A 144,179-nucleotide genomic window follows, 5' to 3' on the forward strand; every position below is an offset into this window, starting at 1 on the left:
ATAGGTGGAAGCATGAATAACAATATGTATGAGTATTTGTTAAGAGTTATTTGTAGAATTGATTATTGGTATTTATCTGTTTTTTTAATGAACAACTCAAATGTCTTATATAATCTATTTGTTAAGAGTTGTTTAATAAATTACTTTTTTATATTTATCTATTATTTTTAAATGAATTATTCCAATGTCTTATGTCTTCTATTTATATCTTTGGTATTTCGCGATGAATATTTATATATGTAAAGTAAAACATGACACTAGAAAGGTAACCAAACCCCACCCTCAGCTATGCCCTTACCCCTACCCCAAGCGAGGACCCAATTGTGGTGCCTAAGGTATAATGAATGTCCTCATTCATGTGTTAAGACAACCAACGGTATTGACATGTATGTGTTTATATTCAATTTCAATTAGTAATTAATGAGAATAAGTTAATGAAAAAAAATATGTGAAGCAGCCAACATAGTCGAAAGAGCATAAATTTTATGAATAAATTACGTTGGCAAGCGATGTAAGTGTTACGTATGCATGTTAGTTTATTTGTTCCTTTGTTATATTTGTATGTAGAGTTATTTGAATCTAAGATTGATGTATCATATATCTAATGTCTTATATAGCATCTAGCAAGATTCATACAAAGACTTCAAGCATCTCACAATGAGGACATGGCAATAAGAGCAGAACTTTGCAAAACCATTTATCTTACCCCATATTTTTTTGAGTCTTAAAAGTGATGTTTTTGTTAGTTTTCTATCGAATAATAAAAACTAACTAGTAAACATTAAATGTTCACAGCAAATAGTTGAAACTAAAGGGGTGGCAGGTGGGGCTCGTGGATACTTGGAGATTGTCAAGTTGTTGTATCCTTTTTTTGAACTAACAAGGTATTTGTTGTACAACTTTGCATACTTACAAAACATAAATTTTCATATACACAATGACCTTAAACTCGATTTATGTTACATATCTTAATTCCTATCAATTGGGGCAACCAATATTAGGTTCTTTGAAAAATAGATATGAATTCAAGGAAGTTCAGGCTCTATAATTCGATAGAGTCTACAACTAATACAAATAAAAATATCAGAGCCATAATACAATAATATTGCTTATTCAATAATATGTTTATTACTCTCTCGTACTGGGTAGGTTGAATGTTGTGTAGCAGATTCTTTTTTTATAGGGTGGTTTGGCATCGATTGTTACATTCATTGGATGGTTTGGCCAATAAAGGGTATTCCTCAACAAGAAAATGTGCAATCACTTTGCATATGTTTGTTAACTCAATTTGTACATGTATATGTTCTTGACTTGGTATATCATTGATACAGGGTTGATTATGGTATATTTGTACTATTGTACATGCAATACTTGGGCATAAACACATAATTGAACTTCACACAGGTACATGTTTATATGTCCTTTTTTGAGATATAAGTTATAGTCAGTTGCTTTTTAATAAGCCTTTTTTTAGAATAATGCAACAAACTACAAAAAGTATATAATCAAATTCTATAAATGCATGAGGGAGAAGACTACTTTGGAAGGTATCAAACCGAAGGTTGAATAGGAGACAAAGAGTAAAAAAGGACCACAACAGAATATAGAAGGTCCAAAGGCCAAACAAAAGGCAGAGAATAACAAAACATCAGTCACACAGGTATTGAATGTTCACATATTTGGTTATGCAAACTTTGTACTATGTGTAAATTTAGTAAAACATTTATGAGTTTCAACAAGTTTTTGTTATAGAAAGTTCACGAGTTTTGGTTATGCAAACTTCGCACTATATATGAGAATCTAATAAAATATTTATGATGTTTCGACATGTTTTATGTTTGGTTATGCAAACTTTGTACCATATATGTAAATTTAGTGAAATATTTACAAGTTTCAGTTACAGAAAGTTCATGAGTTTAGTTATGTGAACTTCATACTATATATGTGAATTTAATGAAATATTTAAGATGTTTTGAGAGGTTTTAGTAAATTAAATGTTCGTAGGTTTGTTTATGAGGAATATATATATATATATATATATATATATATATATATATATATAATTAGTTGAATATTTGCTAAGTCTCAATAGGTTTCAGTTACAGAAAGATCACAGATTTACAATAAATACATAATTCAAATTCAGAAACATTCAAATTCAAACTAGTTACAACAGATACACAATTCAAAATTCAAACTGTAACTTTTAAATTCATGTGTAATAATTAAAATTTATAGAAGATACATAATTCACCTATAGCAATCAAATTTATAAGTATACATATTTGAAACCTATAACACAATTCACAAAACTGTATACTTTCGTTATAATTCAAAGTTAATCTGACACATTCAAACTAGTTAAAATGTTAAAGTTGGTATATATTCAAATTAGTTAGGTTGTCAAACATAAATTCAATTACAACTTGGTATATAATTATTTATAAAATATTGTTTAATTAATTATAATAATTAAAAAAAAAACAAGTCACTGAGGTGGATGCATCTGGCATGCTCGTAGCTCCTCGATAACCTTATTATTGTTAGCAATAAGGTCAACTTGAGCTTGTATAATGGACTTCTTTGCTTCAAGCAATTCTTTCATCATGTGGATTTCAGTCAATATAAGAGCCAATTCATTTTTTGCTCCACTTGCAGTCCTTTTGTGCTTCAGACTTCTTGCCCAAAATTTCTTATCCTTCTCAATACCCTTCTTTTCAGAGGGATTGCTTACAAACTGCAGGTTGTCAACAGCTACATCCTTATCATCGTAGGCACGTACCATGGATGACAAGTAGATGTTTTTATTGCAGTTGTGCCAGTCTTCAAATTCATACAGGAACATTGTAGGGTAATCCTTTGTTCGATCATTTATTGTCATCAATACAATTTTGCTAGTTATGTGACGATGATAGTGTGGTTGCTGAAAAAAACCCAAAATGCAAGACTACTCGGGTAACCATTTGGTGCTTAACTTCATTCATGTTGTGCAACCAAATGTCTCTCCTCACGACGTCCTTCACTTGCACAACCATGTCCTAATTCTCTCCTCATCCTCCACGTCTTTATAAGGGTACCACTTTACCTACAAAATAAAGTTTTATTCATGTTTAGTCATATATCGTATTATTTATAAAAACATAAAAAAAATATTTCAAAAATATGTATAGGTGTCATGGTGAATAGAAGTAATAATATACCACAATGAGTCATTCCTATGTGAGGAGCCAATGTTATTCAATCAATCCCTTCATCTTCATCGCATGATGGACTCCATATGGCAACACATGAAAATTTAGAAAGACAGTCATGTTTTAGGGTCTTCCAATGGATATGTGCTTCTATATCCAAACCTGCAAGGATCAATACAATGTTTAATAAGATTAATACACAATATAGTACATCATCAATGTTAAATAACTCAAAAATTTAGGTACAATAAAGAAATAAATACCTTCAACACAACCATCATACCAAATAATGTTTCTTATTCCATGCCTCATCGCACTCAAACTTGCATATAGGTGTGCAAATAAGGTTGCGCCTCATGTGTATTCATTGATGCGATTTAGGTCTTACAACAGTTTGATGTATATCTATTGATCAAATTTCTACCAGTATTAATGAATAAGCATATGCCAATGAAGTACAATAAGAATGCTCTCACCTCCTTGTCCACCCTATATGTGCCCTTCTCTCCAACATATGGTAGCTTCTCCTTCAATCTCTTTGCCTTGTTGGGGTCATAGTGGTTTCTCATTCATGATAACTTCAACCTTTCTCTTTTGAAATGCATCCTCATCCATTTGTAGATAAACACTTAACATGTGGTTAAAATCTTTTCACTGATGTGCACTCATTGGATCCCTGTGGCATTTAAATAAGGTGATTCATATCATATCCTCTAAAGTGATGGTCATCTCAATATCTTCAAATTGGAATATGTTGGTTGCCAAATTCAAGAATGACACAATGGCCTTTAGGCGATTGTAGTTGATGTTCCATGATATGATCTCTAAGAAATTTTGGAAATGCATCCAATCCAGCCTGTCATTCACTTCCTCCATTAATTTTAGGAACCACTCATGTGCTTCAAACCAGTAGAACCGATGCATGTGGCTTGTGGGATCCTCTAAATCTTCTTGTTGTGGGTCTTGCTGTCACATTTCATTTTGTTGGAATCAGTCAAATTAATTATTGAATTATACACACAAATATAATACTTAATTACAATGATTCAAACTAATTATCCTAAAACATGCTTCACACACACACACATATATATAGATAGATATTATAAATTAATAAGTATATATATTTAAACTAGTTATCATAAAAATATACTTCACATACATACTTATATATGATAAATTAATGAATATATATATTGAAACTAGTTATCCTTTAAAGATATTAATATATAACTCAAATTAATTAATTAATTGCAATACTCAACATAGTTATCTTACAATCATGCTTTACACACATATATATAATAAATCAATGAATATATATATTGAAATTAGTTATCTTATAAATAAATTACAGATATATAGCTCAAATTAACTAATGAATTACAATATTCAATATAGTTATCTTATAAACATGTTTCACACAAACATATATATAACAAATTAATTAATGTATATATTAAAACTAGTTATCCTATAAATATGTTGCAAATGTATATGTCAAATTAATCAATGAATTACAATATTGAATATAGTTTTCTTAAAAATATGCTTTGCACATACATATATGATAAATCAATGAATGTATATATTAAAAATAATTATCTTATAAACATACTGCAAACATATACCTCAAATTAATTAATGAATTGCAATGCTCAACATAGTTATCATACAAACATAATCCACCCATACATATATATAACAATTTATACATTGAACTACAATAATCAAACTAGTTATCCTAAAAACATGCTTTACACACACACACACACACACACACATATATATATATATATATATATATATATATATATATATATATATATATATATATATATATATATATATATATATAATCAATGATGTCAAACACCCAGACTTTTGGCCATGGTGCACACTCCTACACTACCCACGTGTCAACCCTAATTTATACTTCATAGTAAGATGCATCACCCATGTCATAATTTTTTTTTTGGCATTTTTTGTTGTGTTTCAACCCTAGCAGATGACATGACTGTGGACCTCTTTGAGACACTCTTCTCAATCACCATTAAGATTCAAAACAATGTCTTAAATCGATTTGGAAATTTGTATTGATATCTTAAAAATTGATATTTAGAATCAAAACAATATCTTAAATCGATATTAAGAATCAAAACATCTTAAGTCAATAATTAGAATCAACATAGAAATCAATATTAAAAATGAAAACAATATATTAAATCCATATGTAAATTCCTATTGATAGCTTAAAAATTGATATTAAGAATCAAAACAAGATCTTAAATAGATTTAACATCTTATAAATCGATATGGTGACAAACCTTATCACTTGATGAAAAGTCTGCCATTTGGTCATCGTCACCCCAATATTGTAGTCTATCTAGAAATCCAGCCGCGTATATGGCATTCGACGGATGATACTCTGTTGAACGAAACAACAATAATAGTAAGTTTAAAACATGTAAGTACATTAGTAAATTAAAAAAGATAATAAACATATAAGATAACCGATATACCATAAAATAAGGGATGGGGACGCGGGCCGACATGGTTAGTCCCTTACTTTGAATATACATGACAAAATCATCTATAGTTTGTTTACAACAAACATGCATTTGTTAATAAACGTGACCATGGCATACGTAAATGTATAACTAATAGTGGTTTCATACGTACAAAAATATTGATAGTGTATTCTACAAATTCATCTCGCATCCGGTCGATGTTCTCTTCGAGCACTTTGTTGAGTTTTCTAGAACCTTGTTTTGTGGATGTTGCACTTAAATTAGTTGAATATTTAGTAAAGGAAGTGATGCATTATATTCAGTAAGCAAACTGTAAATGACATAAAAAAAGATGAAGCAGGTTAATGGAATCGAAAGTACCCTTTTTGTGGATGGTCGACTGAATCACAACATCTTTTTTTGACATCGATACAGTTTTTGCGACGACGGTGGTTAACTGAAACGTCAGGTTTTCTGTTTGTTGCTCACAAAGTAGGAAAATGAAACGTCGCTTGCTCCTTGCTCTTAAAGGAAACATCTTATGCACCTTGCGGAACACACTACCGAAGTTAATCGATGTTTCTTTTTATGTTGTTTCACGTCCTGCCTATTTTCAAAAATTATGCCCAAAGAATATAATAAATAAATAAATTATATTTCACATTAATTAAAAGACATCATTTTATTTGCTAGTATCATTAAAACGATGTTAGTACATGTAAATGAATGACATATCGCATAACATCAGTAGTCTGTCAGATGAAGTTTACCTGAACTCTTCAAACAATTCAGAACACCTTTATGACCTTATAAATATTTTTTCAACTATCTTCTTTGAAGATAAAGATGACCCAGTGCGCTTATCTGCATTCAAGAGACTTACTTTCTTGAATAACTATTTTTCAAAATACTCTGACAATATTCCCATTGAAGTAATTCAAATCAAAATGAGAAAAAAGATTTTTTCTAAATTCTCTTGCCATTCATCCTTAAAAACAACAATTGGTTCATAATACATTTATAAACCCACAAAAAGTATGTACTTCAAATAGATCATTGGAAGTGCTAAGTTTATTGAATTTTGGCTTGTAGACAAAATACTAGTCGACACTTATTTTTTAGTCCAATATAAGGATTGGCTAGCAATTTGCACAGCGGTCAACAAAATTTCACACTTAGTTTGAATCGTGAAAATCTCCATATACTCATTTCTTATGGAACAAAACCATAAAGACATTCTTTTATGAGAATTTGCAACTTTAGATAATCTCCAAACAAAAAAGTGATGAAATGAAACAAATATTGTTGTTCAACCCTAGTACCTTTAGCTTTGAAAGATATCAAGCAAGAAGACTAATAACATTACAATAGAAAATAAAACAATATCAAACTACCCTAAATTCTTTGATGGGCTAGGAATGAATGTCTTGGACAGAATCGCATTAAATAATTTAATTTTTTTTTAAGATTTTAACTGCAAAATCCGTCCCATAACAAAACAGAAAAAAAGAAAATTGAAGAAACAATTGAAGAAAATAGACTGATATTTTTAGGAGAAATTTTGGACTAGACAAACAATCTAGACAATGTTGGTATAGAAAACCTCCAAAACATGATAGATTATTGAAGACCTTTTATTATGTGAAAACTGAAACGCGCATGAAAAAAAAAGGGTAAAACAAAATATCCGCACTTAGGTAAAAACCAACTTAAGACAAAAGTTAAAAGTAAAAATATTCTCACATCATTATTTACTAAAAGCTTTTACTTGAGAAGAAAGGATTAAACAAGTCTCACATCATTATTTACACAGAAAAAACTAAAAGTGGAGGTCAACCTCATCTATATGACACCATCATGAAGGCTCTTATTTAAAAAGGAGGAGAAAAGACTTCAAGTACCTACTCTACTTAAAGAGAAGGTAAGAGAAATAAAGCATGACTTCTACTAGCGAAAAAGAAGATATGGTGGCATAAAATATCAATTTCACTATCAAAAAGAGGAAGCCACTCATGAAGTTGTTAAATCAATAATGGAGTGGTTAAATCAATAATGGACAGAAAGATTCTCAACCATAGAGAAGTCTCACAAGGAGGGACATCTTAAAGCTATTCTTCTCTCATCACTTCTCTAGACTCCATCTCTTTTAGTTTTTATATTTTTTCTTGAGTGTTTGTAAGTGTGAGAGTATTGTAAGGTATCTAAGTAAGCAAAGAAGCTTGAAGCATAAATTTACTATACCTTTGTAAGTTTTCTTTTATGATATATAACTTATGTTTTTATGTTTATATAATTGTTTTAATTGCATGTGTTATGTGTTGCTCTTATGTATGTGCTAGTTTTAGTGTTTGCAGTTTTGTCTTCCTTCTCGTATAGCATGAGTTTTTAGTAGTGGTAGAGCTAACATCATAAGTGGTATGTATATACATATAGGGTAAATATTGGTTACTAAAGCATAGAAATCACTTTTTTCTTCAACAATTTCTTACTTTTTTGTGGATCAAATGTTATAGATGTGAACTACATGGTTTGTTTAGTAGGAAACTTATTTTGAATTATATGATTATGATAAATAATTAGGTTTGTAAAGGGATAAAAAAATTAAATGGCCCACAATGTGTCAAAATGTCATGACTGATACGACCACATTTTTATATAAAAAAAGCATGATTCAAGGCTTGATCCTTAGCAAACAAACCATGTTGAATACATATGTGTGGTTAGATTAAGTCGATACAACTTGCACGTACGGTTTCTAGCTCATTAGTTTTGTACCTTTTATTATTATTATTATTATTATTATTAGTATTATTATTATTATTATTATTATTATATATAATCTCTTTTTTTTATTTTCTTCTTCATCTTAACAATTGTTAATGTTGCCTCTCTCGCTTGTGTGCTTAATTTAGGATTTCTTGAGTGCCTTTTTTGCCTCATTAGTGTTGACGGAAAGCTATGAGAAAGCCTAAATAATAGAATAGAAAATGATCGTATTGTATGACAAATGACACATTTCCTGAAAAACTATAATTTTTTAAAATCGGCCTAATGTCCAAAACCATAAATGTTCAACATTATAATAACCACTTTAACCTATGCATAGCGAATTTTCTCCCAAATATGTGCTCAAATATTACATCCAAGATTTGTGATAGACTTTATCATTGATTTTTTACCTAGAAAATAAAGGATTTTGAAAAAAATACAAAAAAACAAAATAAAAATAAAAATATCTTTCTAATGATACATTATTCATTGGAAAATGACGAATGGGCACTAAGATACCACCCCGACAGTGTTTCTAAAATAAGAGATGAATAGGCACGGTTGCGCTAATCATGATTATTCTTTGTTATTTTTCGTCCACCACTAAAAATTTAGAAAAAATAATGAAAAGACCACAGACAAATTGGGGCATTACTTTTTCAACACCACTAAGATCACCTTGATCTGATGAGAGGTTGGAGAGAAATGTCTTCTAGAAGATAGATTGCTTGGTTGTTCCAGTCTGTAGAGCATATTCCTATTATGGTTTTAAAACTCAAAAACGAAAATCTTAGAGGGATTTTCGGTTCCGACTCAAAATAAGAAAGTTAGAACCCTATGTCTCAGCTTTCTAATAACTATAAAAATCTAGGTTTTCAACATCAGATTAAAGAGATACAGATCTAATAATTTGGACTATTCTATATAAAATATGCGAATTTTCTCTCAAATATATGTGAATTTTCTCTTAAACATGTAAATTTTCTCTTATATGTGTGATCTTCCTCCCAAATATGAAATTTTCTTTCTAAATATATAAATTTTCTCCTAAATATGTAAATTTTCTCTTAAATATGCAATTTTCCTTTTAAATAGATTATTTTTTTACCAATTATTTGAGAGAAAAACCATATATTTAGGAAAAAATTTACAAATATTTAAGAGGAGATTCACATATGTATAAGAAAAATCACATACTATGTTTTATAGTCGTTGGAAAGATTAAACATAGGCATATAAGTTTCCTATTTTGAGTTAGTACCGAAAGCCCCTACAGGGTTGCTATTTTTCAGTTTCAAAACTGAAATAAAAACATGTTCTGCATACTAGAACAACCAAGCAATCTATTTTTCGAAGATTGTTTCTCTCTAACCGGTTATCAGAACAAGGTGAAATTTGTGGCAATAGAAAGCTAATGTTTTGATCTATCTCTGTCATTTTTATTATTTTTTTGAATTTATGATGTAGGTAGCCAAAAAATAGCATAAAATAATCATGATTGGCGCAGCTACGTTTATTCATCTCATGTTTTAAGAATGTTGTCAAGATTGTATCTCAGTGCTTGTTCATCATTTTTCAGCAAATCAGTTGTCACTGGAAAAAAAATTGTCTAGTTTCTTTTTTGCATGTGTTTTTGAAATCCTTCATTTTCTAGGTTGAAAAATTGTGACAAAGTCAATCGAAGATCTTATATGCAATACTTTGGTACATATTTGAGAAAAAAATGCATATCTAAAGGAAATTCGCTATTTAGAGGTTTGAATGATCATTTTAACATAAGACATTTGCAATTTTGGACATCGGGTTGGTTTTAAAAAATTATTGAGTTTTTCAAAAAATGTAAGATTTATGTCATACAGTACGATCATTTTCTGATCATGGAATGCCTGTGAACTGCGAATTCCATTTTTGTGAATTTTTGGGGTTGTGAAATGCCTTTCCCATGATAATTCTTTCTGACAGCAAACATCCTAAATCCTAGTAATCTTTGGACCATTTGCCAGCCATACAAAATTGAATCTAGTGGAATTAGCAAATTCTACTGAGTTTCCTAAATCCAAAAGCATTCATGGATATTTGGATTTCCAAAAGTGTTACGGCCATCATGCCTTCTCACCAGGTCGATGTCATGTTTGGATCACAAGCCAACTCGTCTTAACTAAAAATCCAACTTCCAATTGTCTTCTAGATTTTTAACAGAGCTGTCCCCTCTGATCCCCTCTTAGCCCAACAACCTGAAAAACAACAACAATAATAATTGTTTTTCCCTTTACTTCTCTCACCTTTCTCCGTAGGACTAACCGTTCAACCAATATGCTAACCAGTAGTCAGGTGTCAAACAACACAGCCCTGGCCATTTTTCCAATCTGCAACTTGACAAAACAGTAAATACATGACCCAAGGGGTTTGGCATAGTTGGATGGGGCCTTTGCCATTTGACGGGCAGCCTAGGTTCAAATCCCATAGCATCACCACCTGCTTAAGCCGGAGAGGGCATGGCTGGCTGAGCCAGCATGGCTAGGTCTCTGTGCCAGTGGCAGTTTCTCAGTAAAAAAAAAACAGCAAATATATATCGATGTTAATGATGATGACGATTATTGTGTGTACATGCGGATATGCAAGAGAGAGAGAGAGAGAGATCTCCCTTGCCAAAATTCCATCTAAATATAAATCTCGGTGCAAACTTAACCAAAAACTTCATGTCGTCATCCAAACGCCACCTAAATTTCGAAGTCTGAAAGTAAAATTCACCTAAACTTAGCCAGAGTTGGGCTACGGGCTGGCCAGCAGCAGCCTGGCCAGTCAAATTGATGAGCCGACAACCTGCTGACCAGGCCAGCCCCCTCAACAGCCTGACCCGACAAAGTGATGGGCAGTATTTACGGCCAGTTGGAGCCAGACCATTGCCGGATGCCTGACCACAGCCCACCCATTAGGCCCACCGGCCTAATTGGGCCGGGCCAGCCCATGAGAACACACACGTGAGTGTGGGTGTGTGTTCAGTCTGGCTGGGCCTGCCTGTGGCCAACCTACTCGTGAACACATAAAAAGAGGGCAGTCAAAGGTCAACCGCAGCTCTAGCCATTGTCAAGAACTCGCTGACATCCAGTTGAAACGTGGTTATCCAGACCTCAAGCATCATCACCTGTCAACGTGGATCACAGAATCTTGTACCACAGTCAATTTTCATAAAGCACATCCGAGTATGTCAAAAACTGCCAGTGTACTACCACTAAATGTGAACAATGTATATCCGAGCCAATTCGAGCATCTTTTACAGAAGATTAGATGCAAAATGCGAGCATATCATATCCAAGTTTCAGTCAGTGGCGGCTTCAAGACTTGGACGAACATGATAGGATGTGAGATTTGTACTTCTCAAGCTCCGCCAATACCTCATCTTCCGGCCTGTAAATCAAATCGCTCATTCTCCATATCTGGAGAAATCAGAAAAGTTAAGACACAGTAATACGCATTACAAAGAAAAATATTAAAAAAGAATAATATAATTGAGCACAATACAAAAAACAGAATTCAAGGTTTCCCACTTCATTTGAGACTTGTACTGCTAAAACTACCAAATGAATCAGGTTAACTAGGTATGCTAAGAAGATGATGAACGAAATTAGCTACTGCAATTGAGTGGAGAGTTTGCTGAAAGAGAAGACCAAAAGAGAACTATTTAGCAACCAGAAAAATTGTTCACTTTGTTCCACTGTTTGTTTCCTCAGATCCAAAAGCATTCACTATTTTGGACTGTTAATTGATCCTGATTGATTTGGTTATATGTACATGAATGAGATTTAGGACACGCATACTTGGGCCCCGAGGTGAATCCTTCTCACAAACATGAGAACCCATTCTCATGATCCACCTGACAATGATTCACATTGAGAGAGACTCCCATAAACCATGAGAGTGATTCACACATCGAGAAGTGTGAATCACTCTCTCATGAGTGCTTCTCTCAGTGAAGGGCCCAGGCAAACATGCCCTTAAACAAGCAACTTTAGATGCCAACCTTGGTTGCATAAGGAAGATTCAGAACTTACATAGACCACAAAGAGAAATAAAGTCATGAAAGATATGAAAATCAAATGATAACAGTTTAACATGCGAAGTCTGACCACTGCAAATAAGCCAAGAAAACAACCAAAAATATTAATGATGCACGGAAATTGCCCACTCTTATTGTTGGTTTCTTCAGATAAGAGCCTAGATATCATAGGTTCTAGTTGTGAGCGTAACTGGAGTACTTTTGAGGGGTAATCAAAATTTTGAAATTACTTTTGTGAATTTTTTCAAATTATATATATAATATATATTAACTTGTAGATTTCTGTGCAGGTACATACCAAAAAAGAAACACATTATTGCACAAAAGGTTAAAAGATTTAGTATTTGTGTAATATAATAAAAAAATGAAACAAAGATACGAAGAAAGAATAAGCAAAAGATACATCGACCCGATTGTATTGAAAGAAGTAGATGAAAAAGATGAGTGGCCAAGTGATGATGACATGGTCTATGATTATGCATTTCTCACATGGCGTGATGTAGAAAAGGCAATTGGGGCATCAAATGATTAAGAGGGGTCCAATTACTCGGTCTATGAAGGGAAAGAGAAAGAAGACCGGGTATTCTAGGAAGGGAAAAGGGAAGAAAGTTGAGTTGAAGAAGAAGAAGCTAGTTCTGATTCTACTGAAGAAACTAAAGAAGGGCAATATATTAAAGACCAAGATGATCTGATGATGATGGACTTGCATCTTCATCGTCTCATTCTCATGAATAGCTTTCTTATTTTCCTTATCATCATTTGGGATATGTATTGACTATATATATTGGAGTCTTTGACTCCTTAAACTTGTATTGACTATTTTGGTGGACTTGACTATTTTGTTCTTATTATTTGGGCTGATTTTGTAATATAACATGTTTACTATGCTTGATGATAGCGATATCTTATACTTAAGCATTTGTTGATTAAATTTATTTTAAGAATTCAGATTATGTTTAAATTGCATAGCTTTTGTTGATATTGACAATTGTTTGTTTGTTTTTTGTAATATACTATGCTTCACGATAGAGGTATTTAGTACTTTGTGCATTTTTTGATTAATTTTATGTTTGATACATTTTTGTTGTTGGTCTTAATAATATTTGAGCAGGTTTTGTAATATAACATATGCTTGACGATAGCAATATCTTATGCCTCGTGAATTTGTTGTTGATTAATTTTATGTTGGATACATGTTCAATGTTAGTTTTAGCACTTTACAACAACAACAACAACTACGCCTTCATCCCAAAACAATTGGGGTCGGCGATATGAACCAAAAAAGAAAATCATTCTGGGTCTTCCACATGAATCCTTCTCCTCCAATCATTTCTATCCAATGCCATGTCCTCGGTGAGGTTCAAAGCATTCATATCCTTTCCTGTCATCTCTATCCAAGTCTTCCTAGGCCTACCCCGACCTCTTCTAACTAATATATTTTCCCATTTCTCCATCCTTCTAACCGGAGCATCATTAGGCCTTCGTCGAATATGTCCAAACCACCGTAAACGATTCTCTCCAATCTTATTTTCAATGGGTGCAATGCCTACCTTCTTACGTATCTCCTTGTTCTGAATCTTGTCTTTTATTGTATTTCCACACATCCATCTAAGCATACGCATCTCAGCTACACTCATTTTTTGAATATGATGTCTCTTGGCAGTCCGACATTCCGTACCATATAGCAAAGCGGGCCTAATAGTCGTCCTATAAAACTTTCCCTTCAACCGCAATGGCATTCTACGATCGCACAACATTCCAGTTGCACTTTTCCATTTCATCCACCCAACCTTTATCCTATGATTTACATCTCCATCAATTTCTCCATACTTTTGAATGATATATCCCAAATATTTGAAACAATCATCCATCGGTATTTCTTCCTCACCAAGCTTCACTACACTCCTATCACTACTTTGTTGCTTACTAAACTGACATTCTATATATTCTGTCTTACTCTTACTCAACTTAAAACCTCTTGCTTCCAATGTCTGTCTCCATAATTCTAACTTAGCATTATCCCCAGCTTTAGACTCATCAATCAAAACAATATCATCAGCAAACAACATACACCACGGCACATTTTCTTGAATTGATCTCGTAAGCTCATCCATCACTATAGCAAATAGGAAAGGGCTTAAAGCAGATCCTTGATGTAACCCAACCGTTATAGAAAAATTGGTTGTCACCCCTCCACAAGTGTGGACATTGGTTACTACTCCTTCATACATATCTTTAATTATACTAATGTACTTGAGAGAAACACCTTTCTTCATCATTGTCCACCAGAGAACGTCCCTAGGTACTCTATCGTATGCCTTCTCCAAATCAATAAAAACCATATGCAAATCTTTGTTCCTCTCTCTATATCTCTCAATAAGTTGTCTAAGAAGATGTATAGCTTCCATAGTTGATCTTCCAGGCATAAAACCAAATTGATTCTCCGATATCATGACAACCTTCCTCAAACTAGACTCAATCACCCTCTCCAAAAGTTTCATAGTATGACCCATTAGTTTTATACCACGATAGTTTGTGCACTCTTGTATATCACCCTTATTCTTATATAGAGGCACCAAAGTACTCTTCCTCCACTCATTAGGCATCTTATTTGTCCGCCAAATCTTGTTAAAAAGATTTGTCAACCATTCTAAACATTTCTCTCCCAAGCATTTCCAAGCCTCGATAGGTATACCATCTGAGCCAACTGCTCTTCTTGATTTCATATTCTTCAAAGCCTATGCAATTTCTTTCTTTTGAATCTTGCGCATGAAGTCACGATTCATCTCATGAAAAGGAATGGAGAAGTCTCCAAGATCCTGATCATGACTTTCATTAAATAGCTTATCAAAATAATCTCTTCATCTCTCCTTAAACTCTTCATCTTTGACTAAAACCCTTTGCGTTTCATCTTTGATACATCTAACCATACCTAGATCCCTCAATTTCCTATCTCTCATCTTTGCAAGCCTATAAATATCCTTATCGCCCTCTTTGGTATCCAACTTGTCATAAACCTCCTTATATACCTTATCCCTCGCGTTTCGAACTACTTTTTTAGCTTCCTTCTTTGCTATCATATATTTCTCCAAATTCTCATTATCACGACTCTTACTTAGATTTCTATAACACTCACTTTTAACCTTAATAGCTAATTTGACATCCTCGTTCCACCATGATGTATCTTTACCTAGTGGTGCACCGCCTTTAGACTCACCCAATACCTCCTTAGCCACCTATCTCATGCCATCCGCTATCTTATTACACATTGATTCTGAATCATCCTCGAGACACCAATCAACTTCCTTAACTACTTGCTCTACAAACATTCCTTGTTTAGCTCCTTTCAGTGCCCACCACTTAATTCTAGGATCTATCCTATGTCTATCCATTTTGCGGCATTGTCTAATTCTAAGATCTAAAATTAAGACTCTATGATGTGTAGCTACACTTTCTCCCGGTATAACCTTACAATCGATGCAACCCCTATCCTATGTCACATGGGTGCGGGTGCGGGAATGCGGAACTTCCAAAAAACCCGGGTGCGGGGGTGCGGCAGGGGAAAAAATGTAAAAAAAAAAATTATATATATATATATATATAATTTTGAAGTTTTAACAGTTTAACATTTAACAGTAAACATTGTCATAATATGATTCATCATGCATGCAGTATATCAACCTAAATATCAAATTATCAATCAAATAAGTAAAGCAATTACATAAATCGACCTAAATATCAATCAAAAAGGGAAAAGAGGCTAGAAAGAGTAAAGAGAACGAAAAGAGAAAATTTTTTTGCAATGATCACAGGTATCCAATAATATACCATTAGGGTAAAATGCTGCCAAATAAAATCCATGTATGGTCACAACAAGCAAGACAATGATCAAAATAAAGACCAAATTCCTTGTTTGTTCAGCCATTAAATCAGTTTTAGGCTTGCATTATCCTTGAAACTGTGATCATTGTGACATGACCATCTATGATCAGAGAAAAAAAATTTAAGTTCAGCCACATTCATTGCAATAAGGAGCAAATAGGGAACCGAAATGATTCAGAGATAATAGATATGAAACAAAGAATCCGCCATTTGGTTGATTACTTATTCATTAAAGTAAAGCCATCTATAAATAACCCCAATTTTTTTCACAAAGATCTCTATAAAGAAAACCCAAAGCTTTCATCACTGAAGAACCCATGAATCATGAAACCCCAATAGCATACCTTCATCCATCTTTCCACCAACAAAAGCTAAACTACATTTTCTACTAAAAATCAAGCCATTCTTTGAAGTAAACGCAGGTTTTAGGCGAAATGGACCCATCAGGGGTGCACTCATGAATCACCAGACAAAGCCCACAAGGAACTGATACGAACGGCGAGTGCTCGGGGGCCCCTTTCTCGCAGAACCTATAGCAGACCTTCCTCACCGAAACCCCCGAGAAGATCCCCTTCCCCGTGCTCACAACCTTTTCGACATTCCTCTCCAGAACCAGAGCGTCAATCAAAAAAAGAGCTAGATGGGGGAGGGGCTCGGCCCCTCCTGTGCCGAAAAACGAGGGAGCAGGGGGGGCTCAGCCCCTCCCCTGCCGACCCAACAAGAGACCGAGAGGGGGGGGGGGGGGGTTTGGCCCCTTCCCTGTCGACCCAACAAGAGAGCGAGAAGGGAAGGGGGTGCTCGGCCCCTCCCCTGCCGACCCAAGAAGAGAGTGAGAGAGGGTACATACATGTGAAAGGAGAGGAGGAGCCTGGGAGGCGGCGATGGGAGAGATCTCGAGCTCAGGGGGAGAGGAGAGGAGATATTAGGGCAAAAAAAATTTTGCCCTAATCCTCCTTTTCATCGGAGAAAAAAAATTTAATGCCCAAACAGTGGACAAAAATGACCCTGGGTGCGTTGACCGCACCCAGGGTCGTGTTGACCGCACCCGCGTCGCGTCGCGTCGACGCGGGTGCGGCATCTGTTTTGTCGAGTCCCTGTGACATAGCCCCTATCTCTATTTCTAAAATTAAGACTATGTTTTAGCACTTTATTTTAAATTATTTGGTATTTGTTGATAGTTGCTTGTTTTGCTTATTCAATTTTTTTTAATATTTGGGCAGGCTTAGTAATGTTTGACATGTTTTTCTTTATCTTTTACTTATTGGTGATTGATTTTATGTTGCACGCATGCTTGTTACTGATTTTAGCAGCTGATTTGCATATTTTTTTTATTTTTTTTAATTAAGGTACCGACTAGTCCGCCTAGTATCACCTAGTCTCTACCGAGTCTTTTTAGGGGTCCACTAACTAGGCACTGCATAGCGCTTTTGACTTCATAGTCTATGATTTCAGTTTATGAAAATCTTAACACCACGCAACTAATTCCAGTTTATTGATTGCCCTACTTACAATATAATTCAGTTTATGTGTTCCAATATCACAAACAGGCACAATTTCAAGGCACCATCAGATCCAGATTAAAATTGTAAAAAGTGAAAAAGTCAATAGAACATTCACGAATAGGAGTAGGACACACAATCTTTAAAAAATCAACACATAAACAGTCAATTACATGCACATACATAATCACATGCACAGTCAATTGAAGGAGGAGGAGATACCCGGTGATGGCTGGGGAGCAAAAGGGAGAGACGAAAGGGGGAGGGGTGCTCTAACATCGGTCCTCCCTCCCACTTTTCTTTTTATTTTATTTTTTTATAATTGAGGTGTGCGCCTCACCTTGAGGTGAACGTCGCTACAATGTGTGTGCCTCAAGGCGTATGAGGCACAAACCTCATAGGCGTTTGCGCCTTAGCCTTGCGCTTCAAGGCAAAAAGCCCCTCGCCTTGAGGTGAGGCATACTTTTTGTGCCTTGAAGAGCGTTTTTCACAACAATGTTAAGAAAGAATAGTTTTGCTTGTTAGTTTCATTTTGCATAATCGCACATAATATTTAATAGTGTATTCCTTTTCAGATAATGGTATATAAGTTTCACCAAATTATCTTGTTCATTCATCATTGCTAATAATTGTATACATTTTTTAAAATTTTATACTATTTTCTTTTGCAGAAAAATCTGAGTTGTTTGTATCTAAAATTATAAGAGGCAGAAAATTTGCAAGAGAAGTTTTAAGCACAGAAGGAATGTGGATACTTAAGATATAGCCACATCTCTAGATTTTGGTAAATGAGAACCACACTCCTTTTTCCAGAAGCTACTATAGAAAATAAAAGTTCCTAACAAATAATCATGTTGGTTTTCATCCAATTTTAATATTTCCTTCTTATCTCATAAATCCTGCTTATATTAATGTGTTGTAAGAAGGGTTTTTCATAAGCTTCTTATACAAGTTTACTTGGCCTTCTTATACTAGTATACATAGCTTAAAGCTTATGCTAATGAGAAAAGATTTAAAGGAAGAAACATTATCTAAAGCTACTTTTTCTTCGAGATTTTGGCAAGACGGCCGGACTAGGAAGTGGAAGCAAGAAAGGATAGGGAAGTGAGAAGTAACAAATCAATTTGAAAGCAAAATGAGATTCGAAAAAAAACAATGAGAATCAAATGGGAAACGAATAAAAACTAAAATAAAATATCTATTGTTAATTTCATGATTTTTTAGTGTAAGAATTATTTTTTTGTCAAAATTTTAAAATGATGGTTACCAATTTAAAGAAAGCACATGGGAAGTGAGTGAGAAGCGTAAGATAGAAGCACATATAAAACAAAAAAAGAAGTGCGAGAGTACATATAGGAAGCATGAAAGAATTGTGTGGAAAGCAAAGGAGAATCGAGATTCTTATGAGGTTCCGAAAGCAAGGAGTATCACGCTTTGTAAAACCCAAAAATTTTAGTTACAAAATATTTTAAAATATGCAAATTGGGCCTAGATCCAAATTGCAGATCCAGGACCCATAAAGGGGTTTTCCGCATAAATTTACCTCGTAAATTTGATATGTACGTATAAGTACAATAATTTTTAATTAATTAAATGATTCGGGGAGTAATTAATTAAAAGGGGTGCGTAGATGGGTCTGGGATCCACATTTCGGATCCATATACCCGTATAGATATTTTAATATATATATAATCATAATAAAATAAAGAAAACAATAAATAGTGGAGACGGATCCACCCTTTATCCAGCCCGGATCCAAATTGGGATTTGGATCCCGAGTCGTAGAGTTCGGACCCATTACCCGAATCCGTAAATAAACCACAAATGGGGGTTAAATTATATGTATAATGTTAAATTCAAATTAAATAAATAACCAATATTAATTATAAGAAAATAAAATAAAAATAAATAAACAACTGTTGGACCCGCAGTTGGACCCGCAAGGATCCAGCTGAGGATCCACTAGTGCTAGGCGATCCGGATCTAGTTGTAAACTGGATTCGGTATCGCGGGTATGGACCCGAACCCAGGGCATGCATTAGAACCTGTAAAAGAGAATCGTGCCTAGGGCACGATTCTTTCTGTTAAGGAAAGGGGCAAGGGGGGTTACGCAGGGCGTAACCGATCCCCACCCATCTCGGCATGGAAGGGGGGGACTCAGCCGATAAAAGGGAGTGGAGAGGGGGCCTCTTCACTCGTCTCGTCTCCCTCGTTTCTCTCTCTCTCTCGTGTGGGCGTGCTGTGGGGAGGTGGAGGTCGCCGGAAAGCCGCAGCCACCCGCAGCCACGGTAGGTACCCTGTCACGGCAGCAGTGGGTGGAGCAACATCAACCGGCCCTACCCACGCGATTGCAGCCTTCGATCGACCGGAGAGATCGCCGGAAAATTCTTCAAGAGGTACGAGTTCCACTCTTGCTTCGGATGAGAATTAGATCATAGGTTTGATTTTCATGTGGTGTTTTTGAGAGGAATCCCTGGGAAAAGGGTAACTCTAGGTGTTTACCCTAAAATACGTAAAAGGGGTATTGTAGATCTTGATTTTTTTTGTGGTATGTACAGTTTTCCACTCTATTTCGGCTGTTTGTGTTTCTTTTTACTGGTTGTTGCATTTCGGACTTGAAGCCAAGGATCTGCCCAAACCCAGACTCATGTTTGGTTTGTAGTGTTCAACATTGCTTACCTGTTAGCATTTTATTTCTTTTATTTTTCCTATGTTTGTTGCTCCCATTCAGTTTTCAGGGTCGAGCATGGTGGTGGCCGAGACTCATCTGAGTGCATCAGTTGGGCATTTTTCGGCCTTAGCCCTAGCCGATTACATGTCGGCTGGATAACGATTTTGGGCCTGGTGTGGCTTCATTTTGGATTGGGGTCTCATATCCTCAAAAGAAGAGAAAAAAGGAATTTAGATGTCTATACATAACATTTTCGTGTGCTGGCAGTTTCTTGAAAGAAATTTTTTATGACATATTATGTATATATATGTATATGTTATTACAGGCTCGTTGCACAATCATAAATATATATTGTCAAATCAATATTTTTTTTGATATTGGGTCCTGTGTTGCTGAATCTGTTTTTTTTTTTAAACAAATGAAACTATTTAGCAGGTCCTTATTGTCACCACATGTTATGCTTATTTGAGCTTGATGCAAAACTTTAAGATTTGCTTATTGTAATAAATATGGCATTTATGCATGTTAGGAATGAGGCAGTCATATGCTTAGAATGGGTATCTTATGCTTGATCATTGTCCTTATGTAAAGCTACTTCCATGCGCATGTGTAACTCGAAAGAGTTTATGTGTTGTTACTAGTACATGACTTCATGAGTGCTCACACCTGTCAGTTCAAAATGATTCATGAATGGGAACCCAGTTGTGAATGACTACACCTAAGCACTGTGCACCCTAATATGATCTAACTTTTCTGTTATCATGGGTGCAACGATTCTTTTACAAAAAGGGATATATATATAATATGCAATTTGGAGTGGATCTGTCCAAATTGTCTTTGCTTATGGGAATAAAACATGTCAAGTGTATTGGACTTAATCATATGCATACAAAGGGGTAATATTTTTTTTTTTTGCTTAAACTTGATAAGTAATATTTGTTCAAAATTATTGTTGTAAGCGAGTGTACTTGTGCATATACACATAGGGAATTTAGATGCCTTCGTAGGGTCAGAATGGCATGATTGTTCGCAGGTTTTAATTGGAATGATTCATGAATGAACCCTTGCATTTGACCTGAGTATATGCATGGCATGAAAGCATGCATTTAATATAGGTATGCGAGAGGAGACACTGAGAGGGGGGTTCTCAGGGTGTCTGCCAGACACAGGGAGGAGAAGGTGGTCGGGGCGGTCGTCGGTTGCAGCAGGGAAAGCGAGAGGAGACATGGAGAGGGGGGGTTCTTGGTGTCGTCGGGGTGTCTGTCAGACATAGACAGGAGGAGGTAGTCGGGGCGGTCTCCGAAGGGCGGCAGGTAGGAGGGGCGGTCGCCGGAGGGCGGTAGGTGGTCGGGGTGGTTGCCAGAGAGAGGTAGGTGGCCGGGGTGAGCAACGTGGGTGAGAGAGCGAGAACGCGAGAGAGAGAGAGAGCATAGAGCAGAGTTCATTTCGTGCCCTAGATGGGCATTTTGTATCGAAAATTAGCGACGGATTCGTGACGGAACAATTCTGTCGCCCAATCTGTCGCTAAGTAGCGACAAATTTGAGACAGAAACATTATGTCGCAAACACTATCGCAACTTAGCGACGGAATAACAATGGCTTTCTACTGTCGCTACTCCATCGCTAAGTTGCGGCATAGTTTGTGATGGATGTAAGTTTGTCGCTACTTAGCGATGGATTTGGCGACAGACTTGGTCTGTCGCAAATCTTGCAACTAAATCAAACTTTAGGAACAAATCATTTTCTCTCGCTAATCCGTCGCAAAATTGCAACAAATTATTTCAGTCCCAAATTTCGGTCGCTAGTTGACGTTTTTCTTGTAGTGTAACCCAGCTTGCCTTTCAAAAAAAATTATTATCTAAATGCCATTACAAGTCTCATACTCGCAAAATAAATCCCAACAACGGTCAAATAGAGCACCTAAGCTCCTCTCAATCTCCAGACCCCTTTCACCAATCTTTGTGGGTTTTCCCATCTCTGTGTAACCGAGCATGCAGCGGTGTCCGTGAGAGAAGAGTGCTTGAATCTGGGATGCACGTAGACAGGACATGCCAGAATGTCTAGACATCGTCTTGGAACAAGACAGGAAGCATTGTCTTGCCCTGTCCACGCCCGCCCCCCTCAAAAGAAATGATTTTTTATTTTGAGTATTCGTTCTTCGCTGTTCCATGGGGGAGCATTTGAATCACCGTCCGCGGGACACACCAAGCGCAGGCTCTAACTCGCAGACACAATATTGGTGCGTTCTGTGAACGCTTATTTGGCATCCGCCACTGCTCCATTCTCCCCATGGAACAGTGAACACTCTCGAACAAAAAATGGGCAGGGGAATGCGAATAGGAAAATACGAGTCCGGAAGAACTCCTGCTGAAGGCAAATTCGGGAAGGTGAAGTCCGCCAAGAATGTTGATTTAGGGAAGGGCTTCGCCGTGAAGATCCTCGAGAAACAGAAGACCTTAGAGCTCAAGGTAAACGAGCAGGTCTCCTTCCCCTTTCCTTTCCTTTTTTTTTTTGTGGGGAGTCTTCATTGATGGTTTTCTTTTCTAGAGAGAGAGAGAGAGAGAGAGAGAGAGAGAGAGAAATCAGTGGTCGATATGAAGTTTTGTTGGTTTGGTTTGTTAAAAAATCTGCTGCCTGTTTTGGTGGGCTATAGCGACTTGGGGCTATGAGTACATAGTTTTTCTTCTTTTTTTTCACTTTTGAAATTGTTTTGGTGAATTTCTCTTTTGCTATTTATTTTTATTCGGATGAGAGGAAGAAGAAAAAAAAGGGAAAACGTGAGAATGAGGTAGTGGAGTCGTGGGAGTTGGAGGTGGACGAGATGAGAAGGTAAAGAAGCACAATAAGAACTATAAAGGATCAAGGAAAATGTGAGAATGGAGGTGGGCTAACTGATAGTGAAAAGATCCAAGATGGTGATCGGGGTCCAAGAAAGTATGGCGCCAAAATAAAATTCAAAATTGAAAGATAAAGGCTAATGAAGATGATAAAGAGTCCTTTCTTGTTCCTTAAGTTTAGAAGATTAGATGAACTGTAAAAGAACAGTGGAATTCACTTTCTCCTTGATGTCCCTGCTTTAGCGTGGAAATCTTGGATGCTGCGGTTTGGGGAAAACCGTGAGGATACAAAAACTCCGTGTGCATTGTTGCCCCTGAACCCGATATTGAGGTTCTTCTCCTGACCACGGTTTTAGGGAGAGTCCGCCACTTTTCCTGGGGTGGTGTGTTGTGACACAGTTGTTGTTGTTTGGTATACCAATAAAGTGACGCCAGTGGATGCTGTTTTTCATGATGTCCCCGACTTTGGATGATGTTTTCCAAGGTTCTGATAGATGGTGTTGTTTCCTGATATCGGTCGAGGGCTAAGTGTAGAACCCGGTAATAAAATACAAATTGTGTGTTAAGCTACCCCGGGAACCCTACTTGACCTCGGGGGCTGTACCCGTTTGGTGTATCCGCGGGCAATGATAAATTAAAAAGAGTAACTTAAAGATTGTGTCATTTAATAGGCCATGCATATGGAAAGAGGGGAGCTTTAATGAAAGATAATGAGGGTTCATGCATCGCACATAAAATCATGCATATTCTTGTTATACATTAGTTCATGCATGTTTACATATTCACTTGGTTGTTTTATATTGATCATTGCATGATGTTGATCTCTTTTGCATTTAATTGCCCTATCGATTAAATTGTGATCAATGTTACCTATTTTGTGTTCCCTCATGCTTAATGTTTAGTTTAATTCTGTATGAATGGTAAATTGTCTTATGAATTGATTATAATTTCATTCCTCAAAATATTACATGGATCTTATTTATGTTCTTTTTCTTATTTGATTCATTAGGGAAACCTGTACGCAGAATTCTTCGAATTTCTGACCCTCTCATTTTATTGGTTTTTCCCAGACACAGATGATCAGTGAAATCGACTCGCTTCTGAGGGGATACGAGGGTCACGTTTACTTCAGACGGCTTCACTTACGGACAGAGTGGCTCTACTTTTGTTTTCTTTTAGTTCTTCTTATTTCCTGCAATTTGTTATTTCACTTTTAACATTGAATATGAAACTCTTATTGATTAATTAATAAAAGAGTTCAGTTGGTTGGTTATGGATGATAAATGTAAGTTTGGTTGTCGTGTTTAGTTATCCAACTGAAATTGGAACTATAAGGACCTCAGGTCTCTGGGAAGTTTTCCGCAACTCTTAAAAAAAAATCCGCATTTTTCAAAGGTATGAGTTGGGGTCGTTACACGCTTCTGAAGCAAGTTTTTGGGAAGTGTGCTTCCCATCTATCTAAGATGCCTTCGGCTCTGGTTTTTGGTAAACCATTATCCAAACACATTAATAAGGATAAAACAAAATTTCTTAATTTTGTTCAAGATCTACCTATTATTTCATTTGAAAATAATGGAGAAGAATGTTTCTATAGTCTACATTTTTTTCATTTTTTAATTATTTTTAAGAAGAGTTTTACCATCCTGCCGTACATGTATGTTCTCCAAAGAATAAATGTTCTCTTAACTAGTTATCATGCTAATAACAAAACCTTCTGTATTAATAGCTTTACTCATTTCAACTACCCTAGCAACTGTCCTTTAGGATCTGTATAAGATTGAAGTTACATATGAAGGCAAGATGGTAAGAAACTTACCAAAAATGTTGGAAAAACAAGGAAGCATTGAGATAACCATAGCTTATCCATCTAATTTTAATGGCCTTGTTGATATTACAAATTTCTGGACAAGTTCTACATTACTAAATTTTAGAAGGACAAGGTAGGTCAATTTCTTAATGGAAGAAGCTTTTGAACTTTGAAAAAAAAATCTAATGTGCATGTTGAGTATCAGAATTGTTTCATGACAAACACACTAAAGTCCAAGAATGACAGAATATGGTCAGTTACATGCCTAAGTAGAAAGAATGAATAAAATGATTATGGCCATTCAAAGAAAAGACCAAGGTTGAAATGATAGGTGACCGCCTTGAAGAGAAAAAATCAGCTACTAAGAACATGAATAGAAACCAAAGAATAACTGAATAAAAATATGACTCTAAAATAACCAAAACTGATATGCACGCCCAAGAGACAAGAATATGTTATACCATAGTTAGTAGATTCTCAGGTCATAACTTGCAAAGCAGTGTCCTACCAATATGATACAATGATGTAAATAAAGCTCCTGCTGTAAATAAAGCTCCTGCTTCGTGCAAGTAATAGCTACGATGAAAAGAACTTATTATAGCACACAGGAAGAGAATACCTGTAAAGTTCCTCCTCCACCAGTACTTTCCCCATCATCGGATACAGTCACAATCGTCCATGGATCAAAAGCATTCCAGTGGAAATCAACAACTTTATCTCTGTAACCAGAGAAAAGCAGAAAATCATCATATAGTCAAGTAATAGAAGGAATATATCAAGGCACAATGGAGTTTTTTTCAAGCAAAAAAGAATAAATTTTCGAATTTTAACTTCGTAAAGTGCTCATTTGGTCAGAAAACTCAATAATTCACATGCATGCACATACATATACATGAGTGCAAGTGCACATGCACACACAATAACCAAACAAAAAGCACATGCATATCTAGAAAAACTTAGCCTATTGAATAAATAGGGTGTGAAGCAAACGAAGCAATTGGTTTCATGAGCAGATAATGAAGCACTAGCTACCCATGCAGACTGAATGAAACCATAGTCCAAGAGTGAGTGGAGATGCCAGTTAAAAAATGCAGATGCTTAGTAGAAAATATGACAAAGAAGTTAAATAGGAACTAGTACTGATGAAGAATACATGGCAATTGCACCAGAAAGACAAGTAATCAGTCACGATGGTGCACATGGATAAAAGCAAAACAGTAAGCAGACGGATTTCAAAATAAATGAAAAGCATGATTTTTGCGGAGCAGCAGAGTGAAAATCATCTAGTCAGGAACCAAATTGGTATGCACAGAGCGATTGAAAAAAAATTAATCAAGAATTGAGAGGAATGCTACCTGCAATGGAAAAAGGAAATTTAGGTAGTATTTGAGGACAGTCAAGATTGTTCTCTATTTGGCAGTGAAAATAGGTCATGGTTGATCAGCTATGCAGTAGGTCCAGGTCTGGATCAAGATCAGACAGCTCAGAAATACGGACTCAAATTCAGGTCTAATTACCGTATAATATACAAAAGCTGGTAAAAAAGATGATATAAGGTTTTCACATTTTCTAAAAGTGGGACAACATTTTTAGAATAGAATAAATAGCCTGAACCATGTCTGCCTTAGCTCTGAGTCCTAGTCAAGATTCTTATAAGATCCAATCAGATGGATCTGAATCCAACCCAGATGTGCAAAATGGACCTTATTTCTGCTAAATATCTCAGAATTTTTGGGGGGGCTTCTACTCAGACAGAGCCAACCCATTTTTGTAAGATATCACTGTATGAGGAACCCTATTTGACATTGAGGCTGAAACAAGGAACCTGTCAGAAAGCAGTAATTTCTGTAACTGCTCAACAAGGCAGTCTAATACATGCAAGAATACAGTGATGCAATCCAGCCAAACAAAAGAATAATAACATAGACACAAGCATGGTGCATTAACCTCCCCCCCTTCACAGCAACAAGCATAAATAAGCCATACAAAAGGGCTTCCCACTAAAACCCACTAGCCCATGTGCACTGATTGATTGCCTGCAGACTGTTGACAGTCAGAGATCTGGCATCTGCCTTGCATTTTGGCATCCACTGGTTTTCAAACCCATATGTCAGGCTTTCAAATGGCATTTCCTTGTCTACATAGATTTCACTGTGCTGAAAAACTCAACCCAGCCATCAAACCAGATATTTCTTTATGTTGTGGGGCAATCATGGAGAAACTACCCCAAGATTTACACTAAGCTCCACCGATAATGCTCTCTTCTGACCCAATTATGAAGCATTTTAGATGTGAAGAGATATGAAATTGTTGAATTGTTCACGTAGCCCATTAGATAAGGAGTTCTGATGAAAGGAGAGAAACAAAGAACACAAAGGAAAAGGCCACTAAGCTGTTAGAGTTTATGAGAATAGAGAGGGAAAGGAGCTAGGGTTTTGCAAGAGTTCAAAATAGAGAAAAGAAACAATGTTTCCTTCACTATTCAATATCGAGTGAGGGGAGTCCCCTCTAACACAAAAAGGGTTGACCCCTTCAGTATACAACAAAAGAAAAAAGTAAAAAGTCTAATATACCCCTTTTAAGTAGGGTATGTACAATATGACCTAATAAAGAGACATTAGACATAAATGTAAAATATTATATTAAATAGACTTTCAATACTCTCTTTCAAATTGGAAGGATGTAAAGGAATCATTCCAAGTTTGGAAAGGAAACAACTAAAATGCAAGGGAGAAAGACTTTTTGTAAACACATGCAATCTAATTCCTTAAGCTGACATGCTCTAAAGCTATAATCTCATCTTCATAAGCCCTTCTTGTATAATGGCAATCTATTTCAATGTGCTTGGTGCGCTCATGAAACTCTGGATTCTTGGCAATATGAATAGCACTTATATTGTCACAATATAACTGAGTTTTCTTTTCACATGAAATCTTAATTCATTTAATAGTCATCATATTCAAATAATCTGAACTACAACTTGAGCATATTCTACTACTGCAATAGACAAAGCAACCATCTACTGCTTCTTGCTCTTCCACAAAATTAAAGAGCTTCCAAGGAAAACACAAAACCCTATAGTGAAAAGTCTATCTCTATTACAACCTCTAAAATAAGCATTACAAAAAACTCTCAACTCTGAGCCTGAAGAAGATCAGAAAAACATATCATAATGCATAGAAACTCTGACATACCTGATGATTCTAAGTACAGTTGCCAAGTGAACTGATCTGGGGGCACTCATAGATTGAATGACTACATGAACTGCACGAGTTATATATGGTCTGGATATAGTCAAATATATAAGGCTCTCAACTAATTGCTCGTATATTATAGGATCCTCTAACTCAACACCATCAGTAGCCCTCATCTTTAAATTTGCCTCCATAGGGAATTTACTTATTTTGAGTCATCAGCTAATCTTGCTTTCACAACCAAATCTATAGCATATTTATGTTGAGACAAGTACAGTCTCCTTGGAGAATAAGCTATCTCAAGACCGAGAAAATACTTTAAACACCCCAAATCTTTCATCTTGAACATGTTGGTCAGTTTCTTTTTAGTCTCTTTAATCTTCTTTATGTCATCTCCAGTGAGAATCATATCATCTACGTAAAGAAGCAATATAATTTTTAAAGAGCAGAGGATGACACAAACAAAGCAGGATCATAGTGACCCTTATCAAAAACAAGTGATCTCACTGCTGAAATGAAATTCTCAAACCAAGCTCGAGGTGTTTGTTTTATATATACTTCCTCTTGCAAATCTCTATTCATGAATGCATTCTTGACATCTAACTGCCAAAGATCTCATTGTTGTATGGCAGCTACTGCTAATAGTGTATGAATTGTGGTCATATGGGCCACAGCAGCAAACGTTTTAGCAAAATCAAATCCAAAATATTGATTGTATCCCTTAGCTACCAACATGGTTTGATACCTCTCCAATGACCCATATGCTTTTGTCTTTACCTTGTACACCCATTTTCTTTAAAGGAGGTTTTACTAGTTCTCATGCCTGCATTCTTTCAAGTGCATTCATTTTATCGACCATGGCTCTTTGTCACTCCTCTTTTCTCGCTACCTCTGCATGAGACTCAGGCCCAACATAAGAGTGGATTAAAGCTAAGAATGCACGATGACGAGGAGCAAAATACTCATAAAATACAAAACAAGAAGCAAGCACAGAAGATCTAGAACTTTTACGTACCCGAGAAGACGTGAAAGAAGAAGATAACAACTCTAAGTTTTGCTGTTGTCATGGATCAGTTGTTGCAGGAATAGGATCAGGATTGGCATCTTCACTTCCCTGATCTTCCACTTGATCTAAAAATAGAATTTCAATCACATCTTCATGTCGCCTTAAGTAGGTTTGACCAAACCAATTTTCTCTCACCAAGACTTGCTTCCTCTCCCATTTACTCTCCATCCTCCCTCTCCCACCTTCCTTTTCTTCAAAGGGAACCAAAAAGGTCAAGTCAATCTCATTTTGTCTTTTCACAGTACCGACTAAAATATAACACACTCATGAAAAACAGCATGCCTAGATATCTACATTTTCCTTCTAATAGGATCATAGCACTTGTATCTTTTGTTACCACCAGTGAAACCAAGAAAGCAACACTTGACAACCTTAGGAGATAACTTATCTTTGTATCTGTCAGCTAGCAAGACAAACATACACAACCAAGCACCTTCATCACATCATAGTTTGGAGTTTTTTATACAGTTTCTAAAAGGAGGATATCCTTTAAGTACTCCATAAAGATTACAATTTATCTGATAAATGCTCAGTTGAACTACATCTACCCAGAACACTTCGGGTACCTCTCCTCCAAATAGAAGAACTCTTATTGTCTCCAAGATATGTTTGTTTTTTCCTCTCAGCTACACTATTTTACTCAGGAGTGTAGGGAAAAGATTTTAAGATTTTTTATGAACCATACATTTCTCTTGCATGAACCTTTCAAACACATAGCTAATATATTCACCACCAGATTCAGTTCAAAGAGTTTTAATCTTAGCGATAATATCACGATATTTATCAAATTGGCGATATTTTCAAAATATCATGCTATTTTACCTATATTATCATTTGCTAAATTTACAACAATAATATCGCGATATTTTCAAAATATCGCCGATATTTATAACTGATATATATATTTTTGTTTATATAAACTGAAATACCCATCAAGGGTATATCAGTAAATTCATGCTGTAATAGGGATCAGCCTATAAGGCCGGTCTTTTTCTTTCTTTTTCTTTTTCTTTTTGCTTTTTGTTTTTGTTTTTTTTTATATTTTTTTTTATGGTTGTTGGGGACAACGGTCGTAAATATGACGTTCGGGGATAGTCCAACAATTAGTTGGTTGTGTGAAGTAATACATTTATATTTTTTACATTGTTGCTCTCTTATGAATTGTTAATTTTGTTTCTCTTTTGTGGGATTGTAATTCTCAATCATGGCACAAAATCTCTTAAAGATTTCAAAAAGGTCACTTCTATTGTTCATAAAATATATCCATATAAATCATGTACAATCATCTATGGAAATGATAAAATAGGATGATCATTTTGATACAACAGGAGAAGGACCTCATACATCCGAATATATCAGATCAAAAGGATTCTCTGATTCCCTATCACTAGACACAACAGGGCATGACTCTTAGTCAATCTACAACTCACATAATCTTTAACATGATTTGACACAACTAACTTAGATTTTTCAAAAGTTTTAAGCATACTAAATTTTGCAACCTAGAGTTGTAAACATGCCCCAGTCTCTGGTGCTACAAAACAGACTCATCTAAAACTGAAGCTTCATATTCGGTTCCAACTTCCTTATGCTTCATCATATCAATCCAGTCAAGGTAGTATAAATCTCCTTTTTTATGACCAAGCCCAATCTTCTTTCCTAACAATTGATTTTGCATAACACAATCAATAAGAGAGAAGATAATATTACAAGGGATAGAACATGGTAAACTTGCGAGAGATTGAATTTACTACCAGGATAAGAATCACAAGTTATTGAACCTACTTTGGAAACAGACATCAAAGAATCATCTATAGTGCAAAAGATACCACAACAGGGTCAACAGTTATCTAAGACAGACACATGAGGTGTCATGACATGAAGCCCTAGAGTCTATTAGCCAACCAGAAAAATGACTTGAGATACATGATAAAGCAGTACCAGAGGAAGCACGAGTGGCAGAGGAGGAAGGACCAATGGCTGACTGAGTATTACGTTCCAAGTGGGCTCGGGGTGAAACTGGGTTTGAAACTAGGCTCAAGTTAGGTCGGTTAAGCTAAAACAAAATCTAGGTCAAAAAACAAGTTCTGGAATTTCTGACAGACTCTCCTAATTGGCTGGTCTTTTTCTTTCTATTTGGAGGGTAGCTAGGGGACACATGGGGGAAGACACAGCAATAAACCGCAGGGTCAAAAACCACCCTGTTGGGGATTTATGAGATCAGGATAAGACCGCAAGGAATCTGCCCGGGTCTGGTTTTTTTGTTTGACAGGTTTCGGTAAACAGAGTGGTTCTCCTAACTGGTTTAGAGTTTGGGGCTGATTTTTTTATGATAGGTTGGGGGACATATGGATTAAGTTAGGTTTCAAATTTGAGAACTAAACTCATTCTGGTTAGGGGGATATGACTTAAGGAAGTCAGGCTAAATTCTGCAAATCTTAGCATGCATAATGGATTGTGTTAACTATATCTTGTTTGGGTTAAGAAGGTCCAACAAAGGGTTTGATACTAGGTAAGGGTGGGTTCGACTTACCAGGGCCTAGGGGGGATGTCTTTGGAGTACTGGAAAATGTCTAGTCTTCACGGCTGGGGCTGAGGATGGATTGAAGCACCGAAACAAGCACGAACCGCTTGTGTGGGCCTTAGTAGTAACTTGGTCCACTAAGTGGGCTTGACCACAAGGATCGAGACACTCAAAAGTTGAGCCAAGAGGGAGACTTGGCTAGAAGAAAGAGAGGCATAGGGTCAAGGTGACGAGGGCCTAGGGGCCAAGAAAGAGAGAATAGACGAAAGCCTAAGGGCTCAAAAGAGAGATAGACGCTTTTTCAAAAGGAAACATTTTTCAATTCAAAATGCTTAGCTTCTTTTCCAACACAAGGAAGCCTCTATATATAAGCACAATGCGGCTCATTAAGCCAACACCCTTAATAGATATCATAAAGAAAATTAAAACAAAAATGAGAAATTTAAAGAACATTTTCCAAAATCAAGAGACTCTTCCCAAACCAAGGGAGCCTCTTAAGCACAAGAGACTCTTTAGAGTCTCCCCACTTGCACGCCCTTCTAGGTCTCTCCAGCTAGACCCTCCTTGGATCCAGATTCACCTTGGTTGCTCCGCTTCGCTGCACGCCCTGCTCTGCACTCTGATCCTCCTAATGCTGAATTGGGTTGGATCTTTGCTTGCTCTGCTCCATCCATGGTCGATACGGATTGGATCACCAATGGATCTGTATCATCCCCTCCCCCTTGAGAATTGCCTAATCCCTTAGGCAAATTTCTGAGAACTTTCGAGGGAGGGAACCAAACACGAAAGGGGATGCACGTCTTCGACTTGTTTCGCAGACTATCTTTCAGACTTAAGCACCACTCGACATTTGCATGTCCTTCGAACATGTGAGTCGTCTTCAATTGCGAGCTTCTAGAGGAGAGAGCTCACTTGGCCAGTGGTGGATACGATGATGACTCCACCTGGATAAAAAATAGTGAATAGGCTTGATCCAAACACTATGAGTTGCATGTTGAGGGTGCTTTCAATGATATTTGAGTTCAAGTCATGAGGAACAACACCCATATCGAAGTTCTCCTTCCGTTGCGCTACTCTAATTTCAAGGTCCTTCTTGCCTTTATACCCTCTCAGGTAGTTACAGCCTTGAGGGCCTTAGCATAATGACCATCAGGGGACGAGTCCCCAACACTTGTTCATGGCAAACAATACACGGTAGGAAGTTGGGTTGCAGGTACAGGTTTTTCACACGAACCGGCTTGATTTGTACCATCTAGTAGGCAAATCTTCCAACTGGTTGGGTCCTCCGGTGTCCAGCTACCCGAGTCAAGACACCTCATTTTAACAAGTGGGTCGAGGCACACCGATCCACGAGACCTTGGAAGCTCACGTAAGGCCTCCCATGAGAATTTGTTCTTGCCCCATGTGCCAACTCCAGGACGATTAATCCTTTTACGTTCATCAATGGGGCTTTGGTAGAATTGGTGGGGTTTTCGAAAGTCCTCAAGTGGCCTTCCGGTATCGAATGAGCTTCATTCCCAATGTCACCTGCATCACAATTTGCAAGTATTAATTCGGATCCCCTTCCGAGGTCACCCACCTCGGACTCCGTCATGAACACCTTGGAGACTTCGGGTAAGGTGAGCATCGGGGCCTCGCACAAGGCTTGCTTGAGCTCCTCGAAAGCTAGATCAACTCCTTCCAACCAAGCGAAGGCATTTCCTTCCGACTTTGCTTCCAAGGGGGCAGCCATGTTTCTAATTTTCTCCTTGTAACCTTGACCCTCTACGATGGGTCCAAGGAACCTTATCAAGGCATCGAATGGTGGGCTTAGGACAAGAGGTCATGGTCCGTAAGGAAATTCAAGTGTCAAAAACAATGTCACAAAGTGACTACAAGAAGGCACAATCACATAAGCACAATGTCTCTAATGGACAAGATACAATATGTCACAAAGGGCAAACACCAAAAACACACACAAGAGAGAAGAGAACTTTAAACAATAGTGGAACTTTTATTGAAATGCTTGAAAAGCATTGAGAATAATAGGGGAGATGTTCCCTTTATATACACCACAAGAGGGGCCAAGAGGAGCTCCCAAAAGACTCGTTGAGAGCTCCCCAAAGTCCCAACCACTCTTAAGGTATCCCCTTTTTACCCCTTTAATTAACCAAAAAGAAAAAGAAAAAGAAAAATATAAAATATAAAAATACAAAAATGTCCCCAATGGACATGTCTATTTACAAAATGATGAAAAGACCAAATTGCCCCTAGTGGGCATTACAAAAGATTTATATATATATATATATATATATTTAACACCCTCCCTCAAACTGATGGTGATATCACTGAGAGTTTGCTTAGGATAAAGTAGAAACGAGGATGGCAAGGCTTTGGTAAAGAAATCTGCGAGCTAATACTCTGAAGTGACATGGTAGTTGAATGGTGCTATGTAAAAATTCATCTATGATTGCCGGCAATGTAGATGGCACTCTTATTGTCGCAACACAACTTCAAAGGAATAGAGATAATGACTCATATATCTTTGAGCAAACTTCTCAACCAAACAAGTTCAGTTGTAGTTGTAGTCATTGCCCTATACTCAGCTTTCATGGGAGATAGATACACCTTTTGTTATTTCTTACATCTCCAAGAGATTAATGATTCTCCAAGAAAAATGCAATAACTTGTAGTAGAAATACGATCACTGGGTTACCACCCCAATCAGAGTCAGTATAAGAAATTAAATTAAGAGATAAAGAAGAAGATAAGAATAGTCCTTTGGTTATAGATTTCTTTAAATATCTGATAATTCGCATGATGCATCCATGTGAATAGTAGTAAGAGCATTTTGGAATTGACTTGCACTCTGAACAACATGAGCAATATTTGGCCTGCCAATAGACAAATATATTAGTGAACCAATCAATTGATGTTAAAAAGTGGGATCTTCTAAAGGAGTTCCATCGTCGGCTCTCATCTTGTCGTTGATTACTTTTGGAGTCTCCACTTTCTTTTCTGTCAGTTAAGCCAAACTTAGCAATAATATCCGATGCAAGCTTCATTTGAGACAGAACATATCCCCGAGGAAAATATGCAACTTCGATCCCTAAAAAAATACCTTAGAAATCTAAAGTGTATTCTTAACAAAAAGAGCAATTTTAGCATAACAAGTAAAACCATTATCAAAAACGACTTTACTAAAGCAATCATACCAAGCTTTTGGAGCTTGTTTAAGACCATAAAGAGCTTTATTGAGTTTAAGAAAAAAAATTTCAATCTCAAGACCCGACAGAAGATTCATGTAGACTTCTTCATAAAGGTTCTCGTTTAAAAAAGCATTTTTTACGTCTAATTAATAGATAGGCCATTGTTTAATAGATGATAAGGTTCTTACACTAGTCATCTTAGCAACCAAAGCAAAGGTTTTATCATAATCAATTTCATATTTTTGTGTATACCCTTTAGCAACTAACCTAGCTTTGTATTTTTCTAATGTCCCATCACTCTTAGTTTTCACTTTATAAACTCATCTACATCCAATAGCCTTTTTTTCCTAAAGGAAGACCTATAATTGTCCAGTGAAAGCTTTGTTGAGTGCCTCTAATTCAAGTCTCATAGCATCAATCCAATGTGGATGTTGCATGGCTTCTTTAAAGTTGAAAGACTCATGATAGGAATGGATCATCATTAGGCAATTTTTATAATTTGGAGAAAAGGAATCATATGACACAAACTTTTTAGGAGGTCAAATATTCCTAAAAGATCACCAAGGTAGGGATTCTTCAACTAGGTATTCTAAGGAAATGTTTTGAGAATATATGTCGAAAGCATTTTGATGTTTATTTCCCTCTTGTTGAGTACACACATGTATATCATTGGGATTCTCATTATGAGAATCATCATTACAAACATTATCATAAATAATATCATTAAAATCTTTAGACTTATTTCTAGGCAATAAGTCAAAGAGAAGAGAAAAAACCTCTTAGGTTTTTGAGATTCAAATCCATTTTGTTCTTCAAGAAAAGTCACATTTCTTGAAATATAAAGTTTGTTATTTTTAATATCATAACACCTATATCCATTTTGATTTTTACCATAGCCAATAAAAGCGTATTCAAGAACTTTTGGTGAAAGCTTATTTTGTCCTTCAAAAAGAACAAGGCATTTACAACCAAAAAATCTTAATCTTTTAAAATCCGGAGACATTTTGAACAAGTTTTCAAAAGGAGAAACATTTTTTAAAGATGCGGATGGCATATGATTTACAAGATAAATTGTGGTAAGAGCGACTTCGATCCAAAAGTTCTTTGAAATATTTTTAAAAACAAAAAGAGTTCTTGTAGTTTCAATAAGATGCCGATCATTTTGTTAAGGAGTTTTACGACAAGATCTTTGATGAATAAGTCTATTTTGTTTAAGGTAGTTTTGAAATTCATTCCAGAATCGGATCTAAAAATGGCTATATTGTTTCAAAAATGATTTTGAATAAGGATATGAAATTCTTTAAAAATAGAAAAAGCATTGGATTTGTTTTTAATAAAGTAAACCCAAGTGTATATAGTAAAATCATCAATAAAGACAACATAATATGAATATCCTCCTTTAGACATAACGGGTGTCGGTCCCAATACATCCGAATGCACTAATTCAAATGGTCTCTTGAAAATAAAGTTATGCGAATAAGGAAGAAAATGCATTTTTTCAAGAATACCATCATTGCATGTAAATTCTTTTTCATTACAAAATTTTTTAAAAAAAAGAAAAAGATACAACTTAGAAACACTAAGGTGACCAAGCCTTTTGTGATAAGTAACAATATCTTTAGATTGAACATGATTACAAAATGATTTAGATGGCAAAAACAAAAAATCCAATTGGTTGGTAAATGGTAAAAAAGAGACATTATATCCAAAATCGGTTATTTGATAAACAAAAAAAGATTAAGTTAAGTTTTTGAATAATCCTAATTTTTGGAAAATAAAATTTTTTGCCTTAAAAATTTTTCAAGGTTTTTCATCTCTTTAACATCTAATGATGTTCCATCGGCCGTGAAAACGAATGATTTAAAAGAGTTAAGACTTAGTTTGGATAAAAGACATGCATTTAGAGTCATATGAAAGAAGGCACCCGAATCAAGGATCCAAGGACATACCGAGAGTTGATGAGACCGCACCACCGAAGGTAGAAGGTGTGGAAGAGTTTATTATCATGAATTGTTGGAAAGTTTTCGTAAGTTGAGCAATAGAGTCCTTTATGTCACCATCTCTTATTGATTCTTCACTTGAATTACATGGACTATCTCCAACGGAAGTCGCCTTATTTTTAAGCTTAGGGCAATCGGGTCTAAGATGGCTTGGTTCATTAAAATGATGACAAACAATTTTCCTTCCTCCACGATTGTTATTTTTCCAAAAAATGAGGATGTTTATATGTGCTCATGTTATTTTCTGATCTAGATAACGCATGGACCTCATCAAAGTCTTTTTTAAGAGCCAAGCGAGTTTCTTCTTAGCATAAATCGGCAAGGATTTCACTAAGAGGAGTAGAAGCCCTATGAAGAAAGAATCCTCTTAGTTGTTCAAATTCTGGACAAAGTCCATGAATACATTGAAAAAATCTTTCTCTCCATTTGCTCTTGCCTCATGGCAATAACGCTTCCTTCCCATTATGGTTCAAAGAGAGCAAGTTCATCCCATAGAGGAGATAAAGTACTATAATAATCTCTAATACTCATATATCCTTGCTTGGTTCCTCTTACTTTTTCTTGTAAAAAAAATGTCTAGCAAGGTCCTTTTGAGTGTACATACCTTTCATGAAGAACCATGCTTCATTTGCCTTCTTAAATTTAGCTAGATTAGCACAAATCTTTAGCTTCACATTATTCATAAGCATGCTCACTTTCTCAATCTATATCTTTGGATTGGTATTCTTCAATAGCTTTGGCCTTTTCTTCATCACCCAAAGTTTTTTCTTCATTCACTTCCTTCTTGGTGAGCTTCAATTGTGGTTCCAGAACGGTTCCACATACATATCCCAAAGTTTCTTACTTTTGAGGTTGTTTTCTATAGTGACCACCCACATTTTATAAATGGTCCCATTTAATTTAAATGAGAGGTCGATCTTTGCATCTTTGACAACCTTGTAGAAGAGTTAGAAAAGAACAAGAGTATGAAGCTTAATAACACTCAAACATAAGAGAGAGAAGTCACAAGAGTGCTTCTAACACCCAGGGGCTTTGATACCATGTAAGAAAATTCAAGTGTCAAAAACAATGTCACAAAGTGACTACAAGAAAGTACATTCGCATAAGCACAATGTCTCTAATGGACAAGATACAATATGCCACAAAGGGCAAAAACCAAAAACACACACAAGAGAGAAGAGAACTTGAAATAATAGTGAAACTTTTATTGAAATGCTTGAAACAACATTGAGAATAATAGGAGAGAAGTTCCCTTTCTATGTCACATGGGTGCGGGTGCGGGGGTGCAGCACTTTTAAAAACCTTGGGTGCGGCAAAATATATATATATATATAGAGAGAGAGAGAGAAGGGGGGTCCGGGGTCCCCCCCCCCCGGCGCGGGTCCCGCTGCGCGGTCAACGGCGGGGGTCCAAGGGGGGGGCTGCCAGCGTTATAGGGGGCAGCCCCCCCCCCAAGAAATTTTTTGTTAAATTCCGCGGCCCATTTCATAGGCCAAAATTTAAAAAAAATCCAAAAATGGACCAAAATGACCCTGGGTGCATTGACCGCACCCAGGGTCAGGTTGACCGCACCGGGTGCCGCACCCGCATCGCGTCGACGCGGGTGCCGCACCTGCCTGGCCGAATCCCTATGACATAGCTCCCTTTATATACACCAAAAGATGTGCCAAGGGGAGCGCCCAAAAGTGACGTTGTGGAGAGTCCCAACGACACTTAAGGGATCCCATCCCCCCCCCCGGCGCGGGTCCTGCTGCGCGGTCAACGGCGGGGGTCCAAGGGAGGGGGGCTGCCAGCGTTATAGGGGGCAGCCCCCCCCCAAGAAATTTTTTGTTAAATTCCGCGGCCCATTTCATAGGCCAAAATTTTAAAAAAAATCCAAAAATGGACCAAAATGACCCTGGGTGCATTGACCGCACCGGGTGCCGCACCCGCATCGCGTCGACGCGGGTGCCGCACCTGCCTGGCCGAATCCCTATGACATAGCTCCCTTTATATACACCAAAAGATGTGCCAAGGGGAGCGCCCAAAAGTGACGTTGTGGAGAGTCCCAACGACACTTAAGGGATCCCCTTTAATTAACCAAAAAGAAAAAGAAAAAATACAAAAATATCCCTAATGGACATGTCTATTTACAAAATGATGAAAAGACCAAATTGCCCCTAGTGGGCATTATAAAAGATATACAAATATATATATACATATATGTATATATATAACATCCATATATATTAACATGGTCTTGTTGGGTTCCATACCTTTGCCATGTTCGTCCACCAAGTAACCAAGGGAGGTCACCATAGGGGTTCCAAAGTTACAGGGTTCCATAGGGCCATGAACATACACTCCTTGATACGAGGATCTTGGGAAGACGAGGAGGTAAGTTTGGCAAACTTGACACGGACCATATTTCTTGGTTTAAAAACCTTCGGCCAATCAGGGGGCTGACTAGGCCTCGTTTTGAAGGTTGACCATTTAAATTGTTCCTCCTCTACCCCCGCCTTGGCTAAATCTCCTTCTAAGGTTTGGGGGTCCCGAGCCATGAGCTTGTTTTGTCCTTCTCTAGATTCTTTTCCACATGCGATTATTGAGGCGGGTTTGGGTCATCCCTTATGCATGGTCAACAGATATTTACAAACCGGTTTTACAAACTTCTTAGGGATTTCTTTTCGAACATGACCCTAGCAGGAGACCCATGGCATGCCCGTACCAAGGGTTCCATTTTAAATCCTCGCCATTGAGATGTTTGACGACGCTCCCTAAACTAGTATTGTGGGAATCCATCAGCATGCAGAGTGGATTGGGTTAACTATATCCGGTTTGGGTCAAGAAGGTCCATAAGAGGGTTTAAGCCTAAGTGAGGGTGGGTTCGAATTACCGGGGCCTAGGGGAGATGTCATAGAGTACTGGAAAAGGTCTGGTCTTCATGGCAGGGACTGAGGATGAACCACTTTCGTGGGCTTGACCACAAGGATCGAGCACACTCAAAAGTTGACTTGGCTAGAAGAAAGAGAGGCCTAAGGACCAAGAGAGAGAGAGAATAAACGAAAGCTTAGGGGCTCAAAAGAGAGAGAGAGACACGATTTTTCAAAAGAAAATCTTTTTTCAATTCAAAATGCTTAGCTACTTTTTCAACACAAAGAAACCTATATATATAAGCTCAAGGGGGCTCATTAAGTTAACACCCTTTACAAGAAATCATAAAGAAAATTAAATAAAAAATGAGAAATTCAAAGAGCCTTTTCCAAAATCAAGAGACTCTTCCCAAACCCAAGAGTGCCTCTTAAACACAAGAGACTCTTTGGAGTCTCCCTACTTGCACGCCCTTCTAGGTCTCTCCAGCTGTACCCTCCTTGGATCTGGGTTCACCTTGGCTGCTTTGGTCCGCTTCACACCCTGGTCCGCCCAATGTTGAATTGGGTTGGATCTTTGCTTGCTTTGTTCTGTCCATGATCGATACAGATTGGATCACAAATGGATCTGTATCACTGAGCAAGAAGCAGTTGTTGTTGAATCTGATATCGAATCTCATGTTGAACCTGCTCTAATCTCTGAAGCTACTCACTACCTGTCACTTCTCTACCAGTAGATGATGAATTGATTGCTCATCCTTGGGCATTACACCTCACTCTCAGAAGAAGTTCCATATGCACCATCTTTTTTTTTTGAGAATAGGACAATAATTTTTCATATGACCAAAGATCTTGCAATAGTGACATTGAACGGAGCTAAGGTCACCTCTTCCACTAAATTTCAACTCTTATCGTCCTTCAATCCTACCACCACCTCTTCCACCAAGTCTACCGCCCATCTACCTAGATACAACCATGACATTATCCTCTTATGAATATGATCCAAGAAACTTTATCTTAGTCTCTTTGGCAAACAACCGTGCAATGACTTGAGTTACAAATGCTAGGTGAGAGCTATGCAAAATGACACTCATTGTTCCATCAAATTCTGGTCTAAGAGCCATAAGGAACTCAATAACTATGTCAGTCTCCATATGTTGATCAAGAAGCCCCAAACAAGTTTGAAATGATGTACAAGATACACACTTTGTATATTTCTCAAATTTCTTCTAGCCCTCCATAAGTGCAAGGGCATCCGAGATTCTCTGCATATCTTAATAAAATTCTTCAAAAAATTTGTTTTCTTTGTGCATACTTCTCAACTCTTGAGTGAGTTGTTAACGCCTTGCTCAATTCTCTTGTCTATAAACTTGCCTGAGGTTCGCCCCAGTTTCTTTTGCCTCATTGAATTTTGAACTATGTCACATGGGTGCGGGTGTGACACGAGTGCGGCGCAATTTCAAAAATTTTGGACACGGGGACTCGGCTATATATATATATATATATATATATATATATATATATATATATATATATATATATATATATATATATATATATATATATATATATATATAAAGACTCGGTCAAAGTTGTGCCCATTAGGGGACAGGTGATGAGTTGTGAAGCAATCAGGTTTTTTTCCTTACATGAGGGGGGGTTCCCCCCGGCGCGCAGAAAATTTAAAAAAAAATCCAAAAAAATGGACCAAAATGATCCTGAGTGCATTGACTGCACCAAGGGTCGGTTTGACCGAGTCCGAGCCGCACCCGTGTCGGTGCGTGTCGACGCGGGTGCGGCGACCTTGGAGTCGAGTCCGTGTGACATAGATTTTGAAATATTCATGGCAATTCTCGGTTTCACAGACCCAAGAATCCATGTCTTTCCTCTTGCATTGTTTATGACCCATTCCTCCATAGACTTATCAAAACCCTCATAAAAAAAACCCTTGGGTTTTATCTATAAACCATTCAATTAACCTCCAAAACCTTTCCCAACAACCACTGCTTCTAAGAAATCAGCCCAATAAGCATAATTAGTCTCATTCAACTTAACTGGGATCATTTAAATCCCTTCTCCATGATACCACAAAGAGTCAATGTTACAAAAAATAGAAGGAACTAAGCTCACCATAATCCAAACAAAGATACACCAAAAGTCGAGTGGAAGCCACAAGGCACAAAGGGAAGTCACAAAGCACTCTCTACACATAAAAATGTTGAACCAACACATACCCAGCCCAAACACAGCAAATAGGGGCAGTCGACACCTTGAAATCCCCAAATATAGCTTACCGCAAGCTATAGACACCTCAAAACTTGCTCAAATCTCATCCAAAACTCCAAAATAGTTGACCCAATCAGTTCTCCAACCTTCTATAGCAAAAATGACTGAATAGAACTGATTTGAGCCTCCAAAAAACAAAAATTGAAACTGATTCAATGTTTTTCTCAAATCTGGACTGAACTTTTCAAGAAACTCAGAAAATCTTGAAAAAATCACCAAAAATCCAAAACAACTCCAAAAACAATGGGTTTGATTTGTAAATCTTATAAATTCATACCCTAGCAAATTGTGGAATCAAACTAACCAAAACAGGTCTGAACCATGGTTGCCAGTTGAGGAAGCGGGAGTGGGAAGCGATACGGGAAGCGGGAGCGGGAGCGGGAAGCGAGGCACTTTCAAATTTTTAGGAAGCGGGAAGCGTGGGACCACTTAGGAGCGATTCGGGAAGCGACCTAGGAAGCGTCTCGAAAGAGAGGGGGAAGCGAAAAAAATAAAAATAAAAAATAAAAAATACAAAAAAATTGAAAAAGACAGGGAAGGCGAGGGGGAAGCATGATGGGAAGCACGCTTCCCAAAAAAAGGGGACGCTTCCCCGGACGCTTCGGAAGCGCGACGTTTCGCGCTTCCCCTTTTAGCTAGGCGCTTCGGGTAACCCTGGTCTGAACAGACCAGTCGTTCCTCTATAAATGATGTCAGCCTTGTACTGCACTTCAACCTTCTCCTCCTTACAGAATCAGCTGCTCCTCCTACACCCTCTAGCTTTAATACCATGTTAGAGTTTATGAGAATAGAGAGGGAAAGGAGCTAGGGTTTTGCAAGAGTTCAAAATGGAGAGAAGAAACAAGGTTTCCTTCGCTATTCAATATCGTGTGAGGGGAGTCCCCTCTAACATAAAAAGGGCCGACCCCTTTAGTGTACAACAAAAGGAAAAAGTTAAAAGTCTAATATACCCCTTTTAAGTAGGGTATGCACAATATGACCTAATAAAGAGACATTACACATAAATGTAAAACATTATATTACATAGACTTTCAATATAAACAAGGCTAGGGTTTCCCTATTTCCCAGTATTAGGCAGCTCAAGAGGCTGCAAAATTTGGTAACTTCCTACATTCTTGAGCCAACAGGGACATGACTTTGTCCTCACAAGAGTTAACAGAGAAGACTTCAGGTGCGCAGCAGAACAGGTATCCAACAACAATGAGTCCATGTTGGTGCTTCATTGAGAAAATTCTGATCTGTACCCCTCATGGTTTGCATCTCCCATTAAGTTTCCATAGAGGGAATAATCACAAGACACCTCCCTTCTAGAAAGGGCAACTAGTACCTCTCTTCCAACCTAATTGAGCTTTTAATGACACTTGTTCCCTCCAAAAGGATGTGCTTCCATGCATTAGAGCATGGGCTAAACATCACCTGTTTAATCCATTATCAGTCCACCTATGCCTTTTGTATGTTAATCCACTCTTCAGGACTGCATGGCAATAATCTAAACTTCAGATCAACAACTTGTGGAGAACCACCGTGTAACTATCCTCTTTGTATCATGATTTCCCCTATCATGAAAACCTGATCAAGCATGCTCCCATTCCGATCTGTTTAGGGGTGTATCGATCATGTGATACCAACCTCAACACTGGCTGACATAACGGCACCTCTTCCTCTAATGGAAAGAAGGTCCTCCAATCAAAGAAGCATGATGATGCCCTCTCCAAGGGTGTTCTTTAGAGGTTCACCCATTCCATCCTCCATGCGCTTGTTGATAAATGTAAATACCCATCAAGGAAATCCGTTGCTGGCCAAATTATACCACCATTCCAGCCTTTTTTCATGTATTTTGAGTTCCCATCTTTTACCTTCAATTTGGGAAGTCTTATCAGAAACAGAATGATTGCTTATTTCATTCTTACTGGCAGTTGCCAATTAACAGATTTATTGTGTAAATTTACCTGGCCAATATTTAAACACATTTCCACCATTTGTATGAAGATGAAGAACAATACACACAGTTGCATAACTCAACCATATAAAATATCTTCTTCCTTTGATGAAAGAAGACAAAAAAAATACTGCAGGCAAGATGCCCAAAAAACTGGTAAATAGAAGAATAGAGATCTTGTAGTACCTATGACCAGCATGCTGGAAAAACAAACCCGGAGGGGAATTTGGCACATTTTTTCCTGCATACTCCTTCCTGCCAATCTGCCACGTAAATAGCCAAAGAAAAGTTAGAATTTTTTTGTCTAACTTCTAAATAGAGAAAAACATGATTCCTTGTGAAAGAGTAGATAAAGTTTGTGAAAGAAATCAGAAGTCTTAAAATAGGAAGACGATGCACATTATCCAATTCAAATTAACCTATATCTTATGATAACATATATTCATTTTATACATGAAGCTAGTGCTAATTCTCCATCAAGCCTGCTAGAAAAGTATGTGATAGATTTGAAAAGACAGTAACCAAAATTAAATTATGTGAAGTGTCCTAACCTTTTCAACATCCCATATATTTACATAACCATCCTCAGCAGAGCTTCCAAATACAGATGATTTGTCCGGAGACCACTGGAACATATGCATGAAAAAAAAAAACGATTGAGAATATAATAGCCTGAACCAACTTCTTTCAGAAGGGAAGATGTCAAACAAAAACCAAATGGTCGTCCTCATCACTCAATATAACTCAGACAGAACCAAACACCATCTGACCTGCACACAAAGAACAGCAGCTTTGTGGCCTTCAAATTTGTGAACTGGAGCTCCAACACCACCTGATGTGAGGTTCCGTCTGTCAAACAGTCGGACAGAATTATCTGCAGACCTGAAAGTTGAGCATTTCATGAGAACAAAAGAGAGAAGCCATGATATCTACTGTGTATTCATCGGTTCTCAATTTTATTTTACAAAGAATGAAAAAGGAAGGAGAAGAAGAAAAAGCTAGTAAAGTTGGTTAATGCTTCATAAAGAAATCACCAAAATAAGGCCCATAACCAATATCTAGAAAACATATAACAGCATAGAATATCAATCACCCGTTCTTTACCCACTATACTTGAGCTTCCATGAATATCAATAAACCCTTTTTTATATTGACAAAACCATAAGTATCAACAATGTTAATGAAGCTTGAAAATGCTATAGTATAGGACCCAAGCGGATCAATTCCCTCATATTACAGAAATCAACCCCAACTTGTCTATATTTTATAGACTTGTCAATTAGAAAGAAGCAAACCAAATTACTTACCCAGTTAAAATAAGATTTTCATCATGGGGGTTCCAATCAACACAATGAAGATCAGCATTATGTGCCTTCTCCACCTAGGAAAACCAAAGGAAAAAAATCTTAAAAGATCAGCAGCCGAGTTCAATATAATATAAAATAATATAAAAATATTTAAATAATTGAATCTATACTAAAAAATTGTTTGTGAGAGTGTCATGTGAAAAATGAACTTCAAATGAAATGGAAAAGCATGGATAGATAATGCAAGCTTGATATGTAAATATAACCCACACCCACATGCACGTGCACGCATGCATGTGAAGACTGCTGCATCCCTCAGTTTGAGTGTCCTGCTGCACAAAAAAATAGAGAAGAAAGAAAAGAATAGGAGATGAACTGAGGTCGTGCCCCAGCAAGGACGCCTCTCTTGAATATATATTAAGTGAGAAAAATACATGACAAAATACATTAATACCCTTTTGGTATGAACTGATTTACAACACAAAAATACCCATAATACCCTCACATGTATTTCTAACAGACCCCCTCAAACTGTGCATGGTTGTTGAATGACCATGGACAGTTTGCGTTTAAGAAACCAATGACGCAAGGATGAGAGGGGTTTGGTCAAGAGATCTGCCACTTGAAATCTCTTTACTTTCTAGCTTTTCCCGCACAAAATGTTGATCAATCTCTACATGTTTCATTTTTCCATGCTGCACGGGATTGGTGGCAATGGCTACGGCACTCCGGTTATCACAATAGAGAAGTGAGCGATAAATCTTCTGGCGTAGATTAATCAACAAATGCCTAGTCCACAAAACTTTGATTGTGATGGCTGCCATAGCACGGTATTCTACTTCTGTACAGGACCGGGCAACAGTCTTCTGTCGCCCACGAGATCAAGTAACTCTTCATTGAATTAAGGATCTACCTCGAGATCAACACCAAATTCGACTTATTCGCCATCTTCGATCTCATCGAAGATCGGATATATACGAGACTCATGGTTTGGTTCCTCATACTCCTCATCACACTGGATCTCCTCATCATACCAGGACTCTTCATTGGGATCAGAACCAGATTCTAGATACTCGACCTTCTCTATGAAATCCTCGATGCTCATAACGATCTGAGGTTTAAAATCACAACCAAAATGTGGTTCTTGGGATAAGAGTTAATGCACTTGTCAAACTACCACCTAGTGGTGGCTGTTTTGAAAGTGGTAGCTGGTAGCTGGGATGGAAGTTGATGCATTTGGGATGGGAAGTAGCATTGTATTTACACTAAAGCATGGAATTGACAGTTATAACTGCCACTTTAGAAAATGTCACTTCTTAATGTTTTAAATTAGGGCCTGTTTGGAATATGTAGTTGGGATGGGCGTTTATGGAGTTTATGCATTTGAAGAAGTGGCAGCTGCCAAATTCATGATTAGTGTAAAATACAAAGGAGAAAGGACCTCTCTTCCCATCCCAAATGCATAAATGCCCATCCCAGTACCGAGATTCCCAACAGAACCACCAAGGTAGTTCAACCAAGATTTTACCTCTGGACCTCCAAATGCCCATCCCAGCTCCAAGATTGTGGCCCTTAGGGTTTTCAATTTGGGGTTTCGAAACTAATATGGTCCAACAGTGGACCAGTTAGGTTTAGATGGATCTAGTAAATTGGGGAAGAGATTCACGGTGGGAAGGTCTTGACTCGAGGCTGGCTTGCATAATACGATCTTGCTGTGGTGGCAACAGTAATGGAAATTGTAGTATTAGGATGATAGGACCGACTTAAAGCAGCTAATGGATATTGGTGGTGATAGAATGATAGAACTTGTTTGGTCCTGTAGCAGCTGATCTGAATAGGGTAGCCAAGATATGATCACTTCACATTTACCCTCGATTAAGCACTCATTAAGGTCACCTCATGCCATACATTGAAAGGGTTCATGCCATACAACACAATCGAAAACATAACACCACTACGTTTGTCCATTGTTCAGTAAATAGGTAAAAATGGTGATTTACCTAAAACATGTAATGGTCATAAAAGTGAGATTTAGTTGTCTCATTTTCTGCATTCTCAGAAAAGTAATTGTCTCATTTTCTCAAGGTTACAACCAAGAACGCATATCCATTTTTTTTTCTAATGTGTTTTCCAAGCATAGGACTTGGGTTGAGGGTCCTAGCCACAGGAGTTCCCCCCCGCCATAAGTGGTCGATCTATGATCTACCTGTTGTCAGGCATTGGTTTCTCTGTGTAACTAAATTTAAAACAAACCAAAGAATCTTATTTTTCAAAATAGTCCTTACCTTATTGTCTTTTTCCTAAATCATCCCTCTTTCATGGCAAAATCATCATTTCATTGGGTCTAAACCAGTGTTATCAAAAACGTGTCTTGAGGCGCAAAAGGGCCGCCTCGCCTTGAGGCGCAGCCCTCTGTGCCTCAAGGCGCAAGCCTGAGGCGCAAAAAAAATACTTTTTTACAACAAGATTTCTGAGGCATAATCAACAAAATTTTTGTAGGTTAATCTCATATATTTTTCAGTTATTTCAGTTATGTAATAAGTTTATTAGCATATTACTATATTTTAACTTTTGTTAGTTAATCTCGTATATTTTTTAGTTATTTCAGTTATGTAATTAGTTTCTTAATATATTTTAACTTTTGTTGGTTAATCTCATATATTTTCAGTTATGTAATCAGTTTTTTGTTAGAATTCCACCTTGGTACCTGTATTGAGAAAACGAGAGAGAGAGACGAAGAAAAGATTACAAGAGGGGGCTGCGGCTCACGATTTCTACTTACGGAAATTGTGACCTAATGGCTATATTAATACACTTAAGTTTACATTTTGGGTCGGGTCGGGTCAGGTGTAATATCCGAACCCGGATACAAATCGGGTCTGGTACAGGATCCACCTTTTTCACCCCACCCCACCCCCCTCCTCAAGTTGATCATGGTTATGGACCATGCACAACTTGCCTTTAGGCATCCAAAAACGATCCTTTGTTAACCCTTTCGTAAATAGGTCCGCAACTTGTCTTTCAGTATTGACGAACTCAGGCTCAATCTCTTTTTCTTCAACTTTCTGTCTCACAAAGTGTTGGTCAATCTCAATGTGCTTAGCACAACTGTGATGTACTGGATTGAATGAAATGTTTATAGCACTTTGGTTGTCACATAGCAAGATAGTTTGGGAGATCTTTTCTCCTACTAAAATTAATAGATGTTTGATCCATGTGGCTTCGGCAGTAGCAGCAGCCATAGATCTATACTCGGCCTCAGTACTTGATCTAGCAATAGCCTTTTGTTTTCTACTGCTCCAAGAGACTAAATTTCTTCCAATGAAGGCACAATATCCTGATGTAGATCTTCGTTCGTCAGGGTCTCCTGCCCAGTCTGCATCACAATATACAGTGAGTTTGTGCTCATCTTTGCCATATGGCTGTGGTGAGTATATTAATCCATCCCCAATAGTCCCTTTCAGATATCTAAGGATCCTCTTGACGGCCTCCATATGTCCAGTATGTAGCGCGTGCATAAATTGAGACACTTGATTGACTGAATAAACAATATCAGGTCTAGTGAATGTGAGGTACCGTAACATTCCTATTATGCTTCGATACCTGGTGGGGTCATCACACAGATTTTCATCATGAGCGCTAAGTTTTTGATGAAGCACACTCGGAGTTTCCAAAGATTTGCAATCTTTTATGTCTGCCTTGCTGAGAACATCTACGGTGTACTTGTGCTGAGTGAGTGTCAAGCCATGAGCCTGATTATAAACTTCTACGCCAAGAAAATAGCACAGAGCTCCAAGATCTTTCATTTTGAACCTCTGACCTAGTAAGTCTTTTACTTCTTGGATGTGGGCCCCAGAGTTTCCTGTGATAACAATATCATCGACATATATTAATAACAGAGTGGTCACAGTCTGACTTCTGAAAATAAACAATGAGTGGTCCAACATGGAACGTGAAAATTCATGTTTCTGAATCTCTAGTGAGAAGTTGTCAAACCAAGAGCGAGATGCTTGCTTCAGACCATAGATAGCTCTTTTTAACCTGCACACATGAGTTTTACAGTGATAAATGGGCAAGGGTTGCTATGTCGTCACCCGGAAGCGACGCGTCACACCGGCGCCCGGGTGTGGTGTCAAATAGGCAAGGGTTCCCTCACTTTGTTGGACGGGTGGGGGTAAAGAAGTTAGTCCAAGACCATAAAATTAGGTTAGCCACTTGAAACATAGGATCTTTAACTGGTAAGTTGGTAGAGTTAGTAGATGTTATGTGCAGGAGAAAGATTGATATTTTATGTCTACAAGAGACCAAATGGGTAGGTGAGAAAGCAAAAGTGATAGAACCTTAGGGATATTAGATTAGGTATACAGGAATAAATAGGAATAGGAATGGAGTAGGGATTGTTATGAGTCGTGAGTTTATAGATAATGTAGTTGAGGTCCATAGGAAGGGTGATAGGATTTTACTTATTAAATTAGTATTAGGTTCGGATATTATTAATATTATTAGTGTTTATGCACCTCAAGTAGGTTTAGATGATTCCATTAAGCGTCAATTTTGGGAAGATTTAGATGGAGTAGTACAAGGGATATCTTATGGAGATAGGCTTTTCATCGGCGGTGACCTTAATGGGCATGTAGGCATTAGTAGGGATGGATTTGAGAGTATCCATGGAGGCTATGGTATAGGAGAAAGAAACGAAAGTAGAGAAAGGATTTTAGATTTTGGTTTGTCCTATGATATGATCTTAGCAAACACTTGGTTTAGGAAGAGGGAGTCTCACCTAGTAACATTTAAAAGTGGGGTAAACACGAGTCAGATAGATTTTTTCCTACTTAGAAAGAGAGATAGGGGTTGTTGCATCGATTGTAAGGTTGTACCGGGAGAAAGTGTAGCTACAACATAAAGTCTTAATTTTATATCTTAGAATTAGACAATGCCGCAAAAGGGATAGGCATAGGATACATCCTAGAATTAAGTGGTGGGCACTGAAAGGAGCTAAACAAGGAATGTTTGTAGAGCAGGTAGTTACGGAAGTTGATTGGTGTCTCGAGGAGGATTCAGAATCAATGTGGAATAAGATAGTGGGTGGCATGACAAAGGTGGCTAAGGAGGTATTGGGTGAGTCTAAAGGCGGTGCATAGCTAGGTAAGGATACATCGTGGTGGAACGAGGATGTCAAATTAGTTATTAAGGTTAAAAGAGAGTGTTATAGAAATCTAAGTAAGAGTCGTGATAAAGAGAATTTGGAGAAGTATATAATAGCAAAGAAAGAAGCTAAAAAAGTAGTTCGGAACGCGAGGGATAAGGTATATAAGGAGGTTTATGACAAGTTGGATACCAAAGAGGGCGATAAAGATATTTATAGGCTTGCAAAGATGAGAGATAGGAAATCGAGGGATCTGGGTATGGTTAGATGTATCAAAGATGAAATGCAAAGGGTTTTAGTCAAAAATGAGGAGATTAAGGAGATGAAAAGATTATTTTGACAAGCTATTTAATGAAAGTCATGCTCAAGATCTTGGAGACTTCTTCATTCCTTTTCATGAGATGAATCGTGATTTCATGTGCAAGATTCAAAAGAAAGAAATTGCAGAGGTTTTAAAGAAAATGAAATCAAGAAGGGCAGTTGGCCCAGATGGTATACCTATCGAGGCTTGGAAATGCTTGGGAGAGAAAGGTTTTGAATGGTTGACAAATCTTTTTAACAAGATTTGGCGGACAAATAAGATGCCTAATGAGTGGAGGAAGAGTACTTTGGTGCCTCTATATAAGAATAAGGGCGATATACAAGATTGCACAAACTATCGTGGTATAAAACTCATGAGTCATACTATGAAACTTTGGGAGAGGGTGATTGAGTCTAGGTTGAGGAAGGTTGTCATGATATCGGAGAATCAATTTGCTTTTATGCCTGGAAGATCAACTATGGAAGCTATACATCTTCTTAGAGAAATAGAGAGAGGAACAAAGATTTGCATATGGTTTTTATTGATTTGGAGAAGGCATACGATGGAGTACCTAGGGACGTTCTCTGGTGGACAATGACGAAAAAAGTTGTTTCTCTCAAGTACATTAGTATAATTAAGGATATGTATGAAGGAGTAGTAACCAATGTCCGCACTTGTGGAGGGGTGACAACCAATTTTCCTATAACGGTTGGGTTACATCAAGGATCTGCTTTAAGCCCTTTCCTATTTGCTATAGAGATGGATGAGCTTACGAGATCAATTCAAGAAAATGTGTCGTGGTGTATGTTGTTTGCTGATGATATTGTTTTGATTGATGAGTCTAGAGCTGGGGTTAATGCTAAGTTAGAATTATGGAGACAGATATTGGAAGCAAGAGGTTTTAAGTTGAGTAAGAGTAAGACAGAATACATGGAATGTCGATTTAGTAAGCAACGAAGTAGTGATGGGAGTGTAGTGAAGCTTGGTGAGCAATAAATACCGGTGGATGATTGTTTCAAATATTTGGGATCTATCATTCAAAAGTATGGAGAAATTGATGGAGATGTAAATCATAGGATAAAGGTCGGGTGGATGAAATGGAAAAGTGCAACTGGAGTGTTGTGCGATCGTAGAATGCCATTGCGATTGAAGGGAAAGTTTTATAGGACGACTATTAGGCCCACTTTACTATATGGTACGGAATGTTGAGCTGCCAAGAGACATCATATTCAAAAAATGAGTGTAGCTGAGATGTGTATGCTTAGATGGATGTGTGAAAATACAATAAAAGATAAGATTCAGAACGAGGAGATACGTAAGAAGGTAGGCGTTGCACCCATTGAAAATAAGATGAGAGAGAATCGTTTACGGTGGTTTGGACATATTCGACGAAGGCCTAATGAGGCTCCAGTTAGAAGGATGGAGAAATGGGAAAATATATTAGTTAAAAGAGGTCGAGGTAGGCCTAGGAAGACATGGATGGAGGTGATAGGAAAGGATATGAATGCTTTGAACCTCACCGAGGACATGGCATTGAATAGAAATGATTGGAGGAGAAGGATTCAAGTGGATGACCCAGAATGATTTTTTTTTTGGTTCATATCGCCGACCCCAATTGTTTTGGGATGAAGGCGTAGTTATTGTTGTACACATGAGTTTTACAATTTTGTTCTTGATATCCAGGGGGTTGCTCCATGTACACTTCCTCCTTCAAGTCCCCATGCAAGAAAGCATTTTTTACATCAAGATGACTCAACTTCCATCTATGTTCAACAACCAGAGAAATAATAATTCGAATTGTTCTCATTCTTACAACCGAACTAAAAGTCTCATCATAGTCTTGCCCTGCTTCTTGAGTGAATCCTTTTGCCACAAGCCTTGACTTGTATTGTTCAATGGTTCCATCTGGCTTGTACTTTATCTTGTAGACCCATTTACATCCGACAACATTTTTGTCAGGTGGTCTGAGAACAACTTCCCAGGTTCCACATTCATGCAAGGCTTGCATTTCATCATTCATGGCTTCTACCCACCTGGTAGAAGTGGCTGCCTGATAGTACATAGTGGGCTCATTTTCCTTATTGAGAGCAGTTAAAAAGAGTTGAAGATCCAAGGAGAAGTTGTTATAGCTAACTCACCTGTCAATGGGATGTATACGGCTGGATTTTCTGACATCAAGAGTGTGAGAAGGAGTCAGATTGATGACTGAGACATGATCTGAATGGCTTGATGTTGTCGGTCTCTGTCTAGAATAGACAATGCCTTTGTATCTGCCCGATACTTTCTCTGAATTCTGTGGTCCCGACGTCTCAGTGTTCTCAGACATCTCTTCTTCTTGTTGCACGTAATCTGATGAGCATGCTTCATTGGAGCCAGCAAAAAGTTTTGAACTCAAACAAGGACAGTAAACTTCAGTTGGTATATTCGTTGCATCAGCTTTATCATCAAAATTTTGTTCATCAAAGACAACATTTCTTGAGATCCTGATACGTTTGTTGGTGGGATCATAACACCTATATCCTTTGTAGTCATCTGCGTATCTCACAAACCTACACTTCTGGGCCTTGTCCTAAAACTTGTTTCTCAGGGGCCGATCAATATGCACATAGCAAACACATCTAAAAACACGCAGATCATGATAACTAGGATGAGCTCCAAAGAGACAAGTGATAAGGAGACTTATTTTTCATAACGACCATGGGCAATCTATTTATCACATCACGGCAGAATGAAAAGCTTTTGTCCATAGGTTGATGGGAAGATTGTTGTCATGAAGCATACTCATGGTACTTTCAACGATATGTCTATGTTTTCGTTCAGCAATGTCATTTTGTTGAGTGTGAGGGCAGGACACCCTTCTTCCTATTCCGTTATTTCAAAGAAATAAAATAAAATCACGGGATGAGAATTCCCCACCTCCATCGCATTGGAAAAATTGAATGGACTCAGAAAATCGATTTTTGACCAAGGAAAGAAAATTTTTGAAACAAAAAGAAGACTTCTGACTTATTTTTTATGCAATATATCCAAGTGTATCGAGAATAACTATCAACAAAGATTAGATTATATCTGCTTTCAGACCCAGAGACAATTGGAGCGGGTCCCCACACATCAGAACAAATAATCTCAAAAGGTTTTGAAGCTCTCTTATTAATGGAATGGAAAGGCAATACATGACTCTTGCATGAAAGACAACTAGAACATTTATGACTACTCTCATCCCCATTAAGACTTTCTTTTGGAATGAGATTATTAGAAACAAGTTTCTCAATAAAATGACTCCCGCAATGTCCTAACCGACTATGTCATAAGAATGGCTTATTACATTCAGAGATACTAAAAACACTGGAAGAAGAGGATGAACACGACTCTCATGAAGGCTTCGAAATCAGGTGAGCAGGGCGAACATCATGACATGGAGCTTCTTCAAAGATATACGTGTTGCCTCGTCTCTTTCCTTCAGCGAACGTTTCCCTTGTGCGTAGGTCCTTGACCTGCATAGAGAAGGGAGTGAATTCAACTGAAGCATTATTATCATCAATAAGTTTGGAGACAGAGACAATATTTTTCTTAATGTCAGTAGCATGAAGAACGTCAGAAAGAGTAAGAGTGGAATGTGACATGGGAATGATAGTCTTTCCAACATGAGAAACAGGATGGTGGAATCTGTCTCCAGTGACAATCTTACTTTTTCCGAAATAAAGAATAGGGTTAGAAATTTTACCTGCATCGCCGGTTACATGAGTTGCTGCCCCTGAATCGACAAACCATGTGCATTCATCACTCTGCTTCAATTTTAACTCTGACAAGGCAGATATCAGCAAATCTTTAATCTCTCCACTGTCTCTGGTATTTGTGAACTTTCTTTTGGTTTCTGTCTGCGGACTCTTTCCTTTATTCTCTGGATTATGCCAACAATTCGCCTTGATGTGCCCCTTCCTGTTACAAAGGAAGCAAGTAGGAATGGATCTTGGTCCCTGCGCATGAGCTGACATGTTTGGAGTGGGAAGCAAACCACGCCCTCCATGTCCACTTCGCCCTTGTCCTCCTCATCCCCGTCCTCTACCATAAGTCACTCCTGTGGTCAAAACTTCTTGAGTATTTGGATGATTAAGAGTTTCTTCAGAGAATCCTTTCAGAGTCATTTCATATTGGATCAATTTGGCTCGTAGCTCATCAAAGGTGGGAAGAACATGAAGGCACAGTAGTGATGTAACTATCATATTGTAGTCAAATCTCAATCCACTCAGAGTTTGTTGCACCAAGTCATTATCACTAACGGCACACCCTATAACTGCAAGCTGGTCTGTGATGATCTTTATCTTGTTCAAATATTTCATGATGGTCATAGAATCTTTGTTTAGCAACTAAAATTCCCTTTTTAGAAAAACCACCCTTGCTTAAGAAACCTGCGAATACGTCTGAACCAGTCGTTCTCAGAGTTGTAGCGTTGTACAGTTGTCAGGAATGGCAACTAGAATCTCTTGAGAAAGAGTTGATGTGATGTATGCAACTGATTGATCTTTCATTTCCCAATTGAGAAATTCAACATTTTTGACATACACGATTGAACTCGCCACTTGGTCATCTTTTTCTTCTCTCGGAATAAATTCTGGTGGGACAGAAGTGGTTTCATCCAGGTGACCTAAGAGGCCTTGACTCCTTATGAAAGGAATAATTTATCTCTTCCAAATCAAGAAATTTGAGGTGTTTAACTTTTCAGAAACAAGTTGGTTGAGAAAACTTGAAGAAAGATTTGATTGAGAGTGATAAGAATTCATTGAGAATTAGAATCAAGAGGAGTATCCAATAAAATTCTAACTTTTTTTTTGGAACAGAGGGTCGTAAATTGTCAAAATCAGAGGATGCAGGAACTGATGTTCAGCTTGGGAAAACTGCTATTTAACGATGTGTGAAAAACACCTTCACACATTAAATATATTTGCAGAAATAAGAATCAGGAAGGGAACTATACAGTAAACATATATTTGAATGTGCAAGTACGAGGAGAAGGGTGGACACAGAAAGATCGAACAGACAAGCAATAAAGAAATGTCAAACAGGCAATATCAATAAAATAAAATAGGGATCGTGATTGGTCTGGTGTTTCACGTGAGTCGATTTCAGTGATTCACGTGAAACACAACCACACCTTTTACGGTTTGGGTTCACGTGAACAGGATTCACGTGAGCCTCAGATCCAAGAGAGAAACAGACCCACTTGAGGTGTGGGTGCACAGAATAATTGAGGAAAGAGAAGAAGAATGAGGGAAGAAGAAGAGTAGATAAGGGGAGAAGCAAAAAAAACCTCAGAATTTCGATTGTATGTCAGAACTCCTGTTTAGAAGAGATGAGGGCTTCAGATTGGGCTGTTGATGGGTTCGGCTGAAGAAGATGGAGAGGACTCGCTGAAAGATCTCGGCCTTTGATGGTTCGGTTGAAGAAGATGAAGGTTCGGCTGAAGATGAAGGAGATGAAGGGGCTCGCTAAAGGAAGAAGATGAAGATGTGCTAAACTCTGATTGTCGCACCTGACGAAAACTTTTTCCGGCCCTTAGACAGATCTCAGCTCTGATACCATGTTAGAATTCCACCTTGGTACCTTTATTGAGAAAACGAGAGAGAGAGAGAGAAGAAGAAAAGATTACAAGAGGGGGTTGCGGCTCACGATTTCTACTTACGAAAATCGTGACCTAATGGCTATATTAATACACTTAAGTTTACATTTTGGGTCAGGTCAGGTGTAATATCCGAACCCGGATACAAATCGGGTCTGGTACAGGATCCACCTTTTTCATTTTTTAGTTAATTTTATATGTTAATCTCATATTTTTAGAATAATCTCATATATTTTAACTTTTGTAGGTTAATCTCATATATTTTCCAGTTATTTCAGTTATGTAATCAGTTTCATAGTAAATTTTAACTTTTTTTTGTTAATCTCATATATTTTCAAGTTATGTAATAAGTTTTTAGTTACTTTTATATGTTAATCTCACATTTTCTAGAATAATCGCATATATTCCAACTTTTATAGGTTAATCTCATATATTTTCCAGTTATTTCAGTTATTTAATCAGTTTTTTAGTAAATTTTGACTTTTTGGGTTAATATCATATATTTTCTAGTTATATAATCAGTTTTAGTTACTTTTATATGTTAATCTCATATTTTTGGTGCTTATTTGAGATTTTCTATTTCTTATTGATTGTTATTTCATCAATAAAGCATTTCTTTGTTTATTTGTATTTTTAGATATTTTTTAAAGTTTTCAAAAAAACATTTGAGGCTTATACTTTATGCCTCGCCTCGGTTTTTGGTGGAGCTCCTCGCTACGCCTCAACGCTTTTCACAACACTGGTCTAAACGTTTTCCCTCACCTACTTTGACAGGAGTTAACCTCAAGGATCAATCTAGCATAGTTCTGCAGAAGGTGGGGACTATTCTAAGATTAGTGATAAGGTAGGGATTAATATGGGATTAGCATATAAGGTAGGGATGGATTTAAAAAAACCTTATTAAAAATTGGTTTTATCTCGTTAATGCCATGATAAAATGTGATACATTTAAAATAGGTAATATTTTAAAAATATTGCTTTTTCGGCCTTGTATTTGAAATAGGTAATTTTTTGAAAATATTTATTTTTTGGCCTTATATTTGCTTTTGAAATACAATTATGATATTTTCAAACTTTTATCAATATTTATTATATAGGTCTTGCACGATGAACCTAGTTCTTTAGATCAAATGGGCTAACCAACCTACTTGAAGACCTTATCAAGGCCGAAAAAGTGTTGCACCTGCCACATGGGCTTTGCTCATCTTATAGAGGCAACTTGTGAATGTCACCAAGTTGAGAGGATGTCAATGTGTTAGAAACACATGAAGAGTGTCCTTTGTCTCAAGGTTGAAGCTAGAATTTTTCTTCGGTGAGTGAGGAGTAATTGAAGGGTTTTATTAAAACAAAAATAACATGTTTCCCGAAATGTTCCATAATTTACAAAATTGGCCCCATGTCCAAATTTGCAAATGTCTAATTTCTTTAGGACCATTTTGCCTTTTGCACAAGCGAACCTCTTGAAGTTCATGTGATATTTCAGTACATTGTTCAAGTATTGCAAACTCTCACTAAAAGATAGATTCGCACATTTCTTTTTGCGAACCTCATGAAATCCTACGAAGTTAGCATAACTAAATATACGAACTTTCTATAACTAAAATCTATCGTAACATCGCAAATATTTCACTAAATTCACATATATAGTATGGAGTCCGCATAACATATTTACAAATTTTATGTAACTAAAACCTATCAAAACTTCACAAATATTCTACTAAATTCACATATATAGTACGAAGTTTGCATAACCACATATGTACTGTAACGAAAACCTATAGTAACTTCACAAATATTTTACTAAATTTGCATATATAGTACGAGGTTCGGATAACCAAAATTGTGAACTTTCTGTAATTAAAACTTATTGTAACTTCACAAATATTTCACTAAATTCACCTATATAGTATAAAGTTTGCATAGATTAGTATTGATCTCCATTAACGCTCATGAAAAGCCAACAAAGACACCCACGCACACACACATGTGCATTGCATGTAGGGTCATTAACTTCCATGAGCTTTCTGGGATGTTTTTAAGCTTTTTGTCCCTAAAATTTTTAAGATTACATAGCTGTTTTATAAATAATTGTCACCACCAGGGCATTCAAGTAATTCTTTGGGCAAAAGATACATTTATTAGGGGTACATCACACACACACACACATGCTCATGCATGCACACAAATGCATTGCATGTAGTGCCATTAATTTCCATGAGCTTTCTAGGACGTTATTAAGCTCATCACATTTTTTCTCCCTAAAATATTTAAGATCACAGCTGTTTCATAAATAATTGTCACCACCAGGGCCATTCAATCAATTCTTCAGGCAAAAGATACATTTATTAGATGTACATTGAAATACAAGGCACTCTTTTAGTGTGGTCCCATTATAAATTTAACTAAAATACTCTTGGTTATGACAATTAATCCCTGGAACCACTATGATAGTTGGGGGTAAAAAAAGTGATGAACTCGCTAACGCTCATGAAAAGCCAACAAATTCCAACAAAGACAGACACCCTATTATTTATATTGACACAAAGGAAACGCAATAACTGAGATTAAAGCTGCAAAACATTTCCCAACTATTAGATCTATAAACTTGGAAAGATCATCAAGAAATCTTAGAACAATTTTGAACACAAAAACTTCAATGACAGGAATCTTCCAAGAAGATAAACCAAAGCTCTGCAGATATAAATAATAAGGGGACAATGAGACCAAAATTTTGTAACAAGTTTCTTAAGATATTCCATGACAAAAAAAAATATCTAACTCACAAAATAACACTAGTAAAATGTGACTGGGAACAATAACAGCACCTTGATTGCCGGTTCAACACCCAAGCGAGCATCCCACAGAATTAGGCACGAGTCATCACCAACACTACAGAACTCCTGTGCACTTTATCACCAGTCCCAAATCCCAGTTAGCAGCATAGAACGTGCATCATATCCTTATCGGAAAAGAAAAACATGCACCAATTGTAGGAAAAAAGAGTGCAAAAGTTGGAAATGTCTTGGTCAGTATGCAAGAAAAGTTCAAGTAGAAACTTCCAAGCATCTGAAAAGAAAGGATCCAGATTCTAGACCAACCACTTTTCTTTTAGATAGAAGATCTAGACCAATTATGACATGCTACATGTGTAATGAAATGAGTGGAAGATATAAATAAGAGCCTACTAAGGGCATACAAGACCACAATCACAATGTGCAGAACCACAAGTCCACTAGGGGCAATACAAAGAGCCAACAAAAGCTTAATACAATGCAAGAAACACTTAAAAAATAATCACCTTTATTGATAATATGCTTAGCCAAAGCATAAAAACAATGAGAACAAGTAATCCCTATTTATACACAAAGTAAACAAAGGCAAGAAGCCGTGGGACCCATAGAGTCCCAACGGACTATAACTATAGTCGATGGGAGCACTCTCAATGACTCTGGTTAAAGACCATAAATCCCCTTAAACAACAGAAAATACAAAAAATTTAATTACAACACAGTCCCTATAGGACAGACCTAGATACAAAAAATAAGACCAAAATGCCCTTAATGGGCATTACTTATTACAACAAAATTATATATATTCATTATATTATGAATATATATATATGCATACTTTAACACCCCAACTCAAACTTGCAGTGTAAACACCGAAAGTTTGTTAAGAAGAAAAATAAAACGAAGTGTAGGATGAGCTTTAGTGAAGAAGTTTGCAAGTTGATACTCAAATGTGACATATGGTAATTTGACAACTCCTCTCAAATATTCATCACGTACATAATAGCAGTCTATCTCAATGTGTGTGGTGCGCTCATGGAATGTGTGATTGCTGACAATGTAAATAGCACTTTTGTTGTCGCAACATATCTTCGAAGGTCTAGAGATGATTATTCTCATATCTTTGAGAAGATTCCTTAGCCATATGAGTTTAATGGTTGTCGTAGTCATTGCCCTATATGCAGCTTCAGTATATGATAGTGAAAACTTTTGTTACTTCTTGCACCTCCACAAATCAAAAAATATCCTATAAAAACACAAAAAGACCAAGGTTACCGGAAACACTATAGCACTCGTGCTTCCCCGAAACGCGTTTTGAAAGTGTGAAATATGTCGCTTTCAAAATGCAAGAGAAAGCGACCCTTTTAAATGGGAAGTGTGCTTCCCACTCACATTTTGCTCGCTTCCCAATAACAGGAAGTGAGTTTTCCTTTTTGGGGGGACTTGGAGCCTTTAACAAAATTTTTTTTCCCAATATCGAAAAAACTCAATTCCTAGGTCGCTTCCGGTTTGCTTCCCTTCTCGCTTATGAGACGATTTTTTATTCACTTCTAAGTTGCTTCGCGCTTCCCACTTCCTAACATTTTAAAAGTGCCTCGCTTCTCACTTCTGCTTTCTGCTCCCGCTTCCTCGACTGGCAACTCTGTCTATCATTGGGATTTTTTCTTCAATTTGCATCAGTATAAGAAAGTAAATCTAAAGAAGAAGTTGAGGATAAGAAGAACCATTTATTTATGGAGTTCTTTATATATCTAACAATCCATAATGCAACACTCATTTGCACAGTGGTTGGAGCATGCTGAAACTGACTAACAGAGTGAACAGCATGAATTATATTTAGTTTGGTAATAGTCAAATAAGTGAATGACCTAATCAATTGTCTATATGGTATAGGATCTTTCACACGTGTCTCATCTTCAAGTCTTAAATTTGCATTGACTATTTCTGGAATCTCAAACTTAACACAAATATTAGCAGCAAGTTTTATTTGAGAAAGAATGTATCCTTTAGGAGAGTAGGCGACTTCAATACCTAAAAAATAACTTAAAAATCCTAAATCGGACATATCAAAAAAAAAATTAAAACATTTTTAATTTGATTAACTCCTTGTTCATCATTCTCCTTTATTATCATGTCAACAACATATAGGAAAAGAATAACATTGGAACATGTACTTTTGACAAAATGAGCAGTGTTAGTATAACAAGAATAAAAACTCAAATGAATTGTAACATTGTTAAATCTATCATATCAGGCCTTAGCAGCTTGTTTAAGACCATACAAGGTCTTTTTAAGTCTAAAAAAAAATTCTTTATCAATACCAAATCCCGACAGAGGGTCCATATAAACTTCCTCTTTTAATTCTTCATTGAGAAAAACATTCTTGACATTTAGTTGATAGATAGATTATTTTTTGATGGATACAACCACTATGAGGATCCTAACACTAGTCGTCCTAGTTATAGGTGCAAATGCTTCTTCATAGTCAATTCAATATTCTTGGGAATATCCTTTGGCCACTAACCTCACCTTATATCTCTCTAGAGTTTCATCACTCTTGGTTTTTATCTTGAATACCTATCTATAACTTATAGTTTTTTTCCTAAAGGTGAGGTAATTACTTTTCATGTCTTGGCTTTCTCAATAGCATATAATTCAACATTCATTGCTTCAATCCAATGCAAAAAAAAATTAGCTTCATTGTAATGAGATGGTTCATGATAAGAATGTAGAGCTATCAAACAAGCTCTATAGTTTGGGAACAATGAGTCATAAGACAAACTTATTGGGTGGAATGGAAGCACGACTTGATCTTCTAAAACTAGATTCTTTTATAGGGGAATCATGATCAACCTCTAAATTACTAACTAAAGTCTCTTCTTCGGGAGAAGAATATTTTTCTAAAGCATTTTGAGGATTTTTTTGCTCATGTAGGGTATAAACATGAATATCTTTAGTAGGTCTTTCATCTACTATATCACTATCTTTAGTAGAACTATCACAAGGTTCTACATTTTCATCGTTAGGATGATCATCACTAATACCTTTATTATTCAAAGACTTATCACAAATAGAATCATATTTCTTGAAGAGAGATCAAATAAAAATGTAGTATACTTCCTTTTTTTCTATTGCCTTTATCAAAACCATTTTCATTTTCTAAGAAAGTCGCATCTCTATCCCTTTTGTTATTTTTAAAATCAAAACATCTATATCCATTTTGTTTTTTTATATCCAATGAAAACACATTCAATGGCTTTTCGAGATAGCTTATTTCTTTTGTGTAAAAGTACAAAATATTTACAACCAAAAATTCGTAATCGTTTGAAGTCGGGCGTCATTTTAAACAATTTTTCATAGGGAAAAATATTTTGTAAAGATGATGACATTCTATTTATCAAATAAGTTGAAATTAGAACGGCCTCTACACAAAAAGATTTTGAAATATCTTTAAAAATAAGAAGGGTCCTAGTCGTTTTCATAATGTGTATATGTTTTTTTTTCTGCTAGTCTGTTTTTTTAGGAGTTCTAGGACAAAACCTTTGAAGGCAAATTTCATTTTGTTTTAAATAATTTTGAAATTCATTGGACAAGTATTCTTCACCCGAATCAAATCTAAGTAATGAAGCTTCATTTGCCTTTCTAAATTTGGCAATATTGACACATTTTTATGTCAACATTATTCATAAAACATGCAAGAATCTTAGCATGGTTAGCCTCCCAATCTTTTACTTTTGATTGACGATCTTCAATAGCCTTAGTTTGAACATCTCCTTATAAAGACTTTTCTTGACCTCTTTCTAGTTTGGTGAGCTTGAGTTGAGACTCAGTGTTCACTATATATCCCCAAAGTTTTTTTCCTTGAGGTTGTTCTCTATAACGGAGGCCCACATCATGTAGTTGGTACCATTAAGCTTGAAGAAGAGATCAATTTTGGACTCATGCTCCATTTTGAATGAGATAAGAGAGAGAGAAGTGTGGAAGAACCCATCCACTTGAATCACCGTGCTTTTGGATGTGGATGCTTTCTCAAGAACACGAACACTTGATGGTCACTTTCCACAAGTCCAAAAGCACTATGGCTTTAATACAATGTAATAAAATATGCGAAAAATACAAATAAGAGCCTACTAAAGGCATACAAGAGCACAATCACAAATGTGAACAACCACAAGTCCACTAAGGACAATACAAAGAGCCAACAAAAGCTTAATACAATGCAACAAACACTTAAAAAATAATAACCTTTATTGATAATATGCTTAGCCAAAGCATAGACAAGTAGTCCCTATTTATACACAAAGGAAACAAAGGCAAAAAGCCTTGGGAGCTCCCATAGAGTCGGGAGCACTCCCAACAACTCTGCAATTAAAGACCATAAAGCCCCTTAAAACAAAAGAAAATACAAAAAAGTAAAAAATAAAACTGTCCTTATAGGATAGGCCTAGATATAAAAAGTAAAAAGACAAATGCCCCTGATGGGCACTACTTATTACAACAAAATTATATATATATATATACATACTTTAACAACATGGAACCATATGCTACTGCATTTACCATAGTTAAGAATTAACCAGAAAAGGAGGAGAACCATATGACAGACATAATGCATCATATTAGAAATACATACAGTAGACAATATAGCCCAAGTTCCAAAAATAAAGAAAGACTATGTCAATATGCAGCACCCCATGCAATGCATGCTAGCATGCCACATTTGCTTCTGCCAGATAGAGGATCTATTGGTAAACTAAGTCCATCAAGCTGTAAAATTTATAAAATATTGCCAAAACTTCAAAAGTGGTAGCTGAAAATGTTATTAGAAAATATAAGAGGTATTCGAGAGAAAAGGTGGAAATGGTTTCGAAAGATTCAGCGAAAATGACTAGAGGGAATCAAGGAATTTTTGCTCTTGTTTGAGAGCACCCAGTAATTCCTCCAAGGATTCCAGCAATCAGTTCTCCCAGATTCACTATTTAATTCCGAAGACAACTTTGCCATGAGTGGAGAGAAGAGAAGCACATGAAATGCAATTGAGATCATATCTCCTAAAACTGCATGATGATTGCAAAAGAGAATGAACTAGTGGGGAAGAAAGAGAGTAGAGTGGCTTCCTATAACTATGGGTTTGCTGAAGATCTCCAAAATTGGGGCACAACAGTGCAGGTACAGGTGCAGGGCACATAGGATACAACAACAGAACTTTTAAATGGGTACAGGGATACAGCTATACATACATACATTCGTGTGTATGATTGTGTGTGTCAGCATTTGTCCAATCCATATTTGTTGGTGCAGTAAAGAAGTTACTTTTATTTGAACCAGACAAACTGGCATAATTTTAGTGTTAGTAACACCCCACCTAAGATGAATCTTATACATAGTCATGGTTACACATCATGTTGTGATGCTGGAAACTCGAACAAATTGACAATTCAGTACTCATCTACTTACTTTGAAGGACAGAACGTCACATCTTCGACAGTATCACTATGCCCTTTATAGATACCCCTAGGTCCAATTGAAGGACTGTCTGGAACTTTATCATTTTGTCCACTGCTTTTTGATGACTGTTTGGCAGTGCCAGATGTTGTCCCCTGTTTGGCAGATGAGGAGTCCACTGCAGCAGCAGAGATATGATCATGTATGCTCCATAAGACAACTGACTTGTCTTTTCCTGGTAGAATGCTGATATTAGGACAACTTTGAGGGAGAATAAGGAGAATAAAGTCCACCCATCTACTGAAAGGCAAGGCATGAATACCACAACAATCCAAAAATGAACACAACAAACATTTGAAAAATGGACAGATTTCACTCCATTCAAACACCCAACTCAGATCAGACATCAGACTAAATGCAAGTAAATCATCCATACCTTGGATCTCAAGAGGAATACGAAGAAACCAATACTAAGTCAAACAAGTCAGCAGTTTAATCAAATAAACCAATTGATAAATTAGCACCAGCTCACCCACAACAAGCGTTTGTTTCCTACCTCTACCCAACTTTTGGTAAATAAAACCATCCAAGCATTAAGTTTACGGAAGACAACTATCTAATCAAAACTTAACAGCTGAAAAAAAAAATCTCCAAAGATTAGAGTTATCACTTGATCGCTACTACTAAATTTGAAGGCAATTTAGTCTCCACCTTAACCAATCTCTGTCACCAGCATACAACCATACAAACAGTTTGAGTGGTATATTTAGGACAAAAATGGGGTTTACGGCTAACAGAATGGATGTATAGAATGTTTGTCAGTTGCCAAGCGGATGCCCAGGGAAGCCACACGCCCCACCTTAGCCTCAGACTACAACAATTCAGCTACTCACATTTCGAATCAGATTCCAGCAACCTACAGTTTTTTTTCCATGATCTACCAAGCATGGACTTGCAGCCCCAAGAAGCTATTCAATGCTTGGTTAGCAGAATATGGAGAACATAATGAATGTCCCTGCCATCAAACAAAAAGGCTCTACTCCCATACAAGCACCAAGTTCCTTCATCGTAAAGGATAGCAACCATACTCAATCAAGATGTACCACACAATACAGACACTGGCATCCATGCATGACCACCATTTATTTTTCTATTTAAAGATGTTACGTACACATAGTAGTAACAAAAGATCATATTAATGCTAGTGATGCAGAAACAAGCTGCAACATTCCATTGATCGACAAATGGCATGATATGAGAGAGAGAGAGAGCAGAAAAACATGAAAGGGATGTTAAAGCACCTCAAACATCATTGACCAAAAGCTGCCACCTTAATGTAAAAACAGACTGTTAATTTACTTGCTCTGAAAAAAAAACTTTACAACACAGATTTATGATCGTGGTTGCCTTGAATGTCTCACAAACAAGACCATTTATAAAACTTTAGAGCAGGAGTATTACAGTATCACACTCCACCAGAATGAGAATATCCCTGGAATACTCAAAATTTTATAAGCACGAAAGAATTCCACTATGCCAACTATTATGCAAAGAAATGCATTTGTAATAAAGAGCAAGGAACTTTAAATGTGAGGCATGTGTAATTGTAGGATGGCTGTAACGCAGGCCTCCCTTCTGTCAACATCACTCCAGAACTGACATGACTACTGCAAACCAGTCTTGGCATTCGCTCCAATTTAGATAATGGCACAAATGCATTTAATCATTATTGGTGCCAAAATAATACTGGAACTATTTCACTATCATATGCCCTTGAAATAATAAGGGAAATTTCACCCCTTTCCTGACACAATTCCGGAACCAGCAATGCTGAAAACTGGCATGAGCACTACCAAACTGTTGCTCAACAACACCCAAACTGGCTTCCACCACAACTGACTGTGTGACCAAAAAGGAAGAAGGATACAGATGCTGTGCACATGCATGTGTGCATGCACACACATGCACACTCATACACGGGCATTCAGGATGAAAAACAATTAACATACCTCCAGAGATTACGAATGGTTCAGTGGGACACATGGCAAGTGCAAACTCTGCATTCTCTGTGTGTCCTGTCAAGATCTGCAACATAGAGGTGATAGAAATCAAGAGAAATCACATAATACTATATGGAAATATGGAATAGAGGATGATAATAAAAGAAATGTTCCTTCTTTGCTCTAACCACAAATAAATTAACATATCCCATAATGAGAAAAAAAGTGATACTGAGTAGATTGTCTTTTCCTTGACGAATTAAAAATGAAGGCAGTATTCCCTTTAAAAAAATATTCCAATATTCTTAATGTGGGGTATCTGGTGAATGTTTTGAAAATAGCAACAGGAAGCTTTTTAATTTCTGAACTGAAAAAAATATAAAAGAACCAATATCTTATCCCTCCAAATGCTACACTCCTTAACATGTTGGACATTGATCTACTCAATCAAAGGAAAACATTTTCATAAATACTTGATAAAGAGATCAACCTCAAGAGAACCTCCCTAGGACAGGGAAACCATCTGATTTTAATGAAGAAAGCAAAGAAATATTAAACAATGTAGACATAAAGCAAGAAGAAATTTCAGAACTTTTTAACAGCCAATTTGTCCTTTATGTTTTACATAACTTCCTGTTGTTTAACATCTACAACTGAAATTAAAAAGATGAACTTCCTCAACAGATTCTAGTAAAAAAAACACCAATTAATCACAAGTTATAAGATGGAAGCATTTTATATAAATACTAACCAGATCTGGGCGTGAATCAGGTGCCCCAAGAACAACATGACGATTAGGTTGTGCTTCAACATCCCAAATCAGAACCTGGACAGTCGCATAAAAGACAGAGACCAGTGATTATTGGATAAAATCAAACAACCTTCTGTCCAGAACAAACACAAAAAGATCATACTAACATCAGGGCTGTCTGTATGAGTAGCTACAATCTTGCTGTTTTGAGGCAGTTCTCTGATTCGGTTAACCTAAAAAGGATGGGCACATTCAGTCAGTCATCTTACTTACACAGCAACTCAAAACGAAGATTATTGAGCAACAAACTCTTGACCTAGCCTTGAAAAAGTAACATGAGAGAATTCATCACCACTTTGTAGATTAACATTATTTGCAGCAAAATGGAAAAAAATAAAAAAAGATTCACTGCCTTGCACACAAGTGTAACACAAGAAAATAAAACAGAATCACTCACCTTTCAATATATCACCACAATAACAGTTGTATGAGTCAAATTTTCGTACTTCTTACCTCTCCAGGATGAATAATTGTTTTGAATTTCTTGACGAAAGGAGACCTCGCTTCTTCATTGAACTGAACAATAATAAACAGTAGCACATATCAAATGCAAGAAACACGTGTAACTATGTAGATGCCCCACTATGGCCAAGAAATGATCCAAATGAAGCACAACAATCAAAATTGTTTAATGACAAAAAAAATTGACACTTAATACTGCTTGTAAGACCATAAACACAATTTCATAGGCTGGTGAAATACCAATGAATATTGAAAGAATTTCAAAATTCAAACTTTTCCATAACAGATTATTGAAAGGTAAGAAAAGTCACCTATAACCTTTTTAATTTTTTTATATGCTAATGGAATTATCTGGTGGTAGTAGGCCAAATAAGGGAAAGGTTGCATGTAAATATAACTTGCACATGGAGTAGTTGATCCTAAAAGGCAGGGAAAGCTCATCAGACAATGTGGATCATATGAACTGAGCTCAAAATGTATCAAGTTAAAATTCCCAAATCAGGACGTTGCAGCTAATGGCAACATTAGGGAGTCTAAACATACTGGTGGGGACCTCAGGAAGCATTAGCTTTTCTGTTTAAGAAACTGCCCGCCCTGGAAACAGCTGACTCAGAGCAAGATACAATGGCCAGAAGAGTACCACATATTGTGTGGTGTCCCATGCAATCCTAACCCTTGAAAATCCAGAGGACCAAATGCTGCAACTCAAGCTGCTGCTGTGCCAAGAGTGAGCTACCGTGTGCCAAACGGGATGAACTGTGAACAGCCCTTCACAGGGCCCTTCCCAAGCATTGCACAGGCAACTCAGAACTGGTACAAAGGAGAATCCAACTGTACGTGAAATTAGGTTTTTATTTCCTTTATGATGATAATATCATTGCTTAATCAATGCTGGAAAATGGCATTAACTTTGAAAGTGCAAAACTTTGTACTCAACCTTCAAATAAACACTCAAAGCAATGTGCCAATTGCTGAAAAACAAACAAATACATGTGGATATGTAGAGAATGTGTGTATATATACGTACATATGCATGTATAAATAAATGAGAGTTAATGATTACAAATTTACAATCCAGGATCTCGTCACGTATATTGACAACCAACTTATCTGCACTTTATTTTATCCATGTGATTTTTTCACTCCAAAAAGATGAGTAAAAGAGTGTCTTATTAACTACTGGGACAACTCAGTCATAGTGTCACAGAATGCTTGACCTGCAATTGCTCATTAAAGCTATAAAACAGATAAAAACCTACAATCCCTGCATACCTGTGAAATATGCTCTGCTGCTGCAACCCTTGGTTTTACAACCTCACAGTTTGCAATGACCAAGGTATTTGGAACACTGCCATCTGTCTGTAAAGTGAAGTTGCAGGAGAATATTAGGTTGCAGGAGAAAGAATACAACAGTTGATGCATGAAAATGCCAAACATCTACATTCATAAAGTGAATATACAATTTAAATACCACTAGCTCCTAAACCACATACTACATAAAATTATGCAGGATTTCCTGCACGGCATGCTGGATCATTGTTTTAAAGAGATTAAGAAATATAGATAATTTGTATATCAGATCAATTGATATAACAGGATTCACACACACACACACACACACACACACACACACACACACACACACACACACATATGGGTGTGTCGATGGTGGTACCAAACCACGATAACTAATGGTGGTACACTCAATTTACGTAGATCTGACCAGCAAAAGTAAAAACCAATCTTTGAATTATGTTTAGCATGATCTGTTTACCGTTTTCATGTGTTAAAGTTGACTTCCTCATGATGTTTTGGGGTATTTTTAAACCATCCACATGTTCATCAATTGTGAGCCATTGATTTTTCACTATCTCAAAAATTTAACATTATGATATTCGGATATGATTCAACCTACTAGCATTTTAAATAAATCATACTACACATATCTATACTGTAAGATCCAGCATTTAGTGGCTAAATTCATGCAAACAAGAGTGTGCATTACTGTACATGTCTAATAAATCATGCTAAACATAATTGCATGGTAAGATCCAACATTTGGTGGCTAAATTCAAGCAAACAAGAGTACCACAGTACTGTGTCATGGTTCAGAACCACACACACAAACACAGAGATGGATGCACACACACACGCACACACACACACACACACACACACACACACACACACACACACACACACACACACACGCATGATATCTGTGTGTGCACATGTGAGTGTGTATATTTGTGTGTGTGTGTTTATATGGATGCACAAGACCCTGATTCATTGTACAATGATATATTTACTTGCAAGCATCTACATATTCAGCTTTCTCTGATAATACATTACCTGCTCAGAGAGGTAGAGACGTTGACGATTCTTATAAGTTGCTTGCTCCAATTGTGGACCCCACCTGTATAAAAGTAAGGTCATGCTCATACACTACCGGAACACAGAGTGATCAACTTAAGACAAAATAGGGAAGAAAGGAAGTAGGATAGGAAGAGCACATCACTGCCTAAATCAACCAAAAATAGTATCCAAATAAAGAAGGAAAAAGGATGTTGAGCACTAATAGCCTACATAAACCATGATTACATAATGGATGATGAAAATGCAGCTCACCTCAAGTTAAAGAATTACTCCAAGTCATTGTCAAAGTTTTAACATAACCATCATATCATACAGGCAACACAGTTACAGCTTAACATCAATGGAAAAAAAAAGTACAAATCATACAGCTGGTCTAAATTAATCAATGTATAAGTATAACTTTTACATTGAAATGTAACACAAACAAGAAACTGGATTTTCGTAGTTCAGTGAACCTCTGCATTGTCTTTATTTTCCATTAATTATCTAAATAATAAAGAAGATTTTCCACTTTTCTTTTAACCTTGACCATAGCAACTCTGAAAAGCAACCTAACATGGAAACAACACAAAAACAAGCTACATAACAAACAAACCAAGACCAATTCACATCTACCAAAACCACTAACAGAGGAAACAGATTACAGAACCTGAAGCAACCAACAACAAAGCCCAAAAAGTACACCAAGCACAGTTCTTCGTATTAATTTCTTAAATTTAAAAGAAATGTGGACCATCAAGTAAATTAGGAAACGGAAGAGCATCATTTATAAAGCTCATTTTGTATCTAAATGGGCCTTTGATAGCAATGGGGAGAAAAAAAAACTTGTGCAAACAAACATCGGGAAAGTCCTTGGGAAAAAGTGCCTCAAAAGACCATTATTTTACAAGGGAAAAAGGTCTTACTCCAGGGTGTCCAACTCTTTTTCCTGGACAAAATGCATCTATGCACATAAATCTGTAAAAATATTCTTATTTAGTGTCAAACAACTTCCAAAATTTTCTTGCGTAAATACCTACCAGGTGCGTTTGTCTCAAAGAGAACATTGTCCCCATACAAATTTAAACTTTGCAATCAAAAGCCCCCGTAAAAGGTAATGAATAAACTACATTTAGCAGGCCAACTTTTTCAAGTTAAGTAAATTCACCTAATACAATCAGATCACCTTTTTTCTCCAGCCTGTTTTACCACGTAGAAGAAATCTAAATTTTACGATCAGAAATGCACAAGCAGTACGATATGCAAGATACATCCCCTGCACCGGTCACTAGGACCGCAGATTGCAGGTCACTGGTCAACAAATCCGGAAGACCATGGCAAGCGGATAGGATCATGTGAACAATTAAGGGTGCAGCACGCTAAGTTGGGCTATGAGTCGCAGGCATACTAGATAGCAGCAATCATATGTTCATACTCTAAACCGACAACTTGAAGTAAAGCACGTTTATGGAAATGGAGACGCAAAAGAGAGTGAGCAAAAGGGGGCAGACTACGCCAACACCCCCAAAAAAAATAGAAAACAATAAACAAAGGACATTTGTTGCACGCTATCTCTGCTGATTCCATGTGAAATACACTATAAAAATCTCACGAAACAACTGTTCCCAACCAAAACCAACACAAACCCAATATACACCATGAATATTTATCCTAGAGCACTCTCCACTTATGGGGACCAATCTATTTCCCTTGATACTGCAACTATATACCTATAAGGGAAAAAAAAAACCTAACCAAAAATAAATAGTCAAATGAATAGCCAAACAAAAACAAATAAGAAACCAACCAACTCAACACATTTAGAATGCTGAGATTTAAAACAAAAAAATGGTATCATTTGAGGAACACATTACCTGGTTAGGTGAGAGTGACAACATAACCATATGATAATTTTTTTTATAGAACTATATGAGACACCAACATGATGTTCCAGTCTAGTGAGGTTTCCTTCATTTCATTTCAACTATATGATAAAATGAAACCGCACTAGACTGGAACATCATGTTTGTGTCTCGTATTTCCCATTTTTTGGCGTCCACCAAGTTCCCAACTTCAAAAGAGAATCACCAAAGAAGGACCCAAATGATATAAAGGTAGAGAGAGAGGGAGGAGGAGGAGAGGTCTACCTGCAGGAGAGGGACGGCCAAACGAGGTTGTGGTTGGCGAGCCAGTCGTAAAGAACAGGAACGAGAGACTTCCATTGTGTGTACCTCTCGTCCACAGATGGTTGCCCTCCTTTCGCTCGCTCCTTCATCCTCTCTCTCTCTCTGTCGCTCTCTCACGCGCGCGCGGACGAAACGATTCTGCTTCGAGTATGCTATTATGCTTTCCTGTGCTCTTATACGGAGGCATTAGGCAACCGAAGCAGGTTATATGTATCCCCGGAACACGCAGGTGCGTGTTCTCGGATCTGAACGAGCGCTGGGGGCGCATTTCTCCGTATGTCGGCATGAATTGGAGTCCGATTTGTTTGCAAAAACTTAGGTACCCTTTCCTACAATTAGCGTCATGAAAAGATATTTTCAGTAGAAGACAAAAATGTTTTTTCTTCGAAAGAAAGAAAAAATCATCGTCATTTTGGTATTTAGGAGCAAACAATTTTGCTTTAAGAGAAGCTCCTCACAATATGTCGTCATAAACATTTTGGCTCACCCTTTTGACGATGCACCATATGATATATCAGGAGCTTCATTTGACGATGCAGCCTTTGACGTCATCTACCGCCGAGGGATCACCCTTTATCGTCATCTGTTGTCATTGAAATACTTTTTTTCGTCATCTACTGCCATCGAAGCGTAGTCAGAGCACCGTTGCCGCCATCGACTGCATCTATCTTCTAGGTGTTTCTCTTTTACTGTCGAATTAGCAAAACTTGTATCCTTTGACTGAGTTTTGTGTAAGGTTTTGTTACGTAAACAAATTGATTTTCGTTATGTAAATTTGAATGCAAAATCTTACAATTGGTTATACTATTTATGCTAAATAACACCTATTTTGATACTGAAACAAATCGATTTGTATCTATCCACCTTCTGAACGTCAAAAAATAGTTAGCATGATTTGTTCTTATGAAGGTCAAACATTACAACGATATATACTTATTAGGGCTAAATTTCTACAACGATTTGTAAGTTTGAATTTAACAATGATTTATACATTTAATACAGTAGTGATTTGTTCGATGCAGCAACGATTTATATGTTTCAAGCAGTAGCGATTTAGCCGATTTATGATTTATGATTCAATATTTATACATTTAATGCAGCCACGATTTATACATTTAATGCAGTAGCAATTTATGATTTATAACAATATGTATTTATGAAGGATTCGATTTCTACAACGATTTGCGGCTAAATTTATGTGTTGTGCAGGTTATCAATGACTATAATTTGTAAGACAAGAAAGCCTTCGCCGTTGGAGGGGATGACTCTTGGAGAAATCATCTGCCAATTCGATATATATGAGGGTTATATAAAGAGTCAAATATAATGAACATTAAGAATGAAAAAGACAGGAACAAATTGTTGGATATTTACTATGTGGAGCCTGATCCATCAGATATTGAAGATGAAAAGCAAACAAAGAAAGATGATGAAGAACTAAAGATGTAGAAGAAGAAGGATGACGAAGAGAAGGAAAAGCAAAGGAAGAAGGAGGAGGAGAATGAAAACTAGGGACACTTATGAAGCAAAATGATTTCTTTTGGCCGACCATGCAAAATTAAATCTACATGCACATCATTCTTCATGTTATCTGTCATGATCGTCAGTTGCATCGCACTATACTATGCATGGAGTTGTTATTTACCGTGACAATTAAAGAAATGACTTGTTGTATATGTGTGTTGACGATAGTGATTCACGTGACAGTGATTTTATGATAGCTACGACGCTGTGAAGCGATTTTAATTTTAATTGCTAAATGAACAACGATTTGAATACGCAGATCGACACCACAATCGTGCAACAATGTAAATGTCTCACGCACACATTTCAATATCATAATAAAAATATCTTACAAATCAACACTAGCAAACACATAATATCTTATAAATCAATATACATATTGCATAATATATTACAAATCGATACAAAAAATCAGCATAATAGCTTACAAATCGATATTAACAACCGCGATTTACATTATACTATTTCAATATTTTCTATATAAAGGCAAATCATTGTGGCAGACATATACGTCATTGTGTAAATCGCATAAATTGTCAATCGAAATCCAGGTCTCACAAGGCAAATCATTTTTTTACAACAAGCAGGATGTGAAACAATGTTTATTGTTGAAGCTCAAACGTTACAACGATATGTACTTATGAAGGGTGTGATTTCTATATCGATTTGTATGTTTCAAGCAACGATTTGTACGTTTAAAACAAAAACGATTTATACGTTTGATGAAATAGCGATTTATACTTATTGACGATAGTGATTCACGTAACTATTTAATTACAGATACGAACCTATAAAGTGATTTTCATAGAAATCGTTAAATGAGCAACGATTTGAACACGCAAATGGCCACCTCATGTCGCTACAATCTTAATTCCTCACGCACAGTTTTCAATTACATACTACAATAACTAACAAATCGATACTAGAAAGCATTTAATATTTTATAAATTGATACATATATCCCCTAATATATTACTATACCTAACCCTAATCCCTATACCCTTAATATCGTACTAAACCCTAATCTTAAACCTATAATATATTACTAAACTCTAAACCTTAAACCCTTAATATATTACTAAAATCTAAACCCTAAACCTAAACTCATAATATATTACTAAACCGTAAACCCTAAACCTTTAATATACTACTAAACCTTAAACCCTAAACCCTTTAACCCAAAACCCTAAACCGATTTCTATGTTGATTCTTAATATTGATTTAAGATATTATTTTGATTCTTAATATTGATTTAAGATATTATTTTGATTCTAAATATTATTTTTTAATATATCAATACGAATTTCCAAATTGATTTAAGATATTGTTTTGAATCTTAATATTGATTTCTATGTTGATTCTTGATATCGATTTAAGATATTGTTTTGATTCTTAATATTGATTTCTATCATGATTCTATATATCGATTTATAAGCTATCAATGAGAATTTGCATATCGATTTGTGACCGACAAAGACGTCATTGCGTAAATCGCTTAATATGTGAACCGCTTTAAGGTATATGTTATTTTATTATAAAATCTTTGGCGGGTCTCATAAGCATTAAACTCCTCTACTATAAAAGGAGATCCTTGCAATATTACCCCATAAATGTTCCAAAAAAAAACTAATGCTTCGTCTTCGTTTATCAGAGCACCCTTTGTCGTCGCGGTGAGTTTTTGTGTTATGCAGGTTACCAATGGCTTACATTCGTAAGAGAAGAAACACTTCATCGTTAAAGGAGAAATCTCTTGGCGAAATCATCGAACAATATACTTTATAAGAGCAATTAAAAGTGTACTACAAAATAATGATGATTGAGAATGATAAAGAAATGGAGCAACTGCTGGTAAAGTATAAAGTGAAACCTAATACATCATATATTGAAGATGATAATCCAACAAAGAATGATGAGGAAGAAGTACAAATGAAAAAGAAGAAGGATGATGTCGAAAAGAAGCAAAAGAAAAGGAAGGAGGATAATGAAAAAAACCAAAGGAAATCAAGCCAAAAGAAGGAGGAGGTTAACGATAGGGAAAAGCAAAGAAAGAATAAGGAGGAGGAAGAGAAGCGAAGGCAAAAGGAAGAAGAGAAAGAGAGGGAAAAACAAAGGAAGAATAAAGAGAAGGAGGAAGAGAAGCGAAGGCATAAGAATGAGAAGGAGGAGGAGGAGAGAGAAAAGTAAAGAAAGAATAAGGAGGAGGAAAAGAAGAGAAATCAAAAGAAGGAGCAGGATAAAGAAAAACAAAGGAAGAATAAGGAGGAGGAGGAAGAGAAGCGAAGACAATTGAAGAAGAAGAAGGAGAAAGAAGAGAAACAAAGACAGTTGAAAAAGTAGGAGGCGGAGGAAGAGAAGTAAAGACAATTGAAGAAGAAGGAAGAAAAAAGGCAAAGGAAACGGATTCAGGATGAGGATGAGAAGGAAAGGCAAAGGAAGGAGAAGAAAGATGAGGAAGAGAAAGAAAGATAAAGGAAGGAGAAGGAGGATGAGGAAGAGAAGGAAAGGCAAAGAAAGAAGAATGAGGACAAGGAAGAGAAGGAAAGACAAATGAATCAGAAGAAAGACGAGGAAGAGAAAGGAAGAAGGAGGACGAGGAAGAGAAGAAAAGACAAAGAAAGGAGGAGGATGAAAAAGAGAATGAAAGAGAAAAGAAGAAGCATGAGGAGAAAGATAAGGAAAGGGAAAAGAAAAAACAAATGATGAATGCGAAAGAGCGAAGGAAGGAAGAAGTGCAAAAGCAGAGGATGAAGAGGAGAAAAGTGTAACCAAGGTACGTTAATCGCTACTAGATGTCGCGATGTACTGTTGTAGGTATTATTATGTATAGCGATTACTCTGTATATCGATTATTGTTATAGTGATTACTATGTATAGTGATTATTGTGATAGCAATTACTACGATTACTAGGTATTATTATGATTTGATATTTTGTGTTACAGGCATGTTAGAAGAGAAGCAGAGCAGCAGGTGAAAAATTGAAAGGACGATGTCAGTGGCCTGCAGTTCTGTCGTGGTACAGAAAGTTGAGTGAATATCAGAATGATCGATTACAAAAGATGCATTTTGGCGGCATTCTTGACCAACATTATTTTGAAAATTGCTAGAACACCATGACCCACATTGTCAATAAGTGAAACCATAAGACAAACATGTTCTACTTTGGGGTTTTTGAGATGACCATGACCCTAAAAGATGTGACATGGATTACGTGTCTCAAGTGCCATGAAAGTGTTGTCCTAACACGGGATTCAAACTATAACCCAAGGGACAATTGCACGACTCTTCTAGGAATGGCGTGAGTGTAATTCTGGTGGAGGCAATTCCTCATCGATGAAAGTTTATTTTTTTCGTAATAAATGAGAAGGTTGGTCTGTTGCATGTGCATCTGAAGCTGCTGACTAAGAGTTGCGCAGCTTCCTTCTTTATTTTTTTGGACTTACTTTATTTTTCGATTGTTCTGGTTCGAGAATAAGTTACTTGTGGCTGCAGTTCCTGAAAGACTTAGATAAAGTCGACAAATGGGCATCTGCTATGCTCGGACACTTGTACAATCAACTTTACCGTGCGAGTAAGGGTACGAAAACCGTCGAGGGTAGGAATGACAGTAGGGCGAGGCGGGGGACAAGGTCTCCACCCCCGCCCCGCCTCAAGATTTTATCCTCCACCCCCGCCCCGCCTCCCTGACGGGGATGGATTTTATCTTCCACCTCCGCCTTCATCCTCGTTTCATGTCCTCCATCCCTGGTTCAAACGGGGATGAGGCGTGTCGGGGCGGGGATATTGCGGGGAAAAGTGGTCGGGGCGGGGATGAGGCGGGGATTGTGGCGGGGACGGGGCAGGGCGGGGAAAAGTGCACGTCCATCCCCGCCTCCACCCCCGGACAAGGATGGATTTTAACCTTCGTCCCCGCCTCCATCCCCGTTTCATACCCTTCATCCCCGGTCCAAATGGGGCGGGGCCCCGCTTTCCCCCGGTCCACTGTCATCCCTAGTCGAGGGGTTTTGGCCATTTGTTCAGGTATTTGTTTATTACATATTTAGTACTTATAGACTAAGCTCATTGAAGGTTGTAGTCATACTAATATATTATTTTTGTAGACCTGAACGTGAGAGCATATTGTCACCTTGCGTCCACAGTGTGACCCTGTAGTTTGTGGTTTTCCCAAGATCGGCCAGTGAGCTTCAATAAATGTTAAGGAGGAAAATGGTCAGTTCATTTTACATGGACTGTAATTAAATGAGGTAAATGGTTTAAAATCCTTATAATATTTAGTATTCTTAAGTAATCTTCGCTTTAGGATTTTGTCTTCCTTAGTACAAATCATTATCTCCTTAACATTTAACTTTCCTTAGCGTAAATCGTTCTAATGTTTAGCATTCTTAAGTAATCATCGCTTTAGGATGTTGTCTTTCTTAGTACAAATCGTTATCTCTTTAGCATCTAACTTTCATTAGCGTAAATCATTATAATGTTTAGCATTCTTAAGTAATTATCGCTTTAGGATTTTGTCTTCCTTAGTACAAATCGTTATCTCCTTAACATCTAACTTTTAATAGCGTAAATCGTTATAATGTTTAGCATTCTTAAGTAATCACCGCTTTAGGATTTTGTCTTCCTTAGTGCAAATTGTCATCTCCGTAGCATTTAACTTTCAATAGCGTAAATCGTTATAATTTTTAGTATTCTTAAGTAATCATCGCTTTAGGATTTTGTCTTCCTTAGTATAAATCGTTATCTCCTTAGCCTCTAACTTTCAATAGCATAAATCATTATAATGTTTAGCATTCTTAAGTAATCATCACTTTAGGATTTTGTCTTCCTTAGTACAAATCGTTATCTCCTTAGCCTCTAACTTTCAATAGCGTAAATCGTTATAATGTTTAGCATTCTTAAGTAATCATCGCTTTAGGATTTTGTCTTTCTTAGTATAAATCGTTATCTCCGTAGCATCTAACTTTAATTAGCGTAAGTTGTTATAATGTTTAGTATTATTAAGTAATCATCACTTTAGGATTTTGTCTTCCTTTGTACAAATCGTTATCGCATTCAACATTTTGCATGAATAATTATGCCAATATCTAAACCACAATCTCTATTGTACAGGTTGTCTAGAGACCGTATGGAGATGGGGAGGACGAGGATGAAAAGGTTGTTGTTGTAGCTGTGAGGATATCTGTCTGCGATATTTGGTTCTTTAGCAAATATGAAGCTGAGTTGCAACATGGTAGTCGAGTACTCCTGCAAGCTGACTTGGGACAATCGGTACCAAAAGTGTTTATGCTATTAAGAAGGAAGATGAATAGTGGTGGGGCCAGAAACGTGAATTAGCACGAACGCTTCAGGAAATAATTGAATATTTGGAACAAAGGAGGTGTTCGTGCCATACAATATGATTATAAAGAATAACAATATGACCCCAACTATTTCAAACAATATTGGCAACCTATGCATCTAAATCGACAGATTGAGGAGAAGCAACCTGAAAGTAAGGACACTCTTGTCCCCGATCATGTTGCCTTCCAGCATAGACATAACATTCATCCTGCCCCTTTGGCACTTCTTGTGATTCCCTCTGTTGTAGTACACGATAAGGAGCAAACACAACTCCTTAAAGAGAATGTATCGTCCGACAAAAGGTTAGCGATACAGAAGAGGGAGAATAAGGAGTTACAAAAGAACATGCAAAATTTGGGGAGATGAATTGAGTCACTAGTTGAGATAATTACCACTGGGTTTAATAAGATCAAGGGAACGAAGAGGCCACCGAATAAAGAGACTCCATGAAGGGAAAAAAATAGATGATTTGTATGTCCATATGAGTTTTCAAGTGCCAGTGAATAAACATATGGAATTTGTCTATCCTGATAATTCTATATTGTAATTCTATCATTCTTTGTTGTAATTATATAATTCTTTTCTTAATAAGTGTAACACAGAAGTGCCACTGAAAAATTGACAAGAATACATAAACTTAGGTCTGTAATTATATAATTCTTTCATGATTTGTACTTACGTTTGCTAAATCGTATAGCAATCACTGACTTAGGGTTTATTATGTATTGTGATTCTTGTGATAGTGATTCATGTGATAGCAATTACTATGTATAGCGATTATGAAATTATCATGATTTGTACTTACGTTTGCTAAATCGTATAGCAAGTAATAGTGTTGAGTTTATTATATATAGTGATTCTTGTAATAGCGATTACTCAGTATAACGATTATGAAGTTAGCATAATTTGTACTTACATTTGCTAAATCGTATAGCGATTACTGATTTAGGGTTTATTAGTCTTTCCTGTGATAGCGATTACTCAGTATAGCAATTATGCAATTACCATGATTTGTACTTACTTTTGCTAAATCGTATAATGATTACTGGTTTAGGGTTTATTATTTATAGTGTTTTCTGTGATAGCGATTACTTAGTATAGTGATTAATAGGTATAGCGATTATAAAGTTACCACGATTTGTACTTACGTTTGCTAAACGTATAGTAATTACTAGCTTTGAGTTTATTATGTATAGTGATTCCTGTAATAGCGATTATGAAGTTACCACGATTTGTGCATGTTTGCTTAATCAAGATTATAGTCTTTTCAAAACTGTGGATGTATGAGACAATTTGGGTCGGATTGAAAGAAAGGGATTTTGATTGGAGTGATCCAATTTTTGACCAAATCCTTTGAATCATTTCATTAGCCCGGGGACAATCCAAGATTCGAAAATAAAATTTTGTCATAAAGAACTTTTTCAAGTTCCTCAGTGTTCCTCTTACTCTGTAAATTAAAACTTATTTTGCCTTCCTCGAAATTGAGGGTTTTGGTTATCAAACCTGGAGATTTAGCATTACTCCTATTGTGTCCCCATGTCCATCTCCTGCCATTTGAATAGTAGGTGATATATAAATAGTTGCTGATCTCTTTGCCTGTTGAACAAGTATTTTATCCTTCTTTTATGAAGAAACGTCTGCCTTATAAAAGGGATTTTGTATTAGTACCATGTCCAGTGGATTGGGAAGGATTTGAAAGGTATTATTTTTATTGGACACAATAGAGGAATATGATTTTTCACTAACCATGGACTGGTATCCTGCTTTTTGCCTCATCGGAGCTTTAGCCATGAGAGGTATTTGCTTAAGTGAGTTCTTTAATTTTCATGCTCAACGATACGACTATAGAGTTAGCATTACAAGAAAAAATGTAATATTGTAATAATTCCAATTTGAAATAATGTCATTTTCTTAGTAGATAAAACTAATATATTTTGTTTAACAACATTAAAAAATATTTTCAAATGTGGATCAATATTTTGAGAAAAAAATAATATATCATCAATGTATACAATCAAGAAATGAGTATAACTGTTGAATATTTTATTCGTTACCTTTTGGAATTCAAATGGAGCATTCTTTAATTTGAACAACATGACATTCCATTGATAATGTCTGAAGTTGTTTTGTACCTATCTTCTTTCTTGATTTGGATTTGCTTGAATCCAGATTTCATGTCATTTTTTAAGTATATTTTACTCTGAATTCTCCTTATTAGATCATGCGTATAAGGTATTGGATAAATTATCCATTTAAAGACTTTATTTAAGGGTTTATAATTTGGAACACCTCTTTCTTCTTTGAAACATTCTTCATATATAAATCTACTGCATGGTGAAGTCTTTTCTAATTAGTCCTTTGTCTAAAAGATTTTTTTTATTTATTGTTTGTAAATTTCTAACTTTTTATTCATTTGAATTAGTTTGGCCTTTGTAGGGATTTTATATTCATTAAATCTTTCAATATAAGGTAAATTTATCTCATGCTTCTTCCTATGCCAGAAGGAAGTAAAAATTTCTAAACATACTTCCTTTTCTAGAGTTTGCTTAAACTCATCTACTTGTTTTTAAAAAAATTCATCCTTCCTTTTCTAGAGTTATTTAAGTAAAATTTATTCTATTTTGGTGACTTCTTTTAGTTATTTAAGTAAAGTTTCTTCTATTTGGGTGCAAAATAGGAATGAGATGTCATTTTTTTAATCCTTCCAAATATTCCTTCTTTGGTTACCCGTAAGGGTTGAATTTGAGTTAAGGATGGAGTTCCCAAAATTACTCCTTGTCTAAGATTTTTGACAATAGAAATGAAGTTTTAATGCAAACCCCTTGTGAATATGCATGTACCTCATATATTTCTAATTTTTTTCTATTGGCCGCTCTAACTTGATAGAGTCTTTTTCAAAATATTTTGTAGGGATTAATCCTTCCCTAATGCAGTTTATAACAACTCATAAATCTATTAGGGTCTTATAAGTGAAGGTGAAACCAAGCAAAATCTTGTATTGTATTTCATAATGCCATTGTTTATGAAGCTTTTTTATTCTATTGATAAAAGCATCTAATGATTGTTAATTTTTCTCTAATTTTTTCTTTTTCTTGTTCTTTAAGCAAAGTGTAAACTTCAGTTTCTTCATGTGATTCTTCATTTTTCAAGAGCTGATTTAGCTCTAGGCTTTGTATTTCATTTTCAAATATTGAGTATCTTTTTTAATTTCTTTTTGTTCGCAATATAAATCTTCTAAGCTAAGATGAGAGTTAACTCTTTTTTCTTTTTCTTTGAAGATCTGAAAAATTCTAAAAATTTCAAAAGTGTTTCTTTCTTTCTTTGGGATCAAAGATCTCATCTATTGTCTCTAAAATGAAATGTCCTTCAAATGTAAGAGCCCATACTTCCTTGTCCAAACTAGATGAATAATATTTTTGCTTACATGAGCATTCCCTACCAGATGATTCTTTATCACGATTTTGTAATAGATCTTTCATTTAGTTATTTATTTCTTCAATATCATCCTTATCAACTATAGGTTGTATCTTTTTCTTTATATATTTCAAGAAACATTTAGAAACTCAATGCCCCTTCTTTCTACATTTTTCTCTGTCTTCTCGATTTTGGTTGGCTAGGTCTCCTTTCCTTTCTCCTTGGTTCAAGGCATACCTTCCAATTATCCTTTATATTGTATTTTCTAAATTTTTGACTTCTTATTTTAATGAGGTTGAATTTGAGTTTTAGAAAAAACAAATTGTTCGCAGAAGTCTCCTAACTCTTTCCTCCCCAAAATTTTGTTCTATTTGGTTTGATCTTTGATTTTTAGATCATTGAATAATTGAGCTCTTATGATATAGATTTTTTGAATTATATGGAAGGAAGAATAAAGAATAACTCCATTCTGATCTTCACTTTTTAATTGTGTCCTCACATTTTCAGCAAATAAAGGTGGTAACCCAAAAATAATTTTTTCTTTCCAAAAATTATTACTTGGGTGTGAAAGCTGATACAATTTAGACAAGAAGGTATCTTTATACCATCTAAAATAAAAAGTGTTTTACACCTCAAATTGATAAATTAAATTCTTACTTTTTCATAGATATCTCCTATTTCTCCAACATAACAATATGATATATTATGTACTAGGGTAAAGGTACCGTGAGATGGATTGTTAGTAAAAGACCTTCCATCCAGGTCTTCCTTAATCTTAATTATAATTACATTTTTTTTATTGTCTCACCATAATCTAAGTTGTCTAGAGAAACCTGGAATAATTAGGCATGTTTGACCTTGAGCTTTACAAGCAATAGGGTACATGTATATTTGATGATAGAGAGTAAATAGTTGATATTCTATCATTCCATCAAGATTCCATTCCACTATGAATTTATCATCGAATTGTGCAAGCAAAGGGGTGTTTGCATTTTCTTCTATTTGTACGAAGGGGCAAAGCCACAAAGGCTACAAAATATACATCTTCATTATGTGGAAGGAGGTAAAAACCCTTATTCTACATGAGGGAGAGCCCTCAAATATATAGAGGGAGAACACATGAGAGAGAGGGGCCATTGGGGCTCCCTTCTAGTCGTTGGGAGCCCCAATGGTCATAATGACCGTTGGGGCTCCCAATGACTAGAAGGGTGGGCCCCCCAATGGTCCTTCTAAATATGTGTAAAAGGAAAAAAGACAAAAGTACCCTTATCGGGTTTTACAATGATATGTCAATATATATATTTGTATATGTATACAGATATATATGTACATATATACATAGTATATATGTACATATATATCTCTATATATATGATATGAAAAGTTACATTTTAACAATGGATTGTTGACCCAGTCTGCATCTGATTATGCACGCACAACCAGCTCTATGCCGAGAAAATTTTCTGGAGAATTCTTTCTATAAACATGCTCATCTCTTATAATGCCTTTAATGTATTAAAGAATTCTTTTAACGACTTCCATGTAGCCCACTTTGGGCGAGTACATGAATCAAGATACTTGGTTTACATGAAACACTAGGTCGGGTCTAGTGAAAGTTAGATACTGAAGGGCTCCAATTAGACTTCTAAACTTTTCCGGATTCTCTAGAAGGAGGTCTCTTGGTTCATCATTCGTTAGCCTCATGTTTACTGCAATGGGTGTTTGAACTAGTTTGCAATCTTTTATTCTAAATCGACAAAGAAGGTCCATAGCATATTTACACTGAGTCAAAACTAGAGAACTGTTTGTTTGATCAACCTCCACTCCAAGAAAGTATCTCAGAGATCCCAAGTCTTTCATACGCAGTTTCCTACTGAGCATGAATTTCAACTTAGAAGTTCTCTCAAGATTGATACTAGCGATCACTAAATTATCTACATAAATGAGTATAATAGTAATGTGATAACCATCAAAAGTAGACGAACAATGAATAATCACACTGACTTCTGATAAAACCCATGGACGAAATTATTGCACAAAAGGTCTCAAACCATGCACGAGACACTTGTTTTAATCCATAGATAACTTTCTTCAAGCAAAGAACTATGGTTCGAACATCCGCTTTAGGATACCCAAGTGGTTACTCCTTATAAACTTTTGCATGCAAGCTTCCATGAAGGAATGTATTATTAACATCCATTTGACTAAGATCTCATCCATAGGTAGTTGCAAGAGAAAGAACAATTCTTATCTGATACATTACTGTTCACAAAGAATTCTCTGTGAGGGTGTGCATGACCATATTAGGTAATCCGGCTAGAGCGGTAAGTCTTTGTGAGAAAGTGCATTGTCCAAGAGCGGGTAGCCCGTGAAGACTGTATATTTTTGTGAGGAAGTGAATTGTCCAACACTAGGCAAACCATCTGTCTAGGGTGGTAACTCCTTATGAGGTTGTACATTTCTCAAACCAGGCGATCTGGCATGGATCTTTTGAATACTTATATGATTAAATAAAATGTTATGATGAATTGTGACGATCTTCTGAGTTGATTGAGATAGCCAGTTATGAATCTATAGATTTGGCTTTTCTGTTGTAGCATGATTATATACTGAACACCGATATAAAAATAAGATCCTTATTGATTTTAGATCTTAATATGAAGTTATTATTGTGACACTTATGTTAGTGTATAGGTGAATGACTTATCACAACTACAAATGACTAGTTTTGACTTATTAGGTGAATGATATATCACGCTTATATAGTTTCATTGCAAATAATTGCATTATAATTGTCTGAGTGAATATATCACACCTATATATCATGATTGATGTGTATTGTGAATATCTAACTAAATTACTTAGAAAGTATGTGCGTGTGTTTCACACTGAAATGGTTAAATATGATTTGACTTATTGTTTATAAGAATTATGAATGCATATGAAAATGATGCAATGATCTGAATGTCTTAGATGCATATATATTTATGCGATGACTTGTATGACTTGAATGCATATAGATTATGCTTTATTATGTGAGTTAAGGTTGAATAAAATATTAAGTGATAAAATACTTTTAAATATTTTATATTAGAATGCTTGAAATGAATGATTCATAGGATGTTGTTTCCTTGTCTATCACTTGACGATTTATGAATTATATATCATGTCTTTACCTTTAAATGCTTGATATGTTTTATTTAAGTTTAAGTTTGGGTTGCTTTACCAGAGTTTAGCGAGTCTGATCCTGTTTCATGGGGGACAGGTAATGTAGGCAAAGTATGATGAATAGTTAGAGCAAAGGACTGGTTGAGCTGCATCCTCAAGGGTTTACTCTTACCTTGTGATCTTGGTAGACATGATCTTTTCATTTTAAGTACTTGATTATGTAGAGACTGAACTATTGTTTTTATACTCTGATTTGAAATGACATTTAAACTCTTCATATTTCAATCTTATATTATACATGGTTTGAAATGTGTATATCCCACACATTTTGATTTGATTGTTACCTTTAGTATAACCCCACCCAAAGTCTTAACTATTTTTAAAAATCTTTTTTGCATTATAAGATCTGATTTACTTATACTTATATAAAAAAAATTGATCTTGACTTTTCAATATTTGAACAATAATTAAGGTTAAAATTTTGGAGGCGTTACAATAATTACATATTTTTGTATGTATATATATTGTATTTCTTGCAGGCTACTGCCCAGTCCTGCCCCCCCTAGCTACGCCCTTGAAGCAGGTTCGCACTCCCATAACAGTCGGCAATGGTGCAAATCTGTAGATTGCAGGGACATGTAATATTTCTTAGTTCAAATAACAATAACTTCTTATTGAAAGATGTCTTACACATACCAAGCATTAGAAAAAATCTTGTCTGTTGCCAAGTTCACCAATGATAATCGGTGCAAAGTTTGAGTTCTTTCTAATGGTTTTATTGTAAGAAACTTTCAGACAAGGACAATTCTTCAATAGATGAGGTCTCTAAATATGGCTTGAGACAAAAAAAAGTGAAGCATGGTGGATCGTCAGCTAGTTTGGAAATAAGAAGAGTTGATTCAACGGGGAGGTGGCATTGCCACTAGATATCTGGGGTACAAGACTCAGTTTTTTAGTGAGAAGAAAAACTTTATCTATTGATGACAATCATGATTTTGATTTTTGCTCTAGTTGTTTGGTAGAAAAAATGCATAAATTTCATTTTGACATTGCTGAATTTACTTCTTTCAAGCCTTTAGAGTTAATTCATGTCAATTTATGGAGACAAACCACTTGCTTATCAAGAGAAGGTCATAGATACTACTTACTTCAAGTTGATGATTGCTTACGTTTTTCATGGCTGTTCCCATTGATTAGAAAATCTGACACTAAAAAATGCTTTGAAAATTTTAAGGTTATTGCTGAAAAACAATTGGAATATCAAATCAATTTTTTTTTGTAATGATGTTGGTAATGAATTTATTAATGTCAGTTTTACAAACTTTCTCAATAAACATGAAATTAACCTTTCTTATCTTTATATACCTAAACAAAACAGTGCAGTTGAAAGAAAACATTGTCACGTGGTCAAATCTGAGCTGAGCATGCTCACTTATGCTTCTATGAAGATGAGATTTGTGTGCCGAGTCCAGATTTGAAAAACAAATCCCCGTATGAGTTTTTGTTTATGAAAAAATCAAATTATGATTACTTAAGAATATTTGGGTGTGCATGTTATCTATATCTTGTACCTTATAATCATACAAAGTTAGATCCCAAAAGGCCTTGTATGTTTCTTGATTATGGTTAAGCTCACAAAGGCTTCTTAAGTTATGAACCTATTTCTCAAAAAAGTGCTTATTTTAAGGCATGTTTTATTTTATGAAAATAACTTTTTGTATGCTAGATCAAAAGAGTGTAACATGTGAAGAAGTTTCTCATTGGATTGGCGACCAAGGTCCTAAGCCATTAGGTGACTTTTCCTCGGTCATTCCACTATTCAAATCCATACCCGATCAGTCTACTATCTCAAGACCAACTGAACAAAGAACTCAACTCAACCAAACACTGAAGTTCAACCCATTGATGAACCTGATTTTCATGAAGAAGACAGTAGTGTTCCTTTCCCTACTCAAGATGTTAACCGTGAAAGCAAGCTAGTTGAGTCTCCACCCTCACCTGACCATATTAACCTTGTAGTAGATTTATCCTCTTAATACCCTATTAGGACCTATCAATAATTACTTGATCACAAGATATAAAAACCCTAATTTTGACCAATCATTGTCTCATGAATTTTGTTCAAATTCTCAAAACACTGATGTCTTTTGTCTAAAACTATTTCTTCTATTTCATATAAAAATTTGGCCTAAAAAGTAACATTTTCAAGATTTTATCACAAAATAAGAATTAAATAGGACATTATATGTGTTTCAACACACCAAAAATGGCCTTAAAAGAACATTGGGCTCAAAAGTTATGGCCAAAACAAGGTTTGTAGCCTATTTAGATATGGTTCTAGATCTAGATCCATTATTGGTTGTCACCCAAACTCAATTGTTGTCTGTACATTGTTGTTCAAGAGCACTTGTCATCCTTACCATTTGGATATGGATCTTGTCATCCTAAGTTTGGATCTAGATCCAAATTATCATTTGAACTAAATGGATCTGGATCATATCCAGTTTAGTTGGAAACCTTGCTATTTAGATATGGATCAAATCCATGCCAGGTTGTTGCCCAAGCTAGGTCATTATTCTTACTGTTTAGATCTAGATCAGATCCAGTATGAGTTGGTGCCTGTACAAATTGAGTTGTTCAATAAATGAATCTAGTCAGGACCTGAACTCGTTTTGTTCAGGCGACAACCTAGGTTATAGCCCTTACTTAAACAACAACCTAGGTTGTCACCCAAGCAGCTAGGATGGTGCCCAAGCCAAAACTTGCTATTTTTTGGCTTGATTCTCAGTTGGAAGGTATTTTGGACATTGAAACTTGCCAAAACCCCCAAAACTTGCTCCTTTAACCTTCCAAAACTGAAACCTGAGCCCCCTCAACCTATCAAATCAATAAAAATTAGCCCTTAAGCTAAAACCTTGTTCAATAAACTTTGTTCCACCTTAGATCTCTGGCCAATCAGATTAAAACACCCAGATCTAATTTCTTTGGCCCAAATTAAATCCCCTATATCTAAGTACAATATCCAATCATATACCTATAAATAGGTAACTTATCCTTCCATTTCAGGCCATCTAGTACCTTGTTTCTATGATCTATATATGTCTCCTAGTCTAGGCCCTTTATGCCCATCCATGATCTAAGCCATCTACACCAAGACTGTCAAATTCATCTATCCTAAAGCACTCATACTCGCTGGAGCCTGGATCCAAACCCCATTTCAAGATACTTCTCTCACCTATCTCTAGAGCCTTTGCCTAACTGAAGCTCTGCTCATTTGCAATCATACTCGTCATCAATATAGAAAGAGTTACCTAAGCTCAAGGTGAGACTCATATCCAAGTTTATTTGCTATTTTATTCAAAATAATTATGAATTTGTCTAATGTATTTTATATTTGTGTCTTTTGGATTTTTTTAGCCTTAGTGGCTTTCCTATACCATCAAGCTCCTCAGGATTCACATAAGGTACGCGGTGGTATAAGCTAAAGCCAAGATCAAAGAGGAGCTAACGTTCCTGTCGAGGTTGATCCCTTCTCACCAAAGAAGGAAAGATGCTCGACTTGCAATATAGGGATCCCATATCTTCTTCAATAAATTCAAATCCAACTCAACCCAACCTTTGTCAAAAACCTTTTGCATCCAAAGTAAACGACAACCATGATGAAACAAGTGGATCCGCGTGTTCACACGAGATGATACCTTTTCTAGTGGTTAAAAATCCTATAGTTGAATGCCTACTAAGTGAATTGTATCATGAAGTAGACGAATCCAAGAATTTCTACAAAGCTCAAAAAGAGTCAAAGTGGGTGAAAGCTATGGAAAAAAATATGATCTCCTTACACAAAACCAAACCTAGACCTTGGTACCTCCTAGTAAATCTCTATTGGGTTGTAAATGAATATATCTTATTAAGAGATATGTTGATGTTTCTATAACTTGCTATATAGTCAAGCCTAATACCATTTGTACTGTCATTGTCATAATTGTCAATAATAAGTGAAAGATTCATTAGCATGATGTCAACAATGTGTTGTTACATGGTTTCCTAAAAGAAAAAGTTATCATGATACGTCCATCAGGTTTTTAAGATAAATAATAACCTCATTATATATACAAATTGGATAGATCCCTCTATGGGTTAAAATAATCTCCAAGAGCTCGGTTTGAAAGACATAGCTCTAAATCAAAATTGGGTTCATTGAATCAAAATTTGTCTCATCTCTATTCATCAGGAAAAGACAAGAAATTATTTATGCCTTGGTGTATGTAGACGACATTGTAGTTACTGAGAGTTCTTAAATTGAAATTTAAAAGGTCATTAATATGTTTGGGCAAGAATTTTCTATAAAAAATTCTTGGGTCACTTCATTATTTCTCGAGAATTGAGGTAAAGAAGCAAAAGAGGTGAGACTAGCTTAAAGAAAATATATTTTTGATTTGCTTACAAAGTCACATATGGTTGAATCCAAACCTATGGTTATGCTTGTTGTATCCAATGTTGTGTTATCTAAACGCGAGGGAGAAGACTTGCTTGTTGCTGTACAATATCAAGTGTTGTTGGAGCTGTACAATATGTTACTCTAACACTATAGGCACCCTTATTTTGACCAAATAGTTTTCTAGTAGGAATCTCTTTTGAAAACAAGGTGTTTCATGTTTTTTACAAAAAAAGTCTTGGTCCAAATACATTTTTCATCTTCAAAATGACAACTTCAAAATTTTTGTCCAAAAAAAGTTAATACTAGAGAGACGCAACTTTCAAATGTGACAAAAATCAAGTCGATGTGGCATAAGAGTAGAAAGTTATAGTCAAAATAAGTTGACTAGTTTGGTAGAAAACTTATTTTTTCATGTAAGAACCACTTTGAGTGTGATTTTGATCACCAGAACGATTGGATTTGGTTTTCTATGTAAAAGATAAGGTAGAGGATGGTATCTTTCAAACACATCAAAAAACACCTCAAAAAAATATCTAGTTAGAGAGTTATGGCCAAAACAAAATAGCTTATAAGTGTGGTCGGGGTAATTTTTGTTTAACAATAAGTCAAAATTTGATCACACTGTCTAACGACAAGCCAAAAACTTTGACTTGCCGTCAAACTCCAACTTTAACTTGTCATTAGAGCACCCATCTTTATCATCAGACAAGGTCAGAAACCACTACTTATCATTAGACAAGCCACTTGAAATACTTTTGGCTTGACTTCTCCCATTTTTATTGAAGCATTTCATGATCTTTCTGGTGTTATATGCCTTTGGTCTGAATCAGACCATGGGGCTCTTATTATAGAATTTGGTAAAAAAAATCTCGCTTTAAGCACAGGTTCAAATTCGAAGACTAGTGGCTGCACATCTCGACTTTCTTAGAAAAGCTCACTCCTGGTGGGATCAGCCCATATATGGTTAGTGGGATGCATATAGGTTGGCATCGAAGTTGCAATCCTTACGAACATACATAAAATCCTGGGTCAAAGATAATGGAGGTTTTAGGTTTAATGTTGTTCAGCAATGGGAAGACCAACTTGATGATTTGCAACAACTTATAGATCATATGCCCCCAGACGATCCTTCAAGATTGAGAAATGCCAAAGCCATTGCGGATTTGCAATCTTCATTGCATGAATGGCATTTGCAATATGAGATAAAATGGAAGCAATGATCTTGAATAAATTGGCTTAGATATGGGGATCAAAACACTCGTTATTTTCATCTCATAGAAGAACCAATCACATTCCTTGTCTCCATCAATAATAGTATCTTCGTAGGGGCCAACATTATCCATGACATTATGACATATTTTAAGAGCATATTCTCGAAGCCACCTGCAACTTCTACTTCCTTATTTCATCTTCCAATGTTTCAACTATCTATAAAATTGGCCTCATCCTTTGAGGACTCCTTTACTGAGAGGAAGAGATCAAGGCTATTGTGTGGTCTTTGAAATCCGGTAATGCATCAGCCCTGGATGGTTTCTCCCTCTATTTCTTTAAAATATTTTAGGAGACTTGCAAGGGGAATTTCCTTAAGGAGCTTAACAAGTCAGATTTATTTCCTATCACCAAAGACATAAAGGTATGCACATATTGCAAACTCCCAACCATCAAAGTATAAGAGACTCTTGTTATATGTGTAACACCCCAAGATTTTGAATCCAAAAAATTGAGTAATTTTTTTTCCGTCAACGAAAACATTTCTCAACATATTAGTTATGGTCAGATAAATACACTAGCACTGAGTTTTAATAAATGCAGAAACATCTCTTTATAAAATTCTCATTTTAGCATATAAAAGTTCATAAAACAAGATAACAAAATGACCATAATTCAAAAATTCAATTTTCCGAGAAGGGAAATGGAATGTCTCTTAGACTCTGCCACATCTCCCCGTCATCGCCCCAATGATTCATTTAGTTCCAGTAATTGTGTAGGAGACCAAAACAACACCCCAATAGAAATACAATGACAATGCATATGTATACAACAGTAAGCATGTAGGAAACATCATTTTTAAACAAACATAGTGAAAATCATAAAACCACAAAAAACATTTTGATAGGTATGCATGAGCAAGGATGTTATGCACGACTTAACAGTGTAACAAAGTATACATATATGACATGAGTGTCTTAAAATTCTTTCATTTAGATGTTCTTTATTAAATGATGCATGCAATGCTTTTATAAGAATGTATTGTAGACTCTTGTTCCTCTTGTTAACAATCTTCATGGATATGACACAGAAAAAATTCGAATTGGAGACACAACTAAGGGGTACATTCAAGCAATTTGTGCCTTATTACCTTGGTTATGTATATCTTTTCTGGCCCTGGGTGAGGGACAACTTATCGAGAGAGAAACCCCAACAACCTCAACCTGGTATACCAGTCTTTTCTTCAGCTGAAGTCTTATTCACTACCACACCACGACACCGGTAGTAGCTATCCCGTATCTTCGTGGCTAGAGATGCAACCCTCTATGCTTTACAATACCCCATAGAGCTAGATGTACCACTTACTCTCTCGTTATAAGCCACATGAGAATTAACATTCACATTCTTAATTAGTTAACTCACATAACATACATAACACAATTTCAGACTTTACAATGGCCTCCATTGAGCATAAGTACGCATGATTTTCCTTTAACCTTTTAGACAACCATTGGCCACCACTTTGAGGCATACAATTTTTTTTTCCAGAGGTTCAGAACAGATATGGCATTTCTCATTGCCTTTGCGAGTCAATTTAGACATTTCACTAAAGTGTCTCAAAATCACGTACTGACTTTCTTTGCATTTATCAATTAATACCATCCAGTTGGTTGTCAAACCATTCATATTATTAGAATACATAATTTTTTTCTTTATTGAAAAAGTGTATTCTTTCATAAAGCAAAATACTATTTTTCACATATATTAAAAATTTTCATCAAAAAACACAAAATAAAGCTAATATGTCATTTAGAGATCATTTAGATATACTAATGAGACCGTATCTTGCCAAAACATAAATCATGATTAAAAATCCATTTATAAATCAATACCATTTTCTAAACTCATCAAAACTTAAATCACAAACCAGAACTTATTTATAAACCAACACCATTTTCTAAGCTTATCAAAACCAAAATCCATTTTTAAACGGTCACCATTTTCTAAACTTATCAAAACCAAAATCCGTTTATAAACCGGTTGCATTTTTTTTAAGCCAATAGACTAATATATAACAAAACCGATATTGCTGTTTTTTTTTTCCTTTTTTTGATATATTTACAACATAAATTAAACTTTGAATCCACTTTTTTTTTTCTCAAAGAAACCAACACGGCTTGTAGGTTCTAACTTGCTGAATTTTGTCATACTTTTTTTTAAATAAACAATTACTAAAATCGCAAACTTTAAATCTTGGCACACACACACACACACACACACACACATATATATATATATATATATTGCAAACTAGCATTTGGAATCTAAATCAGATTTTACCAAAACTCAGATTTTTAGCCGCTTAGCACGAGTTGTGACAATTTTACTTTTTCTTGTTCTATATAAAGTCATTTAAAAAAACGAATATGATAATGACAAGAAATCAGATGTTACACTTTTCACATTCACTTAAATGTCCAGACCATATGTAATCTTCTTTCAGCAGAACATTTAAGCACACACATAAACCAATTCTAAGTGCAGGCTTTTTCTTGAAAAGATGATACAACATAACATTCTTCAAGAATTTACACATTTACTCATTAAATTTCAGTCAATAATCTAAGCTGAAAATCATAACTTACCATATGATACAAATCGATAACCACTGAATATTTTATATCAGTCACTGTTATGGCAGCTCAAATAAAATTCCAAACCTCCATGATATAGGAAAATCGACAAACATAGATTTCTGTTTTGCATCAAAATATAATATGCTGGTTAAAATGCCATTTTTTGGAAATCCACAATATGGCAAAACAACAATCACGACATATTAAAAATAATGAACTTCAAGAATTCATACCATAAACAAAAATTCGATATTTCACAACCTACAATCATACACATATACAAAGTCAGAGTACCTACCTCGAATCACTCTTCTCTTCACGGTTTACTATCGACTGATTGCGAACCCGGCTACTTCCACCACTATTCAACTGGCTACCATCATTACTTCCACCACTATTCCACTACTGAAATCTAGAGAAAACGCAGGAGAGTATGGAAGATTTGAGAGGCCCACGAGTGCTTTATATAGCATAGAGGAGAGTGGAGGTTACACAACCAATAATGTAACCACCCACACAAGGTTTAATGGCGAAGAAGTGGGTGGCAGTTTCAAGAACTCCAACAACCCCTTCTACTCATTTTTTTTTCTAATTTTCTTTTTCATATGCTCTTTGTAACCCCCCTCTTCCCATTTGCGTGAATGGGGTGTTACTTTAACCCACACTTGTTGGCTCATGTAACCCCCACAACCCATCACTTATATTCACATTTTTTTTTCTTCTATCACTTCTTCACTAATGTAACCTCCCCTCCCATTTATGTAAATAGGAGAGAGTGGTTCAACCCACCTTTTCCACTTAATACCACTAAGTGGGGTCCACTTAAAGAAAGTGCCCCCTCTTTAACATCTCACTCCGCTTTCTGTATTACTCATTATACACCTATATATATATATTCCTAAGTATATACTATGTACTAATTTCATTTCATATATATTTACTATGTAAATATTTCATATAAAATTCATTTCATGAACTAAATCATATACTTAATACTTATTTCATTTTTTTTATTTGGATCCATGTTGGGTCCAGTCTCATGTACCTCGCTCCATACACTTACCAAAACCAATTTAGATTTTGGATATTGAGATCTAGATCCACTTTGGATCCTTTCGATATCCAGATCCAATTATCATAATTTGACCCATATATATATATATATATACATATATCCTTCATTGAAATTTTGGATATTGTCTATGAACTAGATCCAAGTATTGGATCCATTTTTCATAACTAATGGATTTCAGATATTTTCGATATTGGACCCATATCTAAATCCCAGTAGTTCTTAATCCATAAAATTAAATTTTTAAACACATTGCCCTTTCACAATTTATTTTTAAAATACCTAAAATTCTCCTCAAAAAATTGCGGGTCTTACAATATGAACATTTTCATTATCATTTTGAGGACAATTCTTTAAGCTCACTGTATCCTCTTTTACTATGGGTACCAAACCTAAAAAGTAATTCTTCATCCCATATCTTTTAAAATTTTTAAGGATATAGAATCTTTGAGAGAAGCCGAGTACACCCTTAGTTTTATCACAACGGATTTCAATTCCAAGGACATAAGTGGTCCCACCCATGTCTTTCATATCAAAAAAAGAGGAAAAGAATTCTTTTGTCACATGTATTATATTTAAATTATTAGTAGCAAGAATAATATCATCATCATACAAAATCAAAATTATGAACTTACTCCCACTAGCCTTAAGGTATATGCATTGATCAACAATGTTTTTAGTGAATTTGAAAGTCAAAATCACATTATTAAACTTTTTATACCTTTTGAAGAAGGCTTGTTTAAGTCTATAGATTGATTTCTTTAATTTGCAACCAAAATTATTTAAGTCATGTACACTAAAACCAGGAGGTTGTTGCATATATACTTTCTCTTCCATATCTTCATTCAGGAATGTCATTTTCACATCCATTTGATGTAGCTCTAAATCAAAATGAGCTACGAGAGTCATGATTATTCTCAGCAATTCCTTAGTGGAGACAAGATAAAATGTTTAATTATAATGAATCCTCTCCATCTGAGTGAATCTCTTTGCAATGAGCCTAGCCTTATACATTTTCACTCATCCTTTAGAGTTTGTTTTAGTCTTAAAAATCCACTTACAACCAATAGGTCTAACTCTATCAGGTCAAGGTACAAGATTTGACACTTAGTTCTTTACTATAGAGTCAAGTTCTTTTTTTATAGCATTGATTCAATGTATCGATTTATCACTTTTAATGACTTCTGCAAAAGTTAAGGTATCATCATCAATATTTATGAAATCGCTGAGCCCTTGCAAATACACCACATATTCAGGGTGGAGAGCAAATTTTTTGGTTCTCATGGACCTCCATACAGGTGCTACTGGTGGTTCAAGTTTAACCTTTGCTTAATTATCATTGATCAAATTTTTCCTAACATCAACCAAAGAGACAATGATTGGGAAAGCTAGGCCTGGTTTCTTTTTAGGTAAAGGAACATAATCTTGTAATTCCTCAAATAAAAGACTTTAAGATGCATTTATCCCAATAGAACTATATTCAAGAAATTTTGCTTTATCTATTTTTACTATTTATGGTGTATGAGATAGACAATAAAACTTAAAGTCCTTTGATCTTTCTAGATAACTAATGAAAAATTCACTTGTCATTCTAGGATTAAAAACATTTATATTTGAGTTATATGATTTAGCTTTAGTCAGACATCTCTATGTGCTCATATATAACAAGAAATGTTTTATACCTATCCATAACTCATAAGGAATCCTTTAGATAGCCTTCGTAAGAACCTTTTTTAATATTAACACAATTGTCCTAAGAGCATTACCCCACAAGGTCAAAAGAAGGGTTAAGTGATTTAACATTACTTGAACCATCTTTTTAAGCATATAGTTTCTCTTTTCAGCTGCACCATTTTGGTAGGCACTATCAAGCATGGTGTATTGAGACACAATGCCTTCCTCGTTTGAAAACTGTGCTAATGACCATTCTCTTTGTTTCATTTCAGTGAAATGATCATAGTATTTTTCACCTCTATCAGACCTGGCCACTTTTATAACTTCATCGATTTATTTCTCTACTTCTTTCTTGAAGTCCTTAAAAACCCGAAAGACTTCAGATTTTTCAAATAGCAAGTAGAGATACATATACCAAGAGTAGTTGTTTATAAAGGTGACAAAATATTTTTTACCCGTGTAACACAGAGTAAACGCCACAAACATTCATATGCACAATCTTTAATTTACCATTACTGCAATGACAACTTTCTTATACGTGTTGGTCTGCTTAGACTTTATGCAATTAACACATGGTTTTGTATATGTAAAGTCAAGAGGTTCAAGAATCCCTTTTTTCATAAGTCTTTGGATTCTATCTTTCGATATATATCCTAACCTTTGATTTCAAAGCAATTGAAATAAGATTATGACTGTAAAATAAAATGTAAAATGCATCGACCAAATCTAAAATGAAGTCAGACTCTAAAACAACTTTGCAAGTCCCAGCGTTTCTCACATGTGAACACATCATGTTTTCTGAGAAGATACTTTTTTCATGCTCTATTGGTTTTCTTTTATTCAAAAATGCCTACAAAGAGTTGAAAATGTGTATAGTAGCACCATAATCAATCCACTAGTTATTCAATGAAATATTGATTAAATTACACTAATGAGAAACAAATGACTTGTTACCTTTTTTTTGAGCTATTTCTTATGTTGTATGCAATCCACCTTCTTATGTCCCTTCTTAAGTACTTTATAGAAGAACTTCCGGTGTGAGATTTGACATTCTCATGAGTTAAAATTCTTTCCAGAAGTTTTTTTCTTGCTTTTCTTTTGCCCTAGGCGTATACTTTGCGTGATGAGAAGCCATATGTGCACTTTGCACTTTTTTACCCTTCAATCATTTTTCCTCTTCAACATATTTAGTTAAAAGGTCATTAAAAGATCACTCATTATTATGTGTATTGTAAGAGATTTTAAAGGGTCCGTATTCTATAAGCAATGAGGTAAAAAATCAAATGCACTAGGAAGAAGTTAGAAGTGGTAAGTTTCATGTTATTCAGTTGAGATGCAATATTTCTCTTTTCTAAAATATATTAGCAGATGTAACAGTCTCTAAAATATTTCATGTATACCAACTTCGACATGAAAATATTGGCCTTAGCCGGGCTAAACGTCTCATCAAAGTCCAATCCATATTCTTGGGTATACCCTTTTGCAACTAATCTCACCTTATACTTCTTAATGCTATCATGTGCCCTGTATTTTATTTTATAAACTCATCTGCAACCAACAATATTCTTATCCATAGGTCTAGGCATGAGTTCACAAAAATCTCCTTATTCATAGCATCAACCCATTTGGGATTATTTTTTGCTTCATTATAGAATTTAGGTTCTTGACCCGAATCAATGGATACAATAAAAATCAGAAATTCAGCTGAGAAGGTTTCATAACATACCCATGGTTGGAGAGGATGTTTGACTCGGTGTGACCTTCTAAGCTGATCTTACTGGGCAATGCCATCTGTTGCATCCATGTTTTGTTGGGGAGATTCCACAGGAATAGAAGAATGATCATCACCGATCTTTGGTTCAACTCCTTTAAAAAAGGTACTTGTATGAGTTCAATGCTTAATATGTTTTTATAATTGCTTATTTACTAAAAACTACGATTTGGGTTGAATCAATTTAACAAAAGTTTTTTATTTTAATTAATCAAGTTTTTGGTGTAATATGAACTGTTGTTTTTTTTTGTTTAGCTAATATTACATCTAAGCATAAAAAATGTTTAAACCAATACATGTTTTCTATTAACTAAAGTATAAAGATCACATCTACACATTTAGATTAAGTAAAAAACACATGTAAATATGCTTTTTAGAGGGGTATGAGAGAGAGAGAGAGAGAGAGAGAGAGAGAGAGAGAGAGAGAGAGAGAGAGAGAGAGAGAGAAGAACATTTATCATTCAACATTACCAAAATACATCCAACCGAATATTGGATGAGAGAGGAACATAAGAGTAAGACAACCACCATCTAGATGGTGACTGTGCACAGTTCAGAGTACAAGTAGATCCAAACCCCCGTCTCTACTATGTAATTTAAGAGTCAGATACACATCAAACATAACCCGCTGACGTAGCCTTCTAAAATTGAATTTGATGCCCCTGAAAAAGATATCGTTTCTTTCGGTCCATATCACCCACCATGCTGAAAACAACCATACCCGCCACAATAATCTCCCTTTTTTTTTGTTTCGTAAACTCATGGGACCAAACAAGAGGTCCCGAATAACAGAACTTGAACGCGTTTGAACCGGCGGTGCACCCCAAGTTTGAAAAAATAGGTCTAATACTACCGGGCAAAACCAAAATAGGTGAGTCGTGTCCTCTACCGCCTTCTCGCAAAGAACACACATGCTTGGAAACTGAAGCCCTCGTTTCCTGACATTAATCTGGGTTTGAACACGATCCAGAGCCACTAACCACGCCAATGCCTTTGCCCTTGGTGCGGGCCCCTTACCCCATATACAATCAATGGAAAACCAATCCATCCCGGATGGCAGCAAGGAATAGTAAACTTGCTTAATTGAGAACCTATCTCCGCTTGCCATGGCCCAATGAAGCCACGGGCGGCCATGGCCAGGCCTAAGATCCCTGTCACTGAAGGAGCGAAGTGTTTTCCCCCACTCCAACCAGATGGACGAATGACACACTGAACTGGTCGTCGAAAGAAGGGAGTCAGGTAAACTACCATATTTTTCCCTAACAAACGTAGCCCAAGAAGATGAAGATGTGGAAGCGACCCAAGCCCACTTCAAGACTAACACGATGCTCCTCTTTCTCAGAGCCGGAATCTCCAAGCCGCCTCGCTGCTTCGGGAGAACGATCTGCTGCCAAGAAACAAGTGGGTACTTTTTTTGAGACGCATTCCCAGGCCAAAGAAAGTGCGAAAGCAAACGGTTAATCATTCGTTCTACTGTCGTCGGTATAATGGACATGCTCATACGAAAATCTGGTAATCTGGCCAAAACATGGCGAATGAGCATCAATCGTCCCGCAAAGGATAAATATCGGGCCTTTCAAGACTGCAATCTCCCTTGCACCTGCTCTATAGTAGACGTCCAAGACGAAGTTCTCGACGGCTGCAGTGAGTGCAATGATAGACCCAAGAAATTAACAGGAAGGTCGGATATCGGGCAGTTAAAGATCCTTGCAGCAGCCGATTGGAGGAGCGGGTCAGCATTGAGTAAGACCAGAGCGCACTTGCTCTCGTTCAGGCGAAGGCCAAAAATTGCAGCGAATATTTTAATAATGAAGCACAACCTAGACATTTGATTAACATTCACATGACCAAATATTAAAGTATCATCTGCATATTGAATTGTGTGACCAACAAAACCAGGAATGCCCAACGGATTCAAGAAACCTGTTTGTTCTGCCCTTTTCATGAGAATAGGTAAACCCTCTGCCGCGATATTAAAAAGGATGGGGGCTAGGGGACAACCCTGTCGCACGCCTCTAGCCAACTTGAATTTTTCTCCTCTCATTCCGTTGATGCACATCGACGACACTGATTTCGTGACCAGCTCCTTAACCCATGCAATAAACCGGTTGCCGAACCCCATATTTGTTAGAAATTCAAACAAAAAATCCCATGTCAGACTATCATAAGCCTTGTGAAAATCCAATTTTAACAAGAAGTACGGTGCTCCAGTCGACTGTAAAGAGTGAAGAAGCTCAGTTGCACAAATAAATGACCCTTGCACACTTCGACCTGGAATAAAAGCCCCCTGATTCAGAGAGATGAGTTGATCAATGACAGCGCGCAACCGGTTAGCCAACACCTTAGATATAATGCGATACAGAGCGCCCATCACCGAAATCGGCCTGAAGTTGGATATGTCTGACACCCCTTGCCTTTTAGGAATCAAAGAAATGACTGCCACATGGTATGGTTTAGGCAGCCTGGCATTACGATAAAATTCATCGAACAACTGGACCAGGTCGACTTTAACAATTGGCCAAAAAACTTTGAAGAAGTCTACGTGAAAACCATCAATGCCTGGGGCCTTCCATCCTGAGAGGCTGCTAATAGCATCTGAAATCTCAGCTTCGGTGAATCTAGACTGCAGAGGAACAGATTGGTTTGCCGCCAACCGCTTATACCCCATATCGCCGATGACCCCCCCAACGCCTACGTCAGTCGAATACAGCCTGGAGAAATAAGAAGTAATAGCTGGCAGGCAATTATGCTGATCAAACTGGCATCCATCGATCTCGGTCGAGAGGAACCTGTTCTTTCTGTACTTATTTGATGCATTCATATGAAAAAATCGTGTATTATCATCACCATTTGCCAACCATGCAACTCTGGCCCTCAATTTCCATCTAAGCTCATCTCGCGCTCTCCATTCTGCAACGATGGCAGAGAGGGCAACGATACGCTCCTGCAATTGAAGCACTTGACCCTCCGTCACACCAACAAGATCGACCTGACGTTGGGCTAAGGAGGAGAGCTCAGCTTTCCATTGACCAATGAACCTAAACTTGTTCAGGTTGTTAACGCTGAGCCATTCCTTAATACAATGCCGAAGACGAAGAAGCTTTGCATGGATGCGGATGGCCACCCAAGATCCTGAAACCGGTTGAGCCCACGATTGACCAACCAGCTGCTGAAATTCTGGCACACGAACCCACCATTCCTCAAAGGAGAACCTGCGACACGCTTTAAAGCCTGCGCCCCAAGAAACAATTAGTTGTCCATGATCGGACATGGTCCGCGGCATCAGGCAGGCAGTGACATCCGGTACTGCGTGAAATAGATCTGGCGAGAGAAAAACACGATCTAGTATCCGTAAGCAAGGGCGAGACCTCATATTTGACCACGAGAATTGCTCCCCCACATGAAGTACCGAGTACAGCTGGTTCCGCTGAACAAACTCCTGAAACCCCCTAATAGAGGAGTTGAGAAGAACCGGTAGACTAGAATCCTGCGTAGACAATAGGCAATTGAAATCTCCTCCTAAGCACTGAAGAGCTCCAAAGGTAACCAAAACTCGGTCCAATTCAGCCCAGAAAGTTGGTCGCGAGGACGATACAACAAGACCATACACAAAGGTGAAGACGACATCTTGTAGCGACGGCAACACGTTTGCACAAAGAGAGATGGAATAGAGACCAATATCCACTATTGTCGCCTTAAGAGAAGCTTTCCAAAGAAGCAAGATGCCTCCAGCAAACCCAACGGCCGGTTTAAAAGCATAAGCTGCACCTCTCCATAATTAAGACGCCACTGATAACGAAATATCTTCCATTTTGGTTTCACAAATTGCAACGATGTCCGGACTTTCATATCTAATCCAGTTTGCTAAAAACAATCGCTTACGAGAGCAATTCATGCCCCTAATATTCCAAATACACATCTTCATGATAAGAAATCAGGGAGCACCCTAGTGCGCCTTTGCCTAACTGAACGTCGCACTGAGCTTGATCCATCTTCTTGAAACTGGGCTTGCGAACGGGCCAATGATTTCGCTCTACGAAGGCTATTTGCAACCCTGTCCGCCGATTGTACTCGGGGAACAATCTGCTGCTGGATCGAAGAAAGCTGCCCGAGTGAAATCTGCACTCCTAATGCCTGCGCAGCCTCGGCGAAGGACATACCCCAAATGACGAACCTGTCCTCGACCCCCTGTGCCCCACACTCCGAACGAAACAAATCTGGGCAAAGTTGTGGATGCACAGGTTGCGAGCAAGAGACCTCTGAGACCCCCTGAACAGGTGCTCCGAGAACCTCCACGGGACAACCCCCGTCTTGATCGGGCAGGCATTTCGTTGAACATAAAAATTGAGTTGGTTGCGACATGCAAGGAGAAATCGAGACCACGCAGGTAAAACCAAAATAATACATCGGGGTAGACCCCATGCAAACCAGAATGCCTTTATGGGGTAGGAATCTCGACAAGATACGACGGGTAGAATCGGCAGAAGATAGGGTTGACCTTTCTTGGCGTATGGGTGAAATGGCGTAGACAAGTTTTAATGTTGGATGGTGCGCATGGGATCCACGTTCAAAACGAGACAAAATGTGTCTTGAACTCTTAGATGATCCGTTCAAAACGAGACAAAAACGTCCAAAACGGATCATATATATATATATATATATGCGTGGATGATAAGTATTCAAGAGACACATTTTGTCTCGTTTTGGACGTGGATCCCATGCGCACCATCCAACATTAAAACTTGTCTACGCCATTTCACCCATACGCCAAGAAAGGTCAACCCTATCTTATCAGCCATGCAATCAGTCACACCCTAATACATATTTCTCTATTTTTACCTGCTCATTTAAACGAAGCAAATGTATGCTTAACCGCCTAACCTATGACCAAATTGCCTTTAACCGCCTGTCTTCCAAAACTTTTTCAATGAGTGCTAGGCATATTGCTCATTTGACTCACTCACTTACTAATTAGAATGGCATTTTAATCATTTTTTTTTCAAATGATTGAATGTCACTTTTAGTTGTATTATAGTTAAGGTTAAACAAGTAACTTTATCAAGTCCAATTGACTCATTTTTCTTTATATTTTTTTTTGATATTTACACAAAAAAAACTGCTCCCAAGATTAGGAAGGTAACGGCACTGGGCTTTACTTGCAAACTCTGCGAACAATTGCGTAAGAGGTGACGTCCATGGGATTTGACACTTTATTCATTTTGTTTTCTTTTTGTGGTTGTAGAACATATGAGGTTAAATTAATAACTTTAGCAAGAAAAATGATACCTGGTTGTGTAGTACAACAGTTAAAGTTAATTACGCAACTTCATCAACGAAAATGATACACGCGCATTCATATGAGTAATATGATGAAAACACATGCACCTATTTCAAAAGTTTTGAAAGACTGGCGATTAACCGTAATTTTGCCATAAGTTGTGCAGTTAAACATAAGTTTTGAATGCCATTGATCAAAGTTATCAAAGAGCCGTGTTTGCTTGGCCCCAAATGAGCCTCTCTCGCACATATGTCACAAAGAAACGTGGACACGAGGACACCTGAAGCATTATTTTTTGAAAAATAGGGTACGAGGATGTAAAAAAATTTATTTTTTGATAAATTAATGTAAACAAATATATTTTTATAAAAATAAAACTTTAACATAGTAAAAAACAATAAAATAATATGTTGTACTGCTAGGGGTGGCAATCGGGTCAGCATACCTCAACACGAACTAGACCCATTTATTAAACGGGCTGGCTGTGGTAAACACGAACCCAACCCATTTATTAAACGGGTAACCCGACACGACACAGTTAATCCGTTCAATAAATGGGTCGGGTCGGGTAAACGGGTTGGCAGGTCGGCTTCAAGGTTTTATATTGAAAAGTTTACAGGTTGGCAGGTCGGGTTCGGGTAAACAAGTTGACCCAACCCGCCTAACCCGTTTATTAAACGGGTTGGCGGGTTGGCATACCCCTAACACGAACCCAACCCGTTTAATAAACGGGTTAGGCGGGTCAACCCGTTTAAGACAAGAACCCGTTTAAGCCAAACCCGAACCCAGCTAAGAAGCGGGTTGGTGGGTCGTGTCAGAAATTGCCACCCCTACTGTCTACTCAACTAACATTTACTAATATATGTACTTAGGTACGACGTAAATTGCACTACTCAAATAAAGATTTCAAAGAGAAGAGCGATCTCTCTCTCTCTCTCTCTGGCATATCATATTCCGCTTTTAACTCTCTCTCTTTTTTTTAGTTGATTTTTTAATAAAGAAAGCATGGCTTAGGGCGATGAGATATTGGCCACAAGCGTTGCCGGTTTGGCCCTGCCCTCAAAGATCCTTGAGTTACGCTCTTTCCAAATCGTCCCCCAAAGTGGTCATGAGTGCCAACATCACCAAACAAATAACTCCTTGGGCGGCAAACTTGGGCTCAGCAGCAGGTCCCTAGCAAAGGACACCTCCCGAACGAAGATATTAAGATGCTGCAAGGAAGCTGAGAAAATGCATTGGAAGAAAGAGCAACACCAGAAAATTTGCGGAGAGGACTCAGAGCTCGATCTACAAAAGAAGCAAACGCTCATGCGCTCACTGTCGGCGTTAAAGCACCATTCACAATGCATCAGCTATCCGAAAAATCACATGGGGGAAGGTTCATGCGCTCACTGTCGGCAAAAACCAGCATGGAGAACGAAAACTTACCGGATCACCATAGTCGATTTAGTTGAAGCTTGCATAGACGCGAGTGCTCGATGATCTTATTTGCATATCGACGCCCACGAAGATCTCAGACCGTCAGGTCAAAAGGTGAGCAGAACCCTTGAACCCAATGTGAGAGAGTGCCCTTTTGTTGCACTCATCAAGCAACCATGCCTCTCTTTATATAGGGGAAAAAGAGTAGGGGATACATGCATGTCATTCATGCATGTAAACCCTTCACATGCATATATTGAATGTGAACTATTCACATTCATGTAACCCCCTCCCTCCCTCCCTCCCTACTTATACTGATCATTTAGTGTGTCTTTTGTCAAATCAGGTCACCTTCGATTGGACCCTATCCGAAATGTCCAACATTCTTCCACTTAACTCATTGACACGAAAAGACACATAATCGAGGTTCTTTACCATTATCTCAATTCAATTTCTATATAGGTTCATGTGCTATCCTATATCACAAGAATGCATTATATGAGTCATAGAGATGAACACCTCTATACGAGATATCATATTTTTATGCACTACAATATTATTCATTTTTAGTGTTTTAGCATGTTGAGATTACCTTTATGAATAGGTTGGTTTTTAACCCACTCTATTAATCATTTAATATTGTTATTCTTCTATTCTCTCTACCCAAATGAGAGATACTTTATACAGAATCAACAATGCATAAAACCATAGCGAATCAATTTAGTTTCATAAATATGATCACATACAACCATAATGTATTATCATACATCAGAAGAAATCAAACTGACCCATCCCCATTACATGTTGAGAATATAATTCTTGTGCTAGCCCTTTAGTAAGGGGATCCACAATCATTTCCTTTGTACCGATTGTATCAATACACAATAAATGATTCTCAATTATCTCTTTAACAATAAAGTATTTTAACTCAATGTGTCAACATGAAGTAGAGCTCCTGTTGTTATTCGAGAATAACACATAAGCTTTATTATCACAAAAGATCTTTAGTGGTCTCTCAATAGAATCTACAATCCCAAGACCTATAATGATGTTTCTTATCCAAATGACCTTAGATGTTGTCTCATATATAGCAATAAATTATGCCTTCATGGTATGAGCTGCAATTGTAGACTATTTTTCACTTCTCCATGAGATGATACCACCTACCAATAGGAAGATGTATCAAATAATAGACTTTCTATCATCAAAACATCTTTCTAAGTCGGCATCAAAGTATCTAATGACCTGTAGGTAGTCAACATTTTTGTAGGTCAACATATAGTTCTTCAATCCTTACAAATAACACATGACTCTTTTCACTGCCTTTCAATGCGCAATACCTAGATTAGACTGATATCTATCAAGCATTCTCACAGCAAATGTGATATCTGGTTGTGTGCAGGTCTGTGCATACTGCAAACTCTCAATCGTCGAAGCATACGAAACAATTGCCATTTGAGCCTTTTCATTATCATCGTAAGGACATTTCATCCCATTTCGCTATGAGTATTGATCTAGGAGAATAATTCTTCATCCTATATCATTTAAGAACCTTAAAGATATAAGTTTTCTGAGAGAGACCAAAGACACCTTTAGTTCTATCACAACATATTTTAATTCTAAGGACATATGTAGCCTCACCCATATCCTTTATATCAAAATAAGAGATTTTTTTTTACCTCATGTAGCATACTTAAATCATTAGTTGCAAGAAGAATATCATCAACATATAAAACTATAATTATGAATTTACTTTCACTAGCCTTAAGGTATATGCACTGATCAATAATATTTTCAGTAAATCTAAAGTTAAAAATTACTTGATTAAACTTTTTATACTATTGGCGAGAGGCTTGTTTAAGTCCATAGATTGATTTCTTCAATTTGTAAACTAAATTATTCAAGTCATTTACACTGAAGACAGGAGGTCGTTGCATATATACCTCTTCTTCTAGATCCTCATTCAGAAAAATTATTTTTGCATCCATTTGATGTAACTCTAAATCAAAATGAGCTACGAGGGCCATGATTATTCTCAATGATTCTTTAGTTGAGTCAGGAGAAAAAGTCTAATTATAATCAATATTCTCTATCTGTGTGAATTTCTTTGCAATGAGCCTAGCCTTATACCTCTTTACTCGCCCTTTGGAGTATTTCTTGGTCTTAAAGACCCACTTACAATTAATAGACCTTACTCTATCAGGTCGAGGTATAAGATCTCACACTTGGTTGTTTGACATAAAGTCAAACTATTCTTTCATAATATTGATCTAATGTGTCGATCTTTCACTTTCAATGAATCTTGCAAAGGTTAAGGGATCATTATCAACGTCTATGAAATTATTAGGCTCTTGTAAATACACCACATAGTCTGGATGGATAACAAATTTTATGGTCCTTGTAAACCTCCATACAAGTGCTACAGGTGGTTCAAAATGAACTTCCACATCCTGTTATTGTTGTATATTTTTATAAAAAAACTTGTTCTACTTGGGATTGATGTTCATTGATCAAATTTTTTCTAGCATAATCTAAAGGGACAATGATAAAAAAAACTTGGCCTTTTTTCTTTGTAGGTATGAAAATTGAATCTTGTAATACATCAAATTTAAAACTTTGAGATGCATTTATCCCAATAGAACTATTTTTAAGAAATCTTATTTTATTTGTTTTCATTATTTATGGTGTATGAGATCGATAATAAAACTTAAAGCTTTTTGATCTTTCTAGATAACAAATAGAAAATCCACTAATCGTCCTAAGATCAAAGGCTTTTATATATGAGTTATACAATTTAGTTTCAGTTGAACATCCTCATATGTGCATATCTGATAAAGAAGGTTTTCTGTCAATCCATAGCTCATAAGAAGCTTTTTGAATAACCTTCGTAGAAACTTTGTTCAATATGTGCATTGTTGTCCTAAGAGCTTCACCCCACATGGTCAAGGAAAAGTTTGAGTTATTTAACATCGCTCGAACCATGTATGATTTCTATTTTCAACTACATCATTCTGGTAAGCACTATTAGGCATGGTGTATTGAAGTACAATACTTTCTTCTTTTAGAAATCTCACTAATGGCCGTTCTTTTTATCCTATCTTAGTGAAACAACCATAATATTCACCACCTCTATTAGAACACTTTAATAACTTCACTGGTTTGTTTCTCTACTTCTTTCTTGAAGTTTTTGAAAACTTGAAGAGTTCAGATTTTTTAAATAATAAGTAAAGATACATATATTGTGAGTAATCGTCTATAAATGCGATAAAATATTTTTCACCCATGTAACATGAGAAAAAAGGCTCGCAAACATCCGAATGCACAATCTCTAATTTTTTATTGTTATGTTTAGCATTTTCTTATATGTGTTGGACTGCGTAACATTTTATAGAGTCAACAAATGGTTCCGTATCTATGAAATTAAGGGATCCAAAATTTTCTTCTTTTATAAGTCTTTAGACTCTCTCTTTCGAGATGTGTCATAGCCTTCGATGCCAAAGCAAATAGGATTGATCATCCTTTACATCACGTTTATTGTCAATCATTGTATTCTCAATAGAGTGAGATTCTCAAATTTAGAATTTAGTTTTTAAATTATACAAACTATCATACACATATGCAAAACCTACAATAATAGATTTTTTAACAATAATAAGCTTGGAGTTTTCAAACTTAAAAACAAACCCAAACTTATCAAGTTTTGAAATAAAAATGAGGTTTTGAATTAAATTACACTCATGAGAATGGAACATGAATTAATTTGCACTCCTAGAAATGAATGACTCATTACCTCTATTTTCGAGCAATTTCTTATGCTTCAGGCATTCCACCTTCTTATATCATTTTTTCTTACAGAAGAAACACTTTATAGAAGAACCTCCTACTTGGGATTTCGCTTTTGCTCGAGAGTTGTAACTCTCCCTAGAGGTTTTCTTCTTGTTCTAATTTAGTTATAGTGATTATTAGTATTGCAACCTACTTAGAATATTTAACCCCAAAAAGGTTGTTTCCACTGTTTTTAAAAGAAAAAAAATTCTCAAAATTTTTTGGGTTGAAATTTTGGGGCATTACAATGTATGTAATATGATACAAATGCATGCAATGAATTGATATATAATATAAATGCATAACTATGTATGTAATATGATTCACATGCATAGAATGAATTAATGTATGATGTGAATCATGACTATGTATGTAATATGATGCAAATGCATGTAATAAATTAATGTATAATGCAAACATATGACTACATATGCAATATGATGCAAATGGATGACTATGTATAAAATACAATGCAAATGCATGCAATGAGCTAACGAATGATGCAAATGCATGACTAAGTACTCAATACAAAGTAAATACATGTGATGATATGATGTATGATATAAATGCATGCAATGAAATGTGTACGACCTAAATGTATTTTGGCAATAAGATTGAATATAAAGCATGCTATTTCTGAAGTTCTATGTATATTTAAACCATGCTTGCACTATTATTTTGCCGATATCTGAGTATATGGTTCAAGGAACCTTCACAATGTCAATGGACACACCTTGGGTGAAAGTTTCTATTATTTCATTATAATACTAGTATGCATGTGAGCCATGCCATTCATCTGATATCTCAGGTATGAGCTTGGGTCTGTTGAAAACCCATGAGGTATGGAAGGGTGTACTGTACTACATGCATATATCTACACCCTGAATGTTTTTACTCGCCTTCATTGGTGAATTGCTCATATGGGCTAACGATGTCAGAGCAACGTGATTAGGTTAAGTACACATCATAGTCTCATGTTATAACTATTGCGCTAAGAGGGTACTTGGGATATTGAGCTCTATTTGCCTCACGAATCGAGGTATGTGGAATGTTACATGCATTAATAAAGAGAAACCATGTAACCCAATCACACTTGATCTACTTTAGAGAAGGTAGGTGGTACAACTTCAAGTGAAACACACGTGTAGATTTACCTACATGTCATTATAAATATTTGTTATGGAAGAAACAACATTCCTTTGGTCTCCAGTCACTTGAAGTTAGGGAGGTCAGGGTCATCTATGTATTCTAGTTGATACACCCCTACTATTGCAGATAATCATGCATTGCAATCCTTTTTCAACGTCTAACCTTAGCAAGATTCTCTCGATCACAGGTCACTCGCTTTGAGTTTTTGGTCTGTTAAGTATTTAAAAAAAAAATCATGTGGCATAACAAATACCCATTGAAACCTCATCAAATATGATGATTTTGCAATGCCTCAAAACCCTCAACCCAAGTTTTTTATGTAGAAATTTGAAAATTTTTGTTCCAAACTTTTGAATAGGAGAAAACGAGATTTTATAACTTGAAGTTCAGATAAGATGATTTTGGCGGGTGAAAGGTTGAGGAAAAATACTTTTTAGAGATCAAAGTATATTGAAAATTTCATAACAAAATTTGCATATATATATATATATATATATATATACATAACATAGTTCAGAAAAATAGTTTTACAACTTCAAGAAGGCTTAAGATTCAAAATAATACAAAAGTATCCTAAGCTGGTCCCGGGATCCTAGGAGTTGTTGATTCTGAATGTTGTCCTTGCCTCACACCATCTTCTGTTCATTGCTCACTTGAAATTTTATAATAATAAGGTCAGACTTATGACAACCGGTTAGGTATCTTATCAATTTCAGGTAAAAAGCATAACATTTAATATTTATAATTTAGTGTTCATAAATCTAAAGAGTTTGGTTTGTGTTATAACAGATAAGCAGTAGTGTGTTTCTGATAAACTTATGTTTTGATATTCAATATTTCTTTCTCTTTAATACACTTGGTCAAAAGGTCATTAAAGGATCACTCATCATTATGTGTGTTGTAAGAGATCTTAAAGGATTCATATTCAATAGGCAATGATGTCAAAATCAGATGAACTAGAAAAGAGTTTGAAATGGCAAACTTTATGTCATTTAACTAAGATGCAATATTTCTCATTTCCAAGATATGTTGTCGAGTGTGACTATCACCAGAATATTTCATAGACACTAACTTGGACATTAGGGTACTGACCCTAACCTTATTAGAACTAACAAAATGAGCCTCAATGGCTCCAAGAAATTCTTTCATTGTCCTGCAGTAAGTGATGACACTTCAAATATTGTTAACCAATGTTGATTGCAAAAGCAATATGCTAAGTCTATTTAGACGCTCTTACTTCTCAGAGATAGCCTTGTTTAGTTGTATTCTGCTCTATGAGAATGAGATGTTTGCCAATTCTAAGTGTCAAATCTAGGTTCATGTAACCCGGAGTGAATAATATAATTTCTTTTCAATCTAAAAAATTGGATCTGTCTAAGATGAGGATATTATTATAACCGTCAATGATCAAAGAACCTGATACTACAAGAACAAAAGAAAAAGTCTATAAATACTGAAACGAGACTCATGTTAAAAAGGTAAAAATTAAGACCCTTTATTATTCATCTTTTATGAGATAAGCATAATAGGGTCATTATCATTCTACTTTGGTGGAAATGACAATACCTAAAGTTGTTTCGTCTCCTTAATTATCAAGAAAATGACTTTAATTGGTGAAACTAGCAGATCATGTAACAAGAGGCAATTCAACACTATACCTTTAGATACAAACATGCTTCATAGGCAATACACACCTACTACTACTGTAACACTCCAAGATTTTTAACCCAAAAAATACGTGATTTTTTTTAGCGTCAGCGAAAAGCTTTTAAACTTTTAGGGTCAAAACCTTGAATGGGCTACAGATTGATCAGACATAATAGTACTAGATTTTTATGCAGAGAATATTCTCATCTCATGGTCTGCTAGAAAACAACACACAGTTGCAAGGTCTAGTATGGAAGCCGAGTACCGTGCACTATCAAATACAACTAGTGAAGTTTTATGACTCACTTACTTAAAGAACTTCAAATACCCCTTGAAAGCACTCATCGCATTTGGTGTGATAACATTGGGCAAGCATATCTCTGTCAATCCAATTTTTCATAGTCGAAGTAAACACATCGATATTGATGTTCATTTTGTGCGAGATCACATAGCTAAACGTCACCTTGAGGTTCAATATGAATTAACACATGATCAACTTGCTTATCTGCTCACCAAACCTCTTTCAACCTATCGATTCACTTTACTTAGAGACAAGCTCAATACTCTCTCCCGTGAGCTGAGCTTTAGGGGGCTGATAAGGATAAACATGGACGACATCAACTAACTGCTGAAGGGTCTCAACAGATTGCATCTCATCATATCAACAGGGCTACAAATGAAGATCATTCTGAGTTGGCAAAATAGAAAAATACTGAGTTGGTGAAACTAAAAGATATTTGTAAATATTTGGTTCTTATGAATGTGGTAGGAGATAAGGAACCTCAAAACAATTGTACAGAATTATCCATAAGAATAAAACCTCTCGTCTTAGGCGCAGAACTAAGATAGAGAAAAGACTTACTTTCTGCCTTGGACATAGACTCACATAGTTGAACAACGTTACATTTGGTGTCTTCTACTGTGTTCTTTTCCTTTACACAGATACTTGGCATCAAAATTGGTGCATTCTGCATTTGCTCACATTAACACGATTAGGGCACATTTGATACATGTAAACGATGATGATAGATGTATACCTGAGTTGAACAATTAGGGTGCGTTTATGGTGCTGACAAATTATGATATTTTTCTCTTTTTTAGGAAAATCTATCATGTAAATGCATTTTAGGAGGGCGATGATCTACTGCATTTGATATCTGTGCAAAGCCATTTGATACTCGTGCAAGCCTTTGTGCCCCTCGACTTTTGTTACCTCGAATCAAGCATGCACTAGTGCAGCTCCTGTCCTGTCAAAGAAGAAACATAGTGCATCAAAATGAGTTTGTCAGCAACTAGAAGCAGGTAGGCCACTGCCTCAACATATATGACAATGCATCACAAATTTCTCATGACCAAACAACATGAACTAACATGTTCCTGCTCAATTTGAATTATGAAGAGTTGGCTACAATTTCAATTTTTCAACAGAGAAAATGATTTGCATCACAGATCTGTATTAAAATATCTAAGGATTAAGCCAACCAACAACATGCATCAGTATGCCAATGATTCATTGTATATTTTTTCCCTCTACAATATCTAAAAAATTTGGCTATAAAACAGAAAAAATGACAATTTTAGTTCCATCTATATGTCTCTTTTGAGATCTCGTTTATACGTATAACTTGATATATAAGTACTCAAGAAACTACCAGATCCATTTTTATGGTCATACCGTGGAAGAAATATGATTCAAGTTAGATTTTATAATGTCATCTTAGTCTGTCATGATAGAGAAACAACTGTTGTCTGGAACTGGACAAATCGGTTTCAGAACTGGTTCATTAGGTTCAGACCGGTTCTAGGATCGGTTCTATATGTTTCAGATCGGTTCTTTGCATTCTAGGACCGGTTTGGGGCTGTACAAAACCTGTTCGAGGCATTTAAGGGCTGGTTCAATGTTTTCTGAGACCGTTTCTGTCCATTCCGGTTTGATTAAATGTATTTTGGACCGGTTCAAATCTTTTCTGGATCGATTCAGGAGTTTTGTGGACTGGTTCACTACTTTTCTGACTGGTTCAGAGGCCATTTTCACCAGTTCATCCTGGTTTTGAATATCTTTTATGAATAAAATGATTGGTTTGAATGATTTGGTGTCGGTTCAATGTTTTTGGGGATTTCTTGGATCGTTTTGAAGTATCATTGTGATTGATTCATTCAGTTTTAGAATCAATTAAGGAGTTTTAAGCACATTCCATGTATAACACTTAGTTTATTTTGCACACATTATGTTATAATGCATGATGTTTCATTTATATCTTAGAAATATGTATTTTCGTGCATCATATAGACAATATTGACATAAAGAATGGTATTTGAATTTTGATTAAGATGCATTTATAATCACCAAAGTCATCAAATGTATGCTTAATTAAGTTATTTTGTACCAATAATGAAATGAGTCAATATTGAAATTGTGTCAGACTTAACAAAATGATGGACTGCTAGTGATGTCATGTTCAAAGTCTAGCAGTATAAAATGAAAAGAATGTATCTCAGCACCTGAAACATGTAGCACCCAAAGGTGCCATGTCAACTTGTCTCTGGCTACATGTTTTTTCAATTTTATCAAATAGTGGGAGGCAAAGTGCATTTGCGTGTTATGGGTACTCACCAAAGTGAGACCATAATGACCCCTACTACTTGCCTAGAAAAGTGTAAATGATAAAGAGGTCTTATTATTGCATTTACCTTTTCAAATCTCGAATGTGCATGAATATTTATGAATGTCCTTTTGTCATTACAGTGTCCAATTCTGTGGTTCCTAATGATCCAAGTCATATTTTTTTCTAGATGGCTTGAATTTTAGTGATTCAAAGAAAACGGTATAATTCACATTAAGTTATATGGATCTAGATTTAGCTCTGCACAAGCTTGCACCGTTAACTGATAATAGTACAACTGAACAAAAAAATGATTTTAATAAGTGAGAGCGCTCAAATAGACTTAGCCTACTGCTTCTGCAGTCTCGTGTGGCTAAGAATATTAGGAGTGCCATACCCACATGCAGAACATTAAAAGAATTTCTGGAAGCTATAGAGGCGCAATTTGTCAGTTCACATAAAGCAAGGGCTAACACCTTGATGACAATGTTAATATCTATGAAATATACCGGTGGGGAGAACATCCGGCAACACATTCTAGAAATAAGAAATATGATAACTCAATTGAATAACATGAAGGTCAACATATGTGATTCCTTCTTGGTCCACTTAATAATGATGATCAGATTACATTCATGAGAAATGAATGACAAATTTGATCATCATTATTAAGTGGACCATGAAAGAATCAAATATGCTGACCTTCATGTCATTTAATTGAGTTGCCATATTTCTCATTTCTAAAATATGTTGTCGGATATTCCCCTCCATCGGTATATTTCATAGATATTAAAGATCCATCATCTTTTCAGTAAACTGTTGAGTGTGAGCAATCTTCATTTTAGATAAAGACCATGAAAGAAGAGCTAGACTCTATGGCCAAAAACCAAGTATGAGATCTTGTCGAATTGCCTAGAGGAGTCAAGCTCGTAGGGTGCAAGTGGGTCTTCAAGACCAAAAGAGACTTTAAAGGCAATAGCGAAAAGTATAAGGCAAGGTTGGTTGCTAAAAGTTTCACTCAAAAGGAGGGTATTGACTACAACGAGATATTTTTTCTGTCTCGACTGAAAAGTCAATGAGGATTATTTTTTCCCTAGTAGCTCATTCTGATCTAGAGCTACACCAAATGGATGTAAAAACAACTTTCCGAAATGGTGAATTAAGTGAAGAGGTATACATGGAACAATCTCTAGATTTTTATAAAGGTAAGTCAGACTGTTTGGTTTGCAAGTTGAAAAAGTCAATATATGAACTTAAACATGCCTCTCATCAATGGTATATGAAGTTCACCAAAGTTGTTTTGACCTTTGGATTCACAGAAAACATCATTGATTGATGTGTATACCTCAAGACAAGTGAGAGTAACTTCATAATTCTGGTGCTTTATGTAGATGACATATTACTTGCAACCAACGATAAGGATATGCGGACAGAAACCAATCAATTTTTATCCTTCCATTTTGAAATGAAAGACCTGGGAGAGGCTGCCTATGTTCTCAACATTGAGATCCGTCGAGACAGGTCTAAAGGTGTACTAGGTATCTCTCAGAAAGCTTCTATTAATAAAGTTCTCAAGAGATATGGGATGGAGCATTGTGCTCCTACTATAACACCCATATTAAAAGGTGATAAATTGAGCCTTAAGGACTGCCCATAGACTGAAGAAGAAAAAAGACAGATGACCATGATACAATATGCATCAGTGGTCGGTAGCTTGCAGTACGCTCAGACATGCATTCACCCTAACATATCATTTGCAGTCGGGGTTCTTGACAGATTTCAATCGAATCTTGGTCTAGCTCACTAGAAGACTGCTAAGAAAGTCATGCATTATATGCAAGAGACAAAGGACTATATGTTAACTTATAGAAAGGCGCACCACCTTGAGGTTATCGGCAATTCAAATGTATATCTAGGAGGTTGTCCTGACAGTAGAAAGTCTACCACGAGATACATATTTCTGTTAGCCGGTGGTGCGATTTCTTAGAGGAGTGAGAAGCAGTCCACTATTGTTGCCCACATCATGGAGGCTGAGTTCATAGCTCTATTCGAGACAACTTCACAGGTCATTTGGTTGTGAAACTTTATCTCATGACTTTAGGTGGTTGAATCCATTGGAAGACCATTGAAAGTATTCTGTGATAATAAAGTCGTTGTATCCTTCTTCAATAACAATAAAAGTACTATGTCTTGTAAGCATATGGAGTTGAAGTATTTTGTTGTAAATGAGAGGACAAAGAATCTTTTGGTGTATATTGATAACATAGGGACTAAAGAAATGATAGTTGATCTTCTTAGTAAGGGTTTGGCCCTGGGATTATATGCAGAACATGTTAAGAGGACGGGCTTGTTTGAAACCCAGTAGTCATGCATGCTGACTTTTATATGATCACATTTTAGTAATAAAAATATGATTCTCTCTTTCTTTCTTTTGCTGGTTATGCATCAAGTCTGCTTATAAAGTTTAAAAGTTTAGCATAACAACAAATTTGGACTGATAAAGTAGACTTAAGACCTATCCACATGAACTTTCACATACTCGGGTCAAGTGAGAGAATGTTGAAAAATAAAGTGTCCATTTCGTATGTGCATCTTCCCATGCATCATACCTTTTGGTATGATGCATGGTGACTCTTCGAAGGTATCTCTAGGATACCTATATATACCACGTGATGGGCAATGGTGTAGCAAGTGGAATTGAAGGCTTACAAAAATCGGTCTCTGCTCACTCACTCAGTGATTGAAGGCACAGTACTCATCAACATGAGCAGTTCGATTGAGGAGATCGTTTGTTTCTCACATCAGCTGAATGATAGGGACTCGCTTTCAAAGTGTAATTACCAAAACAAAACCAAAGTCTAACATCTCAACTGAATTAAGAAACTTGGCATAAAAAATTGGTGTATTCTTCAATTGCTCGCTTTAACATAATTAGGGTAAGTTTGATACATAAAAATGGTGATGATCCATGTATATCCGAGTTGAACAATTATAAGGCGCGATTGATGGCCCTGACAAATTATGATCTTTTCTAATTTTTTAGGAAATTTTATCCCCTAAATACATTTAGGCAGGGATGATTTTCTACTGCTTTTGAGACACGTGCAAGGGCCATGCGATTTCCCCATGACTTTTGTTACAGCGAATCAAACGCGCCTGAGTGGAACTCCTATCCTGCCAAAAAAGAAAGAAACATTACGCAGAAGAGTTTGTCGTCAGCTGGAACCAGGTACGCCTCTGCTTCAGCAGATATGGCAATGCATCACGAATTTCTCATGAACAAAAAAAGAGGAACTATCGTTTGTTCCTGCTCAATTTGAATCATGAATAGCTGGCTATAATTTCAAACATTCAACCGAGAAGATAATTTGCACCATTCATCTGTATTAAAATAGTTGCGGACTAAGCAAGGAAACTACAGAGGCATCAGTATGCCAATGGTTCATTATATATTTTCTTCCTCTACAATATCTCGTAAATTTTGCTTAAAACAAAACAAAATTATGTACAATATATTATATATATGGAGGGGAATTTTATTCGGATGATGCCTCCCTTCGTCGCCTACGCATCCTTGCTCCCCACGACAAGTTTTTCTCGGAGAAGTTCTTCTCCACACTCTTCCTCTTCAATTCTGCAACTTGGGATTGCCAGCGACTCCTCCATCCGTTTCTATCTTCCAAACCCTGACCCAACAAAAGAAAATCTCAATAATAACCCAAAGAACCGAAAATAATTATGTTCAGGAAGACAACAATCAACCAGAAATCAAACAAGGGAAAAAAAGAAAAACCCAACACTGCTCATGAGAGAACCCAGAGCAACAAGAAGACTAACTTTTTCATTACCATAAAAGAGAGAGAACAATAACAAAAGAGAATCGATGAACAAAATCCCCCAAAAAACAGCAATCTCAAGGCAGAACAAAACCAGATAGAAACCAAGATTCAAATACAAAAACTGAATTCTTCCAAGGAAAGAAACAAGGTTGAGGTGAATATCTGATTTGGAATAAAATTAAAACAACCCAACTTTAAGAAAGGATGAAAAATAACGAAAAGATCCCAGAGAGAGAGATCCCAAATTTTCCAGAACAATTCAACAGAGGTACCCCAATTTTTTTCAGAACAATTTAAGAGAAACATCCCAATTTTTTTCAGAACAATTTAACAAAGAGATATAAGTGATAGATCTAAACTTGGCTCCCAAGAATCAATACAATCCGCCCCCTTTCAAAGAAGAAAGGCCTAAAGTTCAACAAACTAACAAAGCCCAAATAACAAAAAAAAATTCAAATAAAAGACTAGCTCCGAAAACCCAAAACTGACGGCAACCAACCCAAATTATCAAAAGGATTAAGAATGAGAACAACTCTCTCGTAATCCCAATTCACCAAAGAGAGAGAGAGAGAGAGTCCCCAAAGGGAAAAAAAGTCCAGCATGGTACCTCTTCGTGCCTCTTGCGGGCGGAGAAGGCGAATTGCAGACCCCTGGCGAGATCCCGATCGTACATGGCCCTCCTGCTGGGGTCGGAGAGCGTCTCGTAGGCCTCCTGCACCCGAATGAACCTCATGGTGTGCTCCTCCGCCAGGTCCGGCGGCGACACGTCCGGGTGGTACTTCCGAGCCATCTGCTTGTACGCCTGCTTGATCTCCACCAGGCTCCCGCTCTCCGGGATCCCCAGCAACTGGTAGAAGCTGATTGACTGCTCGCAGTTCGACACCGCCCTCACCACGCACAGCGACCGCTTCCCCTGCGACAGTCTCCCAAACCGTACCCCAACCCAGACGGACGGCGCCCTTCTTCTCTCAGACGGCTGCTGCACCCCAAGGCTGCTGAGCCTGTAGCAACCATGCCCACCTACCTGCACCAATCCCACGCTCATCTTTCTTTCTCAATCTCTCTCTCTCTCTTGGATGGCCTGCCTGTTTCTCACTCAGGACTCCTCTCTCTGTCTTTTACTCTCTCGATCGATATTAAAAAAAGGTTGAGTGGTGTGCTAGTCTCTGTCTCTCTCTCTGTGGCTCTAAGCAGGAGATGTATCAATGTCAATCAGAATGCGCCATCATTTGATTACGCGGGGTAGATTTTATACCCGTCAGCCCGTTTGTTCAGTCTTTTATCTTTTTACCTTATTATTTGACGTGAGAGATGACAAATAACTGCGGCTTCCAGTTCACACGGTTCCCTCGAAAGAAAAACGAAAAAAAACTGAAGCAGATCTGCAGGTCATGCTGAACATGAGCGTTTTTGCTCATGCGGACATCGTGGCCGTCTGTTTGCATTTTGGATAAATGCCACGTGGTTTTGTTGACTTTTGAGCTCTTTAAAATGCAAAAAGGTTCAATTAAAATTAGGGTCAAACTCAAAGGATTCGATTAACATTTGAAATCATACCCTAGTACCAATTTGAGTTTCTACTAAGATCCGCATCTTTCAATATAAAAAAGATAAAAGGCTTTATTTTAACATGTATGATCCGGGTGTGGCTCATGTAATCTTCATAGGGTCTGGGTATGGCTTCGCTTACGATGGGTCCAATTAAACTCAAATCCAGACTCAATACTAACATCTCAATTCAAATCTAAGTTTGGTTTGATCTGAGTTCGAACCAAACCAAACCCAACCCAACCTGTTGACACCCCTACCCCTACATGCCTACGAAGAAAACCAGCCGTTCGCCGTTGGGTTAGCTTAGCCATTGGGATTCTGCCTGTTGGGTTGGTTTCCCCCATCAAGCCTTGGTCGGACTCTGTGGGCATAGGCGTGGGTTTCACTGGCAATGGTTTTGGTGGGACGGGGTTCCTAATTTGGACTGATTTGACTGGATCTGAAAATCTTCTTTACTATATCCACAACCAGACAGATGGCTGCATCGCAACTCTTGCCGTCGTCATCATCATCAACATAGGCAAGCATGGAGTTTTATGCTGCCTTTGGCCTTTACGAGAACGAGTCCCAGTGCATAGCATACTGAAATGTCATTGCTATACATTTCTTTTTCTCAAACGACTGAATCTCACTTTTTTGTAGTTGTATTGTAGTGAAGGATAAAAAAGTAACTTTATCAAGTTTAATAACTGTTTAAAATAACACTTTAATTGTTTTTTTTTAAATGATTGAATGCGACTTTTTGCTTACAGTATAGTTAAGGTCAAATTAGTAACTTTAGCAAAAAAATGGTGATAGGTGTGCCTTATCTTTAAATATACAAAATCCTTTGGTCTCCACCAAAAGCCAGTACCATAGTAAAAGAAAAGAAAAGAATAACCATTACAAGCTATTGGGATATGAGGAGAGCAGGTCAGGTAATCTGCTAAATCATTTTAAGAAAGTGATTGATTGGACATCTTCACCGTCCATTGCTTCATTTGTGGACGGTGAGGATGCCAAATCACTTTTCTAAAAGTGGTTTAGCAGATCACTTCATCTGCTCTCTCGGATACGAGCCTAGTCAATTTGGCTTACCCTTTCATGGGTGGTTATCCCCATAGTTAGTAAAACTCCATTTAATAAAACACTTCCTTTTAATAAAACTTTGAATATAAAAAAACAATTGAAACTCCTTTTTGTTTTTGCAAAACTTGCAACATAAAAAGTTGTGTAAACAAAATACTTTTCAAACAAAAATCAATTATGGATCTAATTGGATCCCATCTCCGAGTTCAGATCATAATGATTCTTGAATATGAATCTCATTGTTCTCGTACCCTAACTTGTTTTTCATAAAAAATTCTTATATATATGTCCATTTTTTACCCTGTTTTATAAAATTAAAACCGAATTAAACTCGTATGTTTTTCATATATCCAGTATTTAACGAATTTTACTGTTTTTTTTTTTTTAAGGGTACGAACCTGCAATACAGCTCTTACCAACCACGTGATTCCCCATTTGCGATTTTTGCTGATTCACGCATTGCTAACTATGGTTCTCTCCACTCCTTTAAAAAAAAACTATGGTTATATAGCTGTATAACTAGCAGGGATCTGCCTCACCCCAGCTTGCCTTCCAAAAATATGTTTTCCCCAAATATAACCATCTTGGCAACTAACCTACCTGTGACATTCTTATTTTTGCCAACCAATTTACATTTAAAACGATCAAATTTGAAGATCTCTTCTAGCAGTCTCTCGTTCCTATGCCCAATCCCCTTCTTCCCTCTACCACTTTCATCTACCATAGAGTTAAAGCCCGATAACACATTCCCTCTAGATTATTCTAGAATCACATTCTTATTTTCTGGTGTGTTAGTTAGGGGTGGCAAAATCTGACACGACCTGCCAACCCGACCCCCCAATCCGCTTCTTAATTAGGCGGGTTCGGGTTTGGCTTAAACGGGTTCGTGTCATAAACGGAACGACCCGCCTAACCCGTTTATTAAACAGATTGGGTTCGTGTTAGGGTTATGCCAACCCGGCTGACCCATTTAATAAACGGGTTAGGCGGGCAGGTTAACCCATTTACCCGAACCCAGCCCACCAACCTGACCGCCCGCTAACACGAACCCGACCCGCCAACCCATTTGTTAGTCTCTCTCTCTCTCTATATATATATGAGTAATGCGTTCGATAGGTCACGTTAGCCACCTTTGAAAATAGTAGTGTGCCATGTTTGTTTCTTCTCTCTCTTACTTTATTTTCAACCTGGACAACATCTTTATCTTCTTTATTTTGGGAAACCCGCTGTGGTTAAAAAATTGTTAGGACTCTCTCTCTCTCTCTCTCTCTATATATATATATATATATGAGTAATGCGTTCGTTAGGTCACGTTAGCCCCCTTTGAAAATCATAGTTGTAAACATTTTTCTCTCACGTCAACACCTTAGATGTGAGCTATATGTTTTGTTTAGTGAAAACATTTGGATTGCTGGAATCTGACTTGTATACAGGTTTTTTGGCTGATCCAAAATCAATGGCTACTAAGGTACCAGTTTTTTCAGGCTCATAAAAAATATTTTTTCATCCAAAAAACATGATCCAAGATTGATTCCCATTAAATGGAACATGCTAAACACATCTAACGGTTCACATCTATCATAAAACACTTCAAACCTATAGGGCAAAATGAGAAATGGAGCCTAATATGTTCAGTTCTTTCTCTCTCTAAATATAAGACAGTAAAGAGGCATGAGTGAATAGATTTTTTTTTGTGTTCAACATTTTAAAAACAACAAGGATAACTGTTTATGGGGGTTTTAACCATAGTTACCAGAAAATAAAATGAATACGGGAAGCGATGTGTGACGCAGAAGCAAGTATTAAAAAGTAGTATCAAGCGAGAAGCAGGATATAGTTACGAAGCGATTATGCAAGTGCATAATAAAATAAAAAGAAAATGCATAGAAATCAATATGAAACACGACCAAAACCAAATAAAAAACTATGTGAACACAAATATAAAACACGATCAAATCAACATAAAAGAAGTGCTCTGACAGAATGAAAAGGTTTTGGATGCCATCCATCTTGAGATCAATGGCATCCAGAGGTACTGTCAGAGCACACTCTGACCTGATCCCATCTCTATTTTCAGATGCCTTTGAAGATCTGTATACACACTAATAACTTTGTATCTACTGTAATGTTTCATACCAACTGAACCATGAAGATCTCTGACAAACACACAATGCTGATTACATTCATGTGGTCAGGCTGTACCTGTGATTTTTAACCAAATAGTTTATACAATCAGCATATATATAAAAAAGGAGAGAGAGACAGAGAGAAAAAGGTGGTCCTCCACCTGTCTTGATCAGCTTCAAAAGTCGTTTATAGATGTTCTTTTGCACAAATCTGATCGTACCAATGTAATCTCTATAATTGAATACCTACGCAGGATCAATTTTTTTTTTATGTATAGATAGGATATTACAGAATTTAAAATTCTGTGGTTTTGAATTTTCTAAAATTTTCTACATTATAAAATCCTATTTACATTCCTTTAAAATAAATTTCCTATTTACACATCAAGAAGTTTAATGCAAAAGTCTATTTTTAGGTTTTTGACCATGAAGATTATTATTGTCACATAGTCAAGGCTTGTCAGAAAAGTAGGACTTTTGAGGGTTCGGACTGGTGGATAGACCACTTGGTGGGAGAACCATTCTCCCTCTCTCTCTATATACATATATCCAATATAGCTGCTGTATTTTTTTGATAAAAAAATGGTACATTATATTGTAATATATTTTTTTTTTGTAAACCTAAGAAAGTATTTTGTGGTATAATTGAGATAAAATACTTCTATAAGAACATGAATGAAAGCGCATGAAAAAACTATGCGGAGATAAAAAAAAAAAAAACCCGAAATGTGAGAGAGTCAGTCTCAATCCAACGCACGATATTTTCTCCCTTCATGACATGACATGCATTTACTAGGAGCTTCTCTGCACTTTTTGTGAGGAAGAAAAAGTTGGACTTTTCCTATGCCTCGATTTTCTGCTTGCCACGTTTAAGCGGACCCTATACAATCAAAATCTATTCATATTTTTGTAGACTCCAATTATTAGCAATAGACAACAATAGCATGGACCCCCTAAGGAGAAAGCTTAGGATGCCCATCACTCCATCAGTTTAATAAAGTTAAGAGTTCTGGGTGCTGACAAATTCTAGAAGGCTGGTTTCCTTCAAAATTTTGAATCGACTCTACTGATCTCTTCTGCTCGCTTAGCCACAACAAAAATAGACACCAATGACACCTATATAACTTGTATTTCAACAAAACTAAATAGCTGTGAAAAAAACTTGACGCCCATGCTTGACAATTGCAATGGGCTTCTCACCATCAATCAAAGTGTTGTGGGATTCTTTGTGGAAAAAAAAGATTGATGTCTAAACTTCTAGCTAATTCATTACTTAATTCTATTAACATTGCTGTGAGCAAGCTCATGAATGCCCCCACCTTCAAATCTGGACAATGGTCCATTCTCAAAATTGGTACACTTTTTTTTGGCCTCATTCAAGGCTTCGCAGACTCATTCAAACGCGGGAGATTTTCTACAATATGGCGCAATTTTTTCTTAAATTTTAAATTTTAATAAACATAAATTTTATTAAAAGACATAATTTTTGCTGGCGTTAGTGGATCTTGATATAGATCTTGGATCCAATGCCAAGATTCATGATTCAATTGTGATATTGATTTTGGATCTATTGTCAAGATCCATGATCCATTTATGGTATGAATCCTAGAAAAGATGCCCAAATCCATGATCTGTGATACATGATCCATTCATGGTATAGATCTTGGACTCAATTTCAATATCCATAACCCATTAGTGATATGGATCTTGAACCTATTGCCAAGATTCATAATCTAAGTATGCTAGGGTAAACTATATTATTTTAAAAAAATTATATATTTTAATATATATATATATATATATATATATATATATATATATATATATATATATATATATATATATAAAAGAGGAAAATTAAAAGAGTTCCTATTTAAATAGAACTCTTCTAATTTTAGAATACTAGAGGATGTCCCCCCTATGGGGAGTCTCTATGTGTTATAAAGTCTCATAAGCCCCTCTCTCACAAAACCAGATTTTGAGAGAGGAAAAAGTTGGATAAGAGAGCAAGACTGAACCGTGAGTGAGAGGGAGAGATAAGGGCATCACTTCCTCCAATGATTTTCCTTCTCCACCTTCTTCATATTTTATTTTTTCATAAATCTGCAAGAAAAATGTATGGGTTCTTCTCTTTTTCTGATAGAACGAGGATTTAGCTTAAGCTAAATCACATAGGTTTAAAGAAAAATAGAATCTGTGATTTCCTGCATGTATAAAATCTGTATTTTTTGCGTTCTTGGACCATAAATATGATATTCTACGTTCTTGAATATATCTGTGATTTATAGCATGTATAAAAGTCATATTTTCTGTGTTCTTGATGCATAAATCTAATATTTTACTTTCTTGAACATGCCTACAATTTTCTGCATGTATAAAAGCTACATTTTCTGCATTGTTGATGCATAAATTTAATATTTTACTTTCTTGAACATGGCTGCAATTTTCTGCATGTATAAAAGCTACATTTTCTGCATTCTTGATGCATAAGTCTGATATTCTGCGTTCTTGAACATGCCTATGATTTTCTGCATGTATAAAAGTTATATTTTTTGTGTTCTTGATGCATAAATCTGATATTTTTCGCTCTTGAACATGCATGCGATTTTCGGCATGTATAAAATATAATTTTTCTGCATTCTTGAACAAAGATTCACATATATATCAGTCTCCTATATATATATATATATGTGTGTGTGTGTCAGCTTGTAACCTAGACTCTATTTGCTACTGATATATCAGTCTGTGATTTCGTTGGTATTCGCAGCTCGCAACTGATATATCAATCTTCGATTTCGTTGTTGTTCACAATTGCAAGCTATATATATATATATATATATATATATATATATATATATATATATATATATATATATATATATATATATATAAACACTGATGTACGTGTATATCAGACTATGACGTAGGTTACTTTTGCAGCACATATACATGCATATCAGTATGCAACTTGGGTTACTTTTGCAGCATATATATATCAGTCTACATGTTTGGCCATGTTCGTGGCACTGATATATATGCATATCAGTCTGTGACTTGGGTTACTTTCATAACATAAAAATATGTATATTAATCAGCGCGTTTAGTGGATCTTAATATAGATCTTGGATCTATTGCCAAGATTCATGATCCAATTGTGATATTGATTTTGGATACGTTGTCAAAATCCATGATCCATTTATGGTATGGATCTTAGATTCGATGCCCAAATCCATGATCTATTCATGGTATTGATCTTGGACTCAATGCCAATATCCATAACCCATTAATTAGTGATATGGATCTTGAACCTATTGCCAAGATTCATAATTCAAGTATGTTAGGGTAAACTATATTATTTAAAAAAAAAAATATATATATATATATATATATATATATATATATATATATATATAAAGAAAATTAGAAGAGTTCCTATTTAAATAGAACTCTTCTAATTTTAGAATACTAGGGGACGTCCCCCCAGTGGAGAGTCCCTGTGTTATAAAGTCCCATCAGACCCTCTCTCTCAAAACCAGATTTTGAAAGAGAAGAGAGAGATGAAAAAAAAAAGAAGGAAAGAGAGAGACCGTGAGTGAGAGAGAGAGAAGGGTATCACTTTCTCAAACGATTTTCCTTCTCCACCTTTTTCTTCTATTTTTTCGTAAATCTGCATGAAAAAGGTACAAGTTTTTCTTTTTTTCAGATAGAACGAGGATTTAACATGGGTTAAATCACATAGGTTTAAGGAAAAATTGAATCTGTGATTTTATGCATGTATAAAATCTGTATTTTCTGCAATCTTGGTGCATAAATATGATATTCTACGTTCTTGAACATATCTGTGATTTACTACATGTATAAAAGTCCTATTTTCTATGTTCTTGATGCATAAATCAGATATTATGTGTTCTTGAACATGCCTGTGATTTTCTGCATGTATAAAAGCTATATTTTTTACGTTCTTGATGCATAAATATGATATTATGCATTCTTAAACATGCCTATGATTTTTTGAATGTATAAATTTTTTTTTTTTGCATTCTTGAACAACAATATATATATATATATATATATATATATATATATATATATATATATATATATATATATAACACTGATGTACGTGTATATTAGACCGAGACTTGGGTTACTTTCGCAGCATATATATGTATATCAGTATGCGACTTGGGTTACTTTTCTAGCATATATATGTGTATATCAGTATACCACTTGGGTTACTTTTCCAGCATATATATGTGTATATTAGTATGTGACTTGGGTTACTTTTCCTGCATATATATGTGTATATGAGTCTGCGTGTTTGGCCATGTTCGCAGTACTGATGTATATGTATATCAGTTTGTGACTTGGGTTACTTTTGCAGCATATATACATGTATATCAGTCTACGACTTGGGTTACTTTCATAATATAAAAACATGTATATTAGTCTGTGTTTGTCTATATTCGTAACATTAATGTACGTGTATATCAGTCTGCGACTTGGCTACAGAAAAGTCCATTCCTTGGGAGACCTTTCGAGAGGAGTTCTTGGAGGCCTACTTTCCCTCTTTCGTCAAGGAAATGATACAACAACAATTTCTTGAGCTGACTCAGAGAAACATAAGTTTGGTGAACTATACCACTAAATTTCGAAGCTTAGAGCGTTATTGCCCCAAACTGTTTACCGATGACAATGCGAGGGAAACAAAATATGTGAGGGGGCTCAAGGATGGGCTATGTCTTCGGATGATGACCAGCCACCATACGATGTTCAATGATGCTATTGAGTAAGCTTTCATCCTGAATAAGGAGAGAGCGATTGAATGGAGGGTGGTCGAAGAAGGGTGACAACAATAATGGTGGAGCTCGGAAGAACCCACCTGCTAGTGGCAAGAGACAGAGAGTGCAAAACAAGAAACAAAAGACCCAATAGGAGAACCATCAGAACCGTCCTTAGCAGAAACAACAATAGAGGAAGGAACAACAAACGTTCATGAGATGCAACAAGAGCCATCTCATTGGTTATTGTCCTCTCTTCAAGGGGCAAACAACCCGAACATGTTACCCAGTACTGTCCGAACAAGCCAGGAGCTCAGGGTAGCTAGCAACAGCCACAGTAGCAGCAGGTGTAGAGAAAGGCTAATGGACGAGTATACGTTGCTAAAACAATGGAGCAGGACGATATGATCGAAGGTATAATTGTAGTTGTTGATCACCTTGCTTGTGTCATGTTTGATTCAGGGGCAACCCACTCTTTATATCCTCTTCTTTTGCTGGATTGCTTGATATTGCACCATCTAGCTTAGAGAATGCAATAGATGTTATGTCTCTGATGGGTGTGTCTACTCGATATATGAAGTACCTCTCTACAATTCAAGTAGTTATAGAGGGACACGAGTTGTCAATCGATTTTATTATACTCGAGATGACAATGAACGATGTTATTTTGGGCATGGATTGGCTATCATGACATAACACGTCTCTTCAGTGTTGAGGCAAGAAGGTATGCTTAGAGTGACCTGATCTGCCTACGTTGGTGTTTTAAGTGACTAGGTCAGTGGGTGAGGTGAAGATCGTATCAGCAATGAAGATTTCTAAGTACTGCAAGTAGAGTTGTGTAGTGTTTTTGGCTATTGTATCCACTATGGATAGCCAAGAGATACCATTGGAGCAATTGAACTTGGTTCATGAGTTTTTTGATATCTTTTCAGAGGACTTACTAGGTTTATCGCCTTACTAAGAGATCGAGTTAGTGCCTGGTATGACATTAATGTTAGAAGCACCATATCGTATGACACCTACTGATCTCGTTGAGTTGAAGGAGCAGTTGCATGAGCTTCTTGATAAAGGTTTTATCAGGCCTAGTGTGCCACTTTGGGGTGTATCAATTTTATTTGTCAAGAAGAATAATGACTGTGAAAAATAAGTGTCATTTTCCCAGGATTGACGATTGTTTGATCAGTTGCACACAACGAAGGTGTTCTCAAAGATCGATCTTCATTCAAGATATCACGAGTTGTGGATCAAGGCAAAAGAAATACCGAAGACAACTTTTAAGTCCAGATATGGGCATTACGAGTTTTTACTGATGTCATTTAGACTCATGAATACCCCAACAACATTTATGGACTTGATGTATCAAGTCTTTCGGTTGTGGCTGGATTAGTTTGTCATTGTGTCCATTGATGATATTCTAATATACTTAGAGAGTACGGAGGAACATAGAGAACATCTGAGGATAATTTTATAGACACTCTGGGAACATAAGTTTTATGCTAAGTTCTCTAAGTATGAGTTCTAGCTCGATAGGGTGATGTTTTTCGAACACAATATATCAGAAAATGGTGGATCTAACTAAGGTGGAGGCAGTGTTGTCTTGGGAGCTACTAAAGACAGTCAAAGAGATCAGAAGCTTCTTGGGGTTGGCGGGGTATTATCATCGATTCATCCAAGACTTCTCTCATATAGTTGCCCCGATGACAAAGCTATTGTAGAAAGAAGTGAAGTTGTTTTGGACACCATGTTGCGAGGAGAGCTTCCAGGAGCTGAAGAAGAGGTTAAGCTTAGCTCTAGTCTTGGCATTACCTTTAAAATAATATAAACTTGAGACAATGCAGGTGGCTAAAGTTTCTCAAGGATTATAAGTTTTCTATCTCTTACCGTGCAGGTAAAACAAATGTAGTGGCAACTGCACTGAGTATGAAGACATCAGTTTCGACAATTAGCATGATTGTTTAGAGTTGGGACTTACTTGAGGAGTTTACCAGGTAGCGGTCATTAGCAGACAAAGCCAAATGCATCCATTGTATAGGGATAAGGGTTAGACCTGATATCATCAATCGCATTAAGAAGCTACAGTCAACCGATCCAAACTTCAAAAAGTTGTGTGAGAGTACCCAGAAGCTGAATGCGCAGTTCCATCATAAGGAGGATAGGACCATTATGTTCAGGGATAAATGGTGGGTTTCAAAGGCTCTTTAGGAGGATCTAATGAGTGAGCCCCCCAGGTCAAAATATTTTATTCATCCTGGTAGCACCAAGATATTCAAGGACTTACAGAGAACATATTGGTGAAACAGGATAAAATGGGATGTTATAGAGTTTGTCTCGATATCTTACTTGTTAGCAAGTTAAGATTGAGCAACAAAGGCTTAATGGACTGTTACAGCCTTTTGACATCCCCAAGTGAAAATGGAATGACATATTGATCGACTTCATCGTGGGTTTATCGAGAACCCATCGTCAGCATGATGCCATATGGGTGATAGTAGACCGACTGAGGAAGAACACACATTTTTCTGCCAATCAGGGTGAGTTAGAGATTGGAGAGCTTGGCAAACCTGTAGATAGATGAGATTGTTAGACTGCATGGGGTACCACTTTTGATTGTGTCAGATTGAGATCCTCGCTTTACATCTCATTTTTGCCACCAATTGCAGAAAGTCTTGGGTACAAAACTGAAGTTCAACACAACTTTTCATCTATAGACTGATGGACAGACAGAGTGTACGATCTAGATTCTTGAGAACATGTTGAGAGCTTATGCACTGGATTGGGTAGGAGACTGACATAAGCACGTGAAGCTTGCATAGTTTTCATACAACAACAACTACCATGCTAGTATTAGTATGACCCCGTATGAAGCTCTGCATGGTAGACCTTGCAGATCCTTTGTGTATTGGGATGAGGTTGGTGTTAGAGCAGTTGAGTCTCTAGAGGTGATCTAGCATTATTCAGACTAGGTGTGGATGTAGGTTGTCGGGTTTCATAATCTGACACAGTTCAGGGTTTGGAGTGATTTTTTTTAAAGTTTTTGCCATGTCTGGGCGAATGGGAGGAAGAGATCAAAATGCCCTTAACCTCGAAAATAAAGGTTGAGAACTTAGATATGAAAACTATGATTTATGACGACAACTCGAGGAAGCTGATAAGCGAATAGAGGACCTAAGTCGAAGAATGGAAGAACTCACAAGGAAACATGACAGACGAGTCGAGCATAGTCCACACAGTTCTCGAAGAATGCATGACACAAACTCCTATGATTCAGATAGTGAATTTGATTCATTTCATCAAGATCGGGATAGTAGGGATACTCACCAACATCAGAGATCACATTAGGACTCTAGTTTGCGATTTGAAATTCTTAATTTCAAGGAAATAGGAACTCCCAAGGAATTCCTGGACTGGATTAGCGAAGTTTGTGATATCTTTGAACTTAAAGAAGTTCCAGAGGATAGGCATATGGGATTAATTTCTCTAAAACTAAAGGGTCGAGCTCCAACCTGGTGGCGCCAGCTCAAACAAATGCATATGCATCAAGGACGTACACCTATTGAGCGATAAAGATACATGGAGCAGAAATTGCGCGCTCAATTTCTTCCACTAAACTACCATAGAGAGTTATAACAAAAGTATCAAAATTTGAAATAAGGTACCAAGTCGGTGGATCAGTACACCGAAGAATTTCATGACTTGGTTGCGTGAAATAACATTAGAGAAAGTGAAGAACAACTTGTGTCTAAGTATATTGGAAGTTTGAACTTCCAATTGCAAGACATGTTGAACTTTGTTGAGTGTTGGACGGTGTTCGAAGCTCATCAAAATATGTGCCAATGAGTAAAGTCGACTCAACAAAAGACCTTGGCTAGAACTACTTAGACTACTAAACCAGCAACACAGGTCCCAGTGGTCCCTAATGCTAAAGTGGTCCCACCCTATCGTCATCCCAATGCTACTGGTCAACCTAGGGTTGCGAATCAGAATGCATCAGTAGAAACCCAAGCGAGACCCACTAGTTCCAATGTCCTCATCAAGTGTTATATTTGTAAAAAACTCGATCATAAGTACACTAAGTGTCGTGACAAACCTCTCTTCATCGAGAGTTCGCATGAAGAAGAAAACTCAGGATTTGATATCTAGAGTTTGATTATGTCTATGACCCCAGAATATAAACTTTTGAAGAACCAGTTGAGGAGGACGTAGAGGAAGATATATTGATGCCTGATAGAGGAGAAGCACTCATCACTAGGAGAATATGTTTAGCTCCATGTCAAGAAGTGAGCTACTGTTAGCTTCGAACTCATATTTTTGAGTCTGCATGTACCATAAATGGAAAGGTCTGCCAAGTCATCATAGACTTTGGTTGTTGTGAAAATGTTATATCCATCGAGGCTATGGCAAAATTGAACTTGAATTGTAGAACTCACCCTCGTCTATACCAGATGTCATGGCTCCAAAAGAGCATTGATGTTTGTGTTGACCGATAGTGTTTGGTCAAATTTTCCATTGAAAATATATACTTTAACCAAGTGTGGTGTGATGTGCTCCCCATGGATGTGAGTCATCTCATCTTAGGAAGGCCTTGACAATACGATAGGTTTGTTATCCATAACGGCCAGACTAACTCATATTCCTTCACCTTTGAGGGAAGAAAAATCCAGTTAAAGCCATCTAAGGAGTTACCTCCATTATCCTCTACTTTAGCTTTCGATAGGATACATCCATTGGTATACAACTGGTCTACTCAACCTAACATATCATACTAAATGAACTGATAAATGCACCATGAAATCAAAAAATAAGGGCAAGAAGATAACACAATATCAAAACAACACACTCTTCTAGTTGTTGTAGCTCATCCTCGTTCACAACCTTCGAGCATAAGTCCTTAAAAAATACACATAAATCAATAAGCATTGCACTGACCTTCTTGGGTAACATCCTTCTTAGCACCAAATAAAGAAATTGATGTAATAACACATGGCAATCATGACTCTTTAGGACAAAAATTTTATGCTCTTTCATGCATACACATCGTGGCATGTTTGTTGAATAGTCATCTGAAACTTTTATATTCTTCAACACTTTACAAAATATAGTTTTCTTCCTCTTGCTCATAGAAAAGCATGTAGAAGGTATGAACACTCTAGGAGAATTAGCACGCCTTCGTGGATGAAGTGTATGTCTTAAATTCATTGCCTACAAATCGAGTTGAGCATTGAGATAATCTTTTGACTTCTTATACATGTTTAATAATATTTCAATAATGTTATTGCATATGTTCTTCTCGATATGCATGGCATCCAAGTTATGACGAAGCAAATTATGCCCCTAACAAGGCAACTTAAAAAAGTGTTTTTCTTCTTTTAGTTTTAAGGAAGATTAAGTTCACCAATGACTTAAATATGTGCATCATTCAATTCCTACAACACGTTTATGCCTAAAAGAGGAGTTGGAGATGTATTCATTTCAATTGTGCCATCAAATGCGTGTTTGTCTCGCCGATATCTAAGATCCATGGGCAAGAACATGTGATGTCCCATATAAAACATTTTCTTATTATTTTTTAGCCGCATAGAACATGTGTCCTTATTGAATAACGGGCATGCTAACTTTCCTTTTGTACTCCATCCTAATAGATCTGCATATGCAGGAAAATTATTGATAGTCCATATCAAAGTTGCACACAACTGAAAGTACTCACCATTTGATGCATCATAAGTGCGAATACCATTGGCCCATAATGTCTTCAACAACTTAATAAGAGGTTGAAAAAACACATTGATGTATTTTTTGAGAGATTGTGGTCCAAAAATAAGTATTAACATCATCATGTAAGACTGTTTTATACACATCCATGGAGGCAAGTTGTATGCAATAACAACAAATGACCATATGTTGTAAGTGGTACTCAAAGTTATATAGAGATTGAAATAATCACTTGTCAATCTCAATATAACATTATGAATGTCAGCTACAAACGATGGATGCGAAAGTTCAAAAGAATTTCATATCTATGAGTTAGTAGGATGCCTTAAACTATCATCTTCGACGCACCCTTCATAATGCCATCTTATTTTTTAAGCATACTTTGTTAACATAAACAACTTCTACAACCTCGGAATAAGAGAAAAATACTGCAAAGTCTTTGCAAGAACATTGATAACTTTTTTTCAACATGTCACATCACCTTCACTCTCTCTCCATCTTAAAATTCCATAATGCACACATTTTTTCTTTTTCTTTGTCTTTTTTTCAATATAACATGAAATTCTTGGGACATGCATCTATTTTTTCATAACTTAATCCTAGTTTCTCAATGTTTTTCTTTGTCTCGTAATAATTCTTAGGTAATTGTATACCAGCAGAAAAAGAATCATGCAATAGCTTTGACAACATATCAAAAGACTTATTACTCCACCAATTAGTGCATTTCAGATAGAACAAACACACAAGAAAAAATTGTAACATTTGAGGACTTTCTCAACAATTTCATATGAATAAAGATGAATTTATTATTATTTTTGTGTTTGGATCTGAAATGCAAGTTATATGATTTAGTATTCAGATCCAATTACATCTGTAAACCCTTAGGTGGCATATGGGACCCACAGGAGGAGTGAACCAATATGATGGACACTACTTGTCACTCATCTAAAATGGGGGTCCAAACTAGTGGGATGACCTACATGGCTTAATTAGCCTTAAGGTCTTACTTAAGTAAAGTTAGCTATATAATGTAATTAATTAGGTAACCTAGATGTTTAGATAATTAGAAAATTAATTGAGAGATCTTGTTTAATTAAAATAAAATCCACAAGGGGGACAATTTTAGAAAACTCCCAAGAGGGAGGGGCATCCCATGTGGATAAACCAAAGAGTGAAGTCCAATGTAGATTCTAATATAGATTAAAGTAAGTTTTTAGAATATTGCAAATTTGAAAGTAGGGAAAACAAAGCAAATTGGTTTGGTATTTGAGTTTTTGGAAACTAACAAAACCATCTAAAGGGAGGGGATGTTTTCTTAAAAAATTCTATATGGTATGTCCTTGTTGGATAGTCAAGGGCCTAATTGAGTTGGGTTTCCTAATGAAACCCAACCTCTTTATAAAAGAAAAATAGAAAGGGGACTCTTAGAGTCCATCCTCCTACACATTTTCAGCATTCTCTCATCTCTCTTTCTACTCTCATCTTCATATTCCCTCTTTTCTTCCACATGGTTTTTGGAATAGACCTCCATTGAAGAAAGCTTGGAAGGGGGTGACATTTTGGGGAAAAACTTCAAAGAAATATAGGGATGTCATTACTTGTATTCATATATAGTACCAGAATGTGTAGACATACCCTAGGCTGATTCATAGATCTTGAATAACAAAGATATCAACTTAGGATTTGCCTAAGATTGATAGATGAAAAACAAACTTAACACATTCTTGGGAAAAAAACGTTGAGTTTTGATTTTGGATCTAAAAACGATTTTCGGTGTTTTATATAGATGTTAGATTTAATGTGTTATGGTATGTTTAATGTTCGAGATTACATGTTTGTAATGGTTGACTCAAACTTAGAAAAAAAATATTATTAGATATAGTTGTTTTGGTTTTAAATCATGACATATGCATGTAGGTAGGATTTATATGTTTTTAAATATTTCTATGCTTATGATACGCTTATGGTTAAAAAAATAAAAGGGAAAGAAGCCCATGTTGTTTTGGGCATTCTTTTTCCATCCGACCAACCCGAATGAAACACATGGTTCTCCCAAACTACGAATCCAAAATTTCTAAAATTTGGTATGCTGATTTTAAATACTTTAATAAAGAATTCAGCTCAAACCTAAGGTCAAACAGATCCATATTCTTAGAGATACAAGGTCTGCAAGATAAGACAAGAATTTTGCCCTGTCTGCAGCCTTGCAAAAAATATTGTTATGGCAAAATATTTTTAACACCATAAATTTTGGAATTTTAATGCTAATTTTTTTGTCGTGGTTAGTCAAAATACCGATGAAATTGCAATAAAAATTCAAGTAGCAAAATCTCTCTAGGTTAATACCAGAAAAATTGAGAAGTTAGAACAAGTTCCAAAAATTATGCAGTGAGTTCTCGGCAGTTTTATAGAACCAGTTTCTGTTATAGGATTTTTACTGATTTTTGAGGAATGGATTTGAAACTGAGTTATTCTATGAAGTTGTTCTTCAGATGCAGATCTATCTACAGAAAAAATTAATTAATTTTAATTCATTGATAATTAATTCCAACAATTTAATTTTTACATGATGAAAATTTGCCAAATTTCTGTTTTTGTAAATGAAACAATTGTGCTTAAGTAATTATGCAGATTTGACTTGCATGAGTTTAAGTGTGGCATTTTTTAGGATATATATGAAGCACATGTGGGATGTCTATGCAAAAATCTCATAATTTAAATTTTTGGTTGAATTATCCTTGACAACAATTTTTTGTAAGTATAGTCCTAAGGGGACTGACTTATGCATGTGCATGGCATGATATGTTAGAGCCTTAGTGTACCTATAATATCATGAAGTATTTATGTGCCTGATCAAATTTTATTTGGTTGAATGTATGTTGATATAAATTTATATAAAGTAGAATGATGGTAAGATGCTTATGGATAACATGCATTTGACAAGTGTATACAAGCATGACATGTATTGTTATGGTGTAAGGCATGTTATGTGTATACATACTTAAACATGTGTGTGACTCATGATATGCTTATGCTTAAGCATGATATTACAATATGTTTCATCATTTGATAATGAATGTGATGTCTATTTTTGAGAAAATGATTTTTGAAAATATTTTTATATGGAAAGCAATATGAAAACCAGACATCAAATATAAACCGGTTCTCACAAGTGGTAGAGACCGGGTCAAACTCAGGGAACGGGAATACTTTGTATTCAAAGATGCAATTAAATATTCTTTATTGCCAAAATTACAAAAATGTGCAAAAAGAAACTACTTATTACAACAAATGAATACCCTACGCAGAGGATTTAAAATGGTTTTATTACAACCCAAAATTTAAATGAAATTCAAATTCTAATCTAAAAAAATTGTAAAAATAGTCTTCTATGCTTGTGCCTCCGTGTAGCATGTTGAATGCGCGCACAAGATATTGCTTGCTTGCTTCACGCTTTTCTGCAAAACACGAGCACACGAGTAGCACAAGGGCAAATGTACTACAATATACTAATATGGAAATGTGCTTAATATGATAGCTACAAATGCGAGAATATGGAATATGATACTAAAATATGAATGTAAATGCATACCATGCAAAGACTATAAGAAAAATATGCAACCAAGAAGAAGTAAAACAAATGCACAGATGCTAAAATGCAACCACATTAGATGCAACTTATGCTAAAATGCACAAAAGATGCTACTCACACACATAGATGCACAACAGTAAAACAGATGCGAATTATGCTAAAATGCACAGCAGATGCTACTCACATACACAGATGCAACCACATTATGCTATCACACACACATATGCAACCACATATGCAACCCGTAAAATAGATGCAAATTATGCTAAAATGCACAACAGATGCACATTATACACAGATGCTGGAATCAAACTACAAATGGATGCACAAAAAACTGTGAATCTCACGGTGATTCAGAGCAGAAACTGTGAATTCACGGTGATTCACAACAGAAACCGTGAATTCACGGTGATTTCAGAGCAAATGCCGGATTCAATTCACAAACCATGAATTTCATGGTGGATTTCAGAACAGAGACCGTGAATTTCACGGTGATTCACAACAGATGCTGTGAATAGAACACAAACCATGAATCTCACAGATCAGAGACCGTGAATAACAAACTCTGAATCATGGTGATTCAGAGCATCCGTGAATTCACCACCAGATTGATCAATTCTTCACTGCCGATCAAATCGGATTGCTATCCGACACTGATCTGAGCAGAGGAACATCGGTTCTTAGCATGATCTGAGCTCAGATCAACCAATGATGAATTCACCGGTGAATCAAGTTCAGATCATTACAGTTCAGATTGATCTCTACTGTGATGCATGAAAGATTACTACAGAAACATAGAATGAATAGATGATACAAAATTCGATCTAAGTATTTATTTTTTTTTTCTTTTCAAAACAACTACAACTAATCTGAAATGCAATCAGCAGAGAGAAGAAAGAATGAAGAAAGAAGAGAAGAAGAAGAAAGAAGAACTACTTTCAGATTTAGTTTGGGTTGAGAGGAGAGGTGGACTCCATCATTTGTGTCGCCGCCGGTGTGCAGCTTTTCCGCCGGAAAGAAAGAAGAGGGAAAAGAGAAGAAAAGAGGAAGAGAAAAGAGAGGAAGAAATTCCAGCAAGAGAGGAGGAGGCATGCGTAGAGGAGGAGACCCCTTTTCCCTCCTCAACGTGGGTTTTTAAAGGCAAATTGGAGTTTGTTGTGGTAAAATTACCACAACTCCAACTAGTTTTGGAAATTTCAAATTACTACCCTACTAAACAAAAATTATTTTCTAAACGCTTCTATTTCTCTACCTTTTAGTAAAACTACCACTAAATCTTTTCTAAATGTATTTTTTTCATTATTTTTCAAACTTATCCCTTTAAATTAATTACAAATGATAAACTTTGAATTAAATTGCAAAATAAAAATTTTCTCGAAACTAAGAACAAACTTGGGTTGTTAATGTATTTTTCTATGAAATCATGCATAGTTTAATATGAATTAAACTCTAAAATGTATGCATGATCAGAATGCATGTAGGGCATGTTATAAAAAGAAACTAAAGCATAATATGAAGTATTCATATGCATGCTATGCTTGTGTGATGGCCGATAAAATTGTGCAACCTGATAATTTATTATCATGAATTGTAGGCCAAATAACATGTGAATCCAGGTCAACATTGACATGAGACATCGAGTTAGCGGTGAGAGCCGCGGTGTGTGGCATGAGCTACTGGATCAATGGGCTATATAAGATCATGGAAGCATTAGTATATGGTTTGATTCGTCATATGAGTTTGAGTCAACATTGACACATTGAGTGTAGAGTAAGACCACGAGTGTGGCACTAGCATCGAATTGACATGCTATATGAGATGATGACATCATTACTATCTCAACCGAGTGACCTGAAAATGCATTAAATTATATATATATATATATATATATATATATATATATATATATATATAAGAATAATAACTAAATAACCCCTATATTGCATACTCTACCTTTGAGAGGGTAGAGGGGTACACCTCCAAGGAGTAGTTTTTTTAGAGCAAGGGCATGTCCTGGGTTTTCCCACCCTCGGTTTTGAGGGATTTCTGACCTACCATTTAGGTGAGTCCAATTAGCTCTAAAGAGTAAGGGATGATCATTTCATCTAACACTAGGGGTTTTCTATCAAGCTTGACCAGTATGGTCATGGTAGACTTGCTCTAGTGTGTGGCAGATTCAATTGGGCTCATGGGCAACTAAGATACATAGAATAATAAATGCCCATGTGACTTGGTTATTTTTGAGTGGTTTCCTGCAATGGTACCTGCAGGTTGAGTAAAAAGTGAAACAATGCATTAGAATCTTAGAAACACTTTTTGACATATCACTACAAGAAAAATGTGGATTAGCAACGAACGCTATCCGTCGCTAAGCTGTCGCTAATCCGTTACTAAATGTTTTTAGCGACGGCTTAGCAACGAATAGCATCCGTCGCATAATCTTGGTCGCTAAATAGCGACAAAACTGATTTGTCGTTAATTTGTTGCTAATTAGCGACATATGGCATCCATCCCTAATCTGTCGCTAAACAAGCACGGATTTGGTTTTACGATGGAATGTAATTCGTCGCTAGTCCATCGCTATTTTAGCTACGGATTACATTTCATCGCAAAACCAAATATTAGTGACGGATTATATCCGTCGCAAAATTTATAAAAAAAAAATCTAAACGAATCGGGTTTGATCCATAAGAAACTGGGTCCCAAACATAAGCCCGAGAGAAAAAAATCTTCTAGGGGGGGCGCTGCCCCCCCCGGGACCCGCGCTGGGGGAACCCCGAACCCCCTTCTATATATATCTATATATTTTTTATTTTTATTTTTTGCCGCACCCAAGGTTTTTGAAAGTGTTGCACCCCCGCACCCTCACCCATGTGACAGATTGCAAATTAGCACTCAATAACACATCTACAATATCAAAAGTGGCATCTTCTGTGCACATCCAAGCTGTAACTTGACAACAAACATAAGGTGTGAATTGGTGCACGTAATGTAGATTTATAAAGTATCAAGAATATTAATTTCCAAACCATATCCAATCATGACATAGGAAATACGAAAGATCAAAAGTGATGGTTACTTTCATGTTTCTGCTGAAGGTGCCTCAAACGCTCAAGCAATTGGGAACCAGAAACACAATGCTCGTGACGGTTCTCCTTGTCGAGAACCTTCAGTACTGCAAGTCCACCAGTAGAACAAACAGGGTTCCCACCAAATGTGTTGAATTGAACTCTCTGACAATACATATGCAATTTCTGGTGTTGTGACTACTGCTCCTAAAGGTACGCCATTGCCAATTCCATGTTGGTGCCAAATGAAACAATCTCAAAGCAGGAAATACATCTAGTTGATTGTTTATTGTGCACATTTGATGCAAATTTTGACTAATCAGACATGAAGCAAAAAGAAACGATTATAAGATAAAACAGAATGCTATTTGCAAAATCAGAGGAAAAAATTGAGACCTTCGCCATGGTGACAATATCAGGAATAACACCGTGTTTCAAATCCCCAATAGTGGCTTCCAGTTTGACCAAATCCACTTTGTACTTCATCTGCTATGCAAACACCTCCTGCTTTATGAACAATGTCATATACCAGTTGTAGATATCCAGGTGCCAACTCAACTGCTCCTCCAACACCCTAAACATGACAAATACTAGTTTTTCTCCAGTCAATGTAATTAAACCAACCATATGGATTTTTTCATAAAACACTGTTTCAATTATCTTTTTATGGATATTTCAGATCAATGAAGATTGGCAAATTAATGAACTTTTTAGTTAAAGTGAAAATAAGAAAAAAAAATGCTTGTTGTAATGTATGCAGATAGACTAGGGGAGAAATTTGAGAACATACAAACTAAAGTTATAGATTCCAATCTAAAATTTGGATTCAATGCATTCTTGCTATCAACAGGACAAGCCCCATTAATAAAAGAACTATTCTTTTCATTTCCAACCTCGGATGCCTTATCTTCTTGTTTATGTTAATGGACAATAATTTCACATTTGCAATATTCAGAAGGAAAAACAAATGTAAACCAAGAATTGAATGGCTGAAACAAAAAAAACACAGGTTTTAAAGAGAACAGTGTCTGAAACCTTGTTGACAATAAAATTTTATTTTGCAAGAGCAACCCACCTCTCACAACCATCATAAAGAAGAGAGAAAAGCATTGGAAAAAGATAAAGGAGAAACAACACGCCTCTCAAGAAAGAAAGACATTGGAAAAAGAGAAAGGCAAAATAGCACATGAAAATGAATCTACAAGTCAGCATGCAGTATCTCCAGCTAAAGAAGCAAACAGCAAAACATCTATAGCTTGCAATCACAAGCAGATATTGGAACCTGGACCAAATACCAACCTGAAGTATGTTGTATTTCCATGTTTTTAGTGTTGTCAATCCCAACGTACCTGAACTCCCACCATGATATGCATTTCTTAAGGCAATCATGCTAACATTACCACTGTAAAGCCGAGACATAAGCAACACCAGTTCATTTGCTTCAGTAACGGAATTGACAAAATATTCAACCTGTGCTTTGCCCATAACAATAAAACCTTAATCAGTAATATTGCACTAGGAGTCAATTGATACATTCAAATCTTAAAGTATAATCCAGCACACTATTCTTTAGTCTATAAGAAAAATAGTCAAGTACAACACCTAAAATAATGATCGAATTCCACCTAAAAATGAAGCTCAATGGCAAATCTTGAACCATGAATAGAGAAAAAAGATAAAGGATACAAAGAAGGGACCCGCGCCGGGGGGAACCCCTGGACCCCCCCCCCCTCTAGTAAGGAAAATATATGACACTGCTAAATAGTATAATACAACACTTGGGAAAAAATGCCATTCTTACTCAAAATGAAAAAAGGAAAAGAAAAGACAATAAGAATGCCTGAAGTATATTTAAATGAAAATAAAGTTAACACAGTTGAAAGTGGACAAAGCAAACATGATTAAAGATAGAACAAAGTAGTATTAGGCCATGCCAGATTGCCTGCAATTCATTCAAGTAACAACCTTGTAAAGCATATAGGGTGTTCCAGTCTCTATTTGTGATTCTATAATAGCAAACCAGAGCTTTTGTGCCTGCACAACCTTCTTTGCCTTGCCCTGTATTGAAAACTAAAGTTGCTTAAAAAGCAAATCAGAAAAAATTGCAAAGTTGCATAGTCCTTAAGCTACATAAGCCGGATAGAATACCTCTCTTTCATACTTGGCATATAGCATTTCAAATTCATCACCCCAGCAATCAGCTAGACCAGGAGCCTCATTGGGACAAAAAAGTGACCATGTTTCATTGTCCTGAACCCTCTTCATGAAGAGATCAGGTACCCAAAGTGCATAGAAAAGATCATGTGCTTTGTTTTCTTCCTGAAGGTCCACATCTGGAAATAACATGTCATACTTGGATCAGATATCCGACCAAACCCGAGGTCCACCACTAATCACAAGGGGCAGGTTCAGTCCATCATTAACCATCTTCCCTATAAAACAAGAACACCGATAACAATAGCAAAGATGATAAAAAAGACAATGATGATCATTCAATTATTATAAAGAGAACAAGTCAATTAGCTTCTTTGTTTTGTTTTTTTGGATTAGATGTCAATTAGAATTATTGACAAAGAAATCAGTGTCTACAGTTACAAAAACATATGCTTGATTCTTTACAACAAAACTTACAAAGGAAAATCACCATCAAACAAAACAACAAAAATACATGTATCAAGAAATGAGAATAAAAAAAGCTACTGAGACATCTATTTTCATGCAGCAACTTTAGAAATCACAGAAATTGGGAGCAGCAAGCCCTGCAACGTGAGGTGCTGCCATGCTTGTGCCTGATATCATTGCAAACCTTTCACCTAATTTAATAAAATGATCGAATGAAGTTAAGGCAAACCACTCCAATTTAAAAAATAAATAAACGTCTCAATCTCCCTTGTGTGTGTGTCTATATCTATCTATCTATCTATCTATCTCTCTCTCTATATATATATATAGAGAGAGAGAGAGCATAATACCTAAAATCCTTGTAGATCTCAGGTGCAGTAAGAAGATATTGCACATCTCGTATGCTAATATTCTCAATGGGTTTCCATCCACTATCATCAACAACAGGAAGCCCACCTATACCCTTTTCTCTCATCAGCTTGAAAGTCTGAAGAACAGGTTCATCCTCATAAACCTGGTACAGTTCGACACCAAACAAGTTTCATTTGACGTTAAGTCTCCAAAAACTTCAATAGGCATTGGTATGCTGCCATCTTGTTTCTAACCATAATGATCATGGAGAAGATGTAGAAATTGGACGCTTTGGAGAGTCATAAATGCAGAAAAGTACAAGGAGAAGCACCTTGACTAACTCATTTGGTTTCATAACTGGAAGGCCAAGTTCAAACAGTTTCTTCGTGCCCCAATTCTGAAACCAAGGTAGCCTTACACATTCAGCAAGTACATGGACAACAGAAGATTGGGTGATGATGTTATCAATCTTTCCTTCACCAAGGTCAACCACAGGAAGGCTTTTCATACCATACTTCGATAGTAACAAGAGCATGGTTAGGAAAGAGTCTGAATTCTGCAGGGCAAGAAATGGGGCCCATCGGAACGATCCGGATGTATCTCTAACCTGTTTAAGCACATG

General features: G+C 36.4%; 2 protein-coding genes across 2 annotated transcripts; both read right to left on the reverse strand.

Moving 5' to 3' along the window:
* Positions 1–11,638: 11,638 nt before the first annotated feature.
* Positions 11,639–72,867, reverse strand: LOC149820332 (WD-40 repeat-containing protein MSI4-like). Its single transcript, XM_089983409.1, has 15 exons — positions 72,650–72,867; positions 70,500–70,563; positions 69,420–69,506; positions 68,139–68,201; positions 67,793–67,858; positions 67,626–67,700; positions 66,884–66,959; positions 64,887–65,109; positions 59,466–59,547; positions 45,577–45,650; positions 45,040–45,151; positions 44,821–44,895; positions 44,456–44,532; positions 25,843–25,942; positions 11,639–11,907 (listed from the first exon to the last, which is right to left on the reverse strand). The coding sequence occupies exons 1-15, from the start codon at positions 72,775–72,777 to the stop codon at positions 11,806–11,808; spliced, it is 1,404 nt and encodes a 467-aa protein (XP_089839535.1). The 5' UTR covers positions 72,778–72,867; the 3' UTR covers positions 11,639–11,805.
* Positions 72,868–118,217: 45,350 nt separating this feature from the next.
* Positions 118,218–119,913, reverse strand: LOC149820333 (chaperone protein dnaJ 20, chloroplastic-like). Its single transcript, XM_089983414.1, has 2 exons — positions 119,297–119,913; positions 118,218–118,536 (listed from the first exon to the last, which is right to left on the reverse strand). Exons 1-2 carry the CDS (start codon positions 119,732–119,734, stop codon positions 118,387–118,389), a joined length of 588 nt encoding a protein of 195 aa, XP_089839540.1. The 5' UTR covers positions 119,735–119,913; the 3' UTR covers positions 118,218–118,386.
* Between the last annotated feature and the right edge of the window lie 24,266 nt (positions 119,914–144,179).

This window comes from Nuphar pumila, chromosome 12 (assembly GCF_984573655.1).
Source record: "Nuphar pumila chromosome 12, dmNupPumi1.hap1.1, whole genome shotgun sequence".
NCBI lineage: Eukaryota > Viridiplantae > Streptophyta > Magnoliopsida > Nymphaeales > Nymphaeaceae > Nuphar > Nuphar pumila.

What these genes read in the sequence shown, in the direction of transcription:
- LOC149820332 (XM_089983409.1), bottom strand. Translation starts at nt 72,777, where the DNA reads ATGAAGGAGCGAGCGAAAGGAGGGCAACCATCTGTGGACGAGAGGTAC. An exon ending in CAGCAGAGCATATTTCACAG is followed by an intron (nt 68,202 to 69,419) that starts GTATGCAGGGAT and finishes ATTATTGTTCAG; the next exon opens with TTCAATGAAGAAGCGAGGTC. An exon ending in ATATATGGGATGTTGAAAAG is followed by an intron (nt 44,533 to 44,820) that starts GTTAGGACACTT and finishes TTTACGTGGCAG; the next exon opens with ATTGGCAGGAAGGAGTATGC.
- LOC149820333 (XM_089983414.1), bottom strand. Translation starts at nt 119,734, where the DNA reads ATGAGCGTGGGATTGGTGCAGGTAGGTGGGCATGGTTGCTACAGGCTC. An exon ending in CCCGCAAGAGGCACGAAGAG is followed by an intron (nt 118,537 to 119,296) that starts GTACCATGCTGG and finishes TTGTTGGGTCAG; the next exon opens with GGTTTGGAAGATAGAAACGG.